General features: G+C 39.1%; 3 protein-coding genes, 1 non-coding gene and 1 pseudogene across 21 annotated transcripts; 2 read left to right on the top strand and 3 right to left on the bottom strand.

Moving 5' to 3' along the window:
- Positions 1-506: 506 nt before the first annotated feature.
- Positions 507-21,788, bottom strand: PABIR2 (PABIR family member 2). Of its 8 annotated transcripts, none has more exons than XM_037511910.2 (10): positions 21,554-21,788; positions 19,316-19,394; positions 15,187-15,243; positions 14,856-14,899; positions 14,718-14,772; positions 14,355-14,456; positions 13,981-14,066; positions 13,378-13,442; positions 10,812-10,908; positions 507-2,244 (listed from the first exon to the last, which is right to left on the bottom strand). In XM_037511910.2, the coding sequence occupies exons 1-10, from the start codon at positions 21,649-21,651 to the stop codon at positions 2,175-2,177; spliced, it is 753 nt and encodes a 250-aa protein (XP_037367807.1). In that variant the 5' UTR covers positions 21,652-21,788; the 3' UTR covers positions 507-2,174. The 8 variants fall into 8 exon arrangements, with proteins under 8 accessions (XP_037367807.1, XP_037367808.1, XP_037367809.1 ...); XM_037511911.2 differs by having other exon boundaries at positions 13,378-13,439; XM_037511906.2 differs by having other exon boundaries at positions 2,208-3,184.
- LOC119246849 (small nucleolar RNA U109) lies at positions 7,542-7,681 on the bottom strand. The gene has a single exon (XR_005125600.1). It is a non-coding gene; the product is annotated as a small nucleolar RNA U109 (small nucleolar RNA).
- A 4,694-nt stretch (positions 21,789-26,482) lies between the features above and the next one.
- On the top strand, positions 26,483-84,512 carry LOC119245878 (P2R1A-PPP2R2A-interacting phosphatase regulator 1-like). 11 transcript variants are annotated; one of them, XR_005125426.2, is made up of 13 exons: positions 26,483-26,592; positions 29,457-29,643; positions 35,303-35,381; positions 44,927-44,983; positions 51,639-51,682; positions 51,786-51,840; positions 53,384-53,467; positions 53,865-53,950; positions 54,541-54,605; positions 58,607-58,706; positions 59,370-59,473; positions 71,225-71,325; positions 84,409-84,512. XR_005125426.2 is itself a non-coding variant. In XM_037511903.2 (11 exons), coding segments are annotated over exons 1-11 (810 nt in total). In that variant the 5' UTR covers positions 26,483-26,543; the 3' UTR covers positions 84,410-84,512. The 11 variants fall into 11 exon arrangements, 4 of the variants coding, with proteins under 4 accessions (XP_037367800.1, XP_037367798.1, XP_037367799.1 ...); XR_005125425.2 differs by having other exon boundaries at positions 53,862-53,950; XR_008551966.1 differs by lacking the exon at positions 84,409-84,512 and adding an exon at positions 83,024-83,040 and having other exon boundaries at positions 53,862-53,950.
- Positions 55,746-55,994, top strand: LOC119245879 (40S ribosomal protein S29-like; annotated as a pseudogene).
- Positions 84,513-95,702: 11,190 nt separating the features above from the next.
- MOSPD1 (motile sperm domain containing 1) lies at positions 95,703-117,513 on the bottom strand. Its single transcript, XM_037511900.2, has 6 exons — positions 117,241-117,513; positions 105,703-105,957; positions 105,514-105,589; positions 103,884-104,101; positions 99,184-99,345; positions 95,703-97,260 (listed from the first exon to the last, which is right to left on the bottom strand). Exons 2-6 carry the CDS (start codon positions 105,854-105,856, stop codon positions 97,229-97,231), a joined length of 642 nt encoding a protein of 213 aa, XP_037367797.1. The 5' UTR covers positions 105,857-105,957; positions 117,241-117,513; the 3' UTR covers positions 95,703-97,228.
- Positions 117,514-121,896: the final 4,383 nt, after the last annotated feature.

The raw sequence follows: 121,896 nt of genomic DNA, 5'->3' as shown, positions 1-121,896 counted from the left end.
TCAAGCAAAGGTGATTAACTGTTAACCATCAGGGAAGCTGGTTAAAGGATATACAGTGATTCTTTGGGCTCTTCTTGCAAGTTTTCTGTGTGAAATAGTTCATATTTCTTAAAATACTGAACAACATTCAGTGGTTGTGATCTCAGTCATGCGTTTTTTTTGCCTGTCTACCCCCACCTTGTTCTAAAAGCAATTTAGAATCTTATGACTGCATGAAAAATAGAACAAGATAAAATGAATTGAAACAAGAACTATATGTGGCCTTGGCAGAACCTTCTAAGTTGCCAAATTCTGCAAAATGCTCTTGAAAATTTGACAATGATATAGACAAGTTTCTCTTTGTTTTGGGGACAGAGCCCAAACTTCCTGCAACTCTTCTCTGTGTTCCAGATATTCTTTTACACAAAACTTGATTGCAATTAAACACAGGGAATGCAATATTGGGGTACGGAGGCCGAAAATAATTATTAGCAAGAATAAAAGAGAGACTTCAAAGAATTTTATAGAATTTTATGCATGTGTACACACTTTATTAAATTTGCATTCTACAATATACACAGGTCAGCATTTCACAAAACTTCCTATTATTCCAAAAGCAGTTATCATGAAACACAGTGATTATATAAGTCAATCAAGCAGAAAGAGCATCTATAGGATTATCATATCATCTCTTGTACTTATTTTCAAATAGAAGCCTGAAATATGATATAATATTAGAATAGGAAGAGAGAATTGTATTTTATAACAATGACCACTTTGCAAATATTAGACTTTATATAAAAATAAAGGGGTACTGTCAACAAAGTTCATCTGAACGTTAGCATCTCTTCTATTTATTTCAAAATAATCCCTGCACAAACTTAACTTTCTTGTCAATTAAAACAATAGAAACGAACCTTGGTTTAAGCAATAAAGTGAATCATCTTGCCTCCTAGTTCTCCTACCACTGGAACAATTTCATTTTCCTGACCAATTCTACCTCAACACTGAATTTCAAAAGTAAATTTAAATATCACATCCCAAAGGTTATTTCTAAATCCTAAATCAGAGCCAAAAATGATGGCCAAAAGTGTCCCTTTAAGGCAAAGAGGACAGTAGTGTGAAGGTGGATACAGATCCTGTAAGATGAACGACCTCTTGGTATTATATAGGTAGAAACGTCTTAACATGATTCTTTCACAAACAATACATACATACACGGAATACCATCAGAGCAATTTTCCTTTAAAATGGCTTTTGAGGGAACAATCTTCATAATATATACATTGATGTTAGGATTGAAGGAGTAGGGGCTTTGCACAGGTGAAAACAATACTACAATTGAAACTGTTAATGGTCATTATCAGAATTGAAAATAAACCATACATCTGAGGCTGTAAGAGAACTACTTACTGCAAACTCAGTGATACTCTCTTATAATTCAAAGAGAATAGGTTTCCCTTCAAGTGGTAAGCACTATCAGCCTGTGAAGACCTTCAAAGTACAATTCAAGGATCTCTGCCTTCAAAAGACACAAATGCAGTAGTTTTCATTTCTTACATTCATTTTAAAGTGGAATATTATGATCCTAGCAGGTAAATTTGCATACTAAATACAGACAATCAAACCACAATGTCAGAACATTAAAAGAAATCCATCACAACAGATATTTTTACAGTTTTAAATAATAAATAACACAACAATAGGTTACACTCGGGTTTCTTAAATAGCTTCATCAGGATTTTTTCCTTCCAAATTAAATTAACTTTTGATACCTCAGACTCATTATCATGTACACTGTTCACAGCTCAAACAGCTTCTTAAAAGCAGTATGCACAATAACATTGACTTTTTCAGCTTCTATAAGCTTCCTTATAGGTATTAAACTGCCTTTACTATGAGGCAGCTACAACAAGAACTGGATTCTGACCCTGGTGACAATACAATATCCAAAACACAGTCAGCAGCACCACTCACCACACGACAAACAAACGAATCCAATGACAAAAAAGTAATGAGAAAAAGCAGCAATTGAAACAGTATGTGGCGATTAGACACATAAAGCCCACTTTTCTACCCCACCTTTACAGCACAACACTGTACCCCAAGGCACCTTAGGCCTCATAATACCACCCGGTACAAGCTGTCAAGCTCCATGTATGCTTTTCTACACAGTGGTCTGTGTGTAAATAACATTATTCATTCATTTGTAGATGCTCCACACATCTGGTCAAGGCAGGAATTTCTTCTCCTTGATAACACCACCTAGAAACATTAACAATATTTTATATATTCCTCAGGACAACAGGTTTGGAGAGAAAAAGATCAACGGGTGTAGCTAAGTCATAAGAACCTGTGGTGACTCATCCAGGCAGCTTGTAAGTCCATTTCCATTCTCAACATAAAATCAACCCTCACTTCATACACTCTGACAGCAAAGAAGCGATATGGACAGTAATGAAAGCAACAACATGTTTCTTCCCCTCTGTGAGAAATGGCAAGTAAGCAGCTCAAACAGGAAAGGGAAACAAAATAATGTACTTTAAGCTGATGCAGAAAAATAAAAATTTAATATAGTCAAAAGCAATTCAGTTATTATTGTGAAATAAAGAGAGCTGAAACTATGTAGTTAACAGAGAACAGAAAAATCTCTCAAGCAAGAGAATTTCTGATCAACTTGAGCTGTCTCATCACTGCTGGGAAAAAGAACCATTAGCAAAAATACACACCAGTGCTTTTCTTAAATGTATAGACTCAAAATAGGTGCTCTTTGAGGCACTGAGAAAATAAAATACATATATATATATGCTATAAGTGCTTAAAAAAATGAGTATTTGAGATTTAGTTGCTAGATCCAATGAGATCAGCAAAAAGACAGTAAGGTCACTACACTCACAAAATGGAACTTTTGAGATGCCAAGAATAACAGCATCAAAATGGTTTAAATCTATCACACTTTAATCCTCATTATGGATCAAAGTTCTCTGCATTTTATGTTTCTGTTTTATGAATGTTTTATGTAGGAAACAGCAGTTAAAATGCTGAATCAGAAATGGTAAGTCACTTGGGTGAGAGATCATCCATCAAGATGTACGGAGAGCATGAATTGGCGCATGCTACTGGAGACTCTGCGGTTGTGCTGCCTTTAGCCAGTGAGTCTGAGGATAAGTCACTGCTGCTACTACTGCCATCCAAAATATCTGAACTGAGGACAAAGCAAAAAGAATTATAAGCAGATGCATCTATCAGGGTAAAGGTAAACATAACATGCAACAACACAGTTCCAAGAATCACAAATCAGTAAGCTATTTGTAAATAATAAAAAGCATAAAAGCAACAGCAATGTACCACATAATGTACTATATTCAGATACCTGCAAAAGGACAAAGTCACAGAAATCCAAAGACACTTAAGATCCTGTATCATTTGAGTGCTCCCCTGGAGGCACCAGAAGGTCCAATATACAGCAAGTATTCCTCGTGACAGGACTTGGTTTTTGGGACTGAGTTCCCTGATCTTCAGCTCAAGCGATTTCTATTTTTATATTTATCTTCTTACCTTCCCATCAGCCTTAGAGTAAGAGTAATGGCTACTCATGGAGGTACTGCAGGCTGTCTGAAGCATTCTAGAAGTGTACTACTTCATGGTTCCTGTATTCCAGAACAAAGACTTTCAACTGCCCTAAATTTTAATGACTTCCCACTCCCAAGAGGTGTACAAATCAAACACATTTTCCCCCTCCTTATTTGCCTTTGATATTCTTTTCATTTTATGAATTTCTTACATTATTTTCTTTCCTCTTTCCAAACCCCAAAGTCTCCTTACTATCTGCAAAATACTCCTTTTTCTCTGAGTCCTTCAGTTACCATCCAGTTAAATTTCTAAAAGGAATGTTCTATATCCACAGAACCAGTACCTCAGAGTCCATTGTCTCTAATCCAGACAGCTGGCTTCTACTCCTATCCTCCCACTGAAACTTTTAATCTGAGCATAAAGAGCCTCTATTATTTAAAAAATGTGTTTATTTATATAGTTTTACATTGTTGTTCATTTTTCTACAATGTTTCATTTCTCCTCTCAGATGTTGTCTCCATAAAATTCCCACCACCAAGACACACGTGTGCCATCACCATGGGGGCTCTTGTGCTCTTCCCTCCTATTTTGATCCCTCTCCCTCCTCCTCCCCTGATGAATGTCTCCAATTTATTGTTTGCCTGCTAGTTTCGTCTTTCTTCCCCCTGATCCCTTATATGGTTTCCCTATGTTCTTCCTATAAATGAAACCATCTGATATTTTTCTTTTTCTTTCTGACTTATTTCACTGAGCATAATCCCACGAAAAGCCTCTATAACCCAACCCAGGGATACCTGACCCAGCCAGCCCAGGCTCTCACAGTTCCCAACAGCCACTCCGGCCCACCTCATCTATCTGGCTTCAGAGTTCTGTATTCACAATGAAGAGCCTTCATAATCTGGCACCCAGCTGCCTTTTTGGTTTTGATTCCCATCAAGTCAACATATAAGCTCTATGTGTCTATATCAGGCCAAATTCACACATTCATTTAATACAGTATTTTTTGAGTACCTGCTAAGTACCAGAAGTAGGCTAGATATTTAGAGATGCAATGGTGTATGAGACAGATATGGTCCCTGCTCTCATTAAATTTACAGTACAGTGCAGAAGACAAGATATTGAAGTAATGGTGCTAAAATATATATAATTACAATTTATGATCAAGCAATAAAGGAAAGATAAAAGAAGCTCTGAGAATATACAACATGGGTAACCTAATCTATAATAATTTGGAGGAACTAAGCTTCCCAGAGTGATGTTGGAGCTCTCATCTGAAAGATGAGTAGCATTAAGTAAGATTTGGGAGGAAGAAAAAGTAGTTCTAAGAGCCAAAAGTAGACTAGTGTGGCTGTAGTACAGAAAGGAAAATGCAAAGAGAAACAAAACTGGAGAGGTAGCCAGGCAGTTTTAAGATTTACACATACTTTTTAATTTTGAAAAGGAAACTTAAGCATGGAATTGGAAAAGGAATTAGGAAATATGGGTACTAGTTTAAGTTTGTGCACCAACTCTTTCGTAAAAGTCCATCCTGGTCTGACATGCTCTGAGGCTAAATATTTTGAGTCTTTAATACTATCACTTTTAGGAGTTTCCAAGTTAATGCATTTCTATATTAAGCAAGCTATGGTACACTTGGAAGTCTCTGGGCCCTATACTACCCTCAGTGAAATATATGCAATTTCTTCCCTTCTTCTCTTCTTTTATTCTTCAAATTGCCAACTCCTTCTAATGCCTGTGGATGGTTTTTAGGTAGCAACAGAATACAAATCAGCTTTGTAGAACTAAAAAGAAAAATGGGAACAGTATATTCCACACCACTACTACTCTATGCTCACTGCTGTCAAATGCATCATTAATAACACCAATTTTAAGTAAGAAGTTTGGAAAATTTAGCTGGCTCTGATATTTTTTCAGCCCAATGGCAAAAATGGGTCAAAAATATGAATTATTCAAACTAATGAAAGAAAGTTGCACAGATAATCTAAGACATTGGAAAATCAAAAGAGCTTTATATTTACCTTTGGAACATATGTGATTTTTCCTCCTGCAGCATTTTGCCTAGACTAATATTAAAATGAATTTACTTTCCTAAAACTGGGCAGCCGAAGGACACGGTCTATGCTATTTGGCAAGAAGAAAGAGACTTAAGATGAAAATTTGGCCACCAAGCAGATAATCTGAATATAAATAAAGACTTTCTTATTCCAGCCACCAGACTTATGGTTAGTCTTGGGTTAAAAGATTCCATTTGTATTAAGATCTGTTTGCTTAGGTGAATCCTGTATTCATTAAAAAAAAAAAAAACACAGAACATGACTTACACAATGAAATCTGTCTTCTAACACTGTGGATTACCTTAAGAGAAATACACTGACGGGGATGTTGCCAAGAAAAATGCATAAATCTGAACATTTCAGTTACTGTATTTTTTTCAAGAATATATTTTGTCAAGAACTTCGTCTCTATGATTAAATACATAGGTATATAATTTTGTTCATTAACAGAAAGATAGTATATCTACGTTTAGTCTTCAGGACAACTTAAACTCAGAATTTGGTAAACCTTTACCCAGATATTTTCTCTAAAATAAAATCTAGTTTCTGTTGTAATTAATCTGGCACTACCACACACAGTCATGGAAGCAGAGGCTACATGTCACAAATTACTCACTGTTCGTCTATCTGCATAAAGTAAGAGGCATTTCACTTTTTAATCCACAAAGAAATCACTACACGAAAGTGATTTCCAGTGTCTGCTAGTAAACCTTTTACCAGGGCTTCTAAAAGCAACAAAGTTTGGTTCAATTTGAGTTTCCTTCTTCTTTCTTTCCTAGTTTAAGCTCCAATGGAGAAGCTAATGAGCCCTATACTAATGACTAAAAGCCAGACAATGGCAGAAAAGCAAAGAACCTAGACAATTCAGATAGGACACAGGAGTACATGAAACAAAAGTGAACTCATTTATTCCAGTCAGTGAAAAAATACATATATTGAGGTCATATTTGAGCCATACAACCAAAAATATTTACAACTGTGTCTATAAAAACTATGGGTGAAAGTATGAGAATCATTAAAACATTCAAATGATAAAGTAGTAACAAAACTAGAATGTCCACTGTGACTTGTGCTATCACCCAAGTGCTAAGCCACTTTGTTCCCTGTCCATTCACTAAAGTAGGTTCTACCAGATGAATGGGCAGTAGAGAAGCACTAGAAATTAGCTACAGGCCTATCAACCCCAGCACAGATTTTGGTATAAACTAAGACTATGGGACTTCTCTTGATGTGGTTCAATTGGTCCATCATGTATGTTCTCTGGTCTCTATTATGTTGCCTTAGGAAGGACTAGTCTTATCTTTCCATATAACCTTTAAGTTCTTGAGATTGTGGGCCTCCCTGGTGGCACAGCAGTTAAAGACAGCACTATCAAGCTATCGCCAGCCACTGCAGCACGAGTTTGATCCCCAGCCAGCCAGGGAGCAACCCACATGGCGCAGCAGACCTCTCCTGACTCGCCCGCTGCTCCCCTCAGCAGTGTATTTTAGTAGATACGCCTGTTCTGCTCCCCACTCTGTCTCTGGTGAATCCTCTCACTCCCTGTACCTCTGGCTTATACCTCACTTCTTGTATGCATAAATAAATCTTTAAAAAAAGTTTTTAAGATTGTATATTTAAAATATGATCCTTTCCATGGTTGCTTTGGGAATAGGAGTTTAAAGGTGTCAGTATAAATGTGGAAGCTGCCCACATAAACATCGTCAAAGTAGATGGAGATATTTCTATTAGTACATAAATCATAATTAAAACTTACTCTTTGTATGTCATAGATCCATGATGAAACTTCTTGCCATGACACATGAAACATTAAAATATTAAAAAGTCACTATAATAAACTAATGAAAAATGTTACAAAATAAAGCCATAAAGGTTAAATTAGCATTCATGTTACTGCTGATGCACAGGGGCAAGAAATTTCATGAGAAACTGTTTTTTTGTAGGAGAAATAGACTATCATTTAATCTTCACTGCATACCTAGCAGCCCTGAAAATGCCTTTATTTTGTATAGCACCCCACGGATAGTCTTAGTCCCCAAAGAATAAAGGGCAGAATAAGAGTTCCCCACATGCAAGAAGATTTACAAAGGCCCATGCAAAGGTGTCCTTCCAAGCTCTGATCAAACTCTTGATAGTCCCAAAGACTAAATGCAGAGTGACATCAATCCTGCCTTGTGGCTGACAGTAGTTCCCAGATTTAGATGATCAAGATTTCAGAATTTTCATTCAGTAAAAAATATGACATAAAGACTATGCCTGCTATTTCTTTAGGCAGCAGCTGGCACACTGGACTCAAACTTCATGTTTTCACTTATACTTTAAAGATGCCAGATTTTATTTTTTTCCCCCTTTTTTCCCCTCCCCCAAGATGCCAGATTTTAAAGGTTATAATCGAGTATCAAAAGCTCAAAGTTAAAACCCATGTTTTCTTTGTGGGCTGAGGCAGGGAACTATAACAATACAAATGATGAAATATCTACTAATGATCTGATACTTTTTATGCTCCTAAAAAATGTACAATAGAAATTATTTCCTTAGTTATCAAATAGATTGGTTATCCTTGGCAAAAGAATAGCAAAGTTCCTGTCTCTGTCCCTATAGCTAAGAATATGGATGTTTAATCTATGAAACTGCATTAAAGACATGGGGAAAAAAGTTTCTGCAAAAGCAGGATCCAATTTTTACATATCAGGGATAACTCATATTTAAAATCTCTAGTTGTAGATGTAAATGTCAGCAATATTAGTATATCAGGTAGAAATTAAGTTTTTAATAGCGTCAAAAGTCCAGGTGCTATAAACTAACTAAAAACATCTTGGGAAGGTTTAATCTCTTAAATATCCTTGCCACCTGATTGTGTGAATTTTGAGTAATAAACTTATTATTTCTAATGTATTACGTGAGCCATATGTTGGCTAGTTAGCATTTTATGCATGGCCATGAACAAAGCAAATTTCTCTAGTGTGAGGCAACACCCGCTGTGTATGTGGATCAGAAAGGTCCTTCACAGACATCCGAACAAGGGGAGACGACCCTGGGTTAAATACCTCCCCTTCTTTTTTCCTTTCTTACTCATTTCTATAAACCTCTTTTATGGCACCCTACATAGTTAGCCTAAAGCAATTATTTCTGTTAAACTCTGCATGATTTTAACTTGGCAAAATTCTTTCACATCCTTTACCTAACTTGGTTACTTGGATAGTAACTGGGTAAGCAAATCTATTTATAATGGCATGTGCCTATATTAAAACACACTTTACCATAAAAGTGATATGCAGTTTCCACTAAGTATTGAGTTTCATCCACTAGTTTTCTTTTTGCAATCATCTACGTTCCTGGAAAGGCACTCTGTACCAAAATTAGCACAGCAAGTTACCAAGGATAGGCAGAGATGAAAGAGAAGGGAGACTGTGGGGCTGAAAATAGCTAGAACAATGTAAAAGGCATCTGTTCCAAGGTTAGAACAGATCAACGAGTTTAATAAACTAGAATATCCTGTGACTTCTTTGTCAACTAGAAGTACAAATTCTCTTACACAAAACAATGAATAAGTGACTTGGGAAGAAGGAACCATCAATCTGTATACCCGATAAGTGGCTTATACTTCCATTTAGAGGGCATCACACTTTTATTTTTTTTAAAGATTTATTTATTTTTATACAAGAGCTGGGGTACAGGCCAGAGGTGCGGGAGGGTGAGAGGATTCACCAGAGACAGAGCAGGGAGCAGAACAGGTAGACAACCGAAATATACTGCTAAGGAGAGCAGCGAGTATGACAGGCGAGGTCTGCAATGCCATGTGGGAATCCCCCTTGCCAGCTGGGAATCGAACACAAGCTGCAGAGGCTGCGGACAGCCTCACAGCGCTGTGCTCAACCCGCTGTGCCACTGGGGAGGCCCGACACTTTTATTTTTAAAGTGAATGTCCTCGTGGGCTCTTTAAAAAGACCCTCAGTCATAACATTTAGGGAACAAAAAGTTTGGAAAGGCATGATATGGGTGCTTAGTGAGTTCATTAGAAATATGTACTGCAAGATGTCAAAACATTACCTGGCCACTGTTATTATTCCTTCCCCTTCCCTCCAATATGTATGTCCAAGTGCTCAACTTCAGGTACAGAAAAAGAAGCTAACTTCAGCACAAAAACATCAAAAGGCCTCAAATTAGACACCTAAACTAGGATGTGTATGACTAAAAGAAAATGTATGTGACTACGTGTGCTTGCATATCAGCCTTGGGATTAAGATATCAGTGGTTACTTTAATGGTGAAATCATATTTATTGCTCCCTTGGAAGGTTGTTACAATCTTGTGGGCTGTTGTATACACCTTAAAACAAAATCCAGGGCCTCCCGGGTGGTGCAAGGGGTTAAGATGCAGCCTATGAAGCTCTCCGCAACCACCTCAGCATGAGTTCAATCCCCAGCCAGCAGGGAGGTGACCCACATGGCACAGCAGACCTCTCCTGACTTGCGCACTGCTCCCCTCAGCAGTGTGCTTCAGCCAGTCTGCCTGTTCTGTTCCCCACTCTGTCTCTGGTGAAACCTCTCACCCTCCACACCTCTGGCCTGTACCCTAATTCTTATATATATATATAAATAAATAAATCTTTTAAAAAATTCAGATTCATTACAATTTTTTCAACAACAAAAAAAGAATATGTGACTAGGCCACAAGAATCAGGAATTGTTACCTAAAAAAATGAAACCTTAGCATTGTGGCAGAATGTCCCAAAATCTTCAAAAAAGCTTTGTAACAATAGATTATGTTATTTAGAAAATGCCATGGTTTAGAAGATGTCAGTATTCTCTAGTAAGTCAAAAGGATGTAAACATAAAATGCAGGCAGAGCAGCTACAGTCAATGTACTTGATCCACAGCAACCTAGAAGCTCTCTCATGCCATCCAGCCTTTTGACACTCTCTCACACCAATAGCACCTATTGAAAAAGTTGACCTAATGGGTGCTGGGAATGACGATGAAGTCGATGAAGTCGCCAAAAGATAAACACACTTCTAAAAAGAAGGGCTCACGACTTTCAAATGACCTGTGTCTTAACATTATCTACACCTCCATGGAGACTTCCCCACTATAGAGCACAGAAAAAAAGTTGAATTTACTTTAAATGATCACAATATACTTTTGGTGTCGCTCTTTTAAAAATAGATGATACCATAACATTCTTTTGTCTTTATTTCATTTTTTACCATGAACTGAGGTCAGACAATTGCGCAGTATCTGGAGACAGCATATTGGTAGTGCCTTGGAAGAGCCTCTTGGGCTGGCTCTCTGTCTCCATTTCACCTGAAACAGAAAGAGATGGTGCTACTTTAAGGCAATTTTACAGAGACACACTTGGTGCTAAAATGGGGTGATCTTTGTTTAACCAAAGCTCCGAACACTTCTTCAAACTATTACTTAAAAGCTGTTTTTCTATGTGCTGTAATGTAAAAGAAAGATACTTCCCTGTAACCACAACCAAAATGCCAGCAGCCCTAAAAAAAACAAAACAAGGGCCTCCCTGGTGGCGCAAGGGTTGAGACACAACCTATGAAGCTGTCCGCAGCCACTGCAGCATGAGTTCGATTCCCAGTCAGCCAGGGAGCAGCCCACATGGTGCAGCAGACCTCTCCTGATTTGCCCGCTGCTCCCCTCAGCAGTGTACTTTGGTCAATCTGCCTGTTCTGTTCCCCACTCTGTCTCTGGTGAGTCCTCTTACCCCATCCCCCCATCATGCCTCTGGCCTGTACCCCAGCTCTTGTATGCATACAAAGATAAATCTTTAAAAAACAAAACAACCTTCTCACTTGTTAATTATATGTAGCACTGAACAGATAGTCATGTTTTTAACAGAAGAGTAGAATACTGATTCCATCAGCAAAATGAATCAAGACTAACCACAGTAGAAAGTATCCCCAAAATACTTGAAGTGCACAGTAAATAATAATTTATGCCCCCAAATTAGTAAAAACTATTGATTTTATATATTTTAATATCAGAACATTTCCTGAGTTGAAGTCAAATGGGTTAAAAGTACATAGCCTGATAAAACAGTATGTAAATCAAAGGTTGCTTTAGACTGCTTAGTGGAAATGAAGATTAAAAATATGTTTGAAAGTACATCTGTAATTGAAATCAATTATTAATCAATTCACAAAATTACTATTGTATTGGCTACCTCAATCCTATAGCTCTCAGAACTGGTAATGGAAAAACTTTGCACCCATAGGAATAACAGTTAACATTTTGCCACCAGGAATGCAAAGACCAATCAGCCTACATGACAGAAAATGTTCCTTTCCAAACAAGCTACGATTTTACTTAAAACATGAACATACCTTGGTTTTGAAACTCTGTAAGCTTTAAATGGAATGTTAAAGACAATTTAATTCATAAGCCTATCTGTACTCCAGTAGGAAATTAGTAATTTTGAACTTATAACTGTGTAAGATTTTTATGATGCAAAAAGATCAAGCAAGAAAAAATGCAACATTCTTCTTTTTCCCCTCTGTGATCAATTAATTCACATTATCTTTCCTCTGGCAATATTCTGAAAATTACTGAAATTCAGGAACGGTTGTTTTTATTTGCTTTTTTCCATGCTTTAATATGCAGCTTTAAAAAGCTGCCGCCGGGCTTTCAAAATCTCATTAGCAAAAGACATTAGCCTTTTTAGCAAAGAATTCCTCCATCTGCTGGTATATTTTGGAATAGCTTTGAAACTAAACAGTCATTTCTAACAACTTCCTGCAAATTTAAAATAAAGAACAACAATAATAATTAATAGCTTTAATTTCCAAGTATTGTTTTCACCTAGTAGTTCCTGGGCAGGTTCTGAGGACTGTAAATAATTCCTTACACTGCTAAGAAAAAAGATTACTGTTTTAAAAAACAAAATTTATTCACTAAATCAAATATTGTCACCGTATCAGGATCTGTTTTCCAGAGCACATCACCTTTAATTTGAAGTTATCTGAGACATAGCACTTTTCAATCAGTGCATGATGCTATCACTAGAAAGTTTTCACCAAAGCTGCAAGTATCCATTTACCCGACATTAGGAGAGTTAATTTGTTATGGACCCCGAAGGTGAGCTGCCTAAAGAAGCCGTTTACTGAATTGCTGATTTATTTTAAATTATTGTTAAAGTTCTTGTGTAAAATAACATCTAACATTTGCAATTGTGTGGTCATAGCCTTCTATATAATGACTAAACCTGTGTTAAATTTCTTTGCCTCTTTTTTTAAGACACCATTAGGTGCCCCTGTAAGTATCTAAAACTAGCAGTGAGCAAAGATCATTTTAGTTTAGTGCTCTGTGGTTCAGAATAAGGTAATTAGAAGAGTACCCCATTATATTAAAAACCTTAGAGAGACTTGAATATGAGACAACTCTCTTTGCCGAGGTGTAATTTGATGGCGGCTACATATGCGCATACAGCACACGTATTGAATATAAGCATAGATTTCTGTAACATTATCAACTTGCACCTCTTTTCCATTTAGATCACTGAGAGGCACAAATTTTTGAATGCATATTTATAATATGAATATATGAATATGTGAATAAGATTCAGTTATGAAATGTAAAAAATATATACAGTATCAAATAACTCATTTACAAAATTTAGAATCAGTAAAGTACACATTGGGAATAATAGTTACATTTCTTTAGAAAAAAAGGAGCCATGCCTTGAACTATTTTCAGGCAGAAATTCAGATTAATTTGCAATTCCAGCTCAATTAGGTTTAATATGAGATGTGTGACACCCACCTTTTCTTTTAATTGGACCAAGAACACTGGGCCGGATGCACTTGACTGGACTCTGACTCCTCCTGCTTAAAGAATAAACAATAAGAACGACATGAAGTACTTGGAAGTTGCCACATAAACATTACCAAGTAAATCCACAAAACTGACAGTCAGACAGGGAAAAATGGAAAACACCTATGTTGTAAGTTGAGTCACCAAAATGCATACCATTTGAAGCTATTTTTAAAAATCATTCTGTAAGACAAAATGACTGCAATAGCTTAAAAAAAAAAGATAAACCTTATTAAAAAGTTACTTGGAATGCTGATGATCTTAAAATTTTTTTCCTTATCTCTTATAGATGATATATTATCATGTGAGTGAGTGTGTTTGTGTGTGTGTTCATTCCTTCTGAATATAAACTGAAACCAAGTCTCAAAAACATGAATCTAGTAAAATGTTGCTGGGAGCACATAAGTGGTAGGTACATGGATGTTCACTGTGAACTTCTTTCAGTTTTGCTATCTATTTGAATATTTTCATAATAAAATGTTGGGGGAAAGTGCATCAGAGAGCCAAGTGTGAGGATTAGCATTTAAAGTACATTTAAAAATGTTTGCTTACCTGGAAAAGCGTCTGGGACTAGGAACGGGACTGGGTGGTAGCCCACTGCTGCTCACAAACATTTGTAAGGACGGTGAAAAACATTGCTAGAAAAAAAATTAGCATATAAAATAATTCAAGTGCTCCAGTTTTCAAAAGGTTCTTCTCAAAATGACAAACATCCTAGCATTCTTAGCTGTCTATGTCTTCTACATGTACATAGTCTTCAAATGGCTATCATAGATTTCCATTAATTCTTTCCAATCATTGGATTCTTGAAATTACTTTTCCAGTAATTGCAAGTAACTTGCACGTAACTGCACACTTTGATGTATGTGAGAGAGAAAACAGCTGGGTGTGTGAAAGAGAGTTAACATCTTGTCAATGAAACCTACCTTTCCAAATCCTCTGGTGGGTGATGGTGCCGGAGAAACTGGAGTGAAGTCAATCCTTTTAGGAGAATATAATTTCTCTGGCTTGTCAAAATCACTATCACTCTGTGAACATAAAGTATTATTTCCTCATAATTTACAAATCAGCACATCATAGCTCTTCTTGACCACTTAAACAAAGCTACATTTTAGAGTACAGACTCTAAAAAGTTGCAACCAACTATTATGGAGGAAAAGCAGAGTTCAAGAAGTAAGTTAAAATTTGGAAGCAGAATGGATGGAAGTATATGAAAAAGTTAATGAAGCAAATGAATAATCTAAAGGCTTCTAGAAAATAAAAACTAAGCAAATATATGGAAACTTTACCAGGCTCAAGCTCTCATCCCACGACTGGCTTATCTGCATTGCCGTTTGCACTTCCCTGAAATGAACAAAAAGGAGAGACCTTTAGTGTCCAGAAGAAAGACCTACATTAGCTCTGTCCTGCTCCTGGGAAGTACTGACCTTTCATGTGCAGTCTCTCTGTTCACCATATCCATGCCTTCTTCCTGCAAGGACAGACATGTGCTGAAAACATGGTATTTACTGACCCAATTCTGTCTCAAATAATATAAAAAAGGCTCTTTTCTGCCCTATTTGATGTAATTACAGTACAGGAGAACTAACATTCTAAGATGGTCACTCATGCCTTATCTATATTTTATCTGCACACTCAGAAGGATGTTAATCTGTCAACAACTAATTGGAGGTGCTATCTGACTCATTTTTAATATGTAAATCTTCAAAATGAAAATCAAATCAAAATGTAAAATCTGAGCTAGTAAGTAAAATTTACCCTTTTGATTTGATGCAGTCTGCTACTAGGAATACGATTAGGTGAGGATGACAGCAACTGGAAAGAAAAGTAAACATTTACTATTTTCTGAATCACAAAGCAGCAGTCAGCTGTCAGTAGCGGTGTACAATTTCTTCCTGGATTATTTTTCATATTCTTCTTGGAAATTTAGCTCTTTAAACCACTGAACATTAATGCACTAGAGGCAGTACATTCAGTCTTTAGGAAAGTACACCAGGTGTCCAACCTCAAAGCACCATCTGTCGCTAGACAGGCACTGACTTTGACACTTTTCCCAAATGAATGCAGAGCTGTGTACATTTATGTTAAAAAAAAAAAAAAAAAAAAAAAAGGACTCCAGGCCTTGGAAACCTCCATTACCCCACTTACCTAAAATAAGGAACTATATACAAAGGGAACGAAAAAAGCCTGACTTCATTCATTTTTATTATTGATGCCCCAGTGCAGAAGATGGGCTAATGAGTCCACACAAAATTTTGTCTATGATCAATGTCAACCAAAAACACTTTAAAACTGCAATAAGGAGGTTGTGCTTGCAGGATCTAAATTAACTCTAAAATGTGATCACCAATGCTGTCACCACAAACCTTACAAGTTAGGAAAAATCAATGTGGAAGGAAAGGTGTATTTTTTAAATAACTGTTTCTTTCCCTTAGATCACCATGCTTTAATAACATAGAGCTGAAATGATTTGGGGGCCAAATTATGTTCCTTCAAAATAATCACCATCTGATCACAAAATGTAAAGAACAATTCATATTAGCACATCTTAGAGGGTTCCAATAGCCATAATGTAAACAGCTACTATTTATCCCCTAATGAAATGCAAATGAATTTGTGAACTATAAAACCAAGACATTTATCCTGAGACAAGAGGGCCTAGCCTATTAAAACTTTTAAAATACTGACTAAGTATATAGTTAATAAACTGGTGACCAACAGCTCTAAATATTTTAGGCAAATGCTAACTCAGATTAAAAAAAATTTCAAGTTATCCCCTGAAATATGGTTTTACTTCAGCAGCTATCCCTTCATTATTCAACCGCTTCCACTTTTTCCTCTCCCTGGCTTTGAAAAGAGAAAAATTTCACCAGTAAAACCCTCTTAAAAAGTATTTTTTCCATTATGTAAGTAAATCCATGTTTGCTGGTGAACTCTTAATAAGGACATTTAAAAAACGCTGAGCTCCCGGGCAAGTTAATAAAGCAGGGAAGACTGTAATGGGATAGTGTGGAAGTGAACAGGGATATGTCCCTCAGAGAACAAAAGACACCCCCAAGGCGATAGAATAATCAGGAAAGTCAAAGGAAGAATTGCCAGAAGCTGATTGTAGAGAAAGCCAGAAATTTAGACGCTGTGTCTACATGATATACAACTTGTCATTTTTGGACAGAACTAGAAAGTCAGGCCAAAAGAGGGCCAGGGAGAAGCAAAGCCAAGCCTAGTACCAGAAACCAGAGGGGAAAAAAACAAGGACTCACAGGGTTGCTGGTCACTGAGGGCTCAACTCAAGTGAGATAAGAAAAGAGGCCCTGCCAATGGCAACTGAGTAGGCACTGGTGCCTTTTGCAAGAATCATTTTTAAATGGCGTTGGGGATAGAAGTAGTGAGATTACAAACTGGCTGAATAGTTGGCAAGAAATCAGAGAAGGAATCAGAAGCAGTTGAGTGCAGGTTGCGCTTTGAAAAAGCTCAGAAACAGAAAGGGGGAAAAGGGCAGGAGAGACCTGAGGGTAAAAAAGATTGTTTTCCAGATTCTAGATGTGTGAGTTGGGAGAAGGAGGTAGGAAAGAAGCTGCGAGAATGAAAATGAAGACACAAGATAGAGAGGAGAGGACAGACCAGGCAAAGAGAGTCAGAAAACTTAGGAACCCTTAGGAGAAAGTGCCACATACACTGTAAGAGGAATAAAGCTAATGTGTGTTTAAACAACAAGACAGGCATCTGCCTTCTCTGTGAAGGGAGAAGGGTCATCTGTTCAAAGTGAAAGGTGACGAGATAGAAAGCTCCTGAGAGTTCCCCACAGCACTCCCCAAAAGAATCAGACAATTTCTTTGGAGAACAACATAGGACCCATAGCACTCTGAACCCCACATGCCCAGAAAGATGTGCTTCTTTCCCATCAAGTGATCAATTCCTCTTAAATTCCCAACTGGTAAGAAAGGCAACACTCTGGTCACCAAGAAATAACATTTCAGTGAGTCCTCCATTCGGCCCATGAAACTAAGCATTTGTCAAACCATAAAGGTCCCACTCGGCAGGACTCTTTTGTCAGTCCCCTCCTTTGCATTTCATTCACCAACACCCTACTTATTGCAGGTGAACAGGGGACACAGGCAAGTGTATGAAGAGGCACAGAACATACTGTGATTGAATGTACATGGTGCAATCAATACTGTGATGGAAGCACCCAAAGGTGCTGTTCAAGGTTTCCCAAAGGAGACCTAAGGATGAAGTTGCGTTTTGAAGGACTGGAAAACTAGACAGGAAAAGGGGGAGGCACAAAGACAAGCATAAGGATCAACAAAGAGCAATGGATCACCATGGGCTCTTTAGCAAATCATTTTACTGGAGCCAGAGCAAAGGGTATCTGTCAGGGAGCAGTGAGAGATGAGCCTAGACAGAGGTGATAAGAATCTTCACATTGTAGAAAAGAACAAAGTGATGTGTAGAGAGGCAAATTCATTTTCCCTTCCTTGCCATCAATGCTATAGATAGGAGAAGCACAGCTGTTCAACAAGTAGAAATGTTTTTCATATATACAGCAAAAATAAGTAGTTATATTTTCCAGTATCCTCAGGGAAGGAGGTGAAATGAATCAAACCTCCAGATAGCTTAATACCTTAAGTATTTTTAGCCACTTTAGCTGGAAATCTTTCTTTTAAATAGTTTTCTTTTTTCCCCCTTCTTAAACAGATTATACCAAACAGAATGGCACTGGAAGATCAATCTCTATTGTAACCCCAGCTCTGCCACTTACCAATTGTGTGATTCTGAGAAAGTCACATATATTGGTTGAGCCTTAGCTACTGATTCTTTTAATTGGGAAAAATATCTTTGGCCCTGCCTACTTCATAGGGGTTGTTATGAGAATTAAATGTGTGAAAGTACTTTGTAACATGCGAAAATACCATACAAGGGTAGGTATTACTGTAATTTCAGAAAAGGTTAATGACCCAGGTAACCTGAAGAACATCAATTATTATACAGTTCTAGGCCAGTGACACCCTCAGGATCTATTAACAAGTTCATCCAAAGCCACAGACTAATTTTTTAATACCTCTGTCTGCTTCTCAATGTTCCCTTCTCCTTTCTAGCAGTTATTAGTATACTTTGAACCCAAATGTACCCCTTCTGATTTGCTGCTTCTCACACACTACTGGGTTGGAAGCTTATTATAATGGTGCATAAATTTTAGATGATTCAGAGGTTAGAGGCTCTCCTATAAATAAACAGATGGACCTCTGTGCACAGGCTATGGAAATCCAGTTCAGCCATTTACAGGTCTGTTTGCTTACATCTCAGATATCTTCCAGAGCACTATAGCTAGTGGATAAGTGAGCTTCACATGTGAAGTGCTACTATATAAAAACCTCATCATAATTTTTCCCAACACAACCAACTAATAAGGTGACCTCTGACAGCTCTGGCTAGATAGAACAGTCACGATCAGCAACTCTACTGAGAATATAAATATAAGCATTTTAAAGCATTCTACACTGTCCAGCAGATGATGTGAGAAGTAAGCATGTGTTTCCCATTTAGGTGATTTCTGCATCCTGGGACAAATAAAGACCACTGTTCTCATCTAAAATTCAGGTTAATCACGACTTACCTCACCACCATGATGCAAGTAGTGACAAAAAACAATGAACAGTTTAAAAAATACAAGGTCCCACAGCCAAGAAACACATTTAACCAGGTCTTTTGTTGTTGTTGTTGCACAAAAAGCTGAAAATGGCCTCAGCAGAAGCAGCAAACAAGATAGGTAAAACCAGTGTTTCCTTTTGTGAACACTGTGTACAGCACATAATCTTAAGAAAGAAGTTCAGCTGACAGTGCCTTCCCTAACCCAAACTGTTAGGGATACTTACACTTCTTTACTTACCAAGCTGTGACGACTCATAACCGTTGTACTATTCCTCCGAGTTCGAAATGTGTAAGGTTGGAAAATCTGTGAAAGGTCACTGAAAAATAAAAATACAATGAGTAATGTATTTTCATTGAAGAGATCCTTCAATTATATGAATGCCAATTCTCTACTCAACAATGAAATCTTCCATAGGTCCTTATTTCAAGCAATGAATGAATTCCTTACCGTCCTCTTCACTAAGCTTCCCAAGTGGTGTACTGTAGGTTACAGGTTGGTGGGGATACTGATTTACCCTAAGGTTGGTGGACAGCTAGGAGAGGTAGGGGGTGGAGCTCCAGACTGGTTGCCTCCAGCTCCTGCTGGTCACAGCTCACAACCCCAAACCGGTTACTGCCAGACATGAGCAGTCTCATCTGTTTACCCCAGAGGACGTGCAAATATTACTATTCTCTGTGTGTGCCATGACTCGTGAAGGCCTGGGGAGCCCTGTTCTACCACATGAGCCCCATCAGCATACTTCCCACCACTATCCTCCAACCCCACTGTTCAACTCAATCAACATACCTGGGTTTTGCTCATGTTGCCCCTTCTGCCTCAAATGCCTTCCCTCCCAACACCATCTGTCAAAATCCTTCCTCTCCTTCAACACCCATCTCAAATGCCATGCCCTCCATGAAGCCTCTTTTCATTCCTCAAACCTAATGCAATCATTCTATCCTTTGAACCCAAAGACGGCAACGAGATGAGTTGCTTAAAAAAAAAAAAACACCTACTATCTTTTACTAAAGCAAATTGTGTGTATGTGTTGAACCCCTTTAGAGGTGTTTGTTCATGGCTGCATAACCACCCTGCAGTGCCTAGCAGAGTGCCATGACCATGATAAGAAATCTAGAAGGCTTTTTAGGATTGAACTGAATTAAGCTTCAGGGGACCACTAAAATCACCCAGTCCAGTTCTCCTAAGTTTTAAATGAGAAAACAGAGATACTCAGGCTAAATGACCCAACCATGATCATCGCTAGTTCAGGAGAAAATTGGGACTAGGCCCGGTCGCGTCACCTCTTCTCTGTCACATTATGCTACCTATCAAGCAATTACTTAAATTGTGATTCAAAATACAGTATATTATTTCTACAACAGTCTAAATACAGGTCAAGAGGTTTGCCCTCATCCCTAGAAATTGCTTGCAAACCAGATTGAAAAAAAAAAAGATAACTCAAAAAGACCAGTTTATTCCTATAGTAGAGAAAATAAAATGTAGAGCTGAAGACAGCACTAGGAAAGCAATTACTCCATCATTCTGTTTCAAAATTTAATAAAGGGGAAAAAAAGTAAATCGATCCCCCCCAAAATAAAGATATTATAATTAGTTGATAGACAAGGATTATATCTTTATTTGCCTTCACTGTGCTTGATTAATGTTTTTAGCTAATTCTACTCCCATCCCCCCTTTCTGGACTAATTCCATTTCTACAGGGGCTTGCAAATTGGCTCTCTACCCAAGATGAATTGTCTAAAGAAGTCAAATGTAATAGACTTAGGAGATCTGCCAACCTAACCTTGACTATCACTAGACACTCTGGTGACTTATTTACATGAAAACATAAGACCCAACCACTAAAATTCAAGGGTAAAAATTCTTTCCATTGTTTTCTGAAACCTGTGTTTCCACAGACCTAAGTTACATGCCACACTGCTTTTTTTATTCACTGGAATGCATTTCAGGCAGTTTTAGGATCTGAAAATACTACGACAACTCCAAGTCACTTAATATAACAGGAACACACCATTTAATTACAAGTTATTACCTAAATTGTGATTGATTAAAGTAAACCGGTTAATACCAGGGTTCCTAAACTAGGCTTGGAAATAGCAGCTCTTAGAAACAGGTGTCAAGTTGCAAGTCTAGTTGCAGGGGTTTCAGCCTGACATTTCGGTGGTGTAAATTCGGCAGGCCGAACAACCTGTTAGAAGAGCCAGAAGCTTCTAGTATTCTTTTGAGAGTGGGGCCAACAAAGCCCCGGGTAGAGAGGGCCCCATCCCCCCGCCCCCCCCCCACACACACTGCCCAGAGTTTGGGGTCAAACTTTCATTCCACTTGAGGATCCAAGTCACTGTCAAGCAAAGAATTCCCCACCCCCTCAGTTCGGAGAGTCCCGAAGGAGCACCAACTCTCACTTTAGGGAACACTGCTGGTGTAGTGTGTCCAGGAGCCCCTGAACCCAGTACTCCATCCTCCCCGCCTCCTGCTCACCTGAGCCCATGGATCAGGGGAGCACTGTTGGCTCTCCTCAGGGTGCACCCATCAGAGGTGTCAGGCTCAAAGTCCAGCTCCATTTTCTCCTGAGCCATGTCGGAGACTTGCAGGCAGGCACAGCGGACAGTGCTCAGCTCCTGGTGCTTAGCTATGGACTCCCAAGACTCTCACTGCAGGTCTGAGCTGCTGGGGACTGGCAGCTGGGGGCGGGGGCTAAGGGGCGGAGGCTTGGGGGCGGGGGCGGGGGCGGGGAAAAGCAGGAGAGGAGGAGATGGAGGGAAGGAGGATGAGGAAGGCAAAGGGACGATGATGTAGAGAAGAGGATGTGGTGGCGGGCGAGTGAATAAAGGAAGAGGATGGAGGAAAGAGGAATAGTGGGAGGTGGGAAAAGAGCAAGAGGGAGGGAAAGGCGAGATGGAAAAGCAGGAGGACAGAAGACAGGAAGGAAGAGACGGAGGGAAAGGTGGTGGGCAGGGTGGAAGGGAGAAAGGAGCACGGGAGAGGGAACGAAGGACGAGGTATCAGGAGGAGGAGGGAGGAGGACTGAGGGAGATGAGAAGGAGGGCGAGAAAACTAGGCAGCGGCAGAACTCATGCTCCTAGCTTTCGGCCTCCAGCGGGGCTGGGCTACAGACGCCGCGGCTGCTCCGGCAGCTCTAGCACCGCGGAGCTGGCGGTCGGGCAGGGCCGGCCGGGTGGCCTCGGCGGTTCCAGCTCCCCATGCTCGGGGACCCGGGCCGGCCGCCCATACTCCGGGACCTAGCCCCGGACACGCCTCAACCCTGAGATCGGTGCTGCTCCCTCCCGATCCCCCCCTCCCCGCCTCGAGGACAGGTGGGGGGTGCAGCCCCTCAGTCGCCACCGAGGTGCCTCCGCTTTGTCTCTTGAGTTGCTGATGGCCCGGGGGAACCCCTTGGGGCCAACACCAAAATCTACAACCTGCCACTTCTTGCTCCTCCCACGCTTCCGAAGCGGGAGCCTCCAAGGGGCCAGGTCTTCCGCGTGCGGGCACCCAGCATGTCCTGCGCACGCGCCCCGCGGCCGCGCCAATGGGCCCTCGGACACGGAGCATGCGCGAAGGCCCCGCCCTGCAAACCTCCTCCAAATGGGAGGAGCGTTTCCAGGGGGCCCGGCGCCTGCCTCGATGGCATTGGCCCGGGGACCCTGGCGCCCAATTTCGAAAAGAACCAATAGTTTGGAAACACTGGAGCCTCGTCTTTCCCGTGGAGTTTCGGCCAATATTCAAGAGAGATCGAAACTTGTGGTTTCCACGTTTTTTCATCCCCATTGCAGACGCTCTCACCTCTGTGATCCCTGCTCATTTCTTAAATCCCTCAATTTTGTTAGTCTTTGTCTGGAGGGACCGCTTTCTTTTTTCAGATTACCCATTTGGATACGGAAGACCAAAGGAAAGTGAAAAAACTTAAAGCAATAATGTGCAAATAAAAAGAATCAAATCCAACTACTTACAGCTAGTAAGAAACACTCATGTCCATTTTACAAGCATCATTAATTTCAAGGATAGTAGGAAAAGTCCTGAAGAACCAGTAGCAGAACCAAAATACATTTTTTTCTTTCTAGGATTTGCAGAGACCCTAACAATCATGAATCACTACATCTGTGGCCTGGAATGATTTATTTTATTTAACAAGCACATAGCAGTTACTGCGGACTAGGCACTATAAGAGCTTTAGAAATATCCATTTAATCCTCACCACTTGAATGACCATGGGGAAAAGAAGGCCACTTGTTGTGTTAACCATACATACCTAGAAAGTGTACGAAATACAGTAATTATGAAATTGGTTTCAAAATTTAGCAACAATAATTTTACCTATCTCTTCAATTCAGTTGTTCCATATTAAACTTGCCAAGCCAACCCTCATTTTATTCCTCAAATGTTTATGTGTTCTGCTTAGGAGTTTTTAATGCACCAGATTTAAGATGGATTCCATAAATGGCCCATATTTTCCCATCAGCTGGATTAAAAATTAAAGCTCTGCTTTGAATCAATGTACATACATCTTCTCTTTTTTGTAGTTGAAAAAATGTTTTTATTTTTAAAGATGTCACTTTTGGAATTTAAAATAATCAGTATATTCATTAAAGAAATTGTTTTACAATACAGATAGTCTTTAAAAAATTTTGTTGGTGACCACTACGGAGAGCTGTGTGGAGATTTCTGGACCTACTAAACATAGAGCTTCCACAGGATCCAGCAATTCCACTCCTAGGTATTTACCCAAAGAACACAGACACATCAATTCCAAAGAACACCTGCACCCCTATGTTTATAGCAGCACTATTTACAATAGCTAACTTTGGAAACAGCCCAAATGCCCAAAAATAGATGACTGGATCAAGAAGATGTGGTACATATATACCATGGAATATTACTCAGCATTCAAAAAAGATAAACACATGCAATTTGCAGCAACATGGATGGCGCTGGAAGGGATCATGCTCAGTGAAATAAGCCAAAAAGAAAAAGAAAAATACCGGATGGTCTCACTCATAGCAGGAATCTAGAATACTTAAATAAGGGACCAGGAAAATGAATAACTATAAGAAAGTGAAATCAAAATCAACAAAAACTATGAACCAGAGACACTTTTTGGGGGGTGGGGGGCGGGAGGGGAGGGATTGGGGTCAGAATGGGGGGATTGCAATTGTATGGGGAATATAAAAATAAAATTTATTAATTAAAAAAAATTTTGTTGGTGAAATGTTTTTCATTTTAAAAAAATATTTTAATGATTCTAAAAATAGTTTAGGGGAGCATAGGGAAGAATGGAGTAGCTGAATTATTTCTGGGTCTCTGAGAGTGCTTTTTGTCCAGTTGGGTCAGGAAAGTAAAGGTTCAGGGAGAAATTGTGTTTTAGGAAATCAAGGTGATGAAAACATTTCAGCTTGGGATCATGCCATTCAAGAAAATGGGAGTTCCAGAAAACAAGTTTCTTACTATGTGTTATTTGCCAGGAACTATTTTAAGTACTTTGCAATCGTGCTTTCTAATACTCAAAACTATTCTTAGGGAGCTGTTTTTTGAAACTATCTTAGGGAGATGGAGCTGTTTTTTTTAAAAAGTAGAGAATGAAGTTTATTAAAGTTTAATGACTCAACTCAGGCCAACTTAACTCACTCTGGAAGGTGTCAGAACTGGAGTTTGAATCCAAGTTTTTCTTCTACATCACACAGCACCTATTGTATAGAAAATTAGCCAAATCAGTAGCTTGCATTATTTTAGACAAATTTCATTTGTAAAATCCTAGATGTGATCCATTATTCCGATATGGCAATATGTATCCTTCATAATATTAGTAGATAATGGAGAAAATCCATTATGTTCTAATCATGAGTTTGGGAACCATTTTTAACACAGGTAACACACTGGTTAAAGCGAACTATTCTTGCCCTCAGTTCAAAGGATTTAGAACCTGTTACAACATGAAACCCTCTGATTCCATTATAAGACACAGTATTCTATTTAGTCACAAACAACGGTCAGAAACCCCATTTTTTTAAAGATCTATTCATTTTTGTACAAGAATTGGGGTACAGGCCAGAGATGGGGGGGGTGAGAGGATTCACCAGAGACAGAGCGGGGAACAGAACAGGCAGACGGACTGAAGTATGCCGCTGAGGGGAGCAGCGGGCGAGACAGGAGAAGTCTGTCCCGCCATGTGGGTTTCTCCCTGGTTGGCCAGGAATTGAACTCGTGCTGCAGTGGCTGAGGATTTCTTCATAGCTTGCATCTTAACCCCTGCACCACCTGGGAGGCCCAGAAACCCCATTTTTTAACCATTTCTGCACAGTAAGAATCCAGCCTGCATTCATCCATGATACAGAGACTATGAAACTAAGAGATCCCTACAGAGGTCACAGTGTTCACAAAATTCAGCATGATGGAGGAGTCTACACAGAGACAGGAAACAAACCTAGGACTTGCCACACAGCCATAAGTCCTTGTCATGATTTTGTCTTAAGTCAACATCTGTTCATGGTGCACAAATTCCCCAAATTCTGCTTGATGAAATAACACACTTACCCTGTACCAGTACCATCCCCTGGTACTGATAAATATTTTCAGTGATTCGACCCTGACCAGATTTTAGCACATGGTTCCCACACAAGAAGGACTGCTCTGCTCCAGGCTTTATCCGCACTTTATACTTGGCAGAAGGTACAAGGGTAATGAAGAGCTGTAATGTGCAACCAGAACTTGTGGGTCAAAGTGAATTTTCTGAAGAAGGGGCCCAATGATACCAGCTGGTCCCCAGAGATGTGTACAGACAACTTCAGGATTTCAATCGCCAAGTTGTTTTGCAACCTGAAACAGTAGGTGCCCTCAGGCCTGTTGACAAGCAGCTGAAGATTGGAACTTTATCAAGCATTATGCGGGTCTTCTCTTCAATCAAAGCTTGCATTTTTCCGCTGGGTTGAAATACCGGCTCTTCATGCCTCTGTTGCTGGAAAAGTATCTCTTTTTATCTCAAGGTCTCAGCAACCCTCCCCATCTGCTCAAAAAGATTATAGTACATTGTATTGTTCATAATAGCTAGTCATTTGTTGACCATATGCACAGTTCCTAACTCTGAGGAGTAAACAATTTACTAGATCCCTAACTTTCAGGAACTTAATAATTAGGAGAAACTCAAGAATGTATAAGAAGAGAGATGTTAGCTTGGCCACATTTCTAGATTTTATTCATATCATTCTTGCCTTCCTTGTTTCTTGTATTTTTCATGTAAATCTTTTGGGAAGTTTGGGTGTTCATGGTTTGTATTTGTCCTTGTATTTGACTTGCTTTTGTGATAACTGAAAGTTAATATATACCTTTGAAGTTGTCATGATAACCAGTAAAGAGCTAATTATGACATGTTTGTGGGACACCCTTTATAGGTAAGAAACCTGGGGCAGATGGCAGCAAACTGGGACATACCAACAGAGAAGTAGCATAAGTGACAAGGTACAGAGCTAAACAAACCATGGCATATTGTTATGGAACAGAAAGTGCTGATCACGAAACAGATTCAGGTTGGTATAATAACAATGTGTGGGTAGAAATCAGAATAAGTAAATTTATTTTTAATTAAGGTATACTGGACACATATAACATGAGGAGTTTCAGGTTTACAAAAATAATCTCTTTAACTGTCACTTTTTCCTCTGTAGTAAACAGAATTCTTTTGTGTCATAATATTTGTTTCTTTGGTATTCCAACATGTTTATATATTTTGAGTCTTATTTATATCTTTTCTGGTTTTGGTATTCTGACATGCAACTGCACTTTAAAGAGAATTCTAGTAATAGCTGGAAATGTACTGCCATTTCATGTACTTTGCCTTTTTGTATTACTACTCCTTTTCTAGAAAGTCTTAGTTGCTCTTTCTTTTCCTGTCATTTGATTATACCTATTTTCATTGTATTATTGTACTTAGATTAAAAATTTAAATATCTGTAATTCCTAGGCATGATAAGAAATTTTGTCTATTCATTCCAAATATATCCAGTAACTTTATTCATCTTGCCAAGAATATTAACAAAGCTTTGTAAAGTAAAATAAGCAGTAGGGTGGAGGTAAGATCTACTTTGTTTGCTGGTACTCCATATTTTTCTGCTACTCAGTTTGATTTAGACCCTCTAATCTGTGTTTAACTATTCACTTCTGCTTTCACCCTTACTTAACTTCACTGTAAGTACCATCTTTCCAGGTACTGGGAACTTTTACTGTGGTTTTCAGAAGATTGTGATACCTGCTCAGATTCTACTTCTACCTAATTATGTGCCATTAATCTTTCTATGATGATTATCAATTGTAAAACAGAAATGGTTTATCTATTTTACAAGATAGCTGTGAAGGACAGGTTGTTTAAGTCTGCGTTATTCATAAAATAATTTAGTAAGTATTTATTGAATGCTTATGAGTACAGAAATAGTTTGCAGAGAGATACCCAGAGGCATGTTGTCTGTTTTTCATTAAATAGAAGGGCAGAGGAATCTTTGCGTTGCCACTTGGTAGTTATAATTTGAGTAAACCCTCTGGGCTTTGGTTTCCTCCAAATGGCATTGTGGTAGTACCTACCTCACAGAAGAATTGCCACTCACATCCACGGGAACTATATCCAAGATGATAAAGCATACATTGTATAAAAATGAAGAATGATGCAAAAAATATATAAAATAATAATAATAAATCGTCACTCACAGATCACATTAAATTCTATCACGTATTTAAAGTGTTTAGAATAGGACCTAGCACAAAGTAATTTCCCCCAAAATGGTAACTATGGTTAACTTGCCTTACATCAGGAATGGAGACTCCAAATTGTCCTCATGCTTGGGATTTCTGAAAATCAGTTTTGCCTAACATACTTAAGCTTTGCTTATTCTATTCTCAGAATGAATGAAAAGTGATTAGATCTTTCCTGTCCTAACTTGTCAAAAATGGTTTCAAGATAATCCCATTATTTTAAGTTCAACACTTACTAGCTGAACAGGGTGAATGTTTGAACAGATTGAGATAAGTATATGAAAACTTTTTAAACTGTAAAGTGCTATACAAATATGATGAGTATTTTAATTAATAACTCCCATTTCACTAGTTTCACTTGCCTTCTCTGCCAGTTCTCAACATGGTTCCTAAAATGTGTGTTTTACAAAATTATAATTATGGAGTTAAAATTTCAGTACTCAATGTGGCTCATTAGCTGTAGTGAAAAATTCCAAAAGAACAGTTTTTAAAATGTTTTCAGCCATGACAGCCATATGAAGCGTAACTGATTCAGATGGATACTAAATCCTGAGATACTTACGAAAATAAGCCTCCTTGCTTTGTCTAAAATCTTTTCTTAGATAAATAGCTCCGAGGAGCTAGATTTTTTTATTCAGTGTAAAAATATATGATGTATGACTATGGTAAAACACACACAAGGAAAACAAATAAACACTGTCAGATTATGGTAAAACACACACACACACACACACACACACACGGAAAACAATGGTTCATCTGCACAATAGGTTCAATTGGGTTAGCACTTGACTAAACCCTTTGGCCTCTAATCTATGAGGAGTGTTTTTTTTTTTCTTTCCTGAGTTCAGGTTGGCGTTTTTTGCTTTGTTTTGCTTTTAATTACAAAGGTGTAGTGTGTCAGGATGGAAAAATTCATCATAGGACCTAACAAGCTAGTTGGTTCCATCATAGGAGATTTAAAATAGGCTAACCAAATCAGAAAATTGAGAAAATTAGACATTGATCAGAAAGGACGGGCGCCCAAACAGCTTATTCCTTCCCACCGTTTCTTTAAAAAAATATGGGTTAATGAAACAATTCCAGGCTTAACACAGGAGCAGAAGCACAACCACAGTAAATATGCACCAGGCAGAGACCAGGGAGAACTAGGTTTGGGGGTTGGAAAGGCGGCTCCTGGACCGCGCGTGCGTTCCTGGCAGAGCTGACGAAGCGCATGCGTTAAAGCTCATTGTTAGCGTAGTAGTCATGCGTCGGCGAGCCTAACGCGGGGCGCATGCGCGGAGGGGCGGCGTCCAAGTGATTCTGGAAGGCGGCAATTTGTAGGTTTTGTTTTGATCGGCAAGACTGACCTGACTTGGCTTGGTTGAGAGCGATAAAGGAGAAGGATTCGCGGAGGTGCCTAAGAAAAAGGTGTTCCTTATTTTCATTCTAGGCTTGGAGGTGGAGGATCGCAGCGTTAGGGACCAGTAGCATGGCGGGGGGCGGAGGTAGGGAGGTCGGGTGGGAGATTCAGAGCCAGTCTGTGTCACTTGTGCCCGCTGGTGTTAGGGATGCTGGCTGCAAAAGTGAGCACCCCGCTGGTCTAAGAGTTTTCCTTTTTACTTTTCTCCTTCCCCCCAACTCCTCCATCATCTCCCCACCTAAGTCGACTTGTCCTTATGTGAAGGACAGCCAGAAAGCCTGGAGACCACCCAACAAAGTGACTTCTTCCGCGACACGGACATGGCAGAGGAGAAAATGGAAGTAGACTGGGAGCTGCTGTCGAGTGCAACCACCCAAGAGAACAGCATCCTGAAAAGATCCAACAGCGCACCTTTGATCTGTGGGCTCTGGTGAGCAGGATTGAGATACTAGAGGAGGCAAGCAAGGGGTGGGTGGCCAGAAGGTGACTCCCGATAGCATTTGCACCCCTTTGTTCATCAAGATTCTGCTGCTATGTCCCTTGCCCTTAGGTCCAGCGGTCCCACCCTCAGGGACCAGGGCGGGAGCCAGTGGGAGAGCTCATGTCCACACTGAGGTTGACATACTTTCGAACCTGAACATTCATCCTCTTTGACAGTCCATCAGGACCTGAAAGCAGCAACCAATTCGTGTGGAGCACGACTTTCTCTAACTTCACCCCATCTCTTTCTCACGCCTGTGAAGAAACTAAGCACCCCCCACCCTTACCTCCAGTTCTGAGCGAAGTGTAATTTTTGTCTTCTTTCTGCTGGTTTGTCATCACTGACTTTGATCTCCAGCACACTCTGGGATGGAAATGATTGACACACGCAAATAATCATGGGCCTTTTTCACACCTAGGTTTTATTTGATCAGAAACGTGATCACTTAAATTTTGCATTCAAAATGTTTGATATTGCCCCCAACATTTCATGGTACTTTTCATGGTAGATGGGCGGGGTTGAAAAAAAAAACTTACACTTTTTTATGTGCAAAGCACAGATATACATAAAGTACATAAACAGATAGACAGTATATCTGTGGTATTAAAAATTCCTGGGAATGTTCAAGAGAGGGAGCCATTGGGGGAGGAGAGTGTCTAAAAAGGCTCCTGAGTGGGCTGATAATGAAAAAAAAAAAATTTAGAAACACTTCCCTAATTGATAGTTAACTGTGATCTCTGTACATCCCCAAGGGCCTGGCAGGACTCAAGCTTAAATCTTAAAATGGAATTTAAAAGTGAGATCATGGATCTCATATCCCAATATATAACATTTTCTCATATAGTGCAAAAATGTCTGAAAAATCAATACCAATTGATAGTTGCAATTCACAACAATAAGGAGGGAACTCAGATCAGATCTGCCCTCAATATTTAATGTGTGAGGAAACCAAGGTCTAAAATGACACAGTAGTAGAGCCATTCCAAGGAACCTATGTCTCCTGAGCTAGTGCTTTGTCCAATGTTAAGCAACATTTAAGCTAATTAACTCTGAACAAAAGTAGCTTTTTGGACATTTGAGTAAGGGAGAATTTATTGCCATAAAAATGAAAAGCAAAGTAAGATTGATTAAAAAATAATACATTCCCTTATTAAATAAGCAGATAGGAAAATAAAGGGTAGTAGTGGGTGGTTCTACATGTTGTGTTGAGAACAAGAACACTATAAATTCAGGATTTTACTCTAATTCTGTTGTGTGAGTGAATTGTTATGTACCTACTCTGTTAGTAGAAGAAAGCAGTTGGGGAGAATGTTTTTATAGCAAAGCTTTATGAAATGAAAAATGCAGCATATAGATGATGGAGGAATGTGCTTGAAGGAAAACACGGATCCTGTTTATTAAGTACTGGGGAAGGAAACCAGGCCTGCCTTCCCCAATCCCCAAAGTCCTGGAAGCAAAGAGAAATCACAGTTATCCCTTCATACTTTACTTCTGCAAAGGATTTAAAATTTTAATTTTTGTTATATTAGAGCATAGTTACAGTGTTGAATTCTGTAAAAAACCTGATCTTACAGCATGGAGTTTGTATGTTGAGATCCTGATGCATGAAGTAAAATTTGCACAGAAAGGTGAGGGCAATTGCATATTAATCTAGTACAAGTTGAAGATAAACCACAATGTGGACCAAGCCCAAGGACTCTTGTCTATTAAAAAGAAGTAACATGGGAATGGTAGACAACGTTCCTGAGGTCAGGGGACTTGCCCAAATGATATCCTCGGGGCATATTTTGTGCTATAGTGACCAGTGTAGCATATGGTCGGTCATAGAAGTCACACTGAAACAAGAAAAATTTAGTACAATTACACTGAGTCTCAGCGCAATTTGTTTTCACCTTGGTTCTCTTCAGGTGTGCATGTACACCGCTCACTTTAATCACTTCTTCCCTTAGTTGGTCCTCCAGCACTTGCTGCCTTGCCTCACTAAATATTGTTACACTTCAAGTAATTTTCCAATTTTGCTTGATGCTTCCTCTATATAAAGACTCAATCTCTTTTTGCACCAGCCTTTGTTAGCAAAATCTGTTTCTTAATGTCAACACTGACACAAGTATTACTGCTTTTAAGAAGTTTCTGCACTGTTCTGTGTACATCTTGTATTAATAAAAATATCAGTGTCAAAAGTTTTGAACCTCTTGGTTCTTTATACTCTAGCCCTCTATGGGCTGACTTCACTACTGGTGTCATTAACTTTATTTAAAGGTAGGGCCTCCCCTGGTGGCACAGTGGTTGAGTGCTGGGCTGCAAGGCTGCCCGCAGCCTCTGCAGCGCCAGTTCATTCCCCGGCCGCCGGTGAGGGTCCCACCAAAAAAAAAAAAAAAAAAAAACTTTATTGAAAGATAGTAGGTTTTTCTCCTACTTCTCTGGCCCCTTACCACACTTGGAAGTTAAATTCTTGGATTTCTGACTGTGCCTTCTCCCTTTAAATACCTTTAGCCTGATCCTGCATTTAATCTGTTACTGCCTCAGTTCTATTTGAAAGGCAAACAACTGCCTGTGGGCCAAATCTGGCTTACTGCTTCGTTTTGTAAATAAAGTTTTATTGGAACATAGCCATGCCCATTTGTTTAATTGTTCATGGCTACTTGCTCACTATAAGGGCAGGGCTGAGTAGTTGCAATAGAAATTGTATGACCCACAGAACCCAAAATATTTGCTCTCTGGCCTTTTGCAGAACAAGTTTGCCAACCATCTAGTTTATTAAACTCTTAAAGATCTTGCAGAATAATAGTGACCATGAAGTATGGCTGTTTTGGGAATATAACTGACAGCTGCTTACCGATCATTTATTTTGGCACACTGATCATTTATCTACGTAAATTACCTTCCCCTTTTGCAAGTTGTGAGTAGCACTTAACTCAGTTCTAGATATCATGTAGGATTTTATGAATTTGTGTTGAGTGACTCATGATAATTGAAGTATATGCTGTCACAATTATTTCTTTCACTTGTAGTCTTATTAACTATAAAGAGCAGGCAAAAGCTTGAGGGAGAATATAATTGCTAGCCTTGAAAATTACCCCCCACACAAAAGATAGTAGAAATATATAACCCATTAGTGTCCCTCCAACTTCCTTATACATATGTCCTCTCATAAAACATTGTTAATGCCTGTTATATGCAAATTTCCATGCTGCAAAGTTGTATTTTTTTTTTTAAAGAGGACCCAGGTTGTATCTTCTTCTTTTTTTTTTTTAAGATTTATTTATTTATTTATACAAGCACTGGGTACAATCAGAAGCGCAGGAGGGTGAGAGAATTCACCAGAGCCAGAGCGGGGAGCAGAGAAGGCAGAAGGACCGAAGTACTCTGCTGAGGGGAGCAGCGGGCGGCAGGAGAGGTCTGCACGCCATGTGGGACCCTGCTCCATTGGCCAGGGAGCAGCTGGGGATCGAACCGGCACTGCAGAAGCTGCTGGCAGCTTCGCAACCCAGCGCTCAACCGCTGCGCCACCGGGGAGGCCCCACAAAGTTGTATCTTAAGGCTCAAAAAGCTTCTAACTAAATAGGGAAAACATAATGAACTTAAATACATGGTAGGGTAAGATCTGTACTTGGGGGGGGAAGTGCTAGGGGACTTCAAAGGAGTGAGATATGACTGTGGGATTGATGAAGATTAATGGAAAAGGTTCTAGGTGAGTTAGCATTTGAGATGACGCCTTACTGATCAATAGAATGCGGACTGAAAGATGGGGCTGGAGATCTGGAACAGCATTCTAAGTATATGGGATGGGGTTGGAGGCAAAAAAAAAAAAAAAAAAGACAAGTTGTGTTCCAGAAAGCTGGTCAACTGCCTGCCTCACCAGCCCCTAAGTGTTTTTCTGCTGACCAGCCCTGACCCCAGGTGATGTTTGCACCAATTCATGGTTTTAAAAAGTTAAATAGAGCATATTAATACCATATATAGTTGCCAATCATCCTTTCCTGGGCAGGATTGTACTTTATTCTGAGATTGGTAATCCTACTTTTTAAAAAATTACCAAAATATCCTTTGATAAATGAAACGATGGTGTTAATAGATTTTTTTTTTTTTTAAATCTTTTGGGCGTCTTTTTTTTTTTTTTTTTTTTAATTTTCTAGAGGCATGTCTTATTTATTTATTTATTTATTTATTTATTTATTTATTTATTATTGTTTGTTTGTTTGGTTTATACATGCACTGGGTACAGTCAGAAGCGCGAGAGGGTGAGAGAATTCACCAGAGCCAGAGTGGGGAACAGAACAGGCAGAAGGACCGAAGTACACTGCTGAGGGGAGCAGCGGGCGGCAGGAGAGGTCTGCGCACCAATAGATTTTTTTTTAATGACCTTACTTGGTATAAGGAAATGGTAGTAAACATGTTTGTGCCAAAATATTGTTTTGAAATTGTCCTTATCCATGAATTCCAAAGGCCTGGAACTAAATCATGGAGGGATTTGAATGTCATAGTAAAGGATGTCACTGAATTTGGCAGGTGATGAAGAGAGTCAGAGAAAGTTTGGAGCTAGAGACCAAGCTGTTCTTCAGGAAGGTGGTCCTGGCTTCCCTACTGGATTGCAGTAGGGAAAGAGCAGCAGGGAGGCTCTTTCTGCAATTAGACTATTTCGAGTCTAATTGGAAAAGTAAAAAGACTTTTAATTGGTTTTTGGCAAGGAGTCTAGAAAGAATAAGATGGATGTAAGTGAGATCATAGAGGTAAAACCTAAAAAAGACCTGGCACCTGATTGAATATAGGTAGCAACAACAACAAAAAAAAAAGGTTAAAGATGATTTTACCGGAATGAAAGGTACACAGGAATCCTCTATTCTTTTTGCAACTTCTTGTGAGACTTAAACTTTTTCAAAATAAAATTTTAACAAAAAGAAGACATAAAAAGGAAGAGATGACTTCCTTCAGGCTCACAAGCTCCAGCAGGACCAAGGACAGGTGGGCGGGCACCATCAAAGCTGGAGACACATGCTCCATCTGCAGTAGATAGTGACTGCTCAGCTTCAGTCCATTGTTGCCATGTGGGAATGTGGCCCAGTGTTGCAACATCTTGTAACATTTCAAAAGAAGCCAGAAATCTGGAATCTGCATTATTTATATGAACTCTCTCAGTGTTTCAAATGTGTGCAACTAATTTAAAAACATTTTAACACTGAGTAGACCAAATGAAATGGGAACATCTCAGTCCTGTTAGCCCTGCTATTGGTTGTTCCTCTTATTCATGTGAGAGGGAATTGGATTTAGCACACTGTAGCTCCAATCATAAATTTAAATCAGTTACAGGTTGATGTACAGGTTGATGTATCAGTTACAGAAAATGATGTATTTCCAAAGTCACAATAATATTTATTCTTGGTAGCATGATTAGAGGTAAAGTGTCATGCTTGAGAATGCCTTTCCTTACATGGAAACCAGTGTAGGCTCAGCCAAAAAGGTTTTGTGTGTGTCTTAGTTTCTACATCTGCCCTGCTCTCTCCACAAAGAAGCCATTTACATGAATGACATTGTTATTTAAATATTTGAAGTCTTACTTAAAAATTTTGTAATGGATTTTCTATGACAAATATTTTCTTTTTCTTCTTAGTGATGATTCACAAGTGTTGCATGCTGAATCATTAAGAACTAGAAGAAATAGTGCGACATTTGTGACACCACCCTATCCGGTAAGAAAATGCTTATAGCAGCCTCACTCACCAAGACTTGTACTTAACCAGTGGTTCCCCAGCTTGAGTGTGTACCTGAAAGACTGGTAAAAACATAGACTACTGACCCTTAACCCAGAGTCTAACTAAGAAGGCCTGGGGCACGGCCTGAGAATCTGCATTTCAAATAAGTTCCCACTTTGAAAAACACTCCTCTAAACATTCACTGAAGGAAATTTACTTCAATTATGATTGCTTTGCTGCAGCAGAATTAACTTTCTAATCCCGTATGGATTTAACATTGAGATTTTTTTATGTATAAGACCATCTGGTGTCCAAGTTTTAGAAGAACACTCTACTTTTGAAAGGACAGTTTGCAAACTCTCTTAAGAGTAGTTTTCAGGCTTTTAGGTCCACAGTTATCTCACCTTTATATTGAATTGGAAATAGTTTGTTTTTCATGATGTTATAACTCTAAATTATAACTCATATCTGCTCATTACCCTGTAAACATAGGAAAAATGTTCCTAGATCAGTAAGCCAAAGTGAATAAATGATACACTACATGAATCTTTTTATTGAGGTGAAAGTCACATAGCATACAGTTAACTATTTTAAAGCATACAATTCAGGGGCATTTTATGTATTCACAATGTTGCTCAGTCACCACCTCTCCTTGTCTTGTTCCTGACTGCAGGTGGAAAACTTTCAGTCTTTCATCATTGACTATGATAGCTGTAGATTTTGATAAATGCCCTTATCATGTAGAGAAATTCCCTTCTACTCCTGCTTGATGGGTATTTGCATCTTGAAAGGGTGTTACATTGTTTCACATGCTTTTTCTGCATCTTTTGAGATCATGTGGTTTTTTTCTCCTTCTGTTAATTTGGCATATTGCTTTGATTTTCTTCTGTTGAATCACCTTTGTATTCCTGTGGTAAATCCCGGTTGGTCATGGTACCTAATCCTTTTAATCTGCTATTGGATTTCGTCTTCTATTATTTTGTTGATATCATCTGTATTCATAAAGGAGATTGGTTTGTAGTTTACTTTACTTGTGGTATCTTTGCTGGCTTTAGTATCAGGATAATATTGGCCTCGTAGAATTTGCTAGGAATGTCCCTCCTCTTTAGTTTTTGCATGAGTTTGAGTAGGATTGCTGTTGATTCCTCTTTAAATGTGTGGTAGAATTTACTAGTGAATCTCTCAGGTCCTGAACTTTTCTTTGTTGAGAGGTTTTGAAACAAATTCTTGCTCTACCTGTTACAAGTCTGTTGAGACTTTCTGTTTCCTTTTGAGTCAGTTTGGTAATTTGTGTATTTTTAGGATTTTGTCCATTTCATCTAGATTATCCAATTGCTTACCTATGGCTCTTAATAGATTTTGCTTATATGATTCTTTAATACAATGGAATCTGTAGAACATATGTTAGTGAAATGTTGTAACTTGGAACCCATTTTAAAACATTGCCTCCTAATCTTAACAATGACCATTATCCTCTTCATAGAATGATTGATATTCATTATTATTTCCACAAAGGTACTAATATTGGGAAAAAATTTTGAATTGTCCATTGAACAAATCTTCTTTCTCCTATCCACTTACTCATTTACTTATTTACCAATATTTATTGAGCACTAGTTTGTCCATCAAAGCTAAAGATCCGGGGGGAGAGAAAGAAAGAAAAAAAACCCTAGAGATCTGGGCATAGAAACATATTTCAAAATCAATAGATCGTTATTTAGTAATATAACCTATAGAGAGAATATAAAAAGATTAAAGGAGGCTTCAGGAAGAAGCTTTAAAAATAGCCAACAGTCAGAATCAGAGTAAGTAACAAAATACAATTAAAAGCAGCCTAAACCAAATGGACATTTATTATCTCAATAAAAAGAAGTCTTGAGGAAAGGAGTTTCCAGAGGTGGTTAATTCAGTGTCTGAGTGATGTCTTTAGACACCCAGGTTCCTTCCATCTTTCCACTCTGTCATCCTCAGCAGCTTCACTAACCTTTGTACCTAGTAACCAGACCCAGTGTTCAGAATCTTAGGTATAGCATGATCTTACATATATTTACAGATGTTGAAAAGGATAAGTATCAATGATTAGTAATTGATAATTAATAATCAATTATCAGTTATCTCTGAAGCATGGAATTATAGGGGGAAATTGTATTTCTATATTATTTAAATGTTTATCATAAAGCATCTACAATGCAGATGTTTTCATTTCTGATATATGACATTACAAAATAGAAACATCTTTCTTGAAAAAATGCATGTATTGTAGAGTGATACCAAGAACCATAAGTGCAAGGGTCCTATCCCATACTGGACTGTCCTTAAAATTGGTGCTGCAGGAACCTAGAGTAATGAAAGTCTTAGAAACAGAAAGTAGGATGGCAGTTGCCAGGGGCGATGGGGAGGGGGAAAGGAGGTGTTGTTTAGTGGGTATGGAGTTCCAGTTTTGCAAGATCAAAGGTTCTGGAGATGGGTTGCACAATATGAATGTTCCTAACACTAGAGAACTGTACTGAAATGGTTAAGATGGGGCAAGTTTTATGTACATTCTACCACAATCAAAAGTTTTAAAAATCATGCATTTCAATGTAGGTAAAATAGCATTTTAGAAAACAATCACTGTCACAGAGGAGTTGAAGAACAGTGGGTTTCGTTTAACACATAAAGATGCATATTTCCCAAACCTTCTAAAAATCTGTTATCTCACAATTTTTTCTTAAGTTCAAGTATTTTCTTCACCACTATCAGAAATCACTCTATTCCATCTTTTGAAGAGCAGAAACCCGAGGTCCTCTTCTCATTATGGAGTCTGTGCGTTCCTTCCAGGAGACCTCTTTGCTGTAACCCCTAAGAACTCTGAAGTTGGCATGCCTGTTCCCCACTCTTCTGCTAGGAATTCTTTCCCTGGCACTTCTGTTGAATTTGGTGCAGTCCAGTCTTTTCTCCATCCTGACCCTGTCCTCCGACAGAAGCAGGGGAAATGTCTCATCTTCTTGTCAGAAATGATGGTGCTTTTCTTGAGCAATTCATCCATTATAATCTTATGGCTACTGATATTTGTCTGATTAGGTTTTGCTTTTTCACAATGGCCAATACAAACTCTAAATCCAATTTATGGTCCACCCAGTAGTGAGAGGATAACATGTTCCTGGCCCTGCTTTATCCCTATTCCTTCTACCCTACATTTAGTTCATATTTAGTATTGTCATAAGCTACCTTTATTGCATTTCAGGAATTAGGCAAAAATATCATAACATAGCCTATAACTCTTATTTTATCTCTAGTAACTACAGTAGGAAGTGGGCTAAAAATAGCAAACCTAGGAAAGTTAAAAGTTATTTTAAACAATGAAATATCTTTACAATACTTCTCTTTGGTCTTGCCTCCACCTTTATTCCAATCACTGGAGACAATGCTTGGATGTCATTTTCACTCAGCGCCCTCCCCAACCTCCCCCAACTCCTCACTCTGCCTCCCACTACCCTTGACATCATTTCTTGGTGCTGGGACTCTTGCTCTCAAGGCTCACAAGCACTTTTTTCCCGAAAGTATGAGAGAAGACACAATAGGAAATTTACCCCAAAGACATCAGTGACATTATTCACATTTCAGGAAACTCTATTTTAATACTTTGTTACATGTAGAAAAATTATCTAAGGTAATTCACTTGCAAACACCACCTGTAGTATGCAATCTTTAGGAGAGGTCTCTTTTGGAAGATTTCTTTTCTCCAACTGGTTTTCTACATTATTATTAATATAATCATTCAAGTCCAATATTTTGTCCAATTAAAAAAACTTTTTGTGGCTTATAGTCCTATGGCTCAAGTTCAAGTCATACCTATTCCAAGCATTTCACACTATATCCCTGTTAAGGTCATCAATTTCAGTCAGGCAGTCTTCTCTGGATTTCCTGGATAAAGTTTTCCAGAAGGATATGCTAAACATTTGCCTAAAACTAAACCAGTTCTTTCCCATCCCATAGATATCAATTAAAAATAATCTCTTCTAGGAAGTCTTTCATAATTAGAACAGTTTGTCATACCAAGCAATTCTCTCCTTTTTTTAAATAACATTTCAGAATATAGCTAATTACCATAATTTCTGTGTATAGAGTATATGTATGTATTTAAGTTTAGGTTAATATGTATTTCCATTTAGATTATAAATCTTATAAAACTTAGCGTTTTACATTCTTTATTGAGAACTTTTTGAACATTTGAATGATGGCAATATATGCATCAGTAGCACAAATTAACCTCAGTAAAATTCTGCTTGTTCATAGGGGTGTGTGTTTGTTCATTTGAAGGGTTTTGTTTTTAAGGGAAACCTGAATTTTCCAGATTTGGTACATGTCACTCCACAACTTCTCAGTGATCAGTGCTAATAAAGTGGAGCATTGGGGGAGAATATTCAAAACTGTGTATAATCATATTTTCTACTTGCTTTGGATTATTTTTACAGTATGCCTTAAGAATGTGCATAAAACTACTTTTTAAACTACTGATAATATCTAATGTTGAAAAGGTACAACGCAATTAATATTCCCATACTCTCATGGAAAGTACAGGCTCTTTGGAGAGCAAATAAGTAACAACAACCTTATGATCCAGAAGTTCAAAATCTGTGAATATATCCTAGACAGTTCATTAAGGGTATGTGCAAATATTAGTTTAAATATTGTTATCACAGCATTATTTATAAGAGTGAGCCAAAGTGTGAATGTCCAACAGTATGAATGTCCAACAACAAGGAGTAGCTTCAGTGAATGAGCCTACATTATCTCGGTTTGAATCCCAGTTCTAGCAATTACTCACTACATGACCTTGGGCAAGTTGCTTAATCTCTCTGGCCTCATTTCTCTAATCTATAAAATGGGAACAATATTAATAATGTTGTGGAAACTGTAATTTTTCTCATCTATAAAATGGTAACAATATTAATAATGTGGGAACTGTGTGAGATAAGATATGTGTGGCACATAACAAGTGCTTATTATTATGGTACAATACATAATGATAGATACATGTCATGATGCATTTGTACAAAACCCATAGACTACACAACACCAACAGTAAACTTTAATGTTAACTATGGATTTTGAATGATAATGTGTCAATGTAAGCTCATCTGTTATAACAATTTACCACTCTTGTATGGCTTTTGACAATGGGGGAGGCTCTGTATGTGTGTATTTGAGGACAAGGGGAGTATTTGTACCTTCTGCTCAATTTTGCTGTGAACCTAAAACTGCTCCAAAAAATAAAAGTCTAATAAAAATTAGTTAAAATAACAGGTCAGATAGGGGAAAGAATGAAGAATAAGAAACATAGCCTAGTTTTATAAATCTACCACATATAATCCAAGTTTTTGTTTATAGATAATCAAACATTGAATTCTAGAAGTGTTTGATGATGGTGGTTATGGTGGAAGTGGTAGTAATAATCAGTCACCATTGATTGAGCACATGCTATGTGCCAGGTGCTGTGCTAAGCATATTACATGCATTATCACCATTATCACATTTAATGTAAATATAAATAGATGCTTGAAAGAGCAATTCTGTCACATTGTTTATAACACTATTCCGTATAGCAGCAAATCATATAACTCTTGTAAATTTTATCAAGAAAAGTTTGCCTGACTTTTTTCAGGAGTCAGTAGAATTATTGTTTTGTATTAGGAAATTTTTGAAAAAGCCATCAGGAATATGGTTAGTATAGGCCAGTCTGAGTTCCTTTCCAGTCCGTAGTCCATAGCTCTTCCATACCTCTGACTTTTTACCTTTCTTCTGGATAGAAACTGAACCAGACTTAGTGCTGATGAATATCCAAGTATGTCTATTCCAAAGTTAAATAGATGATGCTGGGCCTCCCTGGTGGTGCAGCGGTTTAGCACTGGGTTGCGAAGCTGCCCGCAGCCTCTGCAGTGCCGGTTCAATCCCCAGCCGCAGGCTATGGTCCCACATGGTGTGCAGACCTCTCCTGCCACCCGCTGCTCCCCTTAGCAGTGTACTTCTTCAGTCTGCCTGCTCTGCTCTCCCTCTGGCTCTGTGAATTCTCTCACCTCCTGTGCTTCTGACTGTACCCAGTGCTTGTATAAATAATAAATAAATCTTTAAAAAAAATAGATGGTGCTGCTAGGTAGAATCTGCTCTTCTGTGTGTACCAAAGTAGATGATTTTTCCATGGTTCAAACTTTTTGAGTGATACTCAAGTCAAGTCTCTCCATTGTCTTCACTCTATCGACCTCAGAGTCTTCTATTCTGCTCACACGGGACTAATAACCTTTCCTAACACATGCCAGGCATTTTCACTTTTCTTTGCTTATGCTGTCAAACTCCTCATCCTGCAAGAGCCAACTCAAATGCTACCATATGCCCATTCACTTAGTCCTGGTTTTTCATTCCTACCCTGCTTTGCCTCCATTGAGCAGTCACTTCCTTTTCTCTTATACAACATTTGCATCTGGATTGTAAGGTCTCTGAAGACAATAACTTTTTTTTTTTAATTTAATCTCTCCTTCCTGTCTGAACAGAATAGTTCCATAAACATTATAAGGGGTCAATAAATATTGAAATACTTAAGTTAGCCCTGTTTAATGATAATGAAATATTATGGTGAATTGTAACAGTCTAATTTATATGGAATGCATTTCCAGCTATCCACATACAAATTTTCTATTGTGACTTTTACCACTTTGGCTGTTTCCTCCACTTTCCAGTAAATGGTCAGAAAAAGCAAACTACTTTTATTATTTTCTTAAGCAAAATATTAGTGAGGTAATATGCCCCTTTAAAAGTCATGATTCATTTTAAAACCTAATAAAAATTCAGAGTATACTTCATAAAAATATTCATCCAACAGATTCTTGAGCACTGTCTTCTGCCCACACACCAACCTTTTCCACCTGCTACCTTCTTGGCCACCACCACCTGTAGCTTTGTGCTAGAAGCCGGAGACCCATCTTTTTTTGCTCTTTCTGATCATTTCTCCAGTCTGCCTCTCCTTCATTCCTTCCGTTTTCATTCAGACCCTCATTATCATGTATGTATCCTGTGACCCTGCTTTGAGTCCCTCTCCTCTCTACCCTCAAATTTGTTCTTTATGTTCTGCTTTGGTTGCCTCTCTAAAACCTATATGATCTTCTTGTTTAAGAAGATGAAATACTTTTGAGTGTTAACTAAGACTTATTGTGATCATTTTGCAAAACATACAAATATTGATTTGTTGTTTTATACCTGAAACTAATATAATGTTATATATCAAATATTCCTCAATAAGCAAATTTCATCCAAGACATTTTAAGCTCTCAGTGGGAGTATTTTCAGGGTACCTACTCCAATATACTGCCATCAGTGAAACCCCATACCTTTTAAATTGTGGTTAGCTGATGGATTTTTTTGGTTTGGTAAAGTTGCCATTTTTTTGATGCATCAACATATTAAAATCTATTTATCAGAAACAATATAACAGCTACCTCCTCCTTTCCTGTAGCTGATGAATATTGTTACATCAAATAGACTAGAAATAAGCAAGAGAATGCAACATTATGATTAAAGGGTAGAGAAGTTGGCTTATTTGGAAAGTGAGGAAGAAATAAACTCTGGCATGGAATTGTTTGTTGCTTATTCAGTATTTATGTAACAAAAAGCATCTAATTAAGCTGAAATTATTATCCCTCAGATATTATGATATTACTCTTCTTCTAGATAAAGTTCTTGGTGGTCAACTTTAAGAAATGATGAAAAAATTCAGATAAATGAAAGTCCCTCAGGTCTTAGTCCAGGGATCTGTCATCCACATAGATTGTGCATGTGTAGGCAGAAGGTGGAGACTTTTATTACAAGGATGGATCGATATGCCACAGTCTTCTACTGGAAAATTAAAGTCATTCACTTTGGTCATTTGATCCTGTGGGATTCCACAGAAACAGTTCAAAGCACAAGGATGCCGTTCTTGCTGACATGGCAGAGGCCCAGTAGACTAAGGAGGGGGTGGAGTGGGAAGAGGAAGAACTCTACATCTTTAGAGTTGTGAATTAAACATGTATGACATATCCCTCACCCTAGCTTTACCTCCTCAAACCTGGCTCATGGATATTTTGAAAATTAAAATACAAAACAGAAAACCTTTGAGGTTGAAGAACTCGGAGGTGTATGTGTTTTAGGTTTACTGTTGGGCACATAGGCTAATGCCCAACAACTACAATCTGGTTTGAGCCAATTTCCCCCAAATTGACTTCTTGCCATCCCCTTTAACACATGTACCATGATGTTTCAGCCACCCTGAACCTCTGTTCCCCCAAAGCATGCTTCTGCCTGAATGTATCTTCCTACTCCCTGAAGTGCTCTCCCTCCTCTTCTCTATCTAATGAATTCCTAACACCTTTGTGAAGCCTTCTCTAAGACCCCAGGCGAGTTATCTCTCTCTCTCCGTCCTTCGAATGCCCACAAATAATATCTCTGTTCTGGCACTTACCTGTGGCCTACTTTCCCCTGCATAGACTTTGAATTTCTCAAAGACTGGAAAATGTCTTAACTTTTAGATCCTCATCCTAACACAGTGGTTTAGCAGATGGTAGGTGCTCATTAAATATTTTTGACTGTGCAACTCAATGTATTCTTTAAGATACAATGTTAATATAAAATAAGGCCAATTCATTATTTGTTGTTTCAAGAGGTAACCAGGATGCGATAGCATGGAAAAAATGAATTCTAAAGGTCATTTTCAAGCCTCATTTTACACTCGGCTTTAAAATCCCTCCATTCTTTCATTTTCCTCTTGTTTGGGTCCTCAAAGCTTTGAGCAAAGACTGATAAGGGGAAAGAAAGTACCCGGAAAAAGAGAAAGTGCCTGACAACAAGTCTCTGAGCAAGCAAGAGTAAAAATAGGCTGTCCTACTTGAAAGTGACTGCCTTAGGTCATTCCATACTCTGAAAGTTTGGTTTCCCCAAACACGTTGTACACATAAGCCAGAGTTGGCGTGACTACTAGTTTTAGGTTCAGTCAATTAAGAATTTCTCAAGTAGGTATATAGTCACAAAGACAAAGAGTAAAAGATGTTTTATCTACTGAAAAGAAAAACCCTAGTAGATTCCAAGATATTTGTTGCAGTTATTTTATGTTTCTTTTGTATGCTTGGCAAGTTAGCTGCGGATTTAATGACTTTCACTCTTTTCTGGGCAATGCCTATCACTAAGCTTTAATGATGGGCTTAAGCTGGCAAGAAATGAGGTGATTTTAAGATCTAGTGCTTTGGAAAGCGAAAGGTAGAGATAAACAAAATATTCTATTCATGTTCTGCCCGTATTTCTTATGTTAACAGATAATCTTGTTCTTTTTGATATATATATATATATATAAACTTGAATAGTGTAATTTTCAGTGGAGATTCAATTGATTTTTGATTTTTTTTTTAAATTTTAAACTTTAATACTGTTGCTATCTTGTATTAAGCACTCAAATATTTTAGGTAATTCAACAGTGACATAATTTAGAAATAATCAAAACATGAAGACAAGCTTGACTTTTGTGTTTTAAATTTCAGTTTTTTCCACCTTCTCCCTTTCGGACTTCCATTAGTCGTCTTCATCAAATCAAACAGGTAAGAATACCTTCAAAATAAGATATGGTCCATATACACCATGGAATATTACTCAGCAATCAAAAAGATAAACACATGCAATTTGCAACAACATGGATGGAGCTGGAAGGGATCATGCTCAGCGAAATAAGCCAGAAAGAAAAAGAAAAAATATTGGATGGTCTCACTCATAGCAGGAATCTAGAAAACCTAAATAAGGGACCAGGAAAAAGAATAACTATAAGAAAGAAAAAATCTAAATCAACAAACGTCTATGAACCAGAGATACACTTCGGGGGGGGGGCAGGGAAAGGAGGGATTGGGGTCAAAATCGGGGAGTTGCAATTGTATGGGGAATATAAAAATTAAAAAAATTAAAAAAAGAATATCTTCAAAATGAACAGCTGTACATTTTAAAAAGTAGATTTTATTTTATTTTTAAAAATACCTCTGGTTCAGTAATTCTGAAAGAGGTCACATTTGAGTAAGTTTTTAATTCTAGGAATGGCTTCTCTAAAGCAAAACAAAATCAAAAGCAACTAAGAAATCCTGTGTTTATTTAGGTTAATCACTATTTTAATAAATTGATAGTTTCCAGAAATACCGTGTACTCTTTTATCTTGAATCTAGCTTCTTCCAGGTATAAAAAGTAATTTTCAAGTTTTTTTAAACCCCTCGGATGAAGAATGTTTTTTTATTTGACAGATGAAATTGGTCTGTGTGTGATTGTTCTGTGTCACTTCTTTGTGATCTGAGTTCAGGGACACATTGTACCTCCCTGGCTTATGTTTTGTGCATGCGTGTGTGCATGTATGTGTGTGTGTGTATGTGTGTGTGTTTGATAGCAAAAGCATAACACAGAATTAAACCTTTTAATTATCCAAGGATTAACTACAGAACTGAAAAGATGAAATCACCACTCCACCACAGGTGGTGGGATTTATTTTGACCCAACTACAAGTAGATTTGTTCAAGGGGGGCTTAACTGTTATGAAGCATTTATTATTCTCTTAGCATTCTAATAGATACCCTATATCTGTGGTCCCATTTCCTCTCACAACAACCTTGTAAGGTCAGGAACTAGAGACTGGAGAAGTTTAGCAATTTGTCCAATGTCCAGAGTTACTGAGTGTCAGAGCCAAGATTTAGTCCCAAATAACTGAATTCTTTTCCAGCCACCCTTTCCCTGCTTTGGTAGCACAAAAGCCATAGTGTCTAGAATTCCTAGCCTTTAGTACTCCCAGCTACAGCTTCCCTCTCCTCTTTCCCTCTCACCACCATACGTGGTTTCCCTAGGATAAAAACATTTTTACTTTTCAGTAGATAAAACATTCTGTTACTCTTTGTCTTTGTGACTATATACCTACTTTAGAAATTCTTAATTGACTGAACCTAAAACTGGTAGTCACAGCAACTCTGACTTATGTGCGCAATGTGTTTTAGTTTGGTTTTTTGGGCTTCCCCTAAATTTATAAATTGACTGCATATCGCTATTTGATAGGAAATTTGAAATAAAGACTAATATAACTCTGGTTAGTAATATAAATTATAAAGAAACTTATTTCCCTAGTGACAGAATATATGTTATAGACATTTAAAATGAAACATAGGGGGGCACAATTCAACACTGCTCACAGTATTTTGTTTTGTAACTTCACATTATTTTCCTGATTTGTTATATAGGATTTAAAATCATCGGTACTCAGTAAGAAGTTGACTTTCTCTGTAGAATCTTAAGTAAAATCGATTTTAAAAATTATCCACTTCTGGATCATGCTCAGCAAAATAAGCCAGAAAGAAAAAGGAAAATACTGGATGGTCTCACTCATAGCAGGAATCTAGAAAACTTAAATAAGGGACCAGGAAAATGAGTAACTATAAGAAAGTGAAAATCAAAATCAACAAAAAACTATGAACCAGAGACACTTTATGGGGGGTGGGGGGTGGGGAGGGGAGGGATTGGAGTCAAAATAAGGGGATTGCAATTGTATGGGGAATATAAAAATAAAATTTATTTAAAAAATAAAAAAATTCCACTTCTAGCATCCCTTGTGTTTAAATCTTCACAAATGTAAACTTTAGTAACATATATTGCAGTCTTCTTTTTATCTTACATGGATTGGATCGATTAAACTGGGTTTAATTAATTCAAAAGGGCACCTGCACCCCTATGTTTATAGCAGCACTATTTACAATAGCTAAGCTATGGAAACAACCCAAATGCCCAAAATAGATGACTGGATCAAGAAGATGTGGTACACATACACAATGGAATATTACTCAGCAATCAAAAAAGATAAACACATGCAGTTTGCAGCAACATAGATGGAGCTGGAAGGGGTCATGCTCAGCGAAATAAGTCAGAAAGAAAAAGAAAAATACCAGATGGTCTCACTCATAGCAGGAATCTAGAAAACCTAAATAAGGGACCAGGAAAAAGACTAATTAATACAAAGTAAAAATCAAAATCAACAAGTAACTATAAACCAGAGACAAAGTGTGTCTATGGGGGTGGGAGGGAGGGGCGGGTGGGGAGAGGAAGGACTAGGGTCAAAATAAGGGGGGGTGCAATTGTATGGGGAATATAACCAAAATGAAAATGCATACATTGTGCAAAAATGAAAAATGATGTAAGAATTATATAAAATAAAATATTAAAAAAAATAAAAATAAACTGGGTTTAGACACAAATGAAAGGAAACGTTATGAGATGAAACTATTTTAAAACACATTATACCATCTGGAGTACGGGCATGATTATGATGGGGATAATTTAGATATTATCTGTTATATATAAGGTGTGTTGGAGCATTTTCTTTTGCCTGCCAGGTTTCACAGTTGGTCTGTCTGACGAACTTCACTACCATTTTTTAATCTAGTAAAGCAATGACATTAGATTTCTGTGATATGATTTTGAATTTTCTGTGGCACCTGCTCAGTACCTAGTCTCTTTTATAAAGAAATGTTCTCTAAGAGAATAGCCTAGTTTGTTTAAGAAGAAATTTTGATTTTACTTTACAAATGGTTTCATACTTTCAATAATCATTTATTGAGCACTGTGCTGGCACTGGGCAACTAAAATCTTTCAGACATACTCTTCTTCAGAGAGCTAAAGTGTGTAATTTACTATTTACATTTTTACCTTAAATTAAAAAAAAAAAAGTTGAAAGCTAACTTCAGTGCTAACGTGCAGCGACTGTCCTTAACCTAAGTTTATAGCACACAGTAGTACTCTTTGCCCTTGACAGTTACATGGCAATTCAACTTTTATCCTTATTTTAGTAATCATTTCATTAGGAACAATCTCAAATTTGTTTTGGAAATAGGGAAGTATAATGTTAAAAGAGAAGCACCTTCTACTAACAATGCTCAAAAGAACTGATGTTGACTGATATTCCAACTTTACTTTCTAAAAAAAATTTATTGAAGTAATGTTGCAGCATAACATTTTATGTTTCCAGAGTTCATCATTATAAATCAGTGTTTGCATATACTATATTAAGCTCACCACTAAAAGTCCAATTCTATCCTTTACCATACAATTGACCCCTTTTACTCCACTTATCCATACCTCTCCCCGCTTCCCTTCTGGTAACCACTAATTTGGGTCTCACAGTCTAAACGACTTTTTTTGTTCGTTTTATTTAGTTCATTTGTTTGCTTTGTTTCTTTTTGTAGCACAAATGAGTGACGAGGTGTGGTGTTTGTCTTTCTCCATCTAACTTTTGATGAGAGGAACAACAAGCAAAATTCTGCCCAAGTTCTGGGAAAACTTGCTCTTATTGATTGAGTTACAAAATACTTAGAGCTTCTCACTAGAGAAAACATTTACATAAATATTAAATGGCAGAACTATACCAACAATTACATTTGGCTGAAAAGAGTTACTCATATTCCATTGTTTTTAAAGACTGATTAACTTTTTAAACTACCTTGCCCAATTTCCCTCATTTTTCATAATGGCTTCAAAACAGTCATAGTCACACAGTTTTAAAGCTCAAAGCTCTATGTTCATCTTTAATCCTTATTTTTCTACTGTATCCAATTAGGCGTCTAATCCTATTAATTCTTCCTTGACAACATCTGCTCTGTTCCCACCACCACTTCCTTCTGTCCCTTGGGTCCAGATTACTGCAATAATATTCTAATAGATTTCCTATCTCTGCCAGTTTAATCTGACTTCCACAAACAACACCAACATAACTTTCTAAAACTGCATTTTCACCTTTTTTTCTCCTGTGCAAAAGCTCACAGTGGCTTCCCATTACCTACTGTATAATCCGAAGACAAACAATAGCTAGGTTGCATTAGCACTATATGCCAGGCACTGTGATGAGAACTATACAAATACCTCCTTGCCATTCTTATCATCATCTTCATATGGGTGAAGAAATGGAGGCTCAGGTTAAGTTGCTTGCCTGAAGTTACACAGATAGTAAGTTACAAAGCTGGGATTCTCACCAACACTTGTTATTTTCCATATATTTAAAATAATAGCTACTGTAGTTGGAGGATTCAGTATCTCATTTTGCTTTTAATGTGCATTTCCCTAATGACAAATTGTGTTAAGAATCATGTGTTTATTGGTCGGTTGTATATTCTTCTTTGGAGAAATGCCTGTTCAAATCATTTGTGCATATTTTAATTAATTTGTTTGGTTTTTGTTATTATTGAGTAGGAATTCTTTTTATATTCTGGATATTAATCCCTTGTTACATATATAATTTTCAAACAGCTTCTCCAATTCTGTGATTGTCTTTTTACTTGCTTGATAGTCTCTTTTTTTTTTTTTTCAAAGATGATGTGCTCTTATTTTTTTTTAATTTATTTGTTTTATTTATTTATACAAGCACTGGGTATAGTCAGAAGCGTGGGAGGGTGAGAGAATTCACCAGAGCCAGAGCGGGGAGCAGAGCAGGCAGAAGGACCGAAGTACACTGCTGAGGGGAGCAGCGGGCGGCAGGAGAGGTCTGCGCACCATGTGGGACCCTCCTCCGGTGTCTGGGGAGCATCCGGGGATCGAACCGGCGCTGCTGAGGGTGTGGACAGCTTCGCAACCCAGCGCTCAACCGCTGCGCCACCGGGGAGGCCTGATAGTCTCTTTTTATCCATAAAAGTTTTACATTTTTATGAAGTCCAACTTAATCTATTTTTTTATTATCTATTCTTTTGGTATCATATCCAAGAAATCATTGCCAAATCCAGTGTTGGGAAGGCTTTGCCTTATTTCCTTCTAAGAGTTTTATAGTTTTAGGTCTCATGTTTAGACCTAAAACATTTTGAGTTAATTTTCACATATGCTATAAAGAAAGGTTTCACCGTCATTTTTTTTTACATGTGGATGCTTAGTTTTCCCAGTACTATTTGTTGAAAAAAGTCATCCTTCCCCCATTGAATAGTCTTTTACTCTTGTTGAAAAAAACAATTGACTGTCTCTACAAAGGTTTATTTTTAGACCATTCTATTCCATTGTCTATATATCTGTTCTTATGTCAGTATCACACTGTTTTGATTACTGTAGCTTTTTAGTATGATCTGAAATTACAAAGTGTGAGTTATCCAAGTTTATTCTTCTTTTCAAGATTTGGCTATTCAGGGTTCCTTGAGATTCCATATGAAGTTTAGGATGGGTTTTTTCCCTCTCTACAGAAATGCCTTTGAGATTTTCATAGAAGTAGCATTGTATTTGTTGATCACTTTGAATAGTATTGCCATCTTAACAATAATAAGTCTCCCAATTGATGAATACAGGCTACTTTCCATATGTGGGTTATTTTAAAAAATAACTATGTGGGGCCTCCCTGGTGGCATAGGGGTTAAGTCTCAGCATTATCACCACTACAGACTGAGTTCGATCCCTAGCCAGGGAGCTGACCCACATATGGCACAGCAGACCTCTCCTATCTCACCAGCTGCTCCCCTTAGCAGTGTATTTCAGTAAATTGGCCTGTTCTGCTCCCCATTCTGTCTCGTGAATCCTCTCACTTCCTGCACCTCTGGCCTACACCCCAGTTCTTCTATGCATAAATAAGTATATCTTTCAAGAATATATAACTGTGAAAAATGATAATTTCATATTATTAAAAAAATCAGACAATATGGAAAAGTACAAAGACAGAAAGAATAAATAACCCCACATCTCACTAACTACTGGTAAGTGTTGTTACTTTTTGGTGACCGTTCTTCTGAATGTCTCCTTTACAATTTTATATAAACAGAGAACATGTTTTTCCCCCTGCTTCATGTGTAATACATATTTTTCAGTGTCAATGACTAGATTTAAATCATTTGTTTACTGAAATCCATACTAATTAGCATTTAGTTTGTTTTGGATTTTGAGTAATATTTGCTAGTATCATAGTATTTGTGGTAGGAAAATAGTATAATATTGATTGCTTGATGTTTTCTCTTTTGAGTGAAGACAGATATAAAATCTAATCAGTTCCTACATATCTTATATACTATAATGTATAAGTAGTATGTAATAAGTAATACCTTGGTATAGTAGGTGCAATAATGAAAAATAGAGAGCCAGATACTAGTTTAGAGATCCTTGTATACTGTAGCCCGTCTATAGCCCAGTGATTAATAATAAAGGTACAACCAAATGAAATCAACCTTTATAAAGCCGATAGGAACAGAGTATTCAGTTTATTCCCATGTTTTTGCCTTTTAGGAAGAAGGCATGGATTTAGTAAATAGAGAAGCAGCGCATGAGTGGTGAGTAATGTACTTGGAAGTAATTCCCTGATCATTTGTATGTTCAGTTACATCTTATCTTTTAGCTAAGCAACCTGCGGCACTGATGTCTTTTCTTTTGTAGGGAGGTACAAGCATCAATACATATAAGTCAGTCTTGGGAAGAAAATTTGAACCTGGTATGGTATTAACACTTCAATTTTGTAGAAAATTTGAAATTTTTACTCACTTGCGGTGTTGGCACTGCCTAGTTTCCTTTCAAATGAGAACTAGAAATCTAAGTGGTTTGAAAACAAATTATATAGGCTGCATAAGAAATTTCTGATTGCTCTTAAGAAACAGTTTTATGACTTTCCCATAAAAATAATTATGATTGTTTGAAAGTGGGGTTCAAAGGAAATAGATACAAAACCATCATTGTTGTAGCTCCACTTCTTCTCTGCTCTAGTGGACCTAAAAAAGTTCAACTGTGCTGGTTAAAATGCCTAGATGACAAAATAAATGATTGCACTCTCCTACATAATTTATTAACCCAATAGAATTTTAAGCCACAGATGATGGATTTACTAGGGCAATGCTCTATTTCTATGCCTATAACACATATACTCCCACGGACATTTTATCATCTAGCCTTTAATTTAAACTTATGGAATTGAGTTACATCCCTTGCTCACATTTTTTAATGTCTCTGTTTACATTATGGTTACTTAGTTGTGGTAATTGAATGATGTTTAAGGTTTCTTTCCATGAACATCGCAGATCATGACAACAAAAATTGAACTGAAATCTGAGTAGAAGAGATTTTGGGTTGATGTCAACTTCCAGATTTGTGGATTATTAGATAAGGAAATGGGTCATCAACAGAAGCAGTGCCTTAGAGAGGCATCTATCTTTGATTTAGGATTAAGTCCTGAAAAATGAGATAACCTCCAGAGCTTATCACTTTTAATATTTTGGTGCTCATACAACTTATAGAAGCTGTTGGATTTGCTTAACTGACCCAATTCTAATTACTTTAGGTGTTGGAGGGAGGGAGGGAGTAAGTGAGTGAGTGAATCTGTGTGTTAAGACGAACCAAGGGGACATGTGTCCTGCAAACGAGAACATATTTAAGCCTTGAATTATGCAGTATTGATTTTGTCTACATAAAATTTATGAATATTTCTTTTAGCTACAGTTTTTTTTTTTAAGATTTATTTATTTATTTATTTATACAAGCACTGGGCACAGTCAGAAGCGTGGGAGGGTGAGAGGATTCACCAGAGCCAGAGCAGGGAGCAGAACAGGCAGGCAGACTGACGAAGTACACTGCTGAGGGGAGCAGCGGGCGCGGTCGGAGAGGTCTACGCGCCATGTGTGACCCTCGCCTGGCGGCGGGGGATGGAACGGGCGATGGAACCGGCGCTGCAGAGGCTGTGGGTAGCCTCCCAGCCCAGCACTCAACCGCTGCACTACCTGGGAGGCCCAGCTACAGTTATTTTTATATCTTAGGTCTAACCAAATCCTTCTTGATCCTTTAGTGGACATAGTATTGTAGTTTTCGATAGTAAAGCACAGGTCAAACCTAAAGAGAAACATTTGAATTTAGGGTTGGTGTATATAATAGGTATTGTCAATGTTGAGTATGCGCCCACTCAAGAAGGGCTTCCCTCCCCATACAACAACTACCTCCCTAAGTAAGTAGTTGGTGCTACAGCTATGTGTTGCTTTCTGCTTATACAGAATGACCATGATTTAGAGCAACCATCTGCTAACGTTGCTGATTTACATCCAATATCCCCAGCTTCCATCAGTGGGATTGGGAAGGTAAGAAAGGAGTGCTTAAAAATCTGTGTCCTTTGAAATATTTATGAAATGTTAATGTTTTGCCACCCAAATCTTTTGTTATAATGTGTTATATTTTGTTATAATGTATCTGATTCTGAAAGACAGCTCTCCCTTCCTTCTAATTTCATAAACTATTATTTACATATAACAAAAGCTGCCTACTTTGAAGTATACAGTTTTATTAATTTGGGTGATTTATGTGCCATCTTGTCACCACAACCAAAAGCAAGATCTAGAACAATTCCCATACTCTAAACTATTCCCTCTTGATTTTTTACACTAAATCTCCTCCCTGCCCCCACCCTAGTAAACCACTGATGTGCTTCCTGAGAAAAGTGGCAGTTTTAAAATCTCTGTTCCTATTTGGTTTTAGCAGTGTTTTTCTCCATCAATACAAACTTGTGTGAGTTGCTTCAGTTTGCCTTCAAGTCCTATTCCCAGTCCTACGCGACAGTTTACAATGTAAGTTTATCTTGTGTGAAAATGCCAATTGCTTATAAAATAAGAATTTTGGAAACCTAAAGGAAATTATAGCTCCGGGTTCTGTGACAACCAAAGAAGTAATGTCTCTTCAGCTAAATTAAAATGTCATCATTTTGATTTATCATTTTTGTATACTAAAGAAGAATCAAGCCATTAAGAACTTATGAGAACATGAGTTTAGGAAGAATCAGTAAATTCATTAACTCTGTTTGAACATAGTCTTCCCCTTACCAATTGTTGATAACGATCAGAGATAACTTTAGCACTTTAAATTACGGTACCTACTCATTCACCTATGATTCTCACCTTGATTCATGGTGTGTGACAGCTAGGTCCTTCTGGCTTTTCCCCCACAACTTGGGAAATTCACAGCTTGTGAATTACAACAGTTTACTGTCCTGAGGCTTTCCTGTTTGTACCCAGATTTAGAGAAAAGCAATAAAATGATGTTAAACACTGTACAGTCTTCTTTTAGTGCATGCCTTTACCTTAGCTCTCTTGTAATGAAATTCTCATAGCTGATACTGTTGTTCATTTTTCTTGTAATGATTGTGATGATTTTATTTTAGAAAAAGAAGTAAAAGTCCCACCAACATTCTCAGGCCAAGCATCCTTGGACCATTAAAAAGAAAAGGTACTTTTATCTGCCAGTGAGAATATTACTTTAAATTATTTGTTTTAGACAGTGTCATATAAAATCAAATTCTATATAGACATCCATTTTATTTACTTACTTATTTTGATGAAGGCATAGAGCGAGGCAGTCTTAAACAACTTACTCGAGTTACATTTTAATTCAATATCATGTTCTCTGTCCAAGTTTCTCTAAAAACTTATCTATACCTTTTTAAAGATTTATGGGCTTTTTCCTTTTCTCCCCACTATTTCCTGCTAGTGAATTGCATTAAACAAACACTTATGAAACGGGGAAATTTTCACTGCTTTAAAGCAAATTCCTGGGGCAGCACAATGTCATATAATTTTGGAGACATGTTTATTGAAAAAAGAAAACAAGTGTGTGGCAGAAGAGGACAAAAAGATTATATAATATGCATCACTGGTTTATTTTGTTTGTTTTTCAGAAATCCATTTTAAAGGATTTTCTTATTTAAAATATATTTGATAAGTTACTAGAGATCTCTTATTTCACTCAAACAGAACTATATAATGATATTTTGAGAACTATAAAAAGTCATATAAATATGAATTGAGAAATTTAATTCCAGTTTAATCAGCTATTAGGATTTTCATTATGTAAGTGTAATCCACCAAGCTAGCGCTGCCTTAAGTACTTTCTGAAACTAGGTGGGAGACGAACAAATGAACAAATAGACTGAGTCAGTCATCAAGTGTTTTGCTGAATCTCAACCCCTGGCCTGCCCTGCCTCCACATAGACACAGTGATATCATATGAATAAATTGGTACAAATTAGATCCACTTACAATACTGAATATATATGCTAATGGGAATGTTCTTTGATGTTTCACTTTATTGTGGGGGTTATTTTTAGTGAAATATATGGAAAGTGGCCCACCTACTTAGTAATAAAAGGGCAGTGGAAAAGAACAGAAAGGTTTTTTTCTTTAACTCTCACAGTCCGGAATCCCATTTCTCAACGCTGCTTCACTAATCTCTGTGATTATCTAGTTTTCCTTTTTTGTTAAGACCACCACTGAATTACAGACTTACTACAAAGCTTAACTATAATAGAGAAGAGAAATGGATAAATAGGAAAGGATATTCACTTTAAAAATGTACATCTGGCCTCGTTGCCTCCAAGAAAGCAAGATGGGTCACCAACAGCTCTGCTGCAGTCACCCGAGAAAATCCGGCCAGGGTTCTCGCTCTTGCCGAGTCTGCTCAAACTGACACGGCCTGATGCGGAAATATGGACTCAACATGTGCCACCAGTGTTTCCGTCAGTACGCCAAGGACATAGGCTTCATTAAGTTGGACTAAATGATCTTCCTTGAATTGGCTGTGGAGAAATCTACTGTAAAGCAGAAACTAGCTCTTTGAACATAAAATAAAATACTTCAATTATGAAAAAAAATGTACATCTATGGAAAATCCATTAAGATGGTGAAAAGGAAAAAAATAAGGAAAGAGGAAGAGCAAAATTGCAGGGAAAGAATGAAATATACATAAATGTTTCTTGTATTTTGCATGCATTCATGGCAATCTTCCTAACCACATACCTAATACAACATGTGCTTATTGTGTTTCAAGACTAAGACTAGGTGTCTTTTGAAAGATGTTCTTTTCCAGACAAACACATTGTTTTATGATGATGATCAATGACTAGGCCGGGGGATCTTCATGAAGTTTGACAAGTGTTGAAAATACATTCAAGTATATTGACAGTTTAAGAGCTGTTAGGAAGTTGGGATCATTTGAATTGTTAAAATAAAATATGCTCAAATTAAAGATAGTCTTTTACCAAATTAACGTAGTTCTCCTTTTAAGGCATTTACACATAGAATGTTTTAAACATTGAAAGTACCTGGAATTTTCTTAGAATTTGTGATTTAAAAATTATTTTTGTGTTTCAACTTAGACGTAATACACACAGTTGGTTCTCGCCTGGTGTCTTATTGGACATGGCATATCTCACATCTGTACCTGGCTTCCAGCTCTTCTAGAGAATGACTGCCTCGTTTCTTCAAGGTGTCCCTAAGAACTCCAGAATGAACTCTAATTAACCCACTCAGTGTATAAAGTTGCCCCTTGAAAACACAGGTTTGAACTGTGTCAGTCAAGTTATACGTGGATTTTTTTCCAGTAAATATATTGGAAAATTGTTTTGAAGATTTGGGACAATTGAAAAATTTGGCAGATGACCCACATAGCCTAGGAGTTTCCAAAAAATTAAGAAAAAAAGTTAAGTATGTCATTAATGCATAAAATGTATGTATATAATAGTCTGTTTTAACCATTTCCTACCACAACATGCGTGCAAATTTATTGTAAACATTTGAAATTTATCAAAACTTACACATACAAATGGAGACCATATGTGGCCCCCCTTGCAATTGAGAGAAATGTAAAGATTCAGTATTAAAAAGTAACTGCATGAAATTAATTGTAGTGTTGAATGCACTACTGTAATAATTTCATAGCCACCTCCCGTTGCTGCTGCAGTGAGCTCAAGCAGTTCCCAGTATCTGCTTATCCGTGTGATGCTAATCATTTCCATGTGAACAGTTCTTTCCAGTAAAAAACGTTAATACAAATTTTGAAAAATAGAGGTGGGGTGGGATATCAATGTCACTAACCCCAACATTGTTGAAGGATCAGTTGTAATGCAAGTCATACTCTCCCAAACATACCCTATAAAATTTTGACAAAATTCCTCTGGCCATTTTTGGCCACATACAATAATATATTAGACTAATTTTATTTTATATTTTAGAACATGAATATTCATATGGGAAACAACAAATTATTTCCTATTTGGAACCTGTTAATACAAATGAAATGTGGGTATTAAAAAGTAACTGCATGAAAGAGGGTAGGAAGATCAGAAGGAGGCCCTGGGAAGAGGGATGAAAATGAACGAGGATTGTAAAGGGGCAGAATGTGAGATAAAGACTTGAGTCTCTAAGCTTACGAAGGCATATTTTATGGTACTAAGCAGCAGTTCCATTAGGAATAAGCACGAGCAAATAAGGGCTCAAGTGGGAATTATGAGAAATCTGTAGAAATTGGGCAGTTGTAAATACTGTTTTGCAATTAATAATGGTACTGTTTTGCAATTAAGAATGGCCCTAGCAAAGGAAATTTTAATTTTATTCTATGACAAAGTTGTTTGATTTCTCCTGCTTTTAATTTAAATGAAAAATGGTAGATGAATAGTTTTTCCATGATAGTGTAAGTGTAATCTGACTTGGCACAGTATACCCAGACCTATACCTCTTTGACCCTATGAGCCATGATTATACTCCTAAAAAAAGATCTGTGGAATCTCTATCCCTGAGGATACTTTTTAATGAGGAGGTGGCCTTAGTGTTTTATCATTCAAATATATTCCACCCTACAAGTTATAGGCTTGAACATCAGTTTTTCTCACATCCAGATATAGTTATCATATTTACATATAACATTGTACATCTTAACATTTATTTCAAGTTGGAGATTATTGCAGTGCAGTTTTTTGAAATTAGACATTTCTCCATCTTTAAAAATAGATTTGTTTTCATCATTATGTGCTATAGAAGAATTGATCTATTTTGTTAGTTCATGGTATACATATACCAAGGTAAAGATAGCAGCAACCTTAAGAAGTTTATAATAATTCTAAAATAGAGAATGAAATAAACTTACGGTACAGTCTTACTACATGGCTATATAAAATCATGCCATAGAATTTAGTTAATAATAATGAGAAAACAAAAAGTAGATTATATATCCACATTATAGCACACATTCAGTTTTGTTTTAAAAACAATCAGGTATACACACATATTCAGAAATTACTGTAAAATGGTTATCTCTGGATAAAAGAGATTGTTCCCTTGTGTTTTTCTATATTTTTAAACTAGTTACAATGAGCAAGTTTTGCTTTTGCAATTAAAAACCTAATAAGCATGGTAGATCAAACATATCTACCTTGATCTGCTTTTTTTTTGCCATAGGTGAAATGGTATTTGAAGATCAGCCGAAGAGATCTTTCCCAGGCATGACCAACATGTCTTCTGAAACTACCCAACAACATTCCCAAGATAGGAATGTGTAGTGAGTATTAGCATGGGCTTTTACACATTCATTGGTCATTTTTCATTTGTTTTTAAGTCTAGTTTGGCCATTATATATATTCAAAAGTAGGGTATATTGTTAAATATTTTTTAGAAATTATAAAACTAACACTGCAAATAGGTATTATTAATGTTCGCTAACATTTTGGTGTGACACATATATGGTGAACACACTTTTAGAAGTGTGGTTTGGGCATTAGATTAAAAGTTATAAACATACAAGCTTGGAAAAATGTCATCTACCCATTTTCTACTTTGGACTTCTGTGTGCTTTGTTAGGCTGAGCTTGTTATTGAAAAGTGTGCCAAGAAGGCATGTTTTAATAATCAAAATGGGAAATACAGTGGATGAATTTTTATTTATTGTTACTGTTGGTTTTGTTTTACTGATCTAGTAACTACTAGTTGCTGTAACTCGTATAAGTTCTTTGCTTCACATATTTTGAGTTCATTTGTAGACAAAGAAGAGTGCACATGGAGATCTCTTGAATTCTGGTATCCATGAGTGGCATTTTCTTCTAGTCTATCTTCAGATACTTTTGGTGAAAACAGCAATGCTGGATCTTCTTGTAACTCCTCAACTAAAATCAACATTGTCATGAACTCTCCTTTGTCACTTGATTCTAGTTCTCCATTTATTCTAGTAGGCAGATTTTCAACTAAGATTCACCCATCCCAGGGCTTTCTCACTAATGGAGAGACACACATGCACGTGCATATGCACACACGTCGGAGCAGTAACAAAATGGTATGTTTTAATTTTGACCATTTCCTATTTCTTTTTCTCAATTTCCTAATATTCTGCTTGTTAATTTCTGTATATACCTTTAAAATCTATTTTGTAATATTTTCAAAGATGTTTTCCAAATAAGAACTTTGTTAAAGATCCAATCATACTTGTTAAAGCTACCATAGTATATACACATGCTGTATCTTGACTCTTTAAAATAATTGATTTCTGTGAATAAATAAATAAAATTAGACCTGGCCTCCCGTGGCGGCGGTTGAGCGCTGGGTTGCGAAGCTGCCTGCGGCTCTGCAGCGCTGGTTCGAACCAGAGGAGGGTACATTCAGCAGTGTGCTTCGGTCCTTCTGCTGCTCTGCTCCCTGCTCTGGCTCTGGTGATTTCTCTCACCCTATGCTTCTGACTGTAAGTGCTTGTATAATAAATAAATAATAAATATAAATCTTTAAAAAAAATAAAATAAATAAAATTAGACCTGATGAAATGTGATTGCTCAATTAATGAACAGGTAAAATGATTTTTAAATTATCTACTTAATTTCTATGCTGGTTTTTAATTATAATTTTAGTAAATTGTTAGTTTCCACTTGGTAAGTAAAAGTCACCTATCAAAAGCAGCTTTTAAAACTAACTAGTGTTAATATACTATAGTATAGTATACTATACTGATCTAAGGATCTGTTTTGCACAAAGTTCTTAAATGTTCAATTTGTTGGGAGGTAAGATGAATAAAGCTAATTGAATAGCAAGAAAATAATACGTAATTGAGGCTTCACTCAATTTGTACTTAACCTGATTATCTCTGATCAATTTTGTATTCTAATTAAGTGTGGAAAAAGACAATGTAGATAAATTGTGGTCTTTTACATTTCTATGAATTACCTTTTATCCATCATCATGACTACTGATTTGATTAAATGCAGGCTTAATATGTTAGGGCTTTTCTGTAAGAATCATGTGCTTCTCAGTTGTTCCCTAAGGGCTATAAATGTTTACTTAAACCCCAATTTTCTATTCAAAAGTCTTAAGGGATTTTTAATAAGAAATCCATGTGTTAAAAATTTTAAATCTAAAGTAATTGCTTTAAGTAATTGTAGGTAGTATTAGCATTTTGAAAAACAGAAATACATTCAGTAGAACTGCCTGTTCTGCTCCCCACTCTGTCTCTGGTGAATACCCTTCATCCCCGCCCCCTCCCCCGTACCTCTGGCCTATACCCCAGCTCTTGTATGCATAAATAAATAAAAATAAATCTTAAAAAAAGATATACATATCCTCATGAAATGAAGTTGAGAATTGGTTTAAATTTCCTCAAGCTAATGAAATAGGAGTAGTTATCTAAAATATTTATTAAATAATCAAAATGATGAAAATCTGATACATTATTCCTTAATATGGGAAAGACTGTCACACCAAGAATTTTTTATAATGGCCCCAATGGAATTGATTATAATAGATATTTATGTGGAGAGAGATTCTATTTACCTATGAATACATAAAATTGAATATTTATGAGATGACTGGGATCAGGATAGGCTCTTGAAACTAGAACAGGATTATTCCACAAATTAGATAAGGACGAGTGAGCTATAAATATTGCCTTTGTTACTCAGTTTCTTTACTTGCCATACATTTAATAAACCAATTGTGAATGTATAAAGGCTGCCTCACAGAATGAGATGTAATTGCAGTAATGATCCTTTCTGAAATTGTAGATCATTGACAGATTAAAAAGTCCAGATGGGACCTACTAAACATAGAGCTTCCATATGATCCAGCAATTCCACTCCTAGGTGTTTACCCAAAGGACACAGAAACATCAATTCCAAAGAACACCTGCACCCCTATGTTTATAGCAGCACTGTTTACAATAGCTAAGCTTTGGAAACAACCCAAATGCCCAAAAATAGATGACTGGATCAAGAAGATGTGGTACATATACACCATGGAATATTACTCAGCAGTCAAAAAAGATAAACACATGCAATTTGCAGCAACATGGATGGCGCTGGAAGGGATCATGCTCAGCGAAATAAGCCAAAAAGAAAAAGAAAAATACCGGATGGTCTCACTCATAGCAGGAATCTAGAAAACTTAAATAAGGGACCAGGAAAATGAATAACTATAAGAAAGTGAAAATCAGAATCAATAAAAAACTATGAAACAGAGACACTTTTGGGGGGTGGGGGACGGGAGGGGAGGGATTGGGATCAGAATGGGGGGTTGCAATTGTATGGGGAATATAAAAATAAAATTTATTATTAAAAAAATAAAAAAAAAAATGAATAGACAAGCTATAGGCCAGTTGCTATGTTTGTCATGGCGCTTGTGTTTCCTGGAGCAAGTACACACACAGCTGAAGCACAGTTCTTTACAGACATGGTGTTATTGCTCTGCCTTATCCTTCCACACCTATGTAACTCCAAAGGGTTTGCCAACACGGGCTCCTAAATACTCAGCCTCTAAGCTTCATTGCAGCAAGGAGTGTCTGAAAGTGCCTCTTCAGAAACTGCCTTCTCACAAGAGTCATAACTGACCATTACTTGTTGACTACTGTGTGAATTGTACAGCCTGATGGCCTGGCCATAGAAAATTACTAACCCTAATGTGCTTTACCCACCTGCAAAAAAAAAAAAAGTTCTACAGAATGTTCAGTACAAACACTAAGAATGGTGACAGTGAAGAATAGCGGTAAGAATACTTCTCAGTTGTATAAGGAACAGTAAATTGTGGTAATCTTGATAATCTCAGTATACCTTTCTCAATTCAGATAATTAATTTCACTATATTCAGTTAGTTTTTATTGTTTTAGTTGCACCCTAGGATGCCACAACTCACAATAATATGTGCAGAATCAAGGATTTTATAGTTGGTTTTCTATTCTGTTGCCTTTTAAACTTGTGTATTGGATCCATAATTTTCAATTTTTGATTTTTAGGCCAAAGCAATTCTAACTTTTACATGGTATTTTATGGTTGATTTTTTTTTGTAACAACACTCTATTTTGTCAGCCTAAACATAACAATTATCATATATGTGTCCCATAGTGAAGGACATGTATTAGTTTCCAATGGCTGCCATAACAAAATAGAATAGAAACTGGATAGATCAAAACATAGAAATGAATTATCTCACAGTTCTGAAACTAAAGTCCAGGATCAAGGTGTCAGCAGTGTTGGTTTTTTCTGGAGGTTCTGAACAAGAATCTGTTTCATGCCTCTTTCCTGGCTTCCAGTGGTTGCCAGAAATCCTTGGCTTGTAGGCATATCACTCCAATCTCTGTCTCTGTCATCACATGGGATATGATCCTGTATCTTTATATGTACTTCTTAAAAAGATACCAGTTATTGAATTTATTTTTTTAAAAATTTATTTATTCATGCATACAAGAACTGGAATACAGGCCAGATGCGTGGGAGGGTGAGAGGATTCACCAGAGACAGAACAGGCAGACTGACCGAAATACACCGCCAAGGGGAACAGTGCTGCGCTCAACCGCCTGCACCACCAGGGGAGGCCCCACAGTTATTGAATTTAGGGACCACCCTAAACCAATATGACCTCATGTTAACTTGATTACATCTGCAATACCATATTTCTAGATAAGGTCATAATCACAGGTACTAGGAGTTAGGACTTAAACATTATCTTTTGGGGGACACAGTTCAGCCCACAACAAGATAATTTTAGAAATTTGATTTTACTTGTTTCATTTTCCATAAATTAGTTTTTAAATCATCTATCTTATAACTTCTAAAATGTGAGGACAAGAGGTGACCGTATTGTATATAAGTGTTGGTATGTCTTCCTCATATATTATATGTATATAAATCCACTCACTTATAAGTATATATTTATGTATGTATACATAGATGCTAGTATAGTATTCACACTCTCGATGAAAGGACAAATGCATGAGGAAATACATTTTTCAAATAGTTTAAAACGAAATTTGTGTTAATGTTTTAATATTCCTATTTCACTTATCACCTTATAAGAGAGCAGTAATTTGATCCTAACATGAAACTTGCAGCAGTAATAAGTTAGATTCTCAGATCAGGGCAGAAAATATGGTTCTTAAATTTTATAATGACATAATCAACCAATCAAGCTTACAATTTCAAGTATGTTCAATAAGAATCTAATGAATGTGTACAGGAAACTATATAAATTGTAGGAAATATAATGATGGGTGAAACACCACCCCTGTCTTCAAGCAGGATAGCATAAGTGCAGAAATAATGACACAAGGCGGTCTAGATAATTATGATTGTAGATATACTTATGAAAGGACCCCTGCAGCATAGAAATAGATGGAGAGACAATATTGGAATAATAGTATCTCAGAACTTAAAGGATTTCAGAAGTCTTTTCATCTACCTCTCAATATAAGAATCCTTTTAAGAATTCCAGACAGATTATCTTTTAGCCTTAGTTTGAAATCTTGTAGTAATAAACTGACGCCCTCACACAACAGTTTATTCATTGTTGAACAACTCTCTCTGTTAGAAAGCTCTTACATTAAAAGGAAAGGGTGGGTTTAGAATTTGTATCTAGGTGGTCTGTTTCATTGGCAAATCAAATGAGCTATTAAAAGAGCATGAGTTAAGATTCTAATGCTGCATCAATCTTTGTCCCTGCTCCTTGAATTATTAGTACTCCCACTACAGGATATATTTAATCTCATCTCCTAAATGAATTTTTTAAAATTCACCTAGAAGCAACTATATGTATAAATATCCATGATGAAAATGCATGTATGGTACTTTGGATATCTATGGAGAAAACTAATTTACAATTTGCTCGAAGTGTTTTTAAATATTTTAAATCTTAAAAGTTGAGCTTGAAAAATCTATCATATAGGTAGACTTCACTGTCAGATAGTTGAAACTGCTTTTAGAAAAAAAAGCCAGAAAATAATAAGTACTCTCAGGGAAAGGTAGCATTTTTCCCCTTTAAATTCCATATTTCAAGGACTTCTTAAAACATTGTTTTCAACCCAAGACTAAATAAGATTAGTTTTTGTAAGTGTCTGTAATGTATAACTGGAGAATCACACATTATATAGAAACCTTGAAAACTTGTTCAACATTCTTTTTTTTTTTTTTAGCATTCCCTTTTTTTTTAAAAAGATTTATTTATTTATACAAGCACTGGGTACCGTCAGAAGCACGGGAGGGTGAGAGAATTCACCAGTGCCAGAGGGGGGAGCAGAGCAGGCAGAAGGACCGAAGTACACTGCTGAGGGGAGCAGCGGGCGGCAGGAGAGGTCTGCACGCCATGTGGGACCCTCCTCCGGTGGCCGGGGAGCAGCCGGGGATCGAACCGGTGCTGCAGAGGCTGCGGGCAGCTTCGCAACCCAGCACTCAACTGCTGCGCCACCGGGGAGCCCATGTTCAACATTCTTAACAGTGGGAGACCTGTCTCTCAGAAGAAATGCATTAACTGAATGCAATTATTAACTGCATAATTGCAGTTAATTGACCGTTAAGTTATATGTTGAAGTTGGAGACCTCTGTGGCATTACTAGGGGGCAGCGTAAATTGGTAACGTAATAGTTTGCATCAGCTTTTTAAGGGAGTGACCAGACTACATTATCAATGAGCACAGAAGTCAGGAGACCTGACCGTAGTAGCTCATTCTGCCACTAGCTCTGTGTGACTTTGGGTTGGTCGCTTCACCTCTCTGGCTTTCCAATTTCCAATCTGTAAAATAGACTTGGACTAGGAATTTATAAGGTCCCTTTTGCCTCTTAAAATTTTATTGATTCTGTAAAAACATCTGCCTTCACCTTTGCTTGTGTGATAATAAAGTCACGATGGCATAAACTTCAGAGGGCTTTAAGAAAATATTTAGGAAATTAGAAAGCTTTATACCTAATATTTTGATTCTTTCTGGCAACAAGAAGCTCATTTTGTTCAGTCTCATCAATAGTTTCCTCTCTTCTATGAATTATGCATGATTTATGATGAAATGTGGAAAGCTAATTTCCCCCTGGTTTCTTGTTTTGTGTGGATAAATGATCCTCTCAGGATTTCCATATTAATAACAAGCTCCTACTGACGAAGCACTCACCATAAAATTTTCTCTCTACTGTAACTACGGCTTGAGACAAAACAAAATAAAGATATACTTGGTATGTCTGTTTCAGAGAAGCAGGAGAAAAACTACCTTAACTATAACATCATCCCAACACACTTGGAAGTGTTCAACTAGTACTCAAAGGCAGACTAACAGCAACATAGTTTTTCCTTTTTCCTCAATAAGTATTATGTGGCTGTAAGAGAACCTCTCCACCTTCAGTTTGGTTTATTTCTTGGCATGGCTTTTGTGCTAGGTGACTCTCCATTGAACACAAATGTAAAAAGACACACTTGAAAGTCACAAATAGCTGGTTTGTGACTTTGTGCTAAGGAAGGAAATACTCTGAAATTACATTATCCAGCAGAGGAACCTAATTATTCTTTCCATTTCTAGACCTGATCTTCTGAGAGGAAGAGTTAGGTTTGTTCCCATAACCAGGATAATATTAAACTGCAGTGGTTTACAACAAGTCCTATTCTTGGATGATCTTTTCTTAAGTGTGAGGTCTTTGAGAAGGAAGGTGCTGAAGCTAGCATGTTGGGGCTGTCAAGGGAAGTTCCGCTAAAACTCCTTTAACCTGGATTTGGAATATATTTCTACTCCACCTTGACTCATAGAAAACTTAATTTTTTTTATAATATACAAAACTGTTGAGAGTTTGAAGAAAGTATAGTATTTGGATTCATTGTGGTGGATTCCCAGTATCCTTTCTGGAATAAGTTTGATATTATATGTCACAAGCCTTTGAAATAAATGCATCTTTCAATATAGTAAGTCTACTAGAAATTTTTCACAGGGAAAACTATGGGACAGGTTGAAAAGGCTGTTTATTGTAATGTTATTTGTAATTGTGAAAGCCTAATGCTTTTAACAACTGGTGCAGGGGAAACTTAATATCCACACTCAAATTAGTAAAGCTGGACTCCTACCTCACACCATATTAAAAAAATTAGGTCATAATAGGTCAACTTACCTAAATAATAAGAGCTAAGCCCATTATACTCCTGGGAAAAAAAAAAACAGGTAAATTTCTATGACTTTGGATTTGGTAATGAATTCTTAGTTACAGCACCAAAAGCATGATAACAAAAGAAAAATAGATTAAATGGACTAAATTAAGAACTTTGGTGCATCAAAGGACATTAACAAAACAGTGAAAAGACAACCTATGGAATGAGAAAAATATATTTATAAAGCACATCTGCTAAGGGCTTAGTCCAGAATATATTAAAGAAAAACTCCTATACCTCAGCAACAGAGAGACATACAACCCCAAAACATATGGACAAAGGTCGTTAATGAATAGAGATTTTTCTAAAGAAGACATACAGATGACCAATAAGCACATGAAAGATATTCAGTGTCATTAGTCATTATGGAAATGCAGATCAAAACCACAAAAAGGTTCCACTTCATATCCACTAGAATGGCTATAATCAAGAAGACAGATATTAACAATTGTGGGTGAGATTATGGAAAAATAGACCTTTATACATTGCTGGATAGAATGTAAAATGATGTAGCCACTGTGGAAAACAGTGAGGAACTGTGCCAGTTCCTCAAAATATAAAACTTAGAATTATATGATCCAACAATTCTACTCCTTGAAAACAAGGACTCAAAAGGATACTTATACACCAGTGTTCCTTGCAGCATTGTTCACAGTAATCAAAAGGAGGAAACAACTGAAGTGTCCATCATCAGATGAATGGTGAAAAATATGGTATATTCATATAGTAGTACATTTATTACTGGGTTATGAAAAGGAATGAAGTTGATGCATGTTGCAGCATAAATGAACCTTGAGAAAGTAAAATAAGCCAGATACAAAATGACATTGAATGGCTCCACCTATATGAAGTATTTAGAGTAGACAAATTCATAGAGACAGAAGTTAGATTACAGGTTACCAGGTAGGAGGGAGAATACTAAATTATTCTTAATATATACAGAGTTCCAATTTGGGATGATGAAAAGTTTTTAAATAAGGTGGAAATAGTCGCATAACATTGTGAATTAATGCATCTGGATTGTATACTTAAAAATTGTTTAAATAACAAGTTTTATGTAAATATAAATGGTGGGGGACTATGGGTGTTTTGGTGGTGGGTGTGGTGTGATAATGACACCTGAAGGAGGAGATCCTATACCTCTTAAAACATAAACAACATTGTAAATCAATGTCACCTCAATAAAATAAATACATACATTAAAAAAAGATTTTTAATACCTCGCATGCAGGATCAGTTAAACCAGCATTTCACAGGGTGTGTTATAAAATGTTAATAAGTAAGTGTCCTGAAAATTTAAAAAGAGGGAGGCCACAGGGAGTCAAATAAGTTTGAGAAACTCAGGTAAGCTTGTTTGTGAAAGCCCAGGAAGGAGTATGGTGTGAGGCATTTTTAAATTGTTTGACCTAAGTTCCTTGAGGGACATCTTATGGGATTGATGTCATGTAGAATACCCTTTGGAAAACATTGGGTTAAACAAATTACAGTACATTCATTCCATGGAAATTTCTGCACCCATTAAGAATGATGACACGGTCATATATCACTTGACATGGAAAGATGTTTACACTATATTGTAAAATAAAAAAAGCAGTGTGATTAATGGGTTCTCATTTTTGTTTTTAAAAAGTATATGTATATATTTTATATGGATATAAAGTAGAAAAAGTCTGTAAGGCTATATGCCAAAATGTTTAAATGCCCGGGAGGTGAGAAGATGGATGATTTTGTTTTCATTTACTTTCTTCTCTGTTTATCTGTGTTTTCAGATTTTTCCACATGGAATATCTTTTAATTGTATAATCAAGAAATACTATAACTTAAAATTATTTTAGAAATGCATATGCAATTGTTAATTATGAGAGGGAGAGAATTAGGGCATCAGTGTTCCCTTATCAATATTGGATTCTTCACATCTGTTTGAACTTTTCATTGAGGAAGAGTCCAGAGAGCCTTTAAATGATTGGAAAGTTTTACACACTCAAAAAATTCTTCTTTAAAGTCAACTAAAACTACCCTTCCATCCTTTGGCCCTAATTTGTCATAGAGAATGCTAGAAAATAGCAAAATTCAACTCCTTGGAGATCTTGCAGGTTCCTCAGTTCCAGACCACCACAATAAAACACATGTCACCATAATTTTTTTTTTGCTTTCTCAGTGCATATAAAATTATGTTTACGTTATATTGTAGTCTGTTAAGTGTGTAATAGCATTATGTCTAAAAAAATGTACATACCTTAATTTAGAATATTGCTAAAAAAATGGTAGCCATCATCTAAGCCTTTGGGGTTTCATAATCATTTTGTTGCTGGAGGGTTTTCTCTCAATATTGATGGCTGCTGACTGATCAGGATGGTGGTTGCTGGCAGTTTCTTAGTATAAGACAACAATGAAGCTTGCTGGATTGATCAAATCTTCCTCTCATGGAGGATTTCTCTGTAGCATGCAATGCGGTTTGATAGCATTTTACCCACAGTAGAAATTCATTCAAAGTTGGAGTCAATCCTCTCAAACCTGCTGCTGCTTTGTCAACTAAGTTTATGTAATATTCTTAATCCTTTACTGTCAATTTGACAATGTTCGCAGCAACTTCACCAGGATTGATTCCATGGCAAAAAATCACTCTTTGTTCATCTGCAAGAAGCAACTCCTCATCCATTCAAATTTTATCAGATCACAGCCATTCAGTTACATCTCCAAGTTCCACTTCAAATTCTAATTCTCTTACTATTTCCACCTCACCTGCAGTTACTTCCTTACTGAAGTCTTGAACCTTAAAGTCATCCATGAGGGTTGCAATCAGTGTCTTCCAAACTCCTGTTATTGCCAGTATTTTGACCTTCCAGGAATCACTGATGTTCTTAATGACATCTAGAATGATGAATCCTTTCCAGAAGGTATTTAATTGACTGTAGACAGATCCATCAGAGCATTCACTATCTATGGCAGCTATAACCTTATGGCATGTCTTTCTTAAATAATAAGACTTGAAAATTAAAACTACTCCTTGATCCATGGACTGCAGAATGGATATTGTGTCAGCAGGCATGAAAACAACATGGGTCTCCTTGTATTTCTCCACCAGAGCTCTTGGGTGTCCCTGTGCATTGTCAATGAGCAGTAATATTTTGGGTTTTTGTTTGTTTGTTTGTTTTTTTCAAAGATTTATTTATGCACACAAGAGCTGGGGTACAGGACAGAGATGTGAGGGGTGAGAGGATTCACTAGAGACAGAGTGCGGAACAGAACAGGCAGACTGACTGAAATACACTGTTGAGGGGAGCAGCGGGTCTGCTTCACCATGTGGTTTTTCCCTGGCCAGCGGGGATTGAACTCGTGCTGCAGAGGCTGTGGATCGCTTCATAGTGCGGTTCTTAACCCCTTGCGCCACCAGGGAGGCCGAGCAGTAATATTTTGAAAGTAATCTTTTTTTCTGAACAGTAGTTCTCAACAGTGGGCTTAAACTATTCAGTAAACCATGTTGTAAATAGATGTGCTGTCATCCCAGCTTTGTTGTTGCATTAATAGAGCACAGACAGACCAGATTTAGCATCATTCTTAAGGGCACTAGGATTTTCAAGATGACATTGGCTTCAACTTAAAGTCACCAGCTGCATTAGCCCCTAACAAGAGAGGCAGCCCGTGCTTTGAAGCTTTGAAGCCAGCCATCAACTCCTCTCTAGCTATGAAAGCCCTGGATGGCATCTTCTTCCAATATGGCTGTTTTTTTTTTCTCTATATTGAAAATCTGTAGTATATGTACCTTTATCTTAGCTGGATCTTCTGGGTAACTTGTTGTAGCTTCTACATCAGCACTTGGTGTTTTTTACCTTGCACTTTGATGTTATAGAGACAGCGTCTTTCCTAAAACCTCACGAACCAACCTCTGCTAGCTTCAGACTTTTCTTCCACAGCTTCCTCACCTCTCTCAGCCCTTATAAAATTGTAGATGGTTAGAACTTGCTCTGTATTAGGCTTTGACTTAAGAAAATATAGCTGGTTTGATCCATCCAGACCACTAAAACTCTCCATATCAGCAATAAGACTGTTTTCTTATCACTCATGTGCTCTCTGGAGCAACACTTTTAATTTCCTTCCAAACTTTTCCTTTGCATTAGCTAACTTTTCCTTTGCATTCACTTAGCATTCACTTTTTGGCCCACGAGGCCTAGCTACCATCTCATCTCCAAATTTGATGTCTCTTCCTTAGTAAGTTTAGTCATTTCAGACTTTTGATTTAAAGTAAAAGATGTGGGGCCTCCCCAGTGGTGCAGTGGTTGAGCACTGGGTTGCAAAGCTGCCCGCAGCCTCTGCAGCACCGGTTCGATCCCCGGCTGTTCCCCGGCCACCAGAGGAGGGTCCCACATGGTGCGCAGACCTCTCCTGCCGCCCGCTGCTCCCCTCAGCAGTGTACTTCGGTCCTTCTGCCTGCTCTGCTCCCCACTCTGGCTCTGGTGAATTCTCTCACCCTCCCGTGCTTCTGACTGTACCCAGTGCATGTATAAACAAAACTAACAAACAAACAAATAAATAAATAAAACATGCCTCTATAAAAAAAAAATTTAAAAAAATAAAGTAAAAGATGTGAAACTCTTCTTTCACTTCAACACTTAGCAGCCATTGTAGGGCTATTAATTGGCCGGATATTGTTTTATCTCTAGGAATGGGGAAGCCTGAGGAGAGCGAGAGAGATCAGGCAACTGCTGGCCGGTAGAACAGTCAGTACACACACAACATTCACTGACTGAGTTTACCATCTTATGTGAGTATGGTTTATGGCACCCCAAAACAATTACAATTATACATCAAAGATCACTAACCACAGATCACCTAACAGAAATAACAATACTGAAAAAGGGTGAAATGGTGCAAGAATCACTAAAATATAACACAGACCGGAAGTGAACACATACTATTGGAAAAATGGTACCAGAATAATTTGTCGAGGCAGGGTTGCCAAAATCTTAAATTTGTTTAAAAAAAAATACAGTATCTACAAAGAACAATAAAATGAGGTACACCCATACCATTTTCTACTCTCTGTTCCAGTCACTGGTACCACTTTTGCTGACATTTTATCAACATTAGTGCTGAGTTAGACTAGGTCAGACTGATAATGCATTCTATTGGAGAAGCATCTCATGGGATGTCAGTGAGGAACCAGAGTTTGTGGTGATACAGAATATCATTTCTTGTCCTTGATTTGTTTCCAGTTCTCCTGACCAGCCTGTTATATACATTGGTATTTTTTCCGGCTGAAGTATTATTTGCCTTTTATTCCTTTTGCCACTCCTCCCACATGGTAGGCATTGTTTAAAAGAGCCTGGTAAACTATCCACCAGCTACAAATAGCATCAATTTCAATTCCTTCCACCATGCATACATGCTTGTGTGTCCTGTAATTGTAGGGACTGCATTTTGGTATACAGTTTATATATGATGTTTATTTTTTTTAAATTTATTTATTTGTGCATACAAGAACTGGGGTACAGGCCAGAGGCATGGGGCGGTGAGAGGATTCACCAGAGACAGAGTGGGGAGCAGAACAGGCAGATTGACTGAAATATACTGCTGAGGGGAGCAGTGGGCAAGACAAGAGAGGTCTGCTGCACCATGTGGGTAGCTCCCCAGCCGGGGATCTAACTAATACTGCAGAGGCTGCGGATAGCTTCATAGGTTGTGTCTTAACCCCTTGCACCACCAGGGAGGCCCCTGTATATGATGTTTAATGCTGAATATTTGCTAAGCAGAAATAGCTTTGAATCTTCAACTTTTGAAGTTTTCCATTTGTGATTTATTTATTCATGAAGTAACATTGTTTTACAAGATTTTTCCTTTCAGGTGAGGTCACCATAGCTTTCCCATCACCAAAGCACACAGTCTTGTATGCTGTTTTTAACACTTCACTGAGGTTTAACTTATATACTTCAGATTGCACCCATTTGAAGCTTGCAGTTCAGATAGAATCCGTTTCCATTGCCACAGAAAATGTCCGCTGACGCTCTGCAGTTATTTTTCCTCTACCTCCACTGGTGGTTTCTGGTTACTCCTGATCTCCATTTCATCACTGATAGATTAAATTTCTCTCTTACAGACTTTCATGAATATGTAATCATACATTATGTACGTTTTTGTGTCTGATTGCTTTGACTTAGAATGTCCTTGAGATCCATCCATGTTGCTTCCTGTGTCACTAGTTCACTTCTTTATTATTGAGTTGTACGTACTTCATTGTTTATTGACCTTTTGATGGACATCTGGTTGTTTTCAGTTGTGGGCTATTATGAATAAAACTGCTATGAGCATTTGTATTTAAGCTTTTGTGTGTTTTAATTTCTCTTGAATATTGATAAATGCCAAATAGAATTGCTGTATTATATGGTGAGTGCATTTTTAACTTTTAAAGAAATTGACAGTCTATTTTCTAAGGTGAATTTACCATTTTATATTCCCATCAGCAATGCATATTCATTTGTGTAGTTGATATATGTGACATACTTCCTTCAAAAGATAATCCCATTTGATTTAGAAAATAAACTGACCTTTCTCCAGAGGCTTCTAAGTTCTTAGGAATAGCTTCCTATGATTTCCCACTTCTTTTGGTCATCTTCAAGACAAACTCATAGATGAGTCATACCCAGATGCTGTGACTTGCTAAAGCCACAGTGACATACACAGCGTGTATATAGCCTCTAATTCCCTTACGGATGGAAGTAGACTCTAACTTACTGATATTTGCCAGAGTCCTGTTGGTTAGGGGTTGTGGGTACTTGGAAAGCTAGGAAGCATGGTATCTGAAGACCTTTGGATCTTGGTGACATGAAAGCAATAAAAAAGGGGGGGGGGGCGAAAAAACAGTATGTGTACTTGGTATATTTCATTAGACCCAAGAATCAAGTGTTTACAGAGTGCATGTTACCAAGCAACAAACTTTGCTAATCTCACTTAACCAAATAGGGCCTCCAGCGGAAGCATCAGGGTTGACTGAGTCTTGTCTGGGATTCCGCAAAGTTGGGCAGAAGAACCTATATGGTAGGCTGATGCCACATCCACCAGACTATCAAACAGAGGATTTTGATTTTCTCCTTTCTGACATGGTGAAATCAGGACTAGTATGCTTGCTTTTGGGGACTTCTCTCCTGTCACAGCTGTTCTTTAACAAACAGACCCATGACTGTTTTTGTCTGTGACAAAGGACCCATATAATACATCACATTCACAGGCTATTTGGGTCATTAGGCATTGCCCGCTCTGCACCAGACATCTAACCTCTTCTGCTCCTGGCTTTTTGTGCCCATGAGATCCTTTTCTTTAACCTCTAATATTCTCTAAGCTATTTTAAAATATTGTTTTCTATACAAAGATTAATTTCCCTTTATAAATAAGATGTTCAAGGACAGCACCAATGTTCATATTTGAGGTTACTACATTATATTGAACTCTTCGTTTTAAGTCTTTCAGGGAACCTGGCTTAATTTGTGTGACTGTAGGATTCTTATTATTCAGTGTAACTAAAACCAGGGAAAGACATCTCTCGTTCAAATTCTGTAATTGAGTGGATCAAAGTCCCATATTTTTTCCTGTGAATGAAAATGGTTTCTTTAAAAAATATATGAAGCACACTTCTCAGCAGTATGCTTTGACCGACTAGGCAAGTTAACAAGACCCAGGCATTATCTGTACTAATGTGTTATTTATATTCTGCTTCTTTTCCCAAAGAACTCAAATTAGAGGCAACTGAATGAAGTTGATGCAGTTTGTCTTTTGCTTCTTCCCACCTTGCTGTCTGCTGCCTCTTCCAAAAGGGGCCTCAACTCCCCCTCTCTAATCAAAACTCCCATCTTGGAAAGTCTGAAATCAATCTGGACTTTCCAATTAAAGCCCTACCCAGGAAAATTAAAGTGACCAATAAATTTTACTCCAAGGGGAAGGTGTTTGTATTTTAAAGCAGTAATTTAGTTCTGATTTCAATCATTGGAATTTGGGGGTGGGTAGTCATCAGGGAATAGCTGAGAGCTTCTGTCCCCTCTCTTAAGCCCCCCCCCCCAAGCACTACCTGGAGTGGGCAGAAACCATAGGCCCTTCTCTCCGATGGCCCCATGATTGTCCCCATTTATTTAGGGGGAAACTAAGATTTGGGAGGTTAATCACTTGCTCAGGTTTCTTTCTGATAAAATGGGGATAATCACCATACCTACTGCATACAGTTATAGTGAAGGCAAAAATATCAGCTGCTTGTAAGATGCTAAGCTACCTGGCATATAAGAAGCACACAATTTAAACAGGATCTGTTGTTTTGTTCTTATTTATGAGTTGGTCTATGATGCTAAGGGAAGAGGCCAGCCTTCGATGTCCTCCAGCCTCTCTAGACCTTTACGTCCTGTGTTGTTGGGTTTTTCCATTTACTCTAGTGTTATAAAGTTTCCTTTAAAATATATTTAAGGACAGGGGCCTCCCTGGTGGCGCAAGGGAGTCCACACTATGAAGCAGTCCACAGCCTCTGCAGCACGAGTTCGATCCCCTGCTGGCCAGGGAGCAACCCACATGGCAAAGCAGACCTCTCCTGACTCGCCCACTGCTCCCCTCAGCATTGAATTTCAGTAGATCTGCATGTTCTGTTCCCCACCCTGTCTCTGGTGAATCCTCTCACCCCTGGCATCTCTGGCCTGTACCCCAGCTCTTGTATGCATAAATAAATAAATCTTTAAAAAAATAAATAAAATAAAATATATTTAAGGACAAAAAGATAAGTCGATTTGAAGAAAATCATTAGGTAGCAAGTAGCAGGTGGTGTGGGATGTGGCAAAGATGGTGATGGATGTGTCTGATGCCTATTTCAGTGATTCTTCATTGCTAGAATCAGTACAAACTACTCTGTTTAACATTGTACCCTGCTGCCCCCACTCCCAGTGCTCCCGATCCCTGCTAGCCTGCTGGACTCTTTCTTCTTTCTATGGGATTACCACCTTCTGACATTCTCTATACTTGGTATATTCTCTTTTTTTGTTTGTCTCTGTTTGCTAGGACATAAGTTTCTCCAGGGCAGGAATGTGTGTGTGTGTGGTTTTTTTCTCTATGTGAACAAGGTGCCTAAAACAGTACCTGGCCTGTTGGAGGTGGTCACTAAATATTCAGTGACTGACTGAATGAATGACTGACATTCACAGTGCTTCATAGTCTGGTCCCACTCGATTTTCCAGCCTTACCTCTTGTCACGCTCCCCTCTGTGCATCACGGATACCAGCAGCTTCCTGTGGATGCCATTTCTTCTCCCATCTCCATGCATTTACTCATACTCTTCTTCCTTTGCCCTGAATACATAATCGTTGATCTATGCAAAGATTTACTTATAAGAATGTTCTTTGCAGTCTGGGGTTGTATTTTTTTAAAAAAAGGAAACAGCCCCAGTATGCATCAATAAGGACTAAGTTAAAGGATCATAATAACTCCCACTTGATGTAGAGCGACTTGGCAATATCCATCCGAATTACAAATGCGCATAGCCTTTGAACCAGCAGCTCTGTTTTTAGGAGTTTATCCCACGGATATACTTGCTCGTGTGCCAAATGAATATGTGTTAGTGAGTCACTGCAGTGCTTTAGTCACTCCTATTAGACACAGCAGTGACAGAACTCATTAAATTATTATGTAGAGCTATATTTATTGATGTGGGAAGATCATAATAGCTAACATTAATTCAACTTGCTATGTGTCAGGCACTGTGATAAGTGTTTTTATATATTTTTATCTCATTTAATCCTCATAACATCCCTGTGAGGTAGTTACTATAATAGTCCTCGTTTTACACAGGAGGAAATGGACTCAGATAAGTTAATTTTCTTACCAAGTCACACAACTAATTAGTAGCAAAGCTGAAGTGTCTGAAATCTATTAAGATAGAGCAGTATGTATACTATGACCCACTTTCATAAGAAAACATTCCAAATAGATAGATAAATGTATATCTGTGCATGCGAATTATTAGAAAGGGATACATAAAAATAGTAACTATTGGATGGTGGAATTGTGGGGAGTTTTTATTTTCTTCTTTTGGATTATTATTTTCTGATTTTTCTAAATTTGGGGGCTGACTTGGAAGGAGGAAACGGAGCCAGGATGCATGAATTACTTGTCATTTTAAAGATGACTAAATTTTAAAAGTTTGATGACAGTGGGGAACAGTGACACACATATAAGGGAGGGGGTATGGAGAGAGAGCTGCCCCGAGGAAGAAAGGACAGAGGACAGCTCTTTGGGCCAAGTGCAGGGGAAGGCAAGAGAACCCAGGGTCAAAGGCACAAGGAGAAGAGGCCCCCTTGAGGAGAGAGACCCCTGTTGTGTTGCCAGGAGGCCCGAAGGGTGGGGGTGAACTGGCAAGGGTGAATGCAGAGAAGGGAGGGAGAACTGAGGGAGTTCCTGCTTAACGAGCAATGTCCTGTTAGTGAAATCCAAAGCCAGACCCTTCCTGAGGGATCAGGGTAAGTAAGGGTGGGCTAGGGGATTCGAGGAGAGGGAGAGACTTAGAACAATCACCCAGAGAAACTGGATACGGATATATAAAAGGACTGCTTCCCAGCCCTTGGGGCCCTGCTGGGGCTGGCTGGCCTGGCTTTGTAGCAGTGCCAATTTCATGACCTTCTCCAACAACAGCAGCCCAGAGTGGGGGTGGGGAGGATGGATGGTCCCGGTTTTCACAGGGCTGGGGACTGGCAGAGCCGGTGCTGTGGAGGGTCGCAGGGACTGAAATAACTGATCCTGAGAAGGAGGGAAGGAAGTCGCCAGACTACTGATGAACTCTGGGCAAGAGGACAGGAGGGAGGCTGGGGTGTTGGTGGCCATGGTTGGCCAGATTGTAGTAGAGAGAGACAGACAGGAGGCTGAGGTCAGAGGGGTGTTTCTGAGTTTGAGTTGTTGAAGCAGCACCCTCTGGGACCTTGGGGGTAAGTGAAAATGAGCAGCAAGAAAACCGTGGGTGATAAAAGGGCAAAATCAGCATTAAAAGGACTCCTACCTGATGCAGTTTGGCAGTATCTATCAAAATCCTCAGTACAGGTTCCCTTTCATCCAGCACTTTGGCTGTGAAGGGTTTCTTCTATAGATAGACCTACTTGTTTTGTGCAAGATGAATGTGTGAGGCGAGTCACTGCAGCGCTGTCTGCAACTGGTCATAGACCGGAAACTGTCCATCAACGGTAATTTGATTAAATAATTGATGGTTCATAGAATGGAATGGTAGGTAGATGGGGGAAAAGGAAGATAATCTTTATGTGCTGATATGGAATGATCTCCAAAATGTTTTGTCAAGTGGAAGAAGCAAGGTGCAGATCAATGTGGTCGTTTGCAATCTATTTGCTAACATAAGCATAAAACATCTCCAGAAAACTACCTGAAGAGTTGTTAATGTTGGTTGCCTCCAGAAAGGGAAGGCTCTAGTTGGCAAGGGACAGGGTCTGGAAGGGTCTGGAAGGTAACTTGTCCTTTTTTTTTTTTTTTTGTACCTTTAAAAAAAATCTATTGAATTAAAATTGACCAAAAATTGCATATATTGGAAGTGTGCAACATGATGTACCTTTTAAATTTTGAGCCATGTAAATGTTACTGAGAAAATAAAGTAATAAATTAATTACACATGTTTGTATATGTAATTTGAATCTCTTCTACAGATATGAAGTCATTAATACAAAAGCACAACAAAAACTCCCACTAGAAATTTGCTTCAAACCTGTCAGTTTGCCAGGGTAATGGCTGGGGACTTGGATGAAATGAAATTGGCCGTGTGTTGGTGATTGCCAAAGCTGGGTGATGGGTATATATGTAGGGCTTCATTTTCATTTGAAACATGAAATTACCACTTTTGTAGGCCGAAAATAGTCACATTTCAGAAGTTTGATGTGATTTGCACAAATGCTATCCTCACTATTTTTATAAATTTTCCACAGTACAGAAGTTTTCAAAGAAAGAAAAAAATGAGCCCCCCACCAGGCCCTTGCTAGGAACATTCATATACTTCTCTTCTTGACTCTTATATCTTGTAATTGAGTGGAAATTCCCATTCTTCCATCACTTCTGAAACAGCAGTACTCCCTGGCTTTATTAGGGCCCTTCATTGGGGGACCAATTTTGTTCTCAGGATTTTTCCTATTAACAACAATCTCTTCCCATCCTGTTGTGTGTTAATTGGGTACTACCTTATCCTATTGCTGGTAAAGCTTATCCTGTACTCAAAAAATCACTTCTTTACTTTCTTCTTATCATTTGACATTCTTGCCCTGCCTTGCAGTTTATTTTTAGCAATCCTAACTAATTGGGGGCCATGCTCATTCAGGTTATTGAAATTTATCAATCTGGGGACTGACATCTCCTGCACATTCAGTATACAGCATCACAAAGTTCTCCCCAAGCCACTTGAATTCAACCTTTCAACCTCAAGTTGTTTGGCTTATGTTACTCAGAGGCCATGGTGACTTTGGCCTGGCCCCTGACACCTGCTTTACTGAGGCCTTGTTGTCTGTCCTCACAAGGCAGGTGGCTTCTTCTTGCTGCCTTCAGGCCCAGGCATCCTCCCTGTCGGTCACCTCTGCTTGCATGTCCCACTGGCACCCTAAACTTAATTAGTTCTCCCAACTTTAAGTCTCCCCTTCACATCTCTATAAAGAGTCTCCTCTAACCCCCTCCCCAGGTAAGTATGTTTACCTTACCTCCTGTTCTTACACCCTTCATCATGCTGAATTGTGCCCTCCACTTGCCCCACCCTCCCCCCGTGGTGAGCTGCTGAGTTAAGGACATAGGCCATGCTCTCCCTTGAATATCTCATACCTAATACAGCATCAGGCACATGGTTAAATTCTTAAGAGTATTTTGAAAAAAATTAATATGAAATACTTTCAACTTACAGGAAATTATATGCAAAATAGTAAAAACTCTCACATACACAATGTAAAGATTCGTTTATTGTTAACACCCTATTACCTTTACAATTTCTCAACCTACACACACACACTTTTTTTTCTGAAACACTTGAGAGTAAGTTGCAGACATCCTGCCCCTTTGACTCCTAACACTTCAATGTGTATCTCCTAAGAAAAAGGACATTCTGTTATAAACACAGGCAAGTTAGAAAAGTCAAGAAATATAACAATGAGGGCCTCCCAGGTGGCGCAGCGGTTGAGTGCTGGGCTGCAAAGCTGTCCACAGCCTCTGCAGCGCCGGTTCAATCCACGGCCGGCCCGGCGAGGATCCCACACGGTGCGCAGGCCTCTCCTGCCGCGTCCGCTGCTCCCCTCAGCAGTGTATTTCGTCAGTCTGCCTGTTCTGCTCCCTGCTCTGGTTCTGGTGAATTCTCTCACTCCCCCCCACCCCCGCCGCGCTTCTGACTGTACCCAGTGCTTGTATAAATAAATAAATCTTTAAAAAAAAAGAAATATAACATTGATACAGTATACTGTTATTTAATCTATAGGTCATATTCAAATTTTGTTCACTGGCTGAGAATGTCCTCCGAAGCTACAGTTTTCTGGTCCATGATCCAGTCTAAGGTCACACATTGTATTTAGTTGTCCTGTTTCTTAATTCTCTCTTAAGTCTCTTTAAATCTCAACAAGCTCTCAACCTTTCGTGGCATCAACATTTAGGAAGAGTACAGGCCAGTTACGTTATAGAATATCCCTCAGTTTGGGTTTGCCTGCTGTGTCCTCATGATGAGAGGTTATGTGTTTTCCGCAGGAGTAAAACATAAAAAGCCCACGATGATTATTGGGCATATTTGCTGTGATGACTTGGTTATGATGATGTCTGCTAGGTTTTTCCATTGTCAAAATACTATTTTTACACTTAATAGCTAATATATGGGGAGATACTTTGAGACTACATAAATAATACCTTTCTCATCAAACTCACTAGTTTTCAAATCCATTATGACTCTTGTCTGTTATTGCCATGTTGGTTGCCAATAGTGATGTTCTTCCCTTTTTTTTTAAACGTTTTTCTTTCCAAGTAACATTGGTCTCTAACACTATTTAAGTTTCAGGTGGACAATGTTATACTTCGACATCTGCATATTCAGTATTGTGATGATCACGTAAAGTCTAGTTTCTGTCCACCATCATCCGCTTGACCCTCTTTACCCATTTCATCACCCCTCCACTCTCTTTCCCTCTGTTCACCCCCATTCTGTTCTCAAAATCTTAAGAATTTGTTTTTGTTTTGTGTTGCTTGTCTGCTTTGTTTCTTTGTCTCCCACATATGAGTGAAATCATATGATATCCCATTGGGTATGTACACCATATTTTTCTAATCTACGCCTCCGTAGAACCTAGGTTGTTTCCGTCATTTGGCTATTGTAAATAGTGCCGCACAATAAACATAGGCAAGCAGATACTCCTTCAAGTTAGTGTTTTTGCATTCTTGGGGTAGAAACCTGGACGCAGAATTGTTGGATCACCTATATTATTCTGAGAAACCTCCATACTATTTCCCCATAGCGGCTGAACCTGTCTACATTGCCACTGAGGGTGTAAGGGGGTTCCCTTCTCTCTACATCCTCTCTAACACTTATCGTTTGCTGCCTTTTGAAAAATAGACATTCTTCCAGGTGTGAGATGGTCTCTTATTGTGGTTTTGATTTGCATTTTCCTGATGATAGGTGGTGACGAGCATCTTTTCATGTGTCTCCTGGACATACACATAACTTCTTTGGAAATATTTCTATTTAGATTGCTCTGCTCATTTTTTAATCAGGTTGTATTTTTTGTTGTTGTTGAGTTGTATGATTTCTAAAATAATACACAGTTACTAATTAAATGAATTCTTTGTTTGTCTCACAAGGGACGGATGCCTCCCTTGCTGGGACAGCAGCCTCTGGGTGGCTACTTGGCTCGAAAGCACAATGATACGTCTCAGTGTCTGGAAACCTTAGGTCAGGTCAGACCTCCTGGCAGCCCTGCTAGTCTTTATCAGGGCCCACAGTGGACTCCCTGGTTTTCCCAAGATTATCTCTGTGCTGAGAACTAGCAGTAGCTGCTACTCGAGGCCGCTATGTATGGGTCTGCTGCCTTCCTGTACTTGCTATTTCCCATCATATTTGAGACCAGACAGGGCCAGGGGGCAGGGAGACATTTGCTTTCCTTGTGGAATTTTGTATTCCGCACAAGCTCTTCTTGCCATTATGGAAATGCACATTTCTTGTGATCCACATTTCTAGTCACTTGGGATCAAGGCATCATTTTCACATGGATTCATGCACAAGACTACATGGAGGGCAGAGAGAAGCTCTGTGGTGGGGCTATTTCTGTTTAGGGACTGTATTCACTTCCTAGGGCTGACCACAACCTAGGTGACTTAAAACAACAGAAATTTATTCTCTCACAATCCAGAAGCTAGGCCTTTGAAATCAAAGTATGGCAGGTGTGCCTCTAGGCAGAATCCTTCCTTGCCTCTTTCTTCCAGCTTCTGGTAGCCAAAGTTGTTCCTGGCTTGTGGCTATATAACTCCTGTCTCCACCTCCATCTTCACTTAATCTGAACACTGTGTCTGTCTTCACATCATGTTCTCTCTTTGTATGTGTTTGTGTCTAAATTTCCTTGTTTTTATAAGGACATTAGTCATATTAGAGTCAGGTTCACTTAATGACTTTATTTTAACTCGATTACATCTGCAAAGACCCTATTTCCAAATAAGGTCATATTTATAGGACCTGGGGGTTAGAATTTCAACATACCTTTTTGGGTGACCCAGTTCAACTCATAATGGGAACCATGTCTGAAATCCAACCCATTTAAGAATGCAAAGTGGAGTGCTGTTGCCTGTAACCCTTCCACCCAGTATAGCAGAGCTCTCTTCCCCTCCTGCTCACTGTGGCCTTCACTGGCTCGCCAAAATATAAGGAAGGAAAATGAGATAGGCAGAACATGCTCAGCCTCCTTGAAATAGACTTTGGACATAATTTTCAAGCTAAGTGATCACAAGCTATTCACGTAACCATTACATGGAGGACAATAATAGAGAACAAACCGAATCTGCAAGGTTCTCACCCCTGCAATCCCTCATAGAATTCTTATAATTACTCTATGCTATAAATAGATGTGTTCTGGGGCCTCCCTGTTGGCGCAAGGGGTTAAGTCTTGTGCTATGAAGCTATTAGCAGTCACTGCAGAACGAGTTCGATCCCCGACCAGGGAGTTAACCTACATGGTACAGCAGACCTCTCCTGTCTCACCCACTGCTCCCCTAGCAGTGTATTTCAGTCAATCCATCTGCTCTGCTCCCCACTCTGTCTCTGGTGAATCCTCTCACCCCTCCACCTCTAGCCTACACCCCAGCTCTTGTATGCATAAATAAATAAAATAAATCTTTAATAAAAAAATAGATTTGTTACCATTTGACAGATGAAAAGTATGAGACCCAGAGAGGTGACGTGACATCCCTCAGGTCACACAGCTTCTGACTCAGTAAATTCCATGCAGGGGAGGATCATGTCCGATGCCTAGAGCCTAGTCCCCTGGAGGCACTTAGTGAGTATTTGTTGGCTGAACAAGTGAATGGATGATTAAATCTGAGACTACAATTCTGGTTTTCATTTCCTGATCCACTACTTTTTCCACTGTTTCTCAAAAATAACTGTAGATGTGACTGGGTCAGTTTCAGATTCTGTTGCTCTATTGCACAGCCTTCTGAATTCTGTAGTAATAAGCATATCAGTCTGTAATTGATTTTTTTCCTGCTCTACCCCTGAAAAGTTGATCAAAAAGTCATTTTGTCTACATACTTAAGCCATTGACTTTAAGTTTACTTGAGCACATGAGATTTGTCTAAAACTGCATTTGCACTAAAGGTGGGCATTTACACCCAGGCAGTTTTCACTCTAACAATATGATAAAGAAATGAAGAATTCAGCATGTCACCTTCAAATCTTTGAAATGGGCTTTTCATATTCCCTTATTCCCATTTCTGGGTCTTCATCAGTGAAGCTGCCAGAAAAGCTCTGCTTAGCTTAGCCTACAAGGACCTCTTAACAATGTGCTGTGTGCCAACCCCGTGCTAGGTGCTGGGGGAGAAAGAACACAATGCAGCTCTGTTAAGGAACTTCCGGTGTAGTGAGCCAGTATGCATCCACATGGGAAGCAGTAAACAGAGCAGAGAAGGCTCTCATTTGCTAAGCACCTGTTAGGTGTCAGACACCATACAAACCCTGTAAAGCAGGTACTATCCCCCATTTACCAGATGAGCAAACTGAGGAGCAACAGTTTGCCAAAATCACACAGCTAGTAGGTAGGTTGAGGCAGGATTTGAACCCAGGCCCCTCTGACTCAAAATAAAGAGAATAATGTGAGACAACTTGTCAAGTGCCCAGTTGCATGAGGCAGATGGGAAGTGATGAAGAAGTTTCAGTGACATGCATGTAATCTACTAAGGTCAAGATGGGGCCTCTGGGTGTGTGAGTGTGTCAGGAAGCTGACAGCCTGTGGCAGGTGCTCTCATTCCAGATCCCTTTATAACCTGCTGGTCACAACCACCTGTTCCCACTGGAAGCCTCAGGCTCTGTCCGTCTCCTCTTGGGTGTGCTCGGGAGGTCAGGAGGGGAAACTGGCTCACATTTCCACATTCGACTCAAACTGCCCCCTCCCAGGCTTGCTGACCTGTTACTCTTTCAATTGCCTGACCTCCCAGGGCATTTTCTCCACGTTTCTCAACCCTAGAGGAGCTCCCCTGCTCTGTGTGGTGGCCTGGTGCCTCTCATTTCAGAACCACAAGACCCCACACTCTCCCTCCCTTCTTCCTGCCCATAGACTTCCAGTCACATCGAAGGCATAAAAGAGTTTAACATGTTTCTGTTATTTTTGCATGGCAGGGAGAAGAGCTGGCTCAGTTAGATATAGAATCTTCCCAGTCTGCTCAAAGGATCAAGTAGCTCCATCTGACACATCAGTTCTGCAGCTTAAAATAAAGAAAAGGGCAAAGCATTCTCTGACTTTTTTTCCCCTAGTGAAGAAATTAAGATGGAAAAGTTCTCTCAAGAGTCAAGGAGTCAGGGCCTCCCCTGGTGGCACAGTGGTTGAGCGCTGGGTTGTGAGGCTGCCCGCGGCCTCTGCAGTGCCAGTTCGATTCCCGGCTGCCGGCGAGGGTCCCACCAAAAAAAAAAAAAAGTTAAAAAAAAAAAAAAGAGTCAAGGAGTCAAGAGTCAAGGGGTGGGGAGGTAGGGGTCGGGCTTTCTCAAAAGAAAAATTGGATAAGTGGAGCGTTTTGCAGGGGACTTAAATGCAGGATTGTGTTTCAGGTTTTTTTTTTTTTTTTTTTTCAGGTTTTTTTTTTTTTTTACTTTTTAGTTTTAAATAATTATAGATTCACAGGAAGTTGCCCTTCACCCAGTCTCCCCCAATGATTACATTGCACATGATTATAGAACATGTAAAGGCCAGAAAACTGACAGATACAATGTGAGTGTCTAGTTCTATGCCATTTTATTACATGTATGGATTCATGGAACTGCCATCTCATCAATATACAAAATTATCCCATCACCGCAGAGATCTCCCTGGTGTACTTCTTAATAGTCACATCCCCACACTCCCCTCCACCATCCCTAAGCTCTGGTAATCATTAATTTGTTCTCCATCTCTATAATTTTGTACTTTAAAAAGTAGTTTGCAGGCCTTCCTGGTGGCGCAAGGGGTTCGGCACCGCACTGTGAAGCAATCCGCAGACTCTGCAGCGCGAGTTCCATCCCTGGCCGGCCAGAGAGAAACCCACATGGCGCAGCAGACCTCTCCTGTCTCGCCCGCTGCTCCCCTCAGCAGTGTATTTCAGTCTCTCTGCCTGTTCTGTTCCCCGCTCTGTCTCTGGTGAGTCCTCTCCCCCCCCCCATCTCTGGCCTGTACCCCAGCTCTTGTATGCATAAATAAATAAATCTTTTAAAAAAAGTAGTTTGCTTAAGAGAATGGATTGGCACTTCTAGCTTTCACGAGTCTGATGCTCAAAGGAATGACTTCTCTGGCCCAGGCTGCTAGTCCAAGCCCAGATTTCCTCTAGAACATCTCTTGCTAGTGTTTGTCTAGCCCCTGCAGCATGTGAAGCAGAACTTTCTCCAGGATTTTGGAAGTATTGAATTATTTGATATAAATGTTTACAGTAAAGAGTTTGTATAATCTCATTCAACAATTAGCAAAACTCTTGACTTTATTTTTTTATTTTTTAGACAATATTTGCTTCCCCATACCCCCTCAGATTGAGTCCCCATAGAATTTCCTTTCCCAAGACACCCGTGCACCATCACCACAGTCCCCTGTGCTCCTCCCTCCCTCCTTCTCTTCCCTCTCCCTCCTCCTCCCCTGCAGGATAAAATTCTTGCCTTTGGATTAAATATTACAAAATGCCCTCTCATGTGCTGATTTTCCCATCTCGTACTGTTCTGTCCCAAACAAGCATCTCCTTTTCCCATTCCTTTCACCTCGTGACAGGGATGAGATGTAGGAAGCCTGGAATGCTTACAGAAAATTCCAGAAATCCCTTCCTTAACTATAGATTAGTCTGCTGACACCTGTGAGAATGGCTATTATCTCAAAGACAAGAAAACAAGAGTTGGAGAGGTATGGAGAGAAGGGAAACCTGTACACTGTTGGTGGGATGCAACCTTTATGGAATGCAGTATGGCAATTCCTCAAAAAATTAAAAATAGAACTACCATATGATCCTGTAATCCCATTTCTGGTATTTACCAGAAAAATACAAAACATAAACTCAAATATATGTGCACACCCATCTTTATTGCAGGTTTACAAGCACCAAGAACTAGAAACAACCTAAGTGCCCATCAACTGAGGAATGGATAAAGAAAATATGCTATATATACACCATAGTTTACTATTCAGCCAAAAAATAAATAAATAAAGATGAAATCCTGCCATTTGCAACAACCTGGATAGACTTAGAGAGTATTATGCATAATGAAATAAGCCAGATAGAGAAAGACAAACACCATATGATTTTATTCCTATGTGGTATATAGAGAAAACAAACAAGTAAGTTAAAAACAAAAATAAACACTTGGACTATATAAGACCAATTAGTGGTTACCAGAAGGGAAGTGGGTGTGAATGAATCAGGAAATAGGAGTCCTGGTGTGGTAAAGGGTAGAAGTGGATGTTTAGTGGTGAACTTAATATATATACACATAATCTCAATGTTGCACTCCTGAAAATTATATAATGCTATAATGCAATGGTACTTCAATTAAAAAAAAGTAGTCTGGGGCCTCCCCGGTGGCACAGCGGTTGAGCGCTGGGTAGCGAAGCTGCCCGCGGCCTCTGCAGCACCAGTTCAATCCCCGGCTGCTCCCTGGCCACCAAAGGAGGGTCCCACATGGCGCGCAGACCTCTCCTGCCGCCCGCTGCTCCCCTCAGCAGTGTACTTCGGTCCTTCTGCCTGCTCTGCTCCCCGCTCTGGTGAATTCTCTCACCTTCCCGCACTTCTGACTGTACCCAGGCTTGTATGTATAAACAAACAAATAAATAAATAAATAAATAAATAAATAAAAAAAGTAGTCTGACCTCCAGTAAATTGGGACCTTTCAAATGTTAGTTCATGTGTGGAATATATTTCCTAGGCTGATTATATGTTATCTATATGATATCTGCAAGGGTCATTCTGTGAGGAAATTCCATCTAGAGTCTCGTTCCCCTGGAGCCCAACTTCTAGGATTCCCTTGTGGGTAAGAGAACTTTAAAGGGCCCTCTAAGGCCATAGCATCAAAAAATAATAACTCATTCATGCCAAGTCCAGAAAAGGATAGAAGTGAAGTCATGAAGGGTTCCATGGCTAGGATTAATTTGGATGTCCCACACCCTCTCCCCAGGACAGTTCCTGAGATCTTTCCACCTTACATGGACTTAACTTGATTTTCACAAAGAGCACTATGTTCTGCTCAGCCGGACAGCAGCATAACCACAACTCCAGACTCAGACCCATTAGGATGTGCCTGGTAGAAGAAATAACCTAAAACTAATGGTTCCCTCCACAGCCATCCACCAGGGTAGAGATTGGGAAGTGGGGGTGTTTTGACCAGGAGACACTGCAGTCCAGTGAGTGCCCCCTTCCTTCTTGAAGTGGGGGGTGACATGCCCCAGCTCCTTGTTTTCTGAGAGAGGGCCCCTGCCTTCCAGAACATTCCTCACCTCCCCTTGGAAGAACACAGGGCCAGCTCCTGGTCAGAAAGCTGACCTTGGCTCTGTTCATTCCTCTCTGGGAGGCTTTCTTGTGGAAGGCAGGCAACTTCAACTCTCAGCCTTAGTTTCCTCATCTGCAAAAGAGGGATAGAGAGTAAGCACCCTCCTAATCTCACAAAGGTGGTCATCTAGATCAACAGATTGATTCGAAAGGTCCTGCTGAAACTTCCAGAGGGAAAGCATAGTGATTAAACCGAAACAGTATTAAAGATAATTTTAGGATGTGGCCAGATTGGGGGTGGGGGGTGGAAGTAATATAAAATTAAAAGTTTTAAGTTGTTCCCCAATGTTTAGAAAAACATTCTTAAAATAACTTAAAATCTTACCAATTTTATCTTAAGCCTATTCTGACTCCATTTTGAGTATTATTCATTATAATTTTTAGCACAAGGACAAGGTTGACCATAAGATATTATGAAATCTGTTAGAATGTAGGATTTTTTAAAAAGAAATGTGGGATAAAGTGATCCAAAGTGTTATTTACAAGGCACTAAAAAATTGATTTCATGCCTAAAGACAGTTAGCTTTGTTGAGCCAGCAGCTGTACTATTTCACAACATCAAGTTGTATCCAGGTCATGTGGTTGTAAAGTAGAAAGTCAATCATAACCCCCTCGGCTACAGCAGACCACTTTGGTGCCTCTTCACCTGTTTTGTGTGTGTGTATGTGTGTGTGTGTGTGTGTTTGGTGCCTCTTCGCCTGGTGTGCGTGTGTGTGTGTGTTTGTGTGTGTACAGACTACCCTGAGCTGTATCCCTGGGGTTTTGAGCTGAGAACTTCATCAGACTCCAGCCAGAGGCTAATTAATCATCACATCAGCTCATTGCAAATCAAGTAGCCATGCTGATCATTAATGCAAGTCCCCAGAGTCAGTAAAGGCAGCAGAAAGAGAAGGAAATGGCCTCATCTCCTCTCAGGATTACAGGAGGAAAAGTTCCTGGCATCTAATGAGTTCCTGCTAAACTGGAGATGTGCTCCAGGAATTAAGCTCTTTCTACTTTTTCCTCTAATATTCCTTTCAAAATGCTACCCAGAAGACAAAGGGGTCTGTTGCATCGCTCAGCAGTGCTCTCTGCCACCTGAGGCTCCTCCGGGTAAGCAATTCATGCTCCCACAGAGCTATGGTCCAAGACTGCCCCGCTGGTTGGAGAGCGAAATCGCAGCCAACTACCTGGCCTTCCTTTCGCCATGATATCAAACCGTTCTGACTGATTTGTTCTGGGAGAGCTTGTGCTTTGCAGTTTGCTTCATATTTGGGTCAAAGGTCACTGTCAGGAGGAAGTCACTGATAATTGCTCCAGTTTTGCAGTTATTTTTCTTTTTTTCCCCTGACCACTCTGAAATAGTGCCTGGTCTACACAATACCTTAATAACTGGGAGAAAAGTGAACGACCCCTGCATTTGTACATTTAACATTTGCTATATTTTTTAAGATAAAAAGGAAAACCTCGACAGAGGATTTTTAGGGCAGTGAAATGACCCAATACATACTATAATAGGGGGGGCCTCCCTGATGGCACAAGGGGTTAAGTCTCAGTACCGTGAAGCTATCGCCAGCCACTGTAGCACCAGTTCAATCCCCAGGCAGGGAGCTGACCCACATGGCGCAGCAGACCTCTCCTGTGTCGCCCGCTGCTCCCCTCAGCAGTGTATTTCAGTAGATCTGCCTGTTCTGCTCCCCACTCTGTCTCTGGTGAATCCTCTCACCCCTAGCATCTCTGGCCTATACCCCAGCTCTTGTATACATAAATAAATAAAATAAATCTAAAAAAAAAGAAAAACTCTAAATACTTTTTAAAAAAATACATACTATAATGATCACTACATGTCATTTATATATTTGTCCAAACATACAGAGTGTACAACACCAAAAGTGAACACAAATATAGGCCTATCAGTGCAGCAGCAATTACAGAGAGCAAACCGTTTGGTTTTCTCTTGTTGTTGTGGAGATGACTGGTTATTTTTGTGTTGTGTAAACACTTGCCATCTCCATTTCTTTCTGGCTAAGTTGCCCCCAAAGTGAACTCCCTATCTGGGAGACAGCAGGCTCTGAGTGGTAAAATCATAAATTCTGAAACCAAGCTGTGAGAGCTTGGAAAGGCCAAATCATATCTATGAGCTTCAGCCATCTCTTCTGTAAAGTGGGTATGATAATATCTGCCTTCAGTGTTGTCAATGAGTGGTTACAAGGCTATTTCAAGTGTCTACCCAGGGTGTGGCAGTCAGTGCATCTTAACATTTAATGCACGTGCAGATCACGTGGGGATCTTGTTAAGCAGCCAACCCTGATTCATTAGGGTTGGGGTGGGCTGGGAGATTCTTCATTGCCAATAAGCTCCAAGTGATGCCCATGTGGCTAGTGCACACATCACACTTGGAGTATCAGAGGTATCACTTGCAAAGTGTCTATTACAACTGGTGCTTTTTCCATGGTCAACACAGAACAATTCAATCATGCATTTAAAAAATCCCTTTTTTCCACCAAAGCCATACCATCAGCCAATAGCTATGTTCCTGTAGCCTTTTACAAAATGTATCACCTCGATATTGGCCATAGTTGATCATTTCTGAAGGAGGTGATAGGTACATGGGAAGGATTCATTATATTATTCTCTTTGCATTTGTACATTTATTTTTTTTAAAGATTTATTTATTTATGCATGCAAGAACTGGGATACAGGCCAGAGGTGTGGGGGATGAGAGGATTCACCAGAGACGGAGTGGGGAGCAGAACAGGCAGACTGACTGAAATACACTGCATAGGGGAGCAGCAGGTGAGTCAGGAGAGGACTGCTATACCATGTGGGTCACCTTCCTGCTTGGGGATCAAACTCGTGCTGCAGTGGCTGTGGACAGCCTCACACTGCTGACACTTAACCCCCTATGCCACCAGGGAGACCCCTGCATTTGTACATTTAACATTTGCTATATTTTTTAAGATAAAAAGGAAAACCTCAACAGAGGATTTTTAGGGCAGTGAAATGACTCAATACATACTATAATAGGGGGGCCTCCCTGGTGGCACAAGGGGTTAAGGCTCAGTACCGTGAAGCTATCGCCAGCCACTGTAGCACCAGTTCAATCCCCAGGCAGGGAGCTGACCCACATGGCGCAGCAGACCTCTCCTGTGTCGCCCGCTGCTCCCCTCAGCAGTGTATTTCAGTAGATCTGCCTGTTCTGCTCCCCAGTCTGTCTCTGGTGAATCCTCTCACCCCTAGCACCTCTGGCCTGTACCCCAGCTCTTGTATACATAAATAAATAAAATAAATCTAAAAAAAAGAAAAACTCTAAATACTTTTTTAAAAAATACCTACTATAATGATCACTACATGTCATTTATGTATTTGTCCAAACATACAGAGTGTACAACACCAATAGTGAACACAAATATAAAGTATGGACTCTGGGTGATAATGTTGTATCAGTGCAGGTTCGACTGTAACAATTGTACCACGTGGGATGTGCATAGAGGAGGTGTGTGTGTGTTGGGGGGTATACGGGAACTCTCTGTACTTTCTGCTCAATTTTACTGTGAAGCAAAACTGCTCTAAATAATGAAGTCTATTTTTAAAAACCCAAACAAACAAGAAACACCTGTTTCCCAACATCCCGAGAACAGCAGAAAATGCAGGTTAACTAATACAGTGATTATTTCCAAAAACATGCTCATTAGGAGAGAGATGGCTTTTCTTTCAATTCTCCAAATAAATCCATTCCTACCTAGCCTTGCCTCTGGTGACTTATGATAGTACAAAAGGAACATACTGTGGGGTTTCATCTGTGCCTTTTTCTGTAGCAGACTCGCGTGTGCGTTTGCATTCAGTCATCCACCCTAGAGCTCAGCACATTTCCCCTCCTTAACATTAGCATAGTTCACACTTCGTTTTGTCAGGATGAATTTTACATTGTTTTTCTCTAACTTGGTGGACTAAAATCTGTCTACATCCTCAAGAAATCACCTCATGTGTTCTTTCAAAATTTTTTTGTTATTGAAGTAATGTTGGTTTATAACATTATAAAGGTTTCTGGTGTACAGTCTTATAAAGCAACATCTGTATATACATTATGATCACCACCCAGAGTCTAGTTTCTGTGCATCAACATACAATTAATCCCTTTAACCTGATTTACCCAAGCCCCACCTCCACCGCCGGCCCTCCTGGTAACCCCTTAGGGTCTAAGAATGTGTTTTGGTTTTCTTTCTTTTTCTTCTTCATGTAAGCGAAATCATACCATGTGTTTCTTTTCAGTTTATTGTCTTCTCAGGACTTTTCCCCAACTACCCGAACTGCCCAGCCTCTGTGTTTATTAAGTCAGTGATTCACAGAGGACTCGCCCAGGTAATTGGAAAACACGTTTAATGAGCTGGACATTCCCCATCACCATCTTCCTTGATGGGCCCAGGTTTTATTAGGCACTGAGCTGATATAGCCCAGGGTAGGGGCCACTTTAATTTGGGGGGGGCATGTTTTGTATAATGAAGTGACAGGGGCAGATCAGAAAGAAACTAAATGAACAAAATAGCCACTGTAGAGTAATCTGTTCGCATTTCTTTGTTCTCTGTCTGGGTCATATAAAGCCTCTCCAAATCAGTGTCCTAGATTCCTTTTTTCTGCCTATGGATTACTTAAAGGGTCTTTGATGTGACAACTGGACAAAGCCTCTCCCCAGTGGCCCAAGCTGGGTCAACTCTTTTTTATTTTATCCTGAAGAGTAATGTTCTGCTCTGGTATGTTGTTTATCACCTATCACAGATTATAGGTGTCGCAGATATTTTCCTAATGAAATGATCCCTAACTTGACATCCTGTTGCTGGGATAATGGGCTAGGCTCTGAGAGAGCCTCCATTTGACTCTTCTACTACAGCTACATGGTCTGTCCCCTCCCCACACCGGAAAAAAAAATTTCCTCTAGGTCTATTTTAAAATGTTCCTTTTATTCATGTTCTCTCAAAATATCAATTCTTTAGGTGCTACTTGAAATCTTCCATCATCTTTTTCCGTGTTCATGTGGAAACCCTGTAGGTGTCTCCTGGGCTGCTGCTATCCAGTCTTTCCACTATGTTGTTCAGGGAATGCAAATGTCTAAGGAGACGCTCATTTCCAGAATCCCTTCCAGAAACCTGAAACTTCAAATGCTGACTTTTCCAACTCCTTTTGAAATGGACTCGCGTGGCAGAATTGTGCAGGCCTAACGATTTCGAGGTGGCAGAAACACCTGCGGTGACAGATAATTACAACTATCACCGTGCTGCTTGCCGAGCGTTTCCTGTTCGCTGGCTGCTTTCAGGATGATTCAGATTTGTCTGGAGGGTGACAGCTCCTTCTTTACTGCGTCCCTGATTCAACTTTGTCATACCTGTGCCCTTGGTGTAAGCTTGCTTCTTTCCTCATTAGTCTTTGCTCAGCCCCTTTAGTCATGGCAGAAACATTTTTTCCTTCATGGTGCACAGGAAATAATGGCACATGCATCACGGTGTCAAATATCTCCCTGAAAATTGTTTCAAAACAAGCTCTCCTCACCTCTGACACACTCTGTGGGCCTTTTCTTGTGAACTCAACCCTCTCTGTATATAAATCAAGCTCACCCTTTAAGAGCCAGCCCAGGTCCCTTGTCTCTGATGACTTACAAAGCGGTCCCCCCTGACTACTGTGGCATTTGTGGAGTGGACCACACAAATGGAATTGGATCACATGCTGTCGGAAGTACGATTTCATCGCCACCCTTCCCTGAGCCAACACACACCCCAGTCCCGGCAGTGCAGACAGTGATGGCTTGTCAGGCACCTTGTTCTTGTTGATTACAGCCTGTCAAAGGGTGGCAGGTTTTCAATTAAAGAGGAGGATTTAAGTGACACGAATTAAGTAATCTTCTAGGAAGGGTGCAACTTTTATGATTCTGGAAATCTACTGTGGAAACTCATTTTTTTGGGGGGGTTCCTTTACAAAGCTGATAAATTACACACTGAGGAGAGAGGGAAATAACAGTCAAGGAGAGGCACTGGTTACACTGTGATTTGAAATACGGCTACAGGACCATAAAAATAAACTCCTCCCAAGATGATAAAGGATTTCATTCTTCCAGATTGTTGTCTAGCACCCTTATGGTTTCATTTGTTTTAAATTTGTGATTCATTTGGAGTTTATCCTGACGGATGCAGCATTCCAACTTCATTGTTTTCTAGATAACTATCCAGTTTTTTTCATGCCATTTATGGACCAGCACACTTTTTCCCTCCACTGATCTGCAATGACACCTTTAGTACACCAGATTCCCGGGAATTTGCGTGTCTACTTCTGTACTTCCAATTCTTTTCCACTGTCTATTCATGTGCCAATGCCACACAGTTGGAATTATTGAGCTTATATTTTAATCGCTGGAAAAAACTTTCCCTTACTCTTGTTTTTGAAGTTTCCTAGCTATACCTCATTCTCTAGAATCTAAAATCAATTTATCCCAAACCTCTTGGTATTCTCATTGAAATCATGTTAGGTTTACATAATTTTGGAAGAAGTACAAGCTATGTCAAGACTATAGATCCAAGAATATCCCAGATCTTTCCATTTATTCAAGTCTGGCTTATGTTTCCAGGAGTGTTGTGTAGTCTCCCTTATTAGAAGGCTTTGAACTTTTTAGAAACTTTAAACTTAGGATTTTTTAATTTTTTGCTATTGTAAATGAATTGTCCTCTTCATTATTATCTTCTAACTGGTAGTTGCATAGCTATGATTTCTAAGCTTGGGGTAGGGTAGGATTTTCTTTTTTCTTTTTAAAGATTTATTTATTTATACAAGAACTGGGGTACAGTCAGAGGTGCGGGGGTGGGGGGGTGAGAGAATTCACCAAAGACAGAGCGGGGAGCAAAACAGGCAGATGGACCGAAGACACTACTGAGGGGAGCAGCGGGCAAGGCAGGAGAGGTCTGCCGCGCCATGTGGGTTTCTCCCTGGCTGGCCGGGAATCAAAACCGCACTGCAGAGGCTGCGGACAGCTTCACAGGGTGGTGCTCAACCTGCTGCGCCACCGGGGAGGCCCAGGATAGGGTTTTCTGATTCAAAATCCAGAACCATGAAAGATTTGTAAATTCAGTTACCCCAGAGTAAGTTTCACTTGGTAAAAATACCGTAAACAAATTCAAAACAAAATTGCTAAACTGGAAGGAAATACTTGCAATTTATCACAAAGAGCTTCTACAAGGCAATAAGGAAATAAAATACCCACCCACAAGAAAGCAGAGTTGGGGGTGGGAGCAGCAAAGACTATGAAATCATAGCTCCATGAAAAGATGGTCAATCTCACTTGTAAGAAAAGTTCCTATCAAATTGGCAGAACACATAGCTGATGAGACTGGGAGAACAGGCTCTCTCATGCATTGCTGGTAGAGCCGGTTAGGAGGAGCTGGTAAAAATGAATTATGAGCTACAAGCCATACAAAAACTATTATACATCTATAATTATTGATATAGAAAATGCTCTAGGACATAGTGTTAAGTGAAAAAAAAGCTAGGTATAGTATTAGCATAGTATATAGAACGTTACTGCTTCCACATAAAAGCATAAAATGTGTGTTTGGATAAAGAAACAGTGGAAGCATATTTAAACTAATACAAGTGGTCACTTGTATGAGGCTGAGCAGATAGGGAATAGGATGGACAGGGATGCTCAAGAGTGATTTTTCACTGTATACCTTATTATAGTTTTTGACTTTTGAAGCATGTGACTGTTACCTATGCAAAAATTAAAAAAAAAATTAATTCCCTTGGTCAATTAAATTCAAGACCTTTTAGCTCACATAATTCCCTTATTTTCCCCATTTAACAGGAATAAGAGACTTAGAAATAGGAGCTTTAGGAAATAGACTAAAACTTTGAGTGCCTCAGAGGTAACCCAAATAAAATGTGTAAATCAATGTGAAACTCAGCTCTCCATTATATTTTATTTTTTTTGTTTTATCTGTTCTTTACAATGTGTTCTCACACACACACGTGCATGCACTTACATGTGCACACACACACACATACACACAAGACTTTGAGATGGATAAACAAGGATAGTCTCCAAATAGAAGTTGTTTTTACAAAGTTCAAAACAGATTACATGTATGTGCTTTTCAGTCATTACACAATGTACAGACAAATCTGCTTGATGATTTATGCTCCCAAATGGTTAAACAATGAGGATTTTCTAGGAAAGGGTTTACATAAAAGCTTTTAGTTGAGAAGCAGAGTACCGTTTCCTGCAGAAAACAACCTCAGGCATACATTTTATGTTGACGTATATTCTTTGAGAATACAATGGTAGCAGTGCATTAAATTCTTTCTGTAAAAAGATCTGAAAGATGATTTTCAAGAGACTCTTAATACATTGTGCTCTCAGATAAAAATCCTAAATCAAAAGATCAGTTATAACGACAATATATGTTAGAGATTAGAAGAGGCTATAGATAAATGTAAATAGTTGTGCTTTGGGGACATTTTTGGTTCAGTTGTTTTAATAATAAATACACACTTAAAAAATGTCTCAGTGTCTGATATAAAATAGACACAGAAATCACTGATTTTCTACACTTGGCTTCGAGTATAACAGTGAACAGTCATCTCCACATAAACCACCCAGCATCTAGTAGCCCCAATCTGGGCTGGTTGCTTACAGTCAGGCAAGGGTCTGGGGAGAAGGGATAAAGTGATTTTCCCTTATTAACATAAAATATTGTCTAGAGGTAAAGTCAGGGTGAACCTATGTCTCCCTTCCTTTAGAATTCTTAGACCAATCAAGAGATCAACCTACTTTTATTAGCTTAATAAAAAAAAAAAAACCATATCCTTGGTGTCTAGACCACAATCTATTTTGTAGTTCACCAGATGAATTAAATGTGTCCTGTCTTCTAGGAAACACTAGGATACACATGATTGCTCAGTATTTTATGCTCTCTTTATACCCTCCACACATTAACTGCAAAACTCTTATTTTAGAAACACCATGGAAGTTGTTTATAATTATACAGGACAAGGTATGACTTACATAGTAACATTGATGGTAGCTAGGAACTAAATTTTAATTTTATTTTTAGCCTGATCAGTTTGCTCTTTTAGGCCTTTAGCTTGGAAGGACACATGACCTTAACAATAAAAGTGAATTAGGAAAAACAATGAGAAAATAACAAGTGTTTTAATTAAAGTCTTTTTCATGAGAGGTTTAGATACAAAACGAATTTCTTCAAATAATTTTGTAGGTGTCATTCAGCAGAATCCTTGCTGTCTGTAACATAATATGCTGGAGTCCTTTGAATAAAATTATAGAGTAATTTAAAATATATATTATGCATTTGCAATTATTATTAGTCATTCAATAGTTTGTAGCATGTTAATGGAGTGAAATCGAGATAAAAGGCAGTCCACATTCATATTTTCAAGATAAATGTACTTCAGAAGTCAACTGAACTCCTTACTCATGTTCTAAGAATAGCCATTGTGATAAGACCTAAAAGGAAAAAATTAGAAAATGGTCAAAAACATATGTTTTCCAAAATCTTCCACTCAATAGGCAATTGTATAGCCCTTAATGAGCGAATAAATACAGCACATAGGCAGACACTCTACAAAGAATTCAAAGTCAATTTGAATTTAGTTGATATTATACAGAAGAAATCCAATTTACAGCAATGGACAGTCACAGGGTAGATTTAATTAAATCACTCATGTCTGGCCACAGCTAATTTTTCACTCATCAAATATACCTCCCACTTGAACCAGTCACATCAGCTATAATAATAGCAGACATGCCATTTGAAAGTGTCAGTAAAGCCAGCCAACTTCATCAAGAAAAACATGGCAAGCCTGTTTGGGCCCTAGGGCCACAGAGAGGCAGAAACACAGTATTCCTGCTTGTCTTGTCTCTTGTGTAGAGATTCCATGCATAAAACCACAGAAATGTAATAATCTAAGACTAGGCTCGGCCCTAAATGAGTGGTTAGAAAAAAAAGTGAGTGATCCAGTCCAGAGAAGGAGATAATCATGGAGGACTAGGGCAGTCAGAAAAGATGTCCCAAAAGGTAAAGAATAAGCCCAAAAGAGCATGAGAAGAACACTGAACAATGACATGGGCAGGCATCTCAGGCGAGAGAGAGGATGATAAGGGCATGGACATGAAAGGAGAACAGGGGCTCCAAATGAGCTTTTTGGGGATCAATAAATAATATAAGCAGCTCTAATGAAGACTTTATGTAGGAAAGCAGCTAGACAACATTAGTTCAGAGAGGTCTCAGAGTGTGGAGGGTCTCAAACACCAAACTACAGACTTAAACTTCAATCTATGGGCTACAGAGAGCCGTGGACGGTTTGTGAATAGGAAGTGGTGATGGTCAAACCAAAACAGAATAGAAATCGATCTGACAACCACGTGCTGGATGGTTTTAAGGGGAAAAGAATGAGAGAAGGAATAGGAAGAGAAGGAACACAGAAGAGAGGGAAACAATTTAGACAATTTTGAAAAAAAAATTTAAAGTTTTATTTATTTATGCATACAAGAGCTGGGGTACAGGCCAGACATGCGGGGGGTGAGAGGATTCACCAGAGACAGAGTGGGGAACAGAACAGGCAGATTGACCAAAGTACACTGCTGAGGGGAGCAGCGGGCGAGTCAGGAGAGGTCTGCTGCGCCATGTGGGTTGCTCCCTGGCTGGCCAGGGATCGATCATGCTACAGAGGCTGTGGATTGCTTCATAGTGCAGTGCTTAACCCCTTGTGGCACCAGGGAGGCCCCAATTTTGAAATTTAAAAAAAGAGCAAGCCGAGAACCAGAGAGAATACTGACAAGAGTTGGTGTCTCGGAAGAGGTAAAAGGAGGCTATGAGGAAAGTCTGTTGTGGCCAGAACTCTAACCCTTGACACATGGTAGGTACTGAATAAAAGTTTGTTCTGCTGAACTAATTGCCTCTAAGGTTGCAAGCAGGATGACTGCAAGAATGACTGAACAGGAAACGAGGGACCTGGTTTAAAAAGAACAGTTCACAATATGAAACAAGGCGGCCTTGTTCAACCTTCTCATGGCAAGCACTTCATCTAAGTGTTTCTCTAGGCACAGCGCCTCCAGGTAGAAATGCTGGGCCATGGTCTTATGTGTTTTGCCATAGATACCATGGCAGGTCAGCAAAAGGAATACAACAGGATAAATGCAGTATTAGGTAATAGATAAATAAGTTGAAAAGAACTAAGTCTGATCCAAAAACGAGATCTTAAAATGCACCTTACCTCAAACATGCCTTTGAAACAAGCTTATGTTTTTCTAAAAAATAAAAAAAAAATCAAACTACTCCCCCTATACACACATAAGACCGCCACTACCACCTCCAAGGCATAAAAATTACTTACACATATGCCCCAAATGCATCTTGAAAAGGCTTACCTAGGATATAAGCAGCCACTAATTTCTGATTCACACTTAAGTGGAGGTAGAGAGGCACCAGCGATTCCACGTCCCCCAGTGTAGGAAGCATCAGCGCTGCAATGCATACCACTCCCAGGAAGACCGTTAGTAAACTGGGTCCTGAGGAGACAGCTCTGTTTTCTGTAAAAAGACAAGTCTCTGAGTTGGCTTCTAAAAACAATTTGAGACAAAAAGTCATTCACAGATACTATTGAGCATTGACTGGGATTCTGGTTTTGTGTGACTTCTGTCTTTCCCCATCATTTCCAGTCCATGGAGACTTACCTACTGGACTTATCCAGAAGCCCATAACTTCACTCTCTGAGTGGTTACAGGATAGAATATTGAAAAGGCTTTGTGAGGTGTCCAGTTCCTACTGAAAAGAACAGTAGTAGCCTGCCCCCTGCCCCTGCCCCAGAACCAGTAGAAAGTGCTCGAACATGTATCATCTGTGTGCATGTTGATAGATTGTATGTGCTAGCACTACACTAGTACACTTAACATAAAACATGCAACAGGTTTTCTAAAGAATGGGTTAATGTAGACAGAAATGCTCTTTTATTCCTGCACCCCAGTGAATGGTACTGGAGCTCCGTACCTTCTGGAAGTGTCTCAGGTAGGTCTTCTGACAGTTTGGTTCTGAATAACAACAGAACGCTGCTACCATTTTTGAAAATGTTAAGCCATCCAAAAGGCACTGTTTGAGTGTTATAAAGCTGCCTATGAAAACCTGCCCTCTGCCCTACTCCAATTTATAGCAAAGGAGCAGAAGAAACAATATCTGGGAAATATTATACTCAATGCAGTAAACCAATCCCAGGAGAATGTCTGATACCACTTATATGAGGTGTTTGAAATAGTCAAACTCATAGAACTGGAAAGGGTGATGGTTGCCAGGGACCGCTCATCAATGATTTGCGTAAATTCTCACCAATGCAAGATGAGTAAGTTCTAGAAATCTGCTGTACAACTATCTACAGTCAACACCACTGTATTGTACACTGGAAATTTTATGAAGAGGGTAAAGATCATCTTAAGTGTTCTTACCACAGTAAAATAAAATTTAAACAACATCTGCTGTCAGGCCTGCTGGTCTACAGTTCTGCAGTTCTGGCTGTATTTGTACAATATCCATACCCATACTTTTAAGAAGCCCAGTAACAGCATTTTCTGATATATGATTTCCCCACTACCCTTCCTTTCATTAAAAGGAATAGCCAACAGCAACACAATCTTTGTGTTTTATTAATGAAATAACACTGTTCATTTTATTATTAAATGCAGCTTTTCTAAATTATTAATACCTTAGCTGTTGTGTGAAGTTTAATTGAGTCTCCCAAAGCCAGATAGGTGAAAACAAATTCAAACTTTATAATTATTGCTTGAGATGGAACAAGAGCATAAATACCTTAAAATAAGTCTCACTTTAGTTAACCATTGAAATCTTTTTATGTTTATATTTGTTGCAAAAATAAGGTTTCAAGTAAAACATAACTACACTGATCACTGCAAACCCACAATAAAATAATTTTAAGGAATTTTTAGTATTTAAGTATTCTAAAAACATTTGCATAAATGCTTGAAAATTTTCAAAATGGAAATAGCTTTTTTTTTCATATTACAGGATTGTTGTAAAAATTTTATAGAGATATAGAAAACAAAGATGCCTATATAATTCCATCTTCTTAGAGATAACAGCTTGGTACAGATCCTTTCAAATTATATAAATGCCCATCTCAACAAATAAAATTTTTTACATAAATGAGATCATATTATACATGCTACTCTACAGCTTTTTTCCTCTCATTTAAAATATATATTTGAACCTCTTTCTAAGTCAATATGTAACTATCTACCATTGTATCAGATCCTTGTAAATGCCTGCCTGACATCCATCTGATGAATATTCATAATTTCATCAATCCCCAATTGATGGACTTTTAGGTCATTTTCAATTTTTTATTATAAACAATAATAAAGAATGTAATTTTCTTAAGCCAGAGGGCATTGATTCAAACACTGCATAGACATAGCAGTTCATTAGTTATGTAATTAAGATAAACCCATTAAGATTCAGCTGCACCTTTTTAAAACATCTTTTTAATAACCTGGGCTTTGGTATTTTGTGGAAGTGTGCTTTGCTGGTTCCCTTTAAATTCTGTTAGGTGGGGAAAAAAAGAGAAAAAAGCACACACACACACACACACACATATGGTTATATTTATGCACACAAAACAAGGTCTGGAAATTAACTTATAGAAACAGAACGTGGGATTATAGGTACTTTTTTTCTCTTTTGAATTTGTTGTGGCTATATATATATATATACATGTATACATACACACATACACATATGTATGTCTACTCTTCACCCATTTTCCATCTCGCTCACAGAGCCTCCCAACATGTCACACTTCTACTATGTCTAATAAACATTTTCTAAAGATGTGCATAAACAGTGACATTTCAAAACCTCCCAGAAAAAAATCTCGATTTAACATTTTCATTCAGAGAAACTTAATGATAACCCTTAGAATTCTACACATTGGAAAGCACACTTAATTTACTATTAATAAACAGGAGAACTTAAAAATGACACTTTGTCAACCTAGACTAAATCAGTCACCATGACATTCTATTCAAGAAGAAACCTTGACTCGATTTCCTGCTTTACTCAAAACACTGGGATAGGGCCTCCCCTGGTGGCGCAGCGGTTGAGCGCTGTGCTGCGAAGCTGCCGGCAGCCTTTGCAGCACCGGTTCGAGGGTCTCACATGGCGCGCAGACCTCTCCTGTCTAGCCCGCTGCTCCCCTCAGCAGTATATTTCGTCGGTCTGCCTGTTCTGTTCCCCGCTCTGGCTCTGGTGAATTCTCTCACCCTCCTGTGCTTCTGACTGTACCCAGTGCTTGTATACATAAATAAATAAATCTTTAAAAAAAAAAAAAAAACAAAACACTGGGATAGCTACACACACGGGGGCCATGCTGGCAGCCCTGGGTATTGGGCTCTCTAGTGTGGTATTGACCTTGTTCTAGACAGTGCCAACAGCCCAGGAAACCTTGTTAGGCAAGAAAAACCAATCCAACATACCCCACTAGACAAAAAGTCTAGTCTTCCTAGTGCAGCGACCCCCTGCCCCACACACGTCCTGTGTGACTCCTCTGCTGATGCTGGCAGTTGCCAGGGCACAGTGGAAAAGCAAGACAAGTGAGGTGCCTGCCTTCTTCACAGGGCTGCCTGCCATGGACACCTCAGAGGTTTTTGTTTTTTTCACAACAGAAACTACCATATTGTGCTATCTTCACTCATCTACCCACTCCCATCTCACAATTAGAAGAATCCTCTAATATACACCAGATACCAAAGGTTCATTATAAAAATAAGAGTAAAATGCTCAATACACATTGTAATTATTTAATCTTGATTTTCACATAATTTAAAAATAAAAGGAGATAGATGGATAGATATAAATACAGCTATAACTAAAACCTTTAATCCTTATTATTCTTGGCTATGAAAGACAAAGACGAACTTCCAATGACCACTTCACTTTAAATTATGAATTAACATAAAAAAAATACTGATGGCCTTTCCCATTTTAGAGGAGGCATTATAAAAGGGGACTCTTGCATTTCATAAATATTTACAAGTCAACTTCACAATATTGATTAGACATCAGTGTGACACTTGACAGAAGTTCTCTTTCAGCTTCAAAAGATGAAAAGCTGGCTCTGTCACTGCTGACAAGAAACCGTCTACTAGCTACCACCTAACCCCCTAGTCTTGGTATCAGCAGAAAATCTGGACACTCCCTCTATATGGTGGGAGAAGACACTCAGTAAATCAAAGAGGCATGACTCCCTGTCTTATCAAAATAAACATTCTAAGATGAACAAACTGATAGCGATCTATGAATTAATGTCAGGACAAGAAGATTTATTTTAATCACTCATATAATGTTGTCATTTCAAGGACAGCTGCTATCACATTCATATATCACTATCAAAAAGTTTCCATGTTTTCCTATGGAAAATTTTATCTTCTTCCTCTTATAATAGGGCTGGAGGGAGATAATGAGGAGTTAAGAGGGAGGGGAATGACATCCAAAGAGTTGAATATGAGGATAGTGTCAATGTTGAAAGAATATATCATAACACTTCTGAATATCTAAGCTGGAAGGAAATGAGGAATGGAGAGGGATTCAATTAATAGCCCACAGGGGATATTATAATCTACTTAGTTTAATTAACTTCAACTTTAATGAGTTTTTTTTTTCAAAATAATATGAACAGTGCACCAAGCTTGGCCTATTGCCAAACACAATCTCTCTCCTTCTTCAAACTAATTAAATGAGAAAGGATATAGGAAAGTCACAGAAACAAAAGTATATAATTGCCAAATTGTGCTAGCATTAGAAAGTGTGGTGCCTACATCCTCAGGTTTTAGAGATTTCAAAGGTTATGGCAACATCTGCCCTCTCCTCACAGCCTCGTCTATAGTGAGAGATGTTCTCAAAGCCCAGCTCTAGGCCTCTTACCAAATTTGGGTACCTGACCCTTTTGGAAGTGGTTGATTAGGTTTAAAATGGCAGATGTTTTTATGGTAATTGCTCTTAGCACCCTGAGAATTTTTAAAAAGTCAGAAACCTCAAAGGGACTTAGAAAACAAGCCATAACTACCTGGTTGAAAAGACTGCTCAAAGAATACACTTTCAGTTAAATGTTCCTTTATTCTTTTCTCCTCTTCTTCCTTTTGCTGTTCTTTCGCAGATGGGTGAAGGGTAGCCACAACTTCTTTCCTTCCCAAAGCCTTCCGCTGGCTTTGCTCGGAAACTTGGAGACGGAATTTGTCTATCACACCATAGTGACAGGCTCGTACATCTCTGTGCCGAATCACGCTGAAACATCAAGAAACATGCTGTTGAGGTTGAGGGGGATCTGGCAAACAGAATTCATCAAGAGACTTCATACAGGAAAACAATATTAGCTGACTGTAAGCAGATACTCAAATACAGATGTTTGCTAATACTGCTAACAAAACAAAAACAAAGCTTACAGTATATCCCCAGAAGGAATGAGTAATCCCAAAATACTTGTTGAAAACACATACTCTAAAACAGAATAAATGTATTATACAACAAAAGAATGGTGGGTAAAGAAAACAGGTTTTAGCAATGACTTTTTTTCCTACAGCAAGATTTACTAACTAGGATATATGAAATTGTTTCTTCCCCACGAAAGTCTCATAAATTTCTGTTGCCACTTCTTTATTGCTCAAGTAACAAACTTCACTCAAGACTTAAAATTGAAGTCCATACACGTGTAAAAATAAGCAACTGAATAAATAATCCATTCTGACCAACGCAATGGCAGACTAACAATACACTTTTGTCTTTCTCTGAAAAGTGCAAAGCACTGTCTTTTTTGTTATCTGCAATTCCATTTTACACTGTTCTTAGTAGAAAACACAAGAACAATTAGGTCAAACGTAACACATTTGTTTGGCAAGAGGCTACATGTCTTTGGACTAGTCCTGGGTTATTGTTTACTAAATGAAAAATCAAAATCAAAAGAAATGTGCTAAAACACATCCTCAAAGATAGATCATTTTATGGCTTTGAGATGATGGATAGTATCAAAATAAAAGACTTGTGGTTCTCATTGTCCCAGAAGATTGAAACAAATACAGTTTACTTTGTAGCTTAAGTTAAGGGCTGGCCAATAGATCCATCTGATCACCACTAGTTCTAAAGTGAAAATTAAATATGAACAGCTTGAACAAACAATAATTTATCTGACACTCTAAGACGAAATTATCTGGAAGAGCTCAGATAACCTTTTACAGATGAGTAGTTACACACTTGCTTCCTGTTTGTATAGATTAACTTCCAGACTTAGTAACTGAATCATTTCTGATAAACTCATATTACCACTGTTCACAAATGTCACTACAATAGCAGGATGTTCCAAAGAAAGCTAAATTCCCTATGGTAGCTAGAGAAATGTAAAGGAGTAAGTTAGAACTTTACCTTCACAAATATCCCTGCTATGACAAAAAGCACAACAATGAGGAAATGTTCATGGAAATAGTTAACACATGTCAGTTCCAGTGTAATGAAATAATACTAAGTATCTGGTGGACCTGTTTAGAATCTCTCAGAAATGTCGTAGAAAGAACTTTGACAAACTTTGAGGAAAAACTATAATAAAAGGCTATGTGGGAACAGCTTCAAGAAAAGATCTGGCTTAAGTTAAACACAAAAATATTAACACACTTAAAACATGTTACCAGGAAGTGGTTTTGACTTACATATCCACACAACACTGAGGCTTTACTGCACCTGCAGCATCAACGACAACATACTTATTTGGAGTAGTACACAAAACTGAAAGAAAAAGTCACAATGACCATTAGTGTCTTTTTACAAAAATTCATTTCTACAAGTAAAATAATTAGTAGGGACTAGTTAAAATCCATACAAAGACCTAGGAGACTCACCTTTGAACTTTAAGGCAAACTCATAGGGATTATACAGAGTCAACACTTGCTTATGCGTTGACTGGTCATCGGCATAAAATATGAGCTCCGTGGGAAATACAAAAACAGGAAGATTTCCTTCCACTAACTCTGGCTGTCTTTTTTGTTGATGCATTGGCACTGAATCCCCCTTGCTGTGGCTTCTGTTTTTACAGTCTCAAGTCTACTTTGGACTTTTCTTAAAGTCAGTTAAAAGCTCCAAAGCATTTTGGCAATCTAGAAAGAAAAGAAGAGAGAAAGAAAACTGATACCTGTTTTGATAAGCTCTCATCTCTTCACAAAAGCATGTGCCCCCCAAAGCATTTCAACATGCCTTTTCATTTTTTTTTCTTCAGGTTTACTTACATAGCTTTTACCAAATGATGCAAAGAAATTTACACATGCTCCTTTCACATTCAAGACTCCACCTCATGATAAGTTACATAAATACTTGAATAAGGGAATAAAGAAGGTTTTTTCCATATCAAATCAATCATCCCCTTTCAAGAGGTAAAACCACTCTTTTGAAACTTCATTTTCTAAAGTAGAATTAACTATTTCACAATTGATTTTATGTGAGCCAATCAGAATTCTTTAAGACTAAAAAGTGGAAAACAAAGTAAGTTGCCATGATTTATGAGAGAAAAACAAGAGAATGCCTTTTACACTCTTTCAACAGTGCTTTACAAGAGTTAGTGCCTTCTGGCAACATGGAAGGGAGAGTCCTTTTAATCTTTTTTTCTACTGAAGCTCAAGACAAGTAAAAAATTCTTGCAAAGCAGTTGAATATCCAAACTGACTAAGCGGTCCTTGGCGTTTTCTATGAAAATTCAAAGGCAGTGAGTAGGCTTTGGCATCTGAGTGGCACACTGCCTCCCCTCCTGCTTCAAGTACACAAGCTTCATGACAACTCTTTTCTTCCAACTTGAGAGACCTTTCTGGATTCCTTCTGGGGTTCTTGAATATGGTCCAGATAGTTGTAGCTGGCAGAAGTCTGACTGTCTGATAAGTGTGATATTTCTGTGTTTATTTCCCAATCTAATTTTAATCAACACCACTCTTATTTAGCTAGCACCCTAAGTGTGGCTTTTAAAAATAAAATGCAAAAGCTAAACCATACCATCAGAGAAAATGACTGATTTTCACCCCTGTAGATCACACCTTTAAAATAGGCCATAAACCGTTGTAATGCTTTGCATTCAGGTTCTCATACATTCACAGAGAAATGTATGTAATATTTGATTAAATTGCTTGGTTTTACCAGCTCTAGGACTTACGTGCTTTACTTCTGATTGAGTACTTTCCAACTTTTATCAAATAGGATACTGTACAGTCATGTATGCAAACCTTTATTATTTTCTTTCAGCTGAATGCCTATTATAGGCCAGGAATTACGTCAGGAGCTACACAAACTACAAAGATGAATAATGCACGGGCCCTGCCCTCAACAAATTCAAGTGCATTTATGGGACAAATATTTAAGCTACCTCTATTGTAATGCATGCTGCTATATATAGAGTTCTATGGAATTAGAAGACTACATGAATAATTTTACCTGAAAGAGAAGCCAGGAGATGACATTTGAGATGGTCCTTAAAGAAAAGAAGTGGGAATACTTCTGTGTTTGCCCGGGAGGTGGAGGGGGGGAGAGAGCAGGGGGATGATTCAGAACTAGGTAACAGCATAAGCAAAGGCTCAAAAACATGAAGTAAGGTGAAGGCTGGAGAGCTAGCAATCCACAGGCTATCCCTGATCATCATTCTACTTTGTATCTGAAGAGGAAACTTGGGGGAAATTCTCTCTTGCCCTCTTTGGTTTTTTTGGCTGGCATAATAATAAGCTAACATGAGAGATTAGCAAGAGAGAAGACAAATTTTAATTATGTGCACAGAGGCCCACAGACTATGAATCAATTATTTCCTTTCTCCAGTAAGATTATATAGTTTTTTAAAGGGACTATAATTCTGGGGGGAAAAAAACATATCAAAAGAAACTGAGATGTTAAAAAAGGGAATTTGGCAGATTATTTACATATGCATCGAAAACAGACCTTGTAAATGCTAGTCAGGGGTGATAAGTCTGTCTCTCACCTCCAGGACTTCTACAGAGAACATTTATTTCCTATTTTTAGGGAGGTAGATAATTAAGCTAAACATCATTCTTGGATCTTGTCTCTCAATTTTTTTTTTTCAGTTCAAAATAATCAGCATGCCACTGGCACCAGTGGAGCAGCCTGTCCTTCGTCCCAACCACGTAACCACATACTTTCTATTTGCAGCAAGCATGTAGCTCCTAGTGTAGGGTTTGTTTGCTTCTTTCACTGAGTTCAAAGGGTCTATTAAAAATACTTTTCAACATTTGTGTAATTTGTAACAGTTTACAAACTTTCCATTAATTATATATGGAATGCATTAATATAAGAAAAGTTCTTAGCATTCACTGTAGGCCAGCAATGTTCTAAGCATTTGTTGTTGTTGTCACTGTTATTACATTAGGAAGAGAACAAAAAATGTCAATTGGCCTCCTGCCACCTAAATCAGAATTCTTTCTTCTATACCAAGCTGTCCTTTTCAATAAAATAAAACTAAGATTATCCTGAAAAACATCGGATCAAATAATTGTAACTCTGAGTTTTTATTTGCTCTAAATTTATTTCTTTTGCTAAGAGCCAGCCACATTTCTGTTTGGACAATGTGCTCTCAGAAGTTTGGTATGTTATTTTTTTCAATAGAAAATAAGCTTTATGCTTACTTTCCTTTTTTATTTTTATTTTATTTTAAGCTTTACTTTCTTAGGAAACTTGGTTATTAGGAAGCAGATATCCAAACTTTGACATTACTAAACAATATTCACCATCTCATTCTAAAACTCTGTGAGGATGAGAATTTAGCTTCTGACAAAAGATGGCATCCCTGATTAATGGAAGATAGATCAGTCAATAAATATTAGTAAAACTGAGTATCCATCTAGGGGAAAAAACAGCCAAATTTATCCTTTACTCCATATAAAAGGGTAAATTCCAAATGGTTCAAAACTTCAAATGTGGGCCTCCCTAGTGGCAGAAGGGGTTAAGACGCAACCTATGAAGCCAACTGCAGCCACTGCAGCACTGAGTTCAATCCCCGGCCAGGGAGCAACCCACATGGTGCAGCAGACCTCTCCGGACTCACCTGCTGCTCCTCTCAGCAGTGTATTTCAGTCAATCTGTCTGTTCTGTTCCCCATTCTGTCTCTGGTAAATCCTCTCACCACCACCCTCACCTCCGGCCTGTACCCCAGCTCTTGCATGCATAAAAATAAAATGAATCTTTAGGAAAAAAAAAAGCAAGTGTAAAAAAAAATGAAACCATAAAAGCACTAGAAACCATGGGAAAATTTTTTTTTTTATAATTTTAGGACTTCTAACAATCAGCTCCCCCAAAATATTGATAAATTCAACTATATAAAGACTTCAGCTCTGCATGGCAAAAAGCACAACTTTATAAGCTAAAAGACCATTTTCAATTCCTATCAAAGGCCATGTCCAATTTCCCTACTATATTACAGAGGACTCTACAAACCATTAGGAAAAATATAACTCAATATAAAAATGAGTAAATGCTATAATCGTTTATAGAAAAGGACATATGAATTGTTCTTAACCTTACAAAAGGTTGTATAATCCTACTCACAAGAGATATACAAACTAAAGCTATACTGAAATACATTTTTTTGACCTGTAAAATTAGCCAAATCCAAAAAGTCTACAAGCACATGTTGGGCACACAATCATTCATGTTCTTACATTGCTGGTAGGGACATGAATTGGCATGTCCACTAGATCTGCCCAAATTAAACACACAGACCCTCTGCTCTGAAGATTCTACGTCTAGGAATTCATTTGGCATAACTATTCCCCTTGTGTCAAATCATGTAAGAGAAAGGTTTCCTTTGCCACACTGAGGATTAAATAAAATAATTTCTGTGAAGCACATGGACTAGGGCTTGGCACTGATAAGAGCTGGTGGGTGCTGTCAATAGCAAATGATTGGAAAACAGCCAGGCTGTCCATTAATAGGGGATTCATTAAATGAAGTATGATATAGCCATTCACTGGGGTACCAGATATCTATCAAGAAGAAAGAGGAAGCTCCTCGTGCGGTGTAGATATGAGCTGAGCTTCAAGTGCATGGTGTGATGGATGAAGAGTGAAAAGCATGCTACCATGTAAACCTACCATGCTACCTACCATGGTAGCATGCTACCATGCTGTTATGTAAACCTATTTTCTTGGATGTGGGTAAAATATCTTTGGAAGGATAGGCAGGCCTAGCCCTGATGAGACAACCTGAGTGACTGGAGACAGGGGTGGAAAATTGTTTTCTTTGGATACCCTTTTGTATCTTGAATTCTGAACCCTATGAATACCTATTCAAAAGTAAAAAAAAAAAAAGTCAAATTACACAACCGTACTAGGGCCTTACTTGAAAAAGGTGTCAGTTTTGAAGCACAGGAAGGAATTTAGAAACAATATGTGAAAAATCTGTTAATTGCATTTTCCAATTTAAGATCCTTTAATAACATTGAAAACCTGAAACTGTGTTAAATAGAATGATTTCAATGACTTAAAATAATTTTACATGCAACAAACTCATGAGGATGAGAAAAACAGGTTTATTTAACATGACATGCAAACCTAGGAAATACAAAACCTTTTGTTAGAAAGGAATGAAATGGTATTTAAATATGGCTGTGAAGTCACAACTACATAGAACAAGTATCAAGCTCTGGATTCGAACTTTAAGAAGTTGGCCAACACAGCTCACAGTAGAAATATTACTAGCTTTGACTAACGGCTTAGTAGAAATTCTTTTTCTTTTCATTTTGCAGCATTCTCTTTATGAATTGCGTACATTTCGTGGAATGAAAATATTTCCCCATGAATCCTGAATAGGCTATCACCACCTGGTCACCCTGAAAGAAGTGTTTAAACATTTTTTGAGCAGTTTATTATTTTTTTCATATCCCTGTTCCCATTTAGCACTTATCTTGGCTAAGATGTAAGTTGCTGCCTAAACTCCAACCAATAGAAATTAGGGAAGAATTAGCACCAAGTGACCAGAGCAAGGTTAAAGACTCTGCCAATAAACATAATGAAGTGTAATGCCTGCCTTTAATTGATGGTTTTCCAGAGACTAATGTTTTCTCTTTGCTCCAGTCTATACTGCAAAATGACAAAGTATAAAAATTCGGGGAAGAGGGCCTCCCCGGTGGCGCAGCGGTTGAGCGCTGGGTTGTGAAGCTGCCCGCAGCCTCTGCAGCTCCAGTTCGATCCCCGGCTGCTCCCCGGCCACGGGAGGAGGGTCCCACATGGCGCGCAGACCTCTCCTGCCACCCGCTGCTCCCCTCAGCAGTGTACTTCGGTCCTTCTGCCTGCTCTGCTCCCCGCTCTGGCTCTGGTGAATTCTCTCACCCTCCCGCGCTTCTGACTGTACCCAGTGCTTGTATAAATAAATAAATAAATAAATAAATAAATAAATCTTTAAAAATAAATAAATGAATAAATAAATAAATAAATAAATAATTCAGGGAAGAGATTATATATGCTAAGCCGGTAAAGCCTTACTGCAAATCAGTTTACGAGGTTACTTTCCAAAAGTCAAGCACAAAGTGGAAGGATGTTAGCACCCAACCCTTCTCAGTTTACAGATGAGGAAAGCTGGCCCAGGGTGGTGAAGGCACTTATCCTATCTGGTCTCTAGATTCACACTTCCCTAGAGAATCATGTCCTCTGTCTCACTTCAAAACCCTGCCTCCCAGATGTTTTCTGTCCTCGTCTCTAGAAAATTTCCCTGCTTTCCAGAAGAGTTTTCAAAGGATGATCAAAAATTCAAGGTTTGAGGCATCTATATCCTTCTCAGTTTTATATAGAAAAATCAACAATTTCACTTGCTAAGCTGCCCACATTTCTTTTCCTGATTATGAAAGAGTAGCCTTTCAGTTTGAAGAGCCTGTCAGCAGCTCTTCATTAGGGCATTAATAACTAAGGTTTATTTAATTCTTTCTCTCTAGACTCATTCTTCAAAGCCTAGTTGAAACCCCCACCCCCACTCCACCTCCACCCCAGCTTCCTCTACTATGATCTACATGGATGTCACTGACTTTATTACATTACTGTATGGATCGCATATTTTGACACTTGTTTTGTGTGGATTGATTATGACTCCCCAGACTTCAGGATAATGTTTTTTTCTAAAGGTGTGTGGTGTTGAGTTGTTTTTTTTTTTTAATCCTTCATAGACCCAAGTTCAGTGTTAGGCACTTAGCAGAGGCTGTGCTTACCAGTTAACTTACAGGTGTCTGCTGATAACTGTCTCCTCCATCGAGGAACATTGCCCCGTCCCCACAGTTGAACACTTTGTCCACAACAGACAGGCAAAAGATCCCAATCAGAGGAACAGTAAATCTTAACTGGCTGCTGGCCCTTTGGCTGCCTCTCCTCCCCCCCCACTTCCTTCTCCTCCCCTCCCCCATGTCCCTCTCATCCTTCCTGGCTCCTCAATGCCCAGCTGGGCCAGCAGTGTTTAGAAATCCAAGGCAGCAATGTACCCCAACCAAAATACCCCAACCTTATAGGGAGATAGTACAGCTGGAAGCTGGTGTACAAGAAAATGCCTTGTCTTTTTCCTGTACCAAAGGCACAGGGGGAAAAGGAAATTTGAAAGAAAACCTTATGTGTGTACACCACCTTGTGACCAGTTTGCAAACTACTCTCCCACAACAACAAAAAAAGCATAAACAGATCCTCCCATATGCTTTCCACCTGCAGTCCAGGGAGACCAGTACCCCAAATTGTGATTATTTTCTGTTTTCCTCACTTTGGGCTGACCAGAGGAAAGACAAGACTCTGAGATAAAGAGGGGAAATTTCATTATCTTTTACCACCATAGATTCAAAACTTGGGGACTGTTAAAGAGCACAGAAACCACTTTAAAAGTATACTGTCATTTCCCACCCCACCCATTTTTTGGGGGGGGAGGGAGCTGCAAGAAAAGTCAAATGAAAAAAGTGGCTCAAAATTTGAAAAGAGGGCCTCCCTGGTGGTGCAAGAGGTTAAGTCTCAGCACTATGAAGCTAACGGCAGCCTCTGCAGCATGAGTTCTGATCCCGGCCAGGGAGCTAACACACATGGCGCAGCAGACCTCTCCTGTCTCGCCTGCTGCTCCCCTCAGCAGTGTATTTCAGGCAATCTGCCTGTTCTGCTACCCATTCTGTCTCTGGTGAATCCGCTCCCCCCTCCCCCACACCTCTGGCCTACACCCCAGCTCTTGTATGCATAAATAAAAAAATAAATAAATCTTCCAAAAAAATTGAAAACAGACACAGACTTCCCCAGAGACTAGAGACCCATCTGCATTGCTTCTTGCTACCTGTTCCTGGCTGTTTTACTCTGATTAGGGCTCCCAGCTCCACCTCCAGTTCCCTTTTGATCTGGCATGGGACTATCTGTTCCCTCCATACTTGGCAGTCCTTGCCAATGGCCAAATAAATACTAAATAGTTATGTGCAATATGTACTTTTACTTTATTCTCATAGTACAAGAACCTCTCTTTCCTTCCCATTTCACAAACTTGGTGCTCTTCCTATTTATATTTCTAGGGCTATTAGGATTTTTAATGGTTAGTATGTTCCTCAAGTCAACTCACAAGCAATTTTATAATGTTCACCTCTGTATTTTTAAGTAGCTCATTGCTCAATATTAGGCATTTTGTTTCTATACATCTTCTGTTTTTTGGTGTAATTCATATCTAATGGGACTGACTGCTATCAATGATATGTAATGATCGGTTATTATATAACCAAGATGTGAAAGTTGAGTAGTATACATTTTAAGATTAAAAACAAAGGGAGCCCCCTCCAATGGCCTCTTTTTTCAAAATATTTTAGTTTTTTCCAACCCTTGTTTTACTATTCCAACGTCTTTAATTATTTTAAGATATGCAGTTCTCAAAGCAAAATCCTTATTAATTCAATATATGAAATATATGTTGCTCTGCATAGCACTCAGTTTGACAGTCACAAATTCATTCAACATTCATTGAGTACTTATATGCCAGGCACTGTGCTAGGGAATATGAATACAAAATCAAGACATTATTTCTCAGCCCTCTAAAAAGTCAGTTTAGCAGGAAAAAAACAGATGCCCCTAGCAGTTAGGATATAATGTGAACTGTGTTAAAAAGCTGATATAAAGTGCTCTGGGAGCTTGTAGAAAGTTACAGTCTGCGTTAAATAGGAGTTTGCAGTACCAGGGGGTGAACTCCAGGAAGAATAGGTATAGAGGAGTGAAAGGGCCTCTTAAATGAGCTTTGGCACTGCATGTGGCTAAAAAATAGCATGTTTGGGGGAGTGGCAAAAGATAAGGCTGGAAAGGTAAGCAGGAGGCAGATGGTGAAAAGATCCTATAAGCCAACTTTAGGGGGTTAGAGTTGATTCTGGATGTCAGTGTTTCTCAAACCCTGGTTTCCCACCAGCAGGGGGAACTTCACCTGGGAACTTGTTAGAAATGCAAATTATTGGGTCCCACCCGTGACCTACTGAATCAAATTCTGGGGTAGGGATCCACCCATCTGTGTTTTAATAAGCCCTCCAGATGATTCTGAGGCATTCTTCTTTGAGCACTATGGCTGCAGGCAATGGAAAATCTCTGAAGGATTTTAAGCAGGGAACTCAGTAAATAAGCCTGAGAAACTGGTTGCCAATGATAGTTTTTAAAAAATGATTGTGACACGGAGAGATGATGAAGGCCTAGAGTTAGTAGGAATGGAGAAGAAACAGATTTTAGAGATGTTTTATTATATGGCCCAAGTTCAATCAGATGACTAGGTCACAGTCATACAAAGATATGGCCGAAATGGTTTTTATATAAAAGAAATCTGCCATCAACTGCCAGTGTTTTAAGAAAAAAGTGTTCTACAGAGACCCTAGAAAAAGGGGAGTCAAGAGCAATTTCTACGTGTTCCCATAATGTCCAGAGCAGAGTCCCCTGGCTTATACATGAGTCCTCCTGTCTGCTTGGCAGTTCTTCCTCTCACAGTAAATTAGTAAACTGGCATTCACATTAACATAAAAATCAGTCCCTGAGACTAATTATTTTGGATGTGCTGAGAAAATTACATTTCAAACCTGGAAAAGCTGGGGGGGAGAAGAGACTGGCTCTGGTGATGTAACCAAAGAACTGCCAAGGTGAGACCCTGGTAGAACCTCCTTTTTCTTCTAACTTCATCACAGACCACAGAGACCGCTTGATTCAGGAAGAAGCTAGTATGAGTGAAAGAGTCAGACTTTGTACTATGCCCTCAAGGTCAAGAAAGTCAGGTGAAACTGTTATTTCTAATTCAGGAGACAGAATTCAGCAGGGACAGTCTTCAGTTTCCTGATGGGAGGAGAGAGGGGTACAAGCTACTTACCCAATAATTTAATGAGAATTTTGCAGAGTGCAATTTCTATTTCTATCAGGACTCTGGATGCCTCTTGTTACTTACTGCATGTGCTTTTAGTTGATGCTCATGTCTCGGCTTATTTGAACAACATTTTGTCCAACAGTTCCCAATAAAAAGTTGCACTATTTTATGGAACTTGAGTGTTATAAGAGACCCTGGAGATTAAAACAAAACTTTTCATATTACAGATGAGGAAATGGAGGGCCTTAAAAGTAAATCACTTGATCTATTTATTGTAGAGCAAGATTTTCCAGCATGCTACAAGGTGGTAAAACAAGATACCAGCAACACTGATAATCTGCTCCTGTGTTAAGTTTTAGACAAGCTCTAAAATTCCTCTTAACCTTTTTAAAAACAGAAATAAGAGTAGCAAGTGACTCTATTGGCCTACTAGAGGATGGGAAGCTTTTTTTTTTTAGTAGTTTCTTAATTGATTTATGCTCTCAGAAATTGAAGTGAAATGTAAGAACTTCATAAGATTAAACAAAAGTTAAATAAAAAATCAGGGAAAGAAAATGTCCATAAACAATTAAAGGGAAGACATGCATTTTTTTAAATAAGCAATAGGGGTAACTTTATTCTGAGTATACTACATGTAAAGGGAAATCTATGACAACCACCCTCACAGATTTGGAAAAAAATCCCTAATTTTAAGTATTTGGGCAAACCTCTTATTTTGAGAATTCTAGAAATGCTTTAAAAATGAGATTAATTTCTCATGCTGTTTGGGTATGCGGACATGAAACACCTGAAGGTACATTTGGCCCCGACACTCATTTTTAAATTTACTACTGTTTTCTACCAAATATATGTGCAATCTAAAAGCTGATATCCACTCCCAATTCAATATCCTACATATAGTATTTTATAGGCAGAGAGACTTCCAGCACTTAGAGAAAACATGGACAAGATTTATCAGGAAGACTATATTTCATCCGAGATGTGCCCTGCCTGAAAAAGTTGACTTCGCCTTCTGTCTGTAATTCACATTAAGGACGCCATGCATTCCAAAGAACAGAACTGCTTTTTGGGCAAGATCCTAAGGACAGATTTTTTTTCAGGTTTGCGTCTTTCTCTTATTTTCCTCAAAGGTCAAAAACCCGGGACTGTTTTCACTTATCATTTGCCCACTCGCTCCCCGACGTGAGGTCTCTTCGATTCTACGTACTGGGGTGGAAATGCTCCCTGAGCCCGGAGAGGACAGATGACAATTACCTGGCCCAGCGGGGAAACTGCACTTCAGGATTAAGGGCCGGATGGCTGGGGAAGATAGTAGAAAAAGTCCTCGGACTTAGAGCTCCACCTGATTGGGGCCCAGCATTTACAGCCCTCGTCCCCAATACAGGCGGCTCCATGTGAACCCGGTCATGTGAGCCTGTTTACAGGCGAGCAGCTGGTGCAACCATTAGGATCCTCGCGGAGGTCCAGGAAGGGGGAAGGATACAGGCCATTATCACTCCCCATCCCATTATTCCAAGAAGGTGCCCCCCCCCTTGCGCCTTCTCACCCCACTTTCATCGCCTTCTACCATCCCGGGACGCCTCGCTCCAGTCGCACGCATTCCCTTTACCGGGCTGGCTGGGGCAGCCGCTAGGCTGAAGGAAGGGCGAGGACGGTGTCACCTCCAACAGGCTGTCAGCCTCCTCCCCCAGTCCTCGGCCACCTCCGCCAAAGAGTTGTCCCTGGAGTCGCATCCCCGAGGCAACCGAACTCCGCGGGGCAGGCACCGGGAGGAGCCCGAGCCGCCGCCGCCGCCCGGGCAGGGGCGCCAGACAGGCTCGGGCGGGCCAGACCCCGGGGCCGGGCTCGGCGGGCGGGCAGCGTGGCCGTGACAGTCAGAGATGGGGCAGAAAGGACCCGATCGCTTCCTCCCCACCTCCCACCCGCTCCGCTTCCCGGCGCCGCCGAGCCCGGCTGTCAGTCACCGAGCCGAGCTCGCGGTTTGGGTTTGCATCGATCTTTGAGCGGGGTCTTTCGGTAACTTCCATGGTTTCCCGAAGTCGGAGGAAGTGGGTGACGGGACGGTGGGGGACTCTCACCTCGGCCACATCGGCTCCTTGGAAAGCAGCTGCGACTGCAACTCGGGTCCTTTGTCAGCGTCTGTAAGCTGCACTGCCTGCTGGGATACCGGCGGACTCAAATGCCACCTCTCTCCGCCCTGGAGGATGAGCTGTGGTTGCGGGTGGGTGGAAGAAGAGGCGGGGCCTGGGCGGGACCTATGCTGAGGGCGGCTCTTCCTTACTGCCACCTGGCCTCTCGGGTTCCATCTCTGTGCTTCAAACTTACTTCTCCGTCTCTGATCTGCCCTCCACCTCCACACGCCCGGTCTTCCCTCCTGCGGCCCGTTGCAGAGGCCACCCCTCTTTGCACTATTTGGGCCGCCCCCCTTGACTCCTCCCCGTCTCACTTTCCTACACGCACATACATACACACCCAAAGTGTACCCACAGCGAGCTGATTCTACCTCTGCGACGCGTCTTACTCGCCACCTCTGTTCCTACTCCAACCTCAGCTACAGACTGTCTAGGCCCCATGACATTATGCTCTCCAGTAACCTCCTAACTGGGCTCTCCCACTCTTGCCTCTGTCTAAGCTGTCTCCCGAACAGCAACCACAGAGATATATGGAAGAGGTATATGTGACTGTATGAGTCTTCTGCTTGAAACACCTACAACTTCTTAGCTTGGTATATGAGGTTCTCCTTATTCCTTTTCTGGTGCACCCAATGCTCTGAACCAACAAACTGCTCAGGACCCAGGACAACTCAAGCAGCCCTGACCGCTCCACATATTCCCCCTTGATTGAGGCTCTGCTGTCAGTAACTAACCATAGCCCCCCAGAGTATCATTAAAGATAGAATGTTCAGGGCCTCCCTGGTGGCACAAGGATTAACACACAACCTATGAAGCTATCTGCAGCCACTGCAGCATGAGTTCAATTCCCGGCCAGCCAGGAGCAACCCACAACCCACAACCAACATGGCACAGCAGACCTCTCCTGTCTTGTCTGCTGCTCCCCTCAGCAGTGTATTTCACTTAATCTGCCTGTTCTGTTCCCCACTCTGTCTCTGGTGAATCCTCTCACCATCACCACCACCCCACACCTCTAGCCTGTACCCCAGCTCTTGTATGCATAAATGAATAAATCTTAAAAAAAAAAATAGAACGTTCAAGATTAAATTTTAATAATTGCATGTATAAATAGTTTGGTAGACATATGTGCCATTTCTCAAACACCATGTGCATTCTAATTGTTTTCCTTCAAAAGAGTAGCTCACCAATGTTTCCTTCATTTTTTAATGTTTTCTTCTTTGTATCCAGAACATAGGCCCCCAATAAAAAAATCATTGAATACTGAAAGAAAATAGATCAAATGTTATTTATGTTCGGAAAGGAAGAGGAAAGTGCAGTAGCCACAGTTGCCCTCCCCACAAGTTTAAAGCCCAAATGAGGGCCTCCCCGGTGGCGTGGCGCAGCGGTTGGGCGCTGGGTGCGAGGCTGCCCACAGCCTCTGCAGGGCCAGTTCGATCCCCGGCTGCTCCCCGGCCACCAGAGGAGGGTCCCACATGGCGCGCAGACCTCTCCTGCCGCCCGCTGCTCCCCTCAACAGTGTACTTGGGTCCTTCTGCCTGCTCTGCTCCCCGCTCTGGCTCTGGTGAATTCTCTCACCCTCCCGCGCTTCTGACTGTGCCCGGTGCTTGTATAAATAAACAAATAAACAAACAAACAAATAAATAAATAACTTAAAAAAAATAAATAAAGCCCAAAGGAATTCTCAGGTGTCCCACCCAAGCAATGGGTTGCACTAGACCGCCCTTGGGTTCAGACTTCTGATGCCTTTGCTCACAGATTCTCTTAGTTTAACATGCCCGTCTCTGGAATGGCTACCTATCTTTCAAGACCCAGTGTCAGTGCCATACTTCCAGGACCATCCATGAGAACTATCAACTCCTGCTCCATCATCAATGAACATTGTTTATTCTCTTTTACAATTCTTCCTGACTTAGCTAATCACTAGTCATGTAATTGTCTCTTCCCTTCTCTCCTAGACTAACAATTTCCTGACGCCAACCCACAGTTGCCAGCACAATGCCTGATCCAGAAAAGAAACCAATACAATTGGGTAAAATGAAATTAAATCCTTCAGCTCCACAGTGTCTGAAGCCCTCAACAAGCCCAGGAAGGATTCTAGGCAAGGCCCCATTCAACACGGACATCTCCATCTTGATCCGACCACGTGTCATTTTGCAAACACAAACTGGTTAGGCAGCAGAGTATTGCAAAAAGGAGCAAAGCTTGTACTTCCCTTGCAGGTCAGACTGGTTTGTGGTACAATATGTGGTTGTGGAAACTGTCACTGGTACAGTTCACATGAGAATCCAGTCTAGAAAGATTTCACAGTGCCATGGAAAATATCTGAGTTTCTATCACATGAGAATCCAGTCTAGAAAGATTTCACAGTGCCATGGAAAATATCTGAGTTTCTAATGCACAGGTTATCTCCTATTTGGGGAAGTCTGGAATCCTGTTTGCTTCAGGCTTACCCTGGGGCTCCACATTCCTTCAGACTTGTATACTGAGTTCTAAGGCATTCTCTTGCCAAAGTGGACATCTTGCATCATTTAATACATATTTTGTTTTTTCTCCAGTTGTATTACAAACTACATTCTGGCAGGGTGTCTTCATCCTTAAATTGGGGACAAGAATCCTTGACCTACCCAGTTTACCAAGCTGTTAAGAGGTTCTAATGTGGTAATATGTACAGTATGTGATAATGTCTTTATAGGATGATTTTCAATAATAAGATCTGTTTTATTATTACTATTAACAAGTCTTTACATTCTACTACCTTGGCACATGTTTGAGATTCCACATTATGAATCAAAGCTTTTATTGCAAATTGCTGAGGATCATGGTTTCCCAATGTAACCTGAAGATAAGCATTACCTAGAGCCCTGTAAAAAACAAGATTTTATCAAGATTCCCAGAACCTACACCAGATGTAGAAAAAAAATGTCCATGTAAGGTTTTGCTGCAACAATTATAACTCGTGGGGTTTTGCACATCATGGACCAATTCTCTGACACTAGCCGGGGGCCCTACTGTTCAACCCAATTCTGACACCTGACCCGGAGATGAAGCAGCAACAACACATTGTCTCTTTGACCTACCAGATAAGCTCTCCCATTCCCTTTATTTGCCCTCTGGGCTTAACAAACTTTTTTTTTCTTACATTCAGAGGGAAAAGAGCATCACTAGGAAGATAACATTGGAATTGCTGACCTCCAGGTGATAGCAAAAACAAGCTGGCGTCAACCAAAGTCTCCAGACGCTTGTGTTGCAAGGATGGACATGCTGACCTTTGCCCAGTCGTCCTCCTACCCGCTTGTAACCTACTTTCCTTCTCCTCAAACTCTGTTTCCTTGTATTGCCCAAGGGAAACCGAGACCCACAGGTATTCCAGCAACAGAGAACATCAGGTCTCACACATTGAGGGGTCAGTCCCATAAAACTGCCCTCTATTCCCAATGTCAATCTGAAGTACAGATGCTACTTGTTCCCATCACCCCCTCCTTAGGTTTGATTGATTTGCTAGAATGTCTCACAAGACTGAGGAAACCGGTTCACTCACTAGGTTACCAGGGTAGGAACCAACAGTCAAAAGAAGAGATACTTTGGAGGAGGTTCCTAAACAAAGGAGTTTCTCTCCATGCGCAGTTTGCGGCCCAGCATGATGGCACATGGAAATGTCCTGGTTCATCAGCCCGGAAATTCTCTGAACCCCGTCTTTGTGGCAATTTCAAAGAAGCTTCATTACATAGGCAGGATTGATTAGATCAGTGGCTATTGATGATTGGTTTACCTCCAAATTCTGATCATGTGGTTGGTTCCTGCGGCAACCAGCCCCTACCCTTAGGGACTTTTTCAAAAGGCTCTTTATTAACATAAAATCAGGTGTGGTTGAAATGGGTTCTTTGTCAAGACACTTTTAAAAATATATATTTATTTTTATTTATTTATGCATACAAGAACTGGACTGTAGGCCAGAGGTGTAGGGGAAGAGGGCAATAAGAGGATTCACCAGAGACGGAGTGGGGAACAGAACAGGCAGACTGAATGAAATACACTGCTGAGGGGAGCAGCGGGCGAGTCAGGAGAGGTCTGCTGCACCATGTGGGTAGCTCTCTGGCCATCCAGGAATCGAACTCGTGCTACAGAGGCTGCAGATAGTTTCACTGTGCTGTGCCTACCCCCTTGGGCCACCAGGGAGGCCCTCAAGGTGCATTTCTTAGAGCTGCTTCCCCATTGTTAAGCCACAAAAGACTGTAGGCAAAACCTTCCCATTGAATGTCCTTCTTGCCCCAAGCTCTCCCAGCCTGGCTCGGGGCTATGACTTGCAGTAATCTGCAGCACTAGCTGAGAGCAAAGATTTAACTGGGGCCTTACTGCCTCTACCCCATTGGTGATTTCCCAGGATTTTCTCAGTGCCACATAGCCTTTGTGCCCAACATGCCTTATCCAGCCGATCCCTGTCTTCAGAGTTTCCCCAGCTCCCTGGGGCATATCTCTCCAGCTGGACAACAAATTGTCATTGTTTTCCTGTTTGAGGTATTGAGCACTGGGCTGGGTCTTACTCATCTTCCCACCTCCCCAGGGTGTAGAATCGCACCTGATGTATTTATTGTAGGTGACTAT

This window comes from Talpa occidentalis, unplaced genomic scaffold (genome assembly GCF_014898055.3).
Source record: "Talpa occidentalis isolate TD23 unplaced genomic scaffold, MPIMG_talOcc4v2.1 talOcc4.15, whole genome shotgun sequence".
Taxonomy (NCBI): domain Eukaryota; kingdom Metazoa; phylum Chordata; class Mammalia; order Eulipotyphla; family Talpidae; genus Talpa; species Talpa occidentalis.
Note: the sequence above shows the minus strand (reverse complement) of the source record. Positions and strands in the feature narration are given on the sequence as shown.

Bases quoted from the DNA above. Each gene is read 5' to 3' on its own strand.
- LOC119245878 (XM_037511901.2), top strand. From the start codon at position 26,544: ATGGCATATTGTTATGGAACAGAAAGTGCTGATCACGAAACAGATTCA. The intron at 53,951-54,540 runs GTAAGTTTATCT...ATTTTATTTTAG, and splicing joins CCTACGCGACAGTTTACAAT to AAAAAGAAGTAAAAGTCCCA. The intron at 54,606-58,606 runs GTACTTTTATCT...TTTTTGCCATAG, and splicing joins TGGACCATTAAAAAGAAAAG to GTGAAATGGTATTTGAAGAT.
- MOSPD1 (XM_037511900.2), bottom strand. From the start codon at position 105,856: ATGCATCAACAAAAAAGACAGCCAGAGTTAGTGGAAGGAAATCTTCCT. The intron at 105,590-105,702 runs GTGAGTCTCCTA...TTTTTCTTTCAG, and splicing joins GTTTGCCTTAAAGTTCAAAG to TTTTGTGTACTACTCCAAAT. The intron at 97,261-99,183 runs GTAAGCCTTTTC...TTTTCCTTTTAG, and splicing joins AGTGGCTGCTTATATCCTAG to GTCTTATCACAATGGCTATT.
- PABIR2 (XM_037511906.2), bottom strand. From the start codon at position 21,651: ATGGCTCAGGAGAAAATGGAGCTGGACTTTGAGCCTGACACCTCTGAT. The intron at 19,395-21,553 runs GTGAGCAGGAGG...TTTATTTTTCAG, and splicing joins CCCCTGATCCATGGGCTCAG to TGACCTTTCACAGATTTTCC. The intron at 10,909-13,377 runs GTGGGTGTCACA...TTTCTGTTTCAG, and splicing joins TGGTCCAATTAAAAGAAAAG to GTGAAATGGAGACAGAGAGC.